Source organism: Anomalospiza imberbis, chromosome 5 (assembly GCF_031753505.1).
Source record: "Anomalospiza imberbis isolate Cuckoo-Finch-1a 21T00152 chromosome 5, ASM3175350v1, whole genome shotgun sequence".
Classification (NCBI taxonomy): domain Eukaryota; kingdom Metazoa; phylum Chordata; class Aves; order Passeriformes; family Viduidae; genus Anomalospiza; species Anomalospiza imberbis.
The window spans coordinates 53,822,303-53,966,481 of NC_089685.1; positions in this window are offsets into that span (position 1 = coordinate 53,822,303).

Consider the following 144,179-nt stretch of genomic DNA (forward strand, 5'->3'; position numbering starts at 1 on the left):
ACACCCTGACCAACAGGGTGTCAGATTGTATTCTGACTCTATCAGGGGTTTGTTTTTTTTTTGTTTGTACTGTTGCGTTTGTTTTTTTTAGTTTTCCTAGTAAAGAACTGATATTCCTATTTCCATATCTTTGTCTGAGAGCCTTTTAATTTCAAAAATTATAATAATTCAGAAGGGGAGGTTTACATTTTCCATTTCAGGGGAGGCTCCTTCCTTAAGGAGACACCTGTCTTTTTCAAGACACTCAGTCATTTGAACCTATTGGTTTATTGCTTTATTTTATTTGTGCTATAAATGTGGCTATTATATGATTCACCTCTAAGTGCCTTAAATAAATGCAGATACTATCTGACTAACATGGCGAATTATGTCTATATCTGCTCACTCATAATAAAATACATTAAAAGATGGACAGACTGTCTTCATCCCACTAAACTGAAGAGAGATTCATGTGCTCTGTGAGCACACCTAATCTTAAGTAAGTAATCTCCAGCTCAAGTGAGGGTTCTCACAGTCTTGGGTAAGTCATCTGTGAGTCACATAGGTCTTTTTGAAGATTAATCCCCACAAGACATACTGTAAGCAAATCACCTAATGCTGAGGTCATGGCTGCAAGAACAACCCAGTGAAATGCTCATTTTTTCAGATCCTGCTCATAGTCAATTTTAGTAATGTTTTTCCTGTTAAAATTACCCTGTCAAGTAACTTGAAATGGTGAAAGATAGATCCAGCCAACCTGAATCGTTAGTCCTGCCTGTAAAATCAGTCAGGATGTTTTCTGCACACTTGTGGGTGCACAGATCTGGTGTCATCACCTTCTTCTGCTCCACCATGGCACTGAAAAGCCGTACTGTCATTGTACACCCACAGGAAAAGTGGCAGCCAGATAAACATAAGCCCTGTTTTCTGCTATTGCTTATGTAAAGTGGATCTGATGGCAAAATGGGAAAAAGCTATTTGCTCCACTGTCTAATCAGGAAACTGCTTTTTTAATGAATGTATTGTTCAGCTCAGAGTGCTTCTATTGAAGTGAATTTGCTATCCCCACTAACATTGTCGCTCATCATGCAAATCAAATGGTGTTTTCCTTAACCTCTTCCAGTTATAAAATAGCAGTGCTTGTCAAATGCAAAGATAAATTACTTTGTCTTGCCTCTGGTCTTATTTATAGAATAAGGCAGTGAGTTATTGTAGCCCTGAAGACTACCAGCTCTATGTTGCACAGCACTGACATATCTCTGTGTGATAGGATAAATTAGATCTTTAGATGGAAATAAAGTAAAATGCCAATTTGCTTCGATTCTTAAGAATGAGATATCTCTACTAAAGAAAAGTTTGGAGTACCTGGAAGGACAGGAATCTCTAATGGGATGGAGATTCCCAGCCTGAGTTTAGGTGTTTCAATAAATAGGATAAATCAGTCTGAAGCTGCGTCTATCCATTCATTATAATCAAGATTTAGACTTGATTGCTGAACACTTACTTTTGATGCAGCAGAGATTAAGTGGGGCAGACATTTACCCAGCTTTGTATCTCTCACAGTCTCTTTGAACAGAGGTGCAGGCAAACAGATACTCTCATGGGTGCTACTCTGTTCCTCCACAGATACTTGAGGCATGGAAATGGTCAAGTGAAAGGACAGAACTGCAGTAACCAAAACACTATTTTGCTTTTAGAAAATACTCTCCATTGCCACCACAAAAAGAAAAAAAAAAGTTTTGATTCAAAGTCCATTAAGTTCTTGAGTGTATTTTAATTTAATTTAGTGAATTTCAGAACAGTCTCAATGGTAGTTTTCATGCAGCAAAAAAAAGAACATGGGCTCCTTAATATATAGTGGATTTGCACACTACCCTGTACAGTATTAAGAACCTCCCATTCTGAAAAAATCAAACATGATTTAAAATGACATCTTTCTAGCAGGATAAAAAATATGTATCATCCTTCTTACATTTGTAGTTTGGGACATTCTTGGAAGAGGCACAAGTCTCTTTAAATATTTAACAAGCTCTTGAAACACATTATGTGATGCTGTAAATTAATATTTATCTTTAAATCCCTTTCCTATGGAAGGGGGAACCTACCAGAAATTCAGAAAACACTGACAGATCCCACAGCAAAGCACTACTCCATCAAAGAATTCATTTAAGGCCAAACAGAGAAACTATCATAGGAAATGCAGCCTCCAGCTTCAAAGCCAACATAGAATAAGATGTACAAAAAGAGTAAAATATGTGGGAACAAGCTCTGAGGTGCCTAAAAGTAAGGTGGGTGAAAAACAAATCAGTCTATGTGCACCATGCAGCTACGGAAATGTGAGAAAAGGCTGGCGGGTGATGAAGAGCTTTCAGATCATTGAATGATTGCTTGTGCTTAAACTCCTACCATGGGAAATGGCCTGGCAAGAATTACCACAGACATTTGTAGTCACATACTTTGGTAGCCTGGTTAGGTGCTGCAGAATGGACAGAACCTGATGGTGAAGTATTTGGTTTAGCCTAGTCCCATGATAATGTTTCAGATGTAGTTTCATTCTTCATTTGAGATTTGTCAAAGGCATTTCCTTTCCTTCTGTGGGCTGACAGAACCCTTACATGCCATTGGTTCCCTTTGACTCCAGTGTTAAAATGCCACAGGGTGACTAAACACCCATGCACAGGTCCCCAGACTTACTCCTACATCTCACTTCCACCTACTGCTCTTGCCCAATAGCATTTCCTGGTGGAAAGATGCTGCCTTCAAGCTTCTGCATCACAGTTGAATGGCAAAACAAGACCCTACAGAGATGGTCTCCTTGTTGCCAACTGAATGTTGCACATGAATAAAACACTGAAACACCAAAACCACTTCCTGGAGAGATACTGAGATCAGACCATGGCTTGAAATGCCCCTTGGTTGGAGTAGAAATACTGTGAAGAACAGAGACTAGGATTGCAGTTCATTATATCCAGGCTGAATGCCTGATATATACTTTTATAAACTCTTTTTCTCAGTCCACTATCCAACCTTTGAGCCTGTGAAAATTTCTGGGTGAAAATTTTGTCAGAGCCAGCAGGTTTCAAAGAAAAGTGTCTGCTTTTTGAAAAGCTTTAGAGATTAGGACTTCACAGACAAGTAAAAGTAGAGTCTGTATTCAGTCCTGATGCCACGAAAGACTGCACTTACATGACTGATAAGTAATCAAACCAATGCAGCTTTGAAATGGAGAAGAACCTTGCAAGAAAAGAAAAGAAAAAGGCAGAGATACAAGCATGGAAGATAATATTAGTATCTGCAAGAATGAACACCAGAAAATTAAAGCCAGAAACAACAGCTGGTTTAAAACCTTAATTTGAGAACTTGACACCTTGCTTTATTCTGCTGCCTCTAAATTAAGTGTCAAGACTAAATAGCTATGCATTCAAAGGAGATGATGTTTTGTAATAATTATGTCTCCAGCTGCCCAGGGTGTGTTTAAAACAAGAGCTAACTAAACTGACTATCAGAGCTTACTCTTTCCCAGATATTCTACACTACAGCTTTCAAATCCTATGCCTTTGTCCCTTCTTTTGGGCCTGCCATATACATCAGAAGTAGCTGAAAGCAAAATATCCCCAAATCTTTAAAGTGGTGGTTTTCTTCTCTTTACATCTGAATCTGGAGCCAACGGCTTTACGGAAACAGCCCCTTTGACTTTTGGACCAGGAATGGATATCCATCTCAACTTCCCTCAGAGGAATTACATAGGGGAATTCTTGCTGTTGCTGAAGACCAAGTAATTGTAGGAATTTCTCCTAAATTAGACTGAAACCTTTCAAAAGTGAACTGTACTGAGCCAAACATTTAAAAAGGGAGAGAAGGCAGATAGGGAATAAAAACGAAGTACATCTGTATTATAGAACCTATCATGACCCAGATCATCAATTTTGTGCATTATATTATAGTCCACGTCTACTCAGAGTGCTTTTCCTGATTGTGGAATACACAGAATGTTTTTAAAATACTGCACAACATCTAATTTCATGGCACCTGCAGATGCCACAGGGTATTCATCAGAAGCATGGAAAATCACGGTCACCAAGTTCTTATCTAATTCCTTCTCTCACACTTTTTTTTTATTTCTTGTTTTCCTGTGTTTCGTAATGCAAAGTGGGATCCGAAGGAAGTGTGGGAGATAACAAGGTAAATCTGGATCACTCCAAAGGGATGTACAAGTACTGGAGTACGTCAGGATATGGGTAAGTATCAGGAAGGAGAAAGTAATCCCTCCACTGATTCTTTGAGCTTTAGCAAATCTGACAATATCAGCTGTGAGGCTTCTTTGCATGCCAGTGATACTTTAAGGACATGAATACTTTCCGTAAAACTTGGAAGTCATTCCAAGGCCTTTCTTCAGATGTTATGGACCTGATTTAAACCACATTTACTGCTATGATGAATTTGTTGTTTATATTAACCATTCTGGAAAAAAAAAAAAAAACGGAGAAAGATAATCTCTGTGACTAAACCATATCCCAGAATAGTATTTGTAAGAGTAATGAGATCACTGTTTTCCTGACTCATCTCAGATAAATGGAGAGAAGAGTCTGTGCTGCACCCCAACCAGTCAAGCGTCATCTGCAGTGATTCAGACTTCAGATAATTAGCTTGTTGTAATTATTTCAGGAATCCCCACATTGGGGCTATTAAAGATGTCAAGTTAACTACCTGAGCCTGACAGGCAGGATCACCAGAAGCTGCAATCCTTCAGCGGCACATGTAACTCTGTCTTAAGAAAGCTCAACAACAGAGCAGTCAGCACCAGGCTGGTGTGGAAGCACTCTCACTACTCCCTCTATTATCCTGCCCTGGAATAACTCTTTTTTAAGCACTTGCATGGACAATATAGAAAGGAAAGTTATAAAATATTTTGCCTGTGCCAGCACTCTAGCTTTTGTAGCATTGTTAAAGCCATGTGTAGCATTGTTAAAGCCATGTGGAGCTCAGTGTTCAGTGTCATGAATGAGTCTTCATAATAACATTTTCTGAGCCTCTCCAATGTACTTAGTACATGCTTAAGAGAAGGGACTCAGGAAGGAGAGGAAATCTCTATTTCCTCCACAGTCAGATTGCCCACACCTCATGACACTGATATCAAGTTTCAAGATAGATCACAAACCTCCAATGGGTCAATATAGTTGAAATTATTTGAGACTAATATTCATCTTTGAAAATAATTTTAACTTTAAAATATTATATGTTCTGCCTGAATTTAAGGGAAAAAAAAAAACTGTTTTTCATCTAGCTTTGTCTGAGTCTATGCATAGGCAGAAAGGAGTGATAATTCTTACATTCTTACAAAAGCCAGAAATATTTCCAAGGGCATCTAAGCTGCAAAGAAAATGTGGCCATTGAGGGTTAAGCTCTTAGGCTACAAAGGAATTCTAAAAAATTATCACACAGAATTAAGCTTGTGGTTTTCAAGCCTATCAGTATTTACTGAATGGAAAAGCTATGAAGTGCTAAATGGTAATTTACTTTTTTTTCACCTTTGTGAATGATGTTTTCTGTTTACTAGACTGTCATAGAAAGAGCAACTGTGATTCTGAGGACAGCTAGTTGTCATTGTATTCTGTCCTATGAGAGGGAGTCCTAAAACCCAGAATTCAGAGGAGCCTTGGGGAGAGATGGATTTGTAGCCTCTGTAGCCTTCAGGTTGGCAAAATTTTTTGTGTTAATCTAAAGAAAGATGCAGGAGGTATATGGGAAATATAAAATAAAAAGTTCTGTGTATGATCAGAAAGATAAAATCTGATCTCCCTCAAGTGATCAGAAAAAGCAGTCAAGGGGCCTTTGCCCTGCACAAGACAGAAAGCTGAGATACAGAAACATCTGTAATATGTATTTTTAAAAAAGAGGTTAAAGATCTCTCAGATAAAACACCAAGAAATATTTCTTGTACATTCGGAGTCAAATGGAAGGTACAGTTTTCAAGGAGAAGGTGGGCTCATCTCATGCAATATTAGAAGATTACGAGATTAGTGTCTACAAAAATTTTCCGTATTTATTGAGGACAAAATACTTCCACTCTCATGATGTAGCTGAAGGTTCTCTGAAGTGAGATGGATCTGAGGAACACTTGGTGACGCAAAGAGTTTTTCCTGAATTCAGGTATGGCTCAGGTCACTCCTGTGGCAGGTGCAGAACTCTGCAGACGAGTTCCTTCAACACTGTTCTTGGCTGTGGTCCTAACACCTGCTCCTTGACACCCAAAGCAGGATTTACAGGGGACTGTTTGAAGGGCAAGGAGAGCATGGAGAAATGCTTTTGTGGCTGTTGAGAATGAGGGGAAAATAACAAATGTCTTAGCACTACTCCAAGGAATTTTTTCTGTATGGTTGGTTCAGCAAGGTGGCAAAAGAATAGTTGAGGTACCCACCTAAAATCCTACAACTATATTTGGGGGAACATCTGATTACCTGCCTTGGTGTCCATCGATGAACAGTAGCAGTCCATACAGACACATTTTACAGAAATAAAATTCATTATCTAGTCAAGGAGTCCTTTGGCACTCCAGGGTATAAGAGCTCACTGATGTGCCTAAATAAAAAACCTTCTAACCTAGAGCATAGCCTGTAAAAGGATGGCGGCACAGGGTTCAGTCTGAGAACAAAGGCCTGGAGCCCAAATGCATATAGATCTGCTTGTGAAATTTTCTAGTGACTACAGGAAAACCTTCAGAAAGTGATATTTCAACAACAGGAGATAGTGCTGTTCAATATTTTTTTCCAGACTGACTTTTATCCAGGACATTTCTCCTGAGCCTTCCACAGATTTGTTGGAGAAAAGGAAAAAAAATCTGATTATAAATATTCATCAGTCTGTTATCAGTTTAATATGCTTAAAATCTTCATGGAGTGCTTTGAGGAGGACAGCTACTGTGCTAGAGTGTTTTCAAGAAAGAAAATGTTGAAGCTCAGGAAGCTGAATAATGCCATGACATTTCTGTGGCTAAATAACTGATCTGGAGGGGGTATGCTTTTATTCTTCTGCTCAGATACTTAAAGTCAGTTACTCCTAAATAAAGTTTTCACTAGATTTTTTTTCCCAAAGTCTGTGAAAAAATAAAACCAATTATGTGTTTGAGTACTTTGTAATCTATAGGTGGAAGAAAAAGTTGGAGGAATCTAATTTAATTAACTATTTTAAATTAATCTTTCCTTTCCTCCCAATGGGCTGATTCTCCTTTAGTAGTTTTTTAGCCAAATGTTCATACTGTGACTCAAGATTAAAAGGAAGAGATGAAGAAACTTCAGGAGACAATCATCTAAAGTGGAAACAAGAACAAGAAAGAAAATAGATTATATGGCTTGTAATATTTTGGAAACTTCTTCAAGAGAGATAGATACATCTGCAAACAAGAACAGAGTGAAATTAAGTTTTCCTCTGCTCATGCTTTTACCTGCTCCTGTTTTGTGCCCTGTTTTGTCTAGTCATTATTTTAAGTTCTGCTTTTTGTCAGTTTGTAAGTGTAAGTATTAACATTTCCAGTCCTTTGGATTGCTGGGATGTTCAGAGGAGGCTGAACTGAGCTTGAATTTTGGTTAACTTTTATCAGAGACAAGAAGTTTCTAAGCTGTGTGGTGTAGTGGTAATAAAGTGATTGCATCAGCCAAAGTCCTTCAATCTGACCTCTTAGAAAGTCTGTATGCATCCTGACCTTAAGATGCTTATTCATTGAGTGACAAATATTATTACCCTAGACAAAACATCAGGTTTTACTCTCCTATTTAGTTTTTTCTGGGTCTTTAGGTTTCTTTTTAATGAAATAGCCACTATATCAAGTTTATCTTCAGCATAAATCAGGTTATTTTTCATAGCCTAACATGAAGTGAAAATTTTGGACCATACCTTTTAAACAAAATTACATTTGATTTATACTTAATGTGCTGTGGGTTTCTAAAAAGTGCAAGGAATAACGTTTGTGGAAATGACTTTCATCACCCTAACCATGCAAATGAGTTTTGACCCTGGGGAAAAAACAAAACCAAGAAAACCCCAAAACTCTTTAAGAAGCAGCTTCATCAATCCTTTCATTCACATTTGCTTTATTATCTCACTAAAGCTGCTCAGGTTACTGAAGCAAAGCAGAACTTTTGATTAGCAAATCCAAATTATTACAAAAACAATAAAAATTGAATCTTTAAAGTATGCCTTCGGCACGGAGTTTATCATGCTTTATTTAAAACATATATCATAAAGTGACAGAGACAGTAGTGCCTGATTGGTCATGACATGAAGCTCCCAGCTGCACAAAACATTTTGGTAGGCTGGCTGGCTCCCTCTGATTAGACCTGACAGATTATTAGAACAGTAGTACTTGATGGACCATGAGAATAGAAACTGACATACAATTTCTGTATCCAGTATTGGTTCTTTCACTACAGAACATCACTGTCTATTGATGCTCGATTTTATTGGCAATTTTTTCTCTTTTCTAGGCATCTTTTTTTCTTCTTTCTTTTTGGTTTTAGTGGGTTTTTTTTTTTTTTTGTTTGTTTAGTGGGTTTTGGATAGGTTTTTTTGGTTTGCTTTTGTTGGGCTTTTTTTGGTTGGTTTGTTGGTTGGTTTTGGTTTTTTGGGTTTTTTTTCTTTTGGTTTGGTTTGGTTTGTTCCTTGGTACTCCCTCTTAGCAAGCTGACAGCTGGCAAGGTAATATCTTGATCATGAGTATCACTATGAGATATAGAGGAGCACTGAACACCATCCCATTTTCTGTGCTTCACCAATCAGGTTCATTTTATATCTACTGCAAAGAACAAAATTAGTTGAAATGCAAAAGGAGATTAAAAACAATAACAGCAGAGACTTATTTTGTTATGTGTGAGAACACTGGGAGGTCTGACAGGTATTAAGCTTTCATTTCCATTCACTGGTAAGGAAATAAATGCATGGAGCCTTTGAAACAAATGAGACATTTTTAAAGATGTGAGAAAATGTAAAGTAGAGCAGTGTGAGTGTATCCTTTTTGCTCTAACCAGACTTTTTCATTTATTCAACATATAGCACAGCCCCCTTGGCAATTAGGGGAATGCTAGCTCTGTGGAATGATGATACTGATACAGGGCACTGAAGAAGTTGTATCTGTGCACCTTCCACATTGTTTAACTTCCATCCCTTGCAGACTGCTGATGGATTTTTCTTCCCAGCACTTCCTCTCACAGTGCCAGCTTCCAAGTTTGTTCCAAGTGATACACCTTCCTACAGAGTGGGCTGTCAGTAATCATTACTGTAAAAATGGCTTCAGACTTCCTGTTATCATTCCTATATCCTTCCTTAACCACCACTTATCTGCTAAAGGGAAGCAAAATGCTCTTTTGCATAGCAAAGGGTCAAGCAGTATGCAGAAAGAAATTGGATTCTACAAGGCAGTGGTTATACCATGAAACATAGGGACAAAGGGATTCAGGTTAAGACAACCTGCATTCCACTTAGAGTAGTGAATTTCCCACTGCAATGAAACTTTTTTGATGTGCTTTTATGTGCTCCATTTCTCTGGGTAGGATGATATGCTCTGGACAGGCATATTCAAATTTTTATCTTATTTTATAGCTACAATAAATGAAATGTTAAATCATTGGAGATAAATTCTTTCTATCTTCCTCTCTTTTTTAAAGAGTAGCACTTTGGCTTTACAAATTCCCAAGTGTAACCATGGCTGCAAAAATAGGAGATGCACAAAGAAAATGCATGACTGGCATAAACATTCTGTGATCTGAGATATTCATGCATAGTGGTTCTACTTATTAATAATAAAACAACTTAAATGTGAGGCCAGGGATGGATTAAGTGACCTCCCTTACCAATCTTCTATTATTTTAAAACCTCACACTATCAAAATCTGTATCATGCACCACAGGACTGTATATTTTATGCACAAGTATTTTGTCTGTGGGGTTTCTATGGCTCACTGTTGAGCTGAAGCTCTTCTTCTCCCAGCTTTACCACACCTTAAGAAAGAGGTTCATCTGAGAAGAGCTTCATCTGAGAAGAGCTTCATTTGAGAAGAGGTCAGGGCAAAAATGAGGTATAACAGATTAGAACACTGAGAAAACCTCTCACCACATTTAATTTCACTTCCAATTTTGGGCAGTGTTCCCCTATGTTAAAGTGGTCCTCTGGCTTAAACTAGCCCCAAATATGTTTTAGGAAACCAAAGCACAACCATCATAATTAATGACCCACAGTCACATATAAACCAGTTCCCTATTCAAGTTGAAAATTTTCATGGGACAGAAGCATTTGCCATCAGAAGATAGGTATAAATATGTTCATTACAAATGCTACTTTCTTGGTGGTTTCACACCTATTGTCTCACATGAGCAATGATGCTGTTTAGTGTCTAATTAAACCATCCACTCTCACCATCTTTTAACTTTAGAGTTGCAACACCATCTCCTTCAAAGGAAGATTGTGGAATCAAGAGCTGTCACGGTGCAGATCAATGCAAATTTATCTGTATAGCCTGGGGAGGCAACAGTTCAGCCTTTAATTTGTGTATCAGTCTTTTCCATGACTGAGTGCATTTCAAAGACAAACCATTTGTCCCTGTCCAAGGAAACCTGCAGAACCTCTTAGTATTTCTACCATCTCTGCTCGACCGGCCAGCTCCTTCCAGAGCAGTTGTGCTTGCCTCAGATTGCAGTGGTATTTGTGGTGTACCTCAGTATATCAGTATTTGTGATGTATCTCAGATATATCAGTTTTCCTTAGGCTCAGTTTTGCTATATCCAGTCCTAACTGGGAAGGATCAGCAAAGGAGAATCTCTTTCATCACTGATAATTAGTGGCACACAAAAGAGAAAAACACATAAAGTGGAGGTAAAAGATAAAAATGCAAGCACCAAAGAACAAGGCACCTTCATGATTGAGAATATTATCCTAATGGTATTTTTAGTCTGAGTTCTGGGCATTGGCTTAGTAGGGGCAAAATGGCAGAACAATCACTTAAAGAAAAGCAGTCTGTGACAGATCTGGAGAACTGTGCTCTGCAGTGCTCAGAGGTCTCAGCAGATCTTTTGTGAAGCCCTTAACACCCTACGACTCCTTCACACATGCTAATGGCTGTGGCATAAAAAAGGAGGGATTTTTCTATATCTCCATGAGGGAACATGTTGCTGCCACATTCCTCAGTGCCCATCCTTCCTCCCTCTTATCAGAAGTGAGGTGAGTTGGGCACGAGAGAGAGCTGCAGAGTGATGTACATCACATTGGGGGCATCAGCACAACCTGCTGTCTGCTGACTTGTTCCTTGGCTGGGCATGGCTGTTACCACTTGAGAGCTCAAACACTCCGCAAGGTCTATGGGAGATTCAGAGGAGGTGGACACCACTAAAATTACTGCATGTACTCAGAAGTTCTGGATTGTTATCATTAAATAGTGAAAATAAAGAGAGAAAAGTGGGAAGTTATGAGCTCTGATTTTCAAGATATGGAAAGTCACTCTATGTTAATATTCCCATCAGCATAATAACATATTGGCTCAGTGATGTTGCAGTGATTAGTTAATATCTGTGCAGCTCTTCAAATTTGCAAATCCTTATTCATCACTCTGTTCCAACAGTTTTATGAGTTGGTCCTAAAAATCACTGCCAAGTGCTATAAAAGTGATCGATATCACTATTAAAGCATCAATATTCTTCCTGCAATCACTCACAAAGGATGAATATCCAGAAAAATTTTAGAATCAAAATAGTAATAGGGTGGATAAATTATTCAGGGATGCTGACAATGATGTTCTCCTATTAATTAATAAGGTACATCTAGGGACTTCCAATTGTCTCGCTGAGTAAGCTCCACATGCAGCTGATGCTAAAAGCTTCTTATGGAATGGTTGGTCTTTTGAAATGTGCCATTAAAATATCCCAGTTTTCATAGATGATATATATTTATCCTTTGGGGAAAAAATAGAAATATATTTTATGCCTATTTTTTCTTTTAAGAGAATAAGTCTGAAGCTGAGAAAAGAAAGAAAAGAAGGATGAGGCAAATTCATATAATGATCAATGTAAATCAGCCGTCACCACTCCTTATAACCCCAGCCTAATCTTTGAGGTGCTACTGCACTTTCAGATCTGGATGACTCCAATTCAAATTCCTACTGTTTAAAAAAAGACAAAGAAGACCAAAAGTGTCAGGATCCACATCCACATCCATGAATGGATGTATCCATGTCACTTGCACTGGACACAGACATATCACACATTACCTAGAAACTTGTCCAGAGGATTGAGGAAGGAGTACACTTGGAGTCTGCAGCATTTTTTTTTCAAGCTTAATGAAGCCTGCTGCAACCAACAAAAAACCAATTCATTTACTTAAGAGACCTTGCCTCTGGAAGGATGGTGTGCAGGGACACAGATGAAGAAAATTTCACTGCTGTTAGAAACAAGCAATTCTCCAGAAAAAAAAAAAAAACAAAAAAAAAAAAAAAACAAAAAAAAACCACTTAATTTTGACTCTGACTCCTGCAATTTTAGCACAGAGTTACAGGAGTCATGGAGAAGGAGGAGGAAGAAAGGATAGGCTTCTAATGCAAGCCTACACACAACAGCAACAAAGAAACAACTTCTCAGGAGGTGACCATGAGAAGACCTCACTTGCACCTATCACCACTGAAAGCGTTTTCTGTTCTCCATTTAATTTTACATCTAAGAGCCACGTGGTAAAAAATTAAACAATTTCATATGATTGCTTTGTGCAGTGCATGCACAACTTCTGATACATTTTATTTCTTTGTTGGGAAGTGATAACAGTCATTGATTAATGTGAATTATTGCAAATTTTTTTTTTTTTTTTTTAAAGGGAGAAAGCTTGTATATGTTCAAAGTGCTATGGAAATGAATGTATTAAAAGTATTTTCCCTTTATTTTAAGAGAAGCTATGGCAAAGGATATAATATATTACCCTGTAACTCTGAAAGTAATTTTCAACACACCACCTACACTAAAAGTATTAATAACTTCCCTAAGGTGAGTGTCATGCAGAACACAGATAAATGTTATTGCTGTTTTCAATTTTTAAGGCTTTTTAGACTTATTGCCTGAAATGTTTGCTTCTTATTTTCATGTCATTAATTTTGCATGTTTCTCACTGTCAGTATATACCACATTAAGACTCCAAAACATTCTGAAGAACTTCTAAACAATAGAATAGAATTTTCTATTTGAAGTTTATTTGGACTTTCAAATAATATATGCTTTGGTTTTAAATTAAATTCAGATTGTCTTCTTTTGCTAGAGTACACCCCCAAACCATAGAGTAAAAAAATGAAGAATTTATAACCTCAGTTAAATGTTGGTGACATTGAACCCTGAAAATTATGTAACATTCTTAATAATTATTTTTTTTTTTTGTATTTTGAATGAATTAGAACAATCATTGCTCTTTTGCTTATGGATAGATATTAATAGATAACTAAAGAGTACAAATTTCTAATGTAGCAAAACTACCCGTCCTCAAGATCCCATGGATCTTAAAACCAGAATTAGATTTCATCTTTGAATCTTCTCACTTTTCTATGAATAAATTTCCCTACCTGGCTATTCTCATGATGACTTTCACTAGGAGAAACTTCCTTTCTGTCTGGCAAGACTTCTTAGCTTTCTGGTAATTACACTGAAGAATTTTTTTCTTCTCTTTCTGTACATTTTGCTCTGGAATTGGAAGTGGCCTGGTCCTTCATTTACTTCTTTGCTACCTCAATTAATCCAGCCTTCTGGAAATCTTAAACTTCATCACTGATCTCATCTACTCCTTAAGCATCACATTATTGACCAGAGGCTCACATAAGTGTGGAAGATACAATTTCCATATAAATTAACCTAAAGTGCTTCAGTAGCACTTTTAGTGCTACTTAATTCTAGCAATGTTTAATATGAGTTAAAAAAAAAAAATGTATCCTGCTATGTGATTAATTGCCAAGAGGAAAAGACAGAAAATATTTTGTATTGCCTTACCATCTTAGACATGGTCACAATTACACAACATGAAAAAAAAAAAAAAAGAAAAACCCTTGATCAATAGCACAAATTATGGCATTTCTACTATGGTTTACACATTGCAAATGAGGTCATGTTCTCTTCAAGAACTTGAAACATCTGGATGTTGTATAATAGCATGTGCAAGTTAATCTCACATGGAAGAATGAGAAAAATGCATGTAAAAGTGGAACAGCGCAGTGAAAAATGATGTAGTGGCTCACTAGATTAATGATGCTGATGAAACAGAAAACACTTCCCAGGTATTTGAGACTCCAAGACCCATTCTATCCCACTGGTTGTGTGGACCAGCCTTTCTTTGCAAGCCCATTCTCAAGACTTCCAAAAATTCATCACCTGAAGACCAAAGAATCAAAGTTGCTTGGCAGTAGCTTGGCAAAGATTTTAAAATAACATTTCATGCTAGGGAAAATCAAGCTGATAAATGGAAGCACACAGACTAGAAGTATAGATGCTAAAGAGGGTATAGATGTTATAGATTGCTAAATCAGGTTTCTTCATTACAGTTTGAAACATTGTCAGGCTTATTTTAGGTACCTTTCCTCCTAGGTCAGAGAAACTACTCTCAGACAAGCCTGCAGTAGCTGAGGTCTATTTGCTCTCTCTGATGAATATCTTTGAACTTTTCTGCAATAAGGCTTGCCTGTTTTCCTTGACAAAATTCCTTCCTCTGCACTCTACTCTAGGATGACACATGATATCTACTGTTGCTCTTTGCCAGCTTCAGTTGCATTGCAGCTGGGAGCTGCAGTGTGCTGATATTATTAATATAATAAATTATAGAATTACACAATGAAGTGCTTTAATATCCCCTTTTGATCCCCTTCTCTCAACCCTGCCCTATGCTCCACATTTACCCTCTAGCATTTGAAACCTCTTAATGACTTCAAAGAGCAGCATAACAAGGTAGGTTTTTCTCCTACATAGCATATTACCCCTCTCTGCTCCAGATTAGAAGCTTTATTGGAGATCTCTTTCCATGTCATTTGGAAAATGTGTAAATAGTCTCCTAATACCCTTCTCTGAGAAGGTCAAAACAGCTCACATCACAGCAGATGAACTAAGCTGTTAGAATCAGGCTCTCAGAAATCACCCAAAACTGAGACCACTTTCTATTGAGTATTCAACTGGACTTCATCTATTAAAGATTATCTTCCTTGACCCTCTGAAGATTTTTCTGCGTCCACTGTGCAGAGAACTAGCATGTCATGTCAGCTTTAAAGAATACGTAATTCACACCACCTGACACTGCCAGGGTGGTGAAAGTGGATCTGGGTGTAAATTAAAACAATGTACCTTAGCTTCAGGTAATTTGACACTAGAATTGCTTAAATCAATATTTGAACATTATTTAAGCTTAATTTTGCATTCAGTATAAAGAAATACAGAGTCTGATTCACTTCAGAGGGGTTGACACTATTTTCCTAGACATGGCCGCCGAGCCAGTTAAAAAAAATTATTACATACCCCCAGCTGAAATATTTCAGCATCTAAACCATATTTAGTCTCTCTTGTACAATATGTAATGTTCACTTTTAGTCACAGATATTCCTTTGATTTCAGAGGACTTCAGTGAGATGAGGTACAGCAACTTGACAGGAGGTATTTATTTGGCAGTACTCTCCATTGGACTTGGACAGTCTGACCCTTTGGAACATCTGGCTGCATTTGCAAAGGTGATGAATGTCCACAAGCCTACCTGAACACTGTACACAGATCCTCTGTAAAAATCAAACAATTAGTAGATATTTGAGAACTCAGGAGCTGCAAGAAATTAGCTGGTACTATATGCGCATACAGTTACAAGGAGAAAGCCCAAGAGCATAACTATTATTTGATTATGACAACCAAAAAGCTGAAGTTAAATTTCACCTTGCTGAACTTTATTTTGCAAAACCTATTCTCTGAAGGGCCTAGTTTTTTCAGTTTTTTTTTGATTCTTGCCAAATGTGAAAACAGCCAGAATTGTCAGCTTTCAGAGCAAGAAGAAAATCTCTTCCATTCTTGTGGGTGTTTGAGGTAGAGAAAAGCAGTTATTGTTGCTCATATTAATCTTTAACCATGGCTGTGGGCATGAGAGGATATGTAGATCCTGACCTGTTTTTATGCTGTGTCCATAAATATATCTTAAAATCATACTACTGTTACCCTTTCATTATTTGTTCATCGTAATTTAAGTCAAACCATTGATAAAGAACAGCCAGTGGCTTGGGCCATTTGTCCACAGAAAAAAATAAAAAACCACCAAGCATTGTGTGAGTTATCTGGCCCTGTCATCTGGAAAACAGGGATGGTTTCTGCTCATGTCTTTGTCCCTTCTTTGACCCTCATGCCAGACAGATGGAGGGAGTAAAAAAATTAACCTTTTCCCAGCAAGAGTATCAGGGCAACATAGAAGAGTATTGTTTTTCTCTCCTCCTATAAGAACAGTGTAAGCCACAATTCTGAGGAATAAAAGGAAATCATGGCTCCTTCCTATTTTTGATGTCTGTGAAGAAAATCCCAGAGAGAGGACCAGGCTTGTGCCTACGTGTGCAATCTAGCCTGATAAATATCAGAGAAGAACCCTTAAGGGATGGATGCCAAAAGGGAGGTTTCAGCATATGGAATTTATGGAACATTTATGCACATTTAGATTGGGAGAACATTTTCAAAGGAAAATACTGGAATAAAGGATACATTTTGCCTTCCATGCACAGTTTCATTTACTTTGAAGACATTTGCCTGTCCAAATTTCCCTAGGATTGGGTCTGGACCTGTTCCAAGTGATAACTGTTAAAGCAGGAGGCCAGCACTAGACTGAGTATCCTTGTTGTCGCTATTATCCAACCCCTCAAAGCCACTGGGATACACAGATAAGAAGCTGGCATGAATGAATCACTGAAGGAAAATTACAAGTTAAAGAAGAAATTGCATTTCAAACTCGTTGACTTTCCTTCTGGCTGGATGAAAAACACTACACCAGCAGGTGTGAGCAGCATGGAAAGTGCTGTTAATTTAGCAATACCAACGTTTGCTTTGCAGAGGCCCTGTGGCCTCCCATGCATAACTGAGCCTCCTCAGCTGCCCTTTGCCAAGCTTTGGTTTTGTCCTGTGCTACAGGCTCTCAGCTTCCACAATAGCACAGCACCAGAGTCAGAATTAAACACTGGCTTTGGCTGGATTAAAAGCAAACACACAGATGACACGGTTTATATCACCTTTTTGAAAAAGCCAGGAAAATCCTGCAGATGATCTGCCTGGGGGGAGAAGGACTGCTTTTCAACCCAGAAATTGCTCCAAGGAGCCACACATCTCAATGAGCACAGCAAAGGTTCAATCCATGTATTTGAGATGATGGGTGATGCAAGCTGCTCGTGCTTCCATCTGTTGGGCAGAAAGACCACGTTGCTGCTTCATTACTGTGTTAGCAAGAGGGGACAGTTCAGCCACTTAGCCTGTTGCTGTTGAGATAAAGTCTCTGACTCCAGGTCTATCCTGTCATTATTTTTGCACAGCTCCATCTCTTTTCTCTCAGCTAATCCAGACTATTGAAATGGTAAAGATATATCACTGCTGGTAATAATCATCTCAGCTTGGATTGGTTTTGGTGTGGAGTTTTTTTGTTCCTTCTTTTCTTCCCTCTTTAGGACCACCTGCTTGATTCTATTGTTCTCTAATAAAATAGAGTTTTAAAGAAATTGCAGGACCCCTGCATTGCCAGATAATTGCAATTTTCTTCAAATTAATAACCAGGTCCAGAGAGTACAATTAGGAATGAAAATTGTAGCAAAATAAATATTCCTAATTGAGTAGGTTTTTGTTAAATAACTGAGAAGAAATAGGCAACATAACAGAAAGCAGCTGGAGTATTGGTTTTGCTTTGCAAAATCTACTACCACCAGGAAGCATTGCCTGTGATGTGGGACTTGGAGTGGTATGGCACTTTTCTCCTTGGTGATCTGATCTTTTCTGTTCAAAACAGCTGTAGGATTTCTTTTGAACTGAATAACTTATATTCTCTGTTACAAGGTTGGCATTGACCTATTTCAGCTCTTGATTTAAGGATGTGATAAGTACAAGGAAGGGGAGTCTGAGTCACCTGTAGGCTGTTTCCTACTCATTGCACATGTGGACTCAAGGGACTGACTAAGAACAGGAAAATGATCTTTTAAATATATATTTACAAGTATATCATCCTTATTTTCAGGCGGTTTTGTTTGTATCATATACATACTGTATTGTAGTCTGGTTTGTTTGGATGATTAATTTTGTGGCTTTCAGCCACAGAATCCCAGTTAACTGAGATGTGCTCACTAAATTCACACCAGAAATATCTGGGATTTCTATCTGTTAAATCTGTTATTTACCTGCTCAGATGCAGGTGGAGAATGAAATTCACTCCCCTGGGCAGAAAGCTTTTCCATCTCTCTTCAGCTCTGCTATTGATGCCCAGCTGACCAGAGCACACTCTTACCCCACAGATAAAACCTTCAGGATATCAGCAATAGGGTTTCCCATCACCCTCATAGTAGGAACCCCTCAGAATGCCTGTTTCTGCACTGGCTGCAGACACCTGCCTTGGGTTCACAATTAGGATGGGCATCCTTACAAAACCAGAGCAGCTTTGGACTCCTTCCACCTGATGTCTGGAGGCAGGAGAAGGATTAAATAGCAAAAAGACCTGGTTTCCTATCAGATATTTCCTGGCTGTAGCAGTTGAAGCACATTATATTCCAAAAGCTTCTCTAATTTAGACTCAATTTGTTTGTTATTGCAATGGAAGAAAAAGGACACCCATTTGCACTTGACTTACAGTTTAGCTGCTTATTCTTATATAGATAGCAATTGCTATTATTTTCTCCCACAAATTGTGATTTTCTATGGGAGATGTTAACGCAAACACTTTATCTTTTTATGCTTTGGTATATTTCTTTTTCAAATCTTATCTAGAACTCAATGAACTTGAAGGATATAATCCAGTGGAGAATATTAGAATTCTCCCAGGGCAGCTTTATTGTAATTATTTTTAGTACTGAGTATTTGGGTGCTTTATTCTGATTAATATTATATCAATTTAAATTATGCTGTTATATTCCATACCTTGAGCATCAAATAAGAGAAATGAGTTATTAAAAGAGAATACTCACTTCTGTTATTTGAATTGTGAGCCATTTTGTAAGAAAAAACACCCTGTGACAGGGCCATGTAGACTTTGATCTTTTCTGAAGTGTCCAGTTCAGAACTTAGCATGGGGTGAACATGTAGCCTATTCAATCAGACTGCATTATTTGGGCTTGTCTGCCTCAGGCAGCAGACTGAGGGTTGTTCTGTGCTTGCTTTAGAAATGACCTGGCTTCACGATGTACTCAAGCCAGAGAGCCAAGACTGAATAAACTGAGTGAGTTGAACAGGTCCACCAGCTCTCATTTTCACTCTGTTCTGATTAACAGAAGAGGGAAAAGAGAAGCAATCCCTGATAGTTCTCACTGACTAGGAGATGTAAATCTGTTTTGTAGCTGAAAACATATGTTTTGTTGCTGTGCTTATCTTTTTGTGATATAAGTGAAAAATCAAATGAGGATTTTTTTTTCTATCAGTTTTAGATTCGTATGTTTCTCAGCTCTGTGTCTCCCACCAATTTCCACAGATGAAAGCTGATCAGCCTACATGAAATTTAACAAGAGCAAATGCCAGATTCTGCACCTGGGATAGACAGAATAGCAGGCATAAGTATAAACTGGGAGAGGAGTGCCTGGAGAACAGCCCTGCAGAAAAGAATCTGTGGATGCTGGTAGATGGCAAATTTAATCTGAGTTAGCAGTGAGCCCTGGCAGCCAAGGGGGCAAAGCTCATCGTGGATGTCAGACCACATCATGCTTGCCAGTGTCTCAGAGGCATGTGGACAATGCCTTAAAAATATTCTTTAATTTTTGGTCAGTCCTGAAGTGGTCAGGCAGATAGATGATAGTTGTAGGTCCCTTATAATTGAAATATTCCATTCCATTCCATTCCATTTTATGTCCTAAGCTTAGTATGGATGGACCTGACTGAGTCCAAATTTACTAAAGGCATAATGAGTCTCTCTATTGATTTTCAACTGGACTTTATTAGAATGTGAATTTTAAAAACCAGCCTCTCACATGGTTTTGCTTTTTAAAGTCACTACCATAACTTGTTACTTTATTTAACCTGTCACAATATATACTCATGTCATGAAAAGCCCTTCGGTAGGTTTTTGTTTGTTTCAAAAATAGTTCAAAACCAGATGCCATGTAAAGAAAAGTAACTTATTCTATCATATAATTCTTATGTTTCTTTCTACCAAAGGGAAGTCAAACTCAAATCTTGTGGAAAAGATATTATGCCATTCGTACATGAAAGAAAAATTTTATTTTGTAAAGCTTAATATGAGCAGAAGTTGATTCAGGATATAGAAAGTAAGGATTTCCTTCAAGTTATATATTGGATTCTCTTTATTATTTCATACTGTCTAATTTAAAATTATCTGGGGAGAGGGGAGGAGGGAAGTTTGGACTATTTTACATGTAGCTTTGTCACACATGGAATAGTTTGTTAGTTTGATCTAGATTATAGTTTATCCAGGTTACCAGCTTTTTGCTAGAAATATTTGTGCTTTCTCTGTCATGGTGACTTAAACATCCCCCACACATTGCAGCAGCACACAGCACAAAATTCTTCACTAGTGATGAATTAAAAGAAAATTTTTGTGTGGCAAATCAGAGCCATAAAGCAGCCTGACTAGCTCTGATTATCACTCAGCTATAGCTGACTGATAAACAGTGTCTCCAAGAAATAAAGGCTTTAGAAAAAGTAGTGCAAGTGCAAGCAGATAAAAAAAATTATTCTTCCCAGTATCCCATGCCCATTTTATTTTTACTATGTTTTGAATATACACAAAGAAATAGTTAAGCCTTTAATCATATTTGAGAGAGAGAGGAAGAGGAAGAGGAAGAGGAAGAGGAAGAGGAAGAGGAAGAGGAAGAGGAAGAGGAAGAGGGAGAGGGAGACGGAGACGGAGACGGAGAGGGAGAGGGAGAGGGAGAAAGATTTTTGACGAAGCTTTGTACAATCTTTTCCTTATTTGAATTTCCTTCATGTTTTCTGTGGAGAATGCTTACATTCAGTAACCTTCATAAGCTCTCAAGAAACAAAGAATTCAACTGCTTTGATTCAGATTTCACATGAAACATGTCTATGTTTATCAGTACAAAGGGGGAGGAACCAGCTCCTTACAGCAGCACAGTACTCAATTATAAAAGAACACAGTAATACTCCAGCCTGAGACACATTGATGAATAATGAAAAAGCAAATGAAATCCAAGAAAGACAGAATTTTCACACTGGGTTAGCTATATGGGATTGCCAATAATCCAGGAAATGTTAAGGAAAATCAATGCTAAATGCCAAATTACACAGCAATTTCATGGCTTTTTCTCCTCGTTCTTGTCCACTGCAGTAAAACAAATCAGATATGGCAATACATAACCCTATTAAGCATACCAGAGGAACTTTGTGCTCAATTATCTGCAGTGAGAGTTCTTTTAATTAGGTGTTTCCCTTTTCTGCCTATTAAATGTTTACAGCCTCTTAAAGATGTAAAGTTAGTAGCAAGAGACATCAGTAGAAGATAAAATTATTCTCTAGTTCAATGCCTTGCCTAATAACAGAGGCATAAAACACTGAAATGTGCCTTCAGAAGGTAGAAAGGGAAATATGGCTCCGTTTCTGCTGTACTGCTTTCTCCCAACACTATCCAGAGCTGGCTGCACACTATTTCATGGCTCCCCTCAGCATGGATAGTGGCATGCCTGCACTAGAAATTGTTAAAGGGCAACAATTCAGATTAGCAGCTCAAGGATGGCAGCTCTGAGATCTGCAAGAGCCAAACATTCTGACCCATCCATTCATATTGCCCATATTGTCCCATACTTTCATCTTCTCTGTACCAAACCATTTCAGGTCTGCAGAGTAGGACTGATCCTCATCCTTTAGGGAGTCATCACCTTTCTGTCTCAAAATGTCTCTCAAAATGGCTGTACTCTGCCTTGGGATTGTGGCCACTTCTAAGGGTTGTTTTTCATTTAAGCTTAATGACAGGTGCTAAAGCTGTGTTTGCATCAGTGAGAGAAGCTCTCACATCCTCATGTGCTTGATTCTTAGGCAGCTGTCAACAGTGGAGAAATCCCAGTGGGGATATCAGAGGTATCAGGAAGATGTTTCAACTATTAAGATCTGATTCGTGTCACTGGATGAGTGAGAAGATCCTGAAGCCCATATTTGTAAAGTCAAATAAATAAAAAAAAAAAAGTTTAACTGAAGAAAGGGAGAGGACCTTTATAGAAATGTAGTATATGCATAATGTATTTTGAAATTAAACAAAACATGCATGGGAGATGTAAATCACTAAGCTGAGAGCATTTTTTTTTGTTTTACTTTATTGCTGTGAGCAAGAAATCCCACTGGAGTATTTAACTCCATAAAAAAAAAGTTTTCTGAAAAAATCTGGAAGACTGTTCAGTGAATATATCAAGACTAATTTTTTCTAATTAAGCAGCTAGACAAGAGCATGAGATTGTGCACAAATAGAGCTAGAGAAATATGTTGCTCTGATGTATGGACTGTGTGCATACAAGATGAGAAAATATTCAAACTTAATAGGAATTAGGTTGAGAAATTAGGACTACAGTCAAATACTTAAGATAAGCTACATGTAACAGTACAAAATGTGTAGTTGAAGGGCAGATGGGGAGTCAGTTAACCATATAAAATATAGATAGTACAGTTAAGGGTAGCAAATATTCCAAATTCAGTTACATATGCAACAAAATTAGAATAAGTGGGAAAAAAATTACTAGAAGCATATAGTGTATTTCTGAGGAGACCAGGCAGAAAATGGGAAGAGGAGCAGTGAAAAAGTGTGGGTATATATGGCAGAAAATGGACCATAAGGTGTAAAATCAAACAGACCACAAAGGGGGTTGGACTTTCTGATGGCACAGGTGCAAACATCTGCAGCCAGCTGCTCTTGCAGACCCAAGCCCAGTGGGATGGCAGAGCCACCCCCAAGGGACAGTCCCCTGGACTCTCCATCAGGGTCTGGGGCTGGGAGGCTGGGTGTTGGAGGTGGAACAAAGACAGACAGAATTGCTAAGTTAAGAGAGGAGGAACGGGTGGTAGAATTGTATTGTAACAGCAGCTGGGAGCTATTGAAAATATTTAAGAGTGATAAATAAAAGTTTCATAATTGTCTATAATAATGTGCAAAATAACACAATTATAAATTGTTAACAGCAGTGTTATTCCATTATTTGAATAGGTTATTGGCTTTTTGATTTTTTTTTTCTTTCTTAGCAGTTTGCTGCTAAATCAATAAATATTATTGACTCTTGAACCAAGCATTCTGAAGGGGAGTGTTGGACTGTGAGGTACCAGTTAGCCCATTATTCTCCTTTGCACAGTGGGTTCCCCAGTTTTAGAAGAAAAAGGAGCAGCCCTTCACACAATCTCAGACTCTCCCTATGCTGCAGCTCCAAATTCAGGTGTTTCTTGTGTAACTTTGCTCCAGAGAGGAGAAATCTGATTTCAGCATTCAATCTAATTGCAGGAGACCTGCTTTATCTCACTCCCTGGTACCAGGCTGCTGTGCCTAAACTAAAAGTTTTGCAGCACTCAATGCAGACTGTCTCTCTCCTCAGATGGTCTGTGACACTCTAGTGAACACAACTTATGAGCTGCTGATAGGAAGAAATCTACCTGCATGGAACCATTGAATAGTTTTGAATTAGCATATTTATTTAAATGGATTTTAAATTCAAAAGAGCAAATAAATTTAGACAAAAAGTTTGTCACAATGTTATTTCCACTTTGTATGAGCTCAGATGTTTGATTTTGCAATGATACAGTTACTTCTTCAAACCTGTATTTAAAGACATCTTTCCAAAGAAATAAGTAATCTTCATTTTCAATAGGCTTGTCTCAAAAGTCAGCAAAGATGAGGGGGGGAAAGGGGCGTATAATCTTTCTGTGGACATTTTCTGTGTGGGTTCTGTCATTTTGAAAGATGAGAAGAAAATTGATCCAACATTATTCACTCTAATTTTGGCAAATTCTAAATTATAGTTAGTAATTGTAGGAACTATCACTCAAAACTAAGATGGACATTTCACCATTTCTTTTTCTCGCTGAATATTTTTCAAGATATATGAGAATGACAGGCTTGAGCATCACCTCAATTTTAATCAGAATTTAGAAGTTCTTCAAAGTTAGTGCAAGAAAGAACTTATTGCAGACAAGAACTTACTGCAAAGAAATGTGAGTAATAGCACGTAAATTATTATATAGAAAGAAAGGTTAGTTGCTGAAAAAAGATTAAAGCATTCCAAGAGCCACAGAATTGTCTGGCTTTTAAAAAATAGCATCCTTACAAGCTGGAGTTATTTTATTACTATGTAATTTTAATTTCACTTGTATTTTCAGGCTGGGTCATTGAAATAGATTATAGGAAGTTTCATAATGCTCATATTGCTTGGCAAAACCACATCTCCCTGAAAGGACATTTACAATGCTGCCTTTCAAAATTTCAACAGCCTCCAAGAGCAAATGTGCAAACAAGGAGAAAATTGTTTTAAAAGCCTGTGAAGACATTACTTCCAGTGTTTCTGAAATTAAAATGTGAAGACTTCTTTTATGTCTGATTATTATCATTACTATTTTCACAGACCTCCTCATGATTTCCTACACATTTATTCTCTTTGGATCCAGCCCAACCTGCCATACAGCTTGATATGTGTACTATCAGAAATAAAAAATTCCAAGAGTATAAGTTTAGTGCTAAAAAAGTCACCTTAAGTCCTCATTAAAAAATTTTAAGTCATTCAATCCTTTTAGAATAAATGTTTAAATAATCTCTTACATTTATTCACTGCCTCCTCACACCTACATCAAATAGAGATTTACCAAATTTATTTTCACTTCTAGAACTCCATGGAGGTGCAATTCTAACACACAGGTTTCTGGAGCCATTGAGAGAAAATGGGGCACTGACTAAAGGTGAAATAGGCATTTCTTTACCCATTCAAAGTCTAGGTGTTTTTATCAAAATACAGGAGCATTTCACATAATTATCTCATGCTTCATTTTATCACAAAATCGTTTTCTCTCCTGCTTTTTAAGCTTCTGGTTTCTCTTTTTTAATTTCCCCCTCCCACTACCCTTTTAAATTATCACTTTGATTTTCTCTTCTGATTTATCATGCTTGTTTTCCCTCCTTCTTGTCCCCCATTTTTGAACTGTTAGTTAAGGATCTGTATTCTGAGTCTTTGGTTTACAGTTCTGGTGGAATTATTGCTGTTGTGTAAATCTGTGATAAACAAGCAGCAATTCATATTGCTCTTCCTACTGTTGCTGTGCTTTCCTGATAATGAAAAAAATCACTTTTGAAGCCCTTGAAGCCCCACTTATCATTTGCTAATGGGTACTCCATAAATAAGAATTGGAAGATTTGCCAGTGTTGGAGCATAAAATAAAATATTTTATTCAGGTAATTCAAATATTCCCACATCATCTTTTAATATTGCTGTTGCTGATGATGGAAAGACCCCCCAAAGATAATTCGGAGGTTGTTTTTGCTTACTCTAGAGCTGTGCTTTCTTGTCAGAGGGATATGTAGTTATGACTACTCATCTGAAATTAAAGAGTTCTTTGAGATTCCCTAAATGGAAAATATTTGTGGCTATGAGTACCTAAATTTGAGTAGGATACAGCCCTCTGCTGAAGAGCTGAAATTTGTCATAACTTTTATGTCCTTTGTCAGGCAGTTTAGTTTAACTCTCTGCCAAGTGGGAGTCAGATAAGTAGCACAATATGACCTCATCCTGTTGGAAAACTTTGCCAATAATAGCTATAGAAAGAAGCAACCTAAAAAAGTAATTTAAAATTGCAATAGGGAAGTGCTGTATTATATGGACTTGTAGAAAATGAGACCTCTTTTCTGCAAGAAATTGTCAAGAAGTTATTTATGCCAGGTTTTTTCCACCACATTTTCTTCTGTCTACAGTTAAAATTTTTAAGCTCGTAGCCAGACAACTGACATAAGTTTCTAGGGAATTATTTTGGCTGTGTTTACTGCCATCAGTTTCTTTACCTACTTTTTCATTAAAGAAAAATTACCCTTCTCTCTATAAGTTATTTCATTTGCAAGTTGCTTTACTGCATGGCAACTAGTTTTAAAACCGTATTTTAAACAGTTACTAAAACATAAACTTATCAAAGCATTCCTGTCTCTACTGGTTTAATCACTTCTAAAGTTTCCAGATAATTTCTTTCCTTTTTCACTGCCTCATTCTGACTGATTAGCAATCCTTCCATCGTTTTGTGTCCTCTGTTTAAACCCTGGTGCAAAAAATTTTTCCACTGAACTCAGTTCTTCAGAGCAATATTCACATTTTTTCACTAACAGCTGCTATTGGTTATACAATTCTTTATCTGCTGTCAGTTCTCCAGCCTTGTCAATCTAAAATATTCCCATACACATTCTAAGATTCACTGCTAATTTACTGGTGCCACCTTGTCCTTCTCCAAAATCAGATTTCTGCAGCATTGCATTTGACAAACAGTTTCTGATACACCTGACAACACTCTTCAAAAACTTGTATGTCTTCTCTTGTTATATAAATGTGTCCAATCACAAAAAAAAAACCCAAACCATATTGACTCTTCTATTCATGGAAATACAATTCTACACTTTCTTTAGAGTTCCTGACTAAAATGTTATTAATGTGGATGGAAACAGCAACAGTTTTGACTGGAATAGCCAATCAGGAAATGCAAATAAAAAACTTTGAATAATCACCAGTCAAAGTAAACGATAGGTGAAAAATTGAAGGTTGAAATGTGTTTACATAAACTGAATTGACTGAATTATTACCAATGACAAATTCTTTATCAAAATAGAAAACAGGAGTTCATAGAAAGAACTAACTGTATGAAAGAAATTACTCCTAGAAAATAATCCAGCTGTGACATTTATTGTTGACTAATGCTTTATAATGCCCATGGAGAAAATCTGAACTACTCACACCTTCTTGGATTCTTTGGAAATAACCTAAAAACCAGAAAATGAATGTAATACCACATCTGATATCCTAGTGAACTTGCTATTCAGTGTACAGCATAAGCAGTAAATAAAATTATTAAGATGGATCAAATGTAAATGAAATTGTTAGGATGCATAAAGAATGAATAGGAAATGAATGTTAGGAAGTTCATAACGTCACTGTGTAAATTGCCTGTGAGACATCACTTGAGACATTTTTCATTCAGTTTCATCATATCTCAGAAAAGATATTGCTGAAGGTGAAGGGTGGAAAGAGGATTGACAAAATATTGTGCATAATATATAATGAAAACACAGTGATTTCCACAGAAGGGGAGATTTGAAAGATTGGGTGTGTTTTGTTTAGTGAAGACTTGACTGAAAGTGGATATTTCAGGATACTAGCAGAAATTTCTAGTGAACATACAGAAAATGCAAAACAGATCTCCAGCACCTACTTTCCTCATATATCAAGAAAAAAGAGAGGGAGTTCAAAAAAACAATATACCAGCAGAAGCTGATCAATAAAAATAGTTTTTACATAGCTATGGCTGAGGTATAGAGCCCACCGACACAAAATAATTGCAAGAATAAACTTAGCAGTGTTTATAAAAGTCAATTGACCTTATATTGATGTATGGGCTAGAGAAATACAGGAGGCATATAATCCTCATCCCTCAGTATATATGTCAAGTACCAGTTGAGAAGTAATAGCAAGACATTACTCAAATGGATCAGTGATTCATTCTCCATGACTCTATCTCTTCTGTGTTGGGAAAATGGAAGAGAATTCGACTTCCACTCTTGCTCTGGCTACCTGGCTCTAGGGAGACAATCCAGAACCAAACCAGGTGGATAACTGCATGCAAGAAGGGAAGCAAGGGCTCAGGAAGAGACTGATTTCAGTGAATCCCCTCCAATCTCATGGCAGGATACACATGTTGATATACAGGCCTGGGAAAACCAAATCTATTTTACTAAAAAGAAAACCAAATTATGCCTATGACAAAGGTCCATATTATATAATTTGAATCTAGCAAATGGTTTCACACATTTTTAGTCATCTCTATTATGCACAGTTACAGAACAAAGGTACAGGACATAACTGTTTTTAGCAACACAGCTTTTTATCTAAGGGATGAAATATTTGTTGTCTTTAAAAAAAGTAACCTCAAATTTGATACATTCTCCTTGAAAAGGCATGGGTGGGATGCTTAATGCTGACAGTTTTTCCAACTTATGTCTTTTGCATATATTTTCCAAATTACCTAGTTCTTTTTATATTAGCACTGTGACAATCTTTCCACTATATCCATTTCTTTGACAGGAAGAAAATTTTGATTTGACTTCGAAAGGCAATCACTTTCATTTCTTCCTTTTTCTTCCCCCCTTATGGTTACTTGTCTTTTTTCCAGAATTGCTTCTAACATGAAAACATCTATTGCCAGTTGTATAATCTCCAGGTGATGGTTTAACTGGTAATTTATAGACATCTAACAGATTTTTACATGTAATATGAAACTAATATGCATATATTTGGATTTCATTTAATATATATATAATTTTTAGAAAAAAATCTATTATCTGAAGAAGGTGGTAGCTTTTCTTTGCATGGACACACAGGGTACCCCTTCTGAACTTGACCCAATACTCTGATGTCTATGTAAAAATTTCAGTTTAATACAGCAAACCCTGAGTCATGGTCCTGCTGGCTGAAGAAATAATGCTTCAAAGACTGCAAGCTGCCAGAGCCCAAATTTTAGTTCACTCCCTTACAGGGAAATTATAGATCCTCTTCTTAACTCTGTGACTGCTCCAAAGGGAACTGAACCCATTTGATCTTTTTTTCACAAGGTTAAATTCTTATATTAAAATAACAGTATGGCAAATTGATAAGGCAGATTTTCAACATGTAGTCAGTGTTTACGGTCCTCTCAAAATACCTGAAATTTGTGGAGACTAATGCTCACCAGTGAACTGCTGGCCTACACATCTATGAAAGGTCTCTGTGTTCACTGGTCTGTTGCATTTTTTTTCAAATAAACCAAAAAAGAGAGAACTGCATTTCAAACATTTATTTCAAACTACATCTGACAGACCAGGGAAAACAGATACATATATATTGGCATCCAAAATGTAAATTAAGCTTCTAAACAAAGGTTTATTTCTAAGATTTATTTCCCTTTTTAAAAAATTAAAAGATACACAGCACTAGTATTCAAATTCAAAATGAAATTTCTATGTTCGGTATGAAGAAAGGCTTTTTTGTTCATATTTCTAAATGTAAAACCATTCTTTTCTTTTTTCTCCCTTTTTTTTTTTTTTGACTACAGATAAACAACACATTTGAGGTTAACTTAAAACAATTCTTTTCTCCTCACTTTTCAGATTTGACAGTAAGCTGGAAAACCAACGACTTACACAGCTCTCCTCCATGACCTAGAATTCTGTGATTCATCACTCCTCGCTCAAGTTTCATTAGCTGTTGTCTAAATGCTCATTATCTTTTGGAGATGCATATTTTATTCTTTGCTTCATCTTCCTTAAGGAAAGAAATTATTTGTTCATTGATAGCACAGCCAACAATTGTATTAACTTTGCTGCATACCTGGAGCAAATCTTTCAAGAGCTAAGTAAACATGAAGACAGAAAATAAATTATTCAGATTGATCAAGAGTCTTAGGAATTCTTCCTTCTCATTTAAAATAATGTCTTCAATTATGAATACTATGATCAGAAGTTCTGACTGTAGTAAAATCTGCAAATTTTGAACACAGTCATTTCTTATCTTACAAAATAACAAAAAAGCACACAGCTACAACTTTCAATAGAGCTAATTGGTTTTGTTTGTTATTCTCTGTAGTCCAGAAACCTCTATTTTTATTACAAATACTGTTCTGGGAATTAATTTCCCTCTGACAGTGAGTGATCCTTAATAACTAATAATTTGAGATTGCTGTTATTATCAGTCTGAGATATTCCTGTTTAAGGGACTGGAAATTCTGTGCACTTTGCCTTGAAATCTCCCCTGAAATCCAGCTGTGGGATGAAAGAGAAAGAAGAAGAACTTGAAGCCTGTAGGTGTTGAGGAGGAAGCTAGAGGGAGGGTCATAACCAAAGTTTTGTTCTGCTCTGTGCCTTTCCTCACCAGAATTCCTGCTCCTGCACAGCAGAGCTCAAAGTGTGCTCATTTTACAAATGAATTCCCTGAGGGCAGAGGACAAAATTTTAGGGAGACAGCAGCTTGGATATATTCAGTCCCTGAATTTTAAAGGAGATTAAAGAAGAAGGATCAAAGTGCCTAAATGGTGTTACAGGGACATGGCACTAGGGATGGGGAGAAACTGTACCATAAAATCATTTCCCTCACAAGCATAAGACAAACTGAGCACCAGTTCCACTTTTCCCCATGTACCATAAGCCACAGGTTGCTTATTAGCACAGGGTAACAAACTGAGTGTTGTAGAGGCACCTCATAATCAAAAACTGCTGAGGGAAGAGAGCAAAGAGCTTAAGGGCACTGTCAGTGTTTGATGCACTCCACCAGCAGAGAACTTGTCAAAGGCCCAGACCCCCTCTGAAACCTTTCAAAAAGGACTGACACCTTTCAAAACAAAACAGCCACACTACATTTCAAAATAAAACATCTCTTTCTCCTCTCCAATCCACTTCCTAGAGCTGTGGCTGTCAATCTGCTCTGGTTAAAGAAATCAATCCCACCACCAGATCACCCAAAGAGCCTGGAAATTGGCAAATTTCAAGTGATGAATTTCATTTTGGCATTATCACAATTGTAACCATGGTGTTTGCTGCATATTCCCATGATCTGGTACCAAAACAGTGGAAAGAACTACAAGCAGGTATTAAATGTGTGTCTGTGGTGTATGCCATGGGAATATATCATCCTTGCAATACACTATGGATTAAAATTTTACATCTTTGTTTATTTGTGATGATGTGTGGCTGCTTGATGACCTGTAAATGCAGCCACAGTGTAAAGATGCTTCTTTGGATGGTATTGGAAGATGTATTTGGATTTATAGGAAGATTTTGACACTACAACTGATTCCAGACAGATGTTAAAGTTTTGTGGGATGGTAAACATCATAATGAAAGCAAGCACTGTGACAAAAAAAAAAAAAAATAAAATAAAATAAAAAAAAAAAAAAGAAAAGAAGAAAAATAGCCCAAATGGGTGAACTAAGTCTGAAGAATTTTACCTGATTAAAATAAACTTCCCTCTGTTCTTTGGGATGTTAATTTTTCACATTACATGTACCCAAAGTGGTCCTTTTTTGTTTTACTAAACAAAGTTCCCTTATGCCATGTACAAAAGATATGTTATTATATATTTTTTTATTTAAACCCATTCTTTTAGCTCTCTCCGAAGCTCACTCAGTGATTTTGCCAGATGTGCTGTAAGACTACAGCCTAATTTCCCCATAGCCCTGATATATCTTTCATCAACTTACACTATTAACTAGATTGTGAAATGTCCTCCAGACAGACTTCTGTGGTTGTGAACAAGTCCAGTCTATGATGATTCTCCTCCTAAGATAGGTCAGGTCTGAGAAATACTCTAACAGGGCTTCTCCAAGTGTCTTGGTCACCCATCCAGGTGAAAGTGAAAAGCCACAGAAAGTTTTACTGATCACATAGACAGTGAGAAATTTGTGTAAAAAAGGTGCCAAGACAAGCCAGCACAGGAACCCCTTTCACAGAAGATGAGATAACAGTCGGGGAAAGACCTGAAAAAACTCAGTATTTCTGTTGCCAAGTCCTGGGCCAGTTCCCAGACTTTTCAAAGCCATGCAGAATATTCGTAGCAGAATTAAAAGCAGTTGTTTTGGATGCCTTGGGACTCCTCAAAAATCAAAATTCTTTTCATCAGAGAAAAAGACTAAAACTTGTGCAGAATTTGCTGTTTCTCTGATTGTCCATCATAAAAAATAAAAGCTCTGTGTATTACTAGGCTTGGTGCTCAGTTCATTGAGATTGCTCACAAGGATGAAGGCACTTCCAATTGCTCCTCTTTCCTTGCCTGTCTGAATGTTTTCCATGTACTGTGGAACACAGAGGAGGGAAATGAAGAACAACAAGGGGGGATCACAATTTCCAGCTGTTTCTTTCTGATACCATTACTGAAACAAGATTCTGTTGCAATTATGCAACTTGGGAATAGAGGATACTCTCACATTTTAGTTTAAAATGTTTATTTACTTGCTTTATATTTCAACCTCCCAAATACTGGGATTTTTTGTGGAGCAAAGATAAAGATCAACACTGGCTTGGGTTCACAGAGGACCCTGTCAGGTACCACACATAATACTTGCCAGCCCAAGGACTATTCTGCTGCCACAGCAAAAAGCATCTCCAAGAGAGTGGGGGAAAGATACAGTGGGATACAAAGTGTATGGTTCCTGCTCCTAAACACTCCTGCATTTTTGGCTTTGCTGCAGCCAAAATTTCTCCTATCCACAAAAGCCACGCCCTCACTTGGCTGCCACCTGTCATTTATATTACAGGAAAGTTAACAGCACACTGTGTTGACTCCTTGTCCCTCAGCAATATTCAAGAGCCATTTATAAACACTTACCAGTGCTACCCCAGTTCTAACTTCATTGCTGGTTCCATCTGTACAACTATGTCTTTGCTTTACTATTTTCATCCATGCCTGTCTTCCATTGCAGCTGCTGTTTGGACTCCGGAAGGCAGTCCAAACTTGGAATATTCTCCAAGCCCGTGTCATGTCTGCTATTTCTAGGTGCCATCCCACGGCAGTCCCCTGCAGATTAATCCTAACCTGGCAGGTAAGCTTCCTCTACCTACAGAGAGATCCTCACTTGCTGAGCCAGCTGATGGGTGGGAAAGTAAAATCATCTCCTAAAGAAACCACGACCACAGCACGGGCACAGTGTGGGTGTTACTGACAGAGGGGAAACCAACTCCTTTGTGTCGGACAATACCCTTTTCTTGCCCCAGAGATGGGGTAACTGAGAGGTGTTTTAAAAACTTTTGTTCCATTTTCAGCCTCATGAGAAGGGTGAGACAATACAGATGTTATAATTCACGCCATCACAATCAGAAGCCAACTATTTCCTAATTATAAAACACTAGAAGCGTTTCTTGGCCTATCAGCATTTTGCCATGCCATGCTTAAAGGCAATCATCTAAAACTACCCCTCGTGGGTCCTACTACAATGCATCTTTCATAGTTCTGTTTCTCCAAAGTATCCAGTCTTATTTGCAAGGCCATCCTTTGAAACTTTTTTCTAGCTCCATTTCTCTCTCAACAATATCTGTCCTATTCCATGGCATTTCTAAGTCAGCATTTTTATCTCAGAGTCTGCACATGGATGCATACTGTGTGGGCCTTCTGTCAGGCCCTGAGAACTCTCTACAGATCCATTTCCCACAATCTGCAGAGCCCATTGCACGTTCCTGAGAAGCACAGATCCAAGCCAAGGTGCTCGATTCCCCTTTCTCTGACACTTGGTGGTTCCTGCAGTTCATTCCACAGGGGGCAATCCAGGGCACCTTGGAGGATATGGGATTTTGATCGCCTTGGACATCTTGTGAGGGCAAGGTACCACCTAACTGCAAAATCTTACAGCTTAGCATAGATTTACTCAGTCCCTGCTGAAAGACTTGACAGAGTGAGACAAGCACATGGCACTCAGAGCAGCATTGATTACAGCTTTAATGCATCTTTCTGTCCAGAGGCATCAGTCACTTCCACGAGACAGCATCATGCAAAGGCCGTGTGTCCTGCCGCTCAGCAGTGCTGTGTCCCAAGTGGTGACACCCCGAGCTCTGTCTGCAGCCCATGACATGTTCATGGCCACCTACCCCTCATCAGTGCCTCTGCAGCCATGGGAGGCATTGTGCCTGTAATCCCTGCTGAATAATGAGGTCTGACAGGCCAGGCACTGCCAGCTACTTATGGACACCCTGAGCAAGTTACAGGTCATGGGGCTGAAATCCAAATGGCATTAGCACTCAGAAATCACGCTGATTCACTGCCTCAAGCAGCCCATGGTGAGATGGGGATGGAGACTGCAGGTACAAATAAGGAAACCAGTCCAACATAGACACTTCCTGCCCATTACAGCAGTGGGTTTCACTACACTACAAGGTCTGGCCCTTGGCTGAAAGCTGTGTTTGTGTTGCTTCCCACAGCACTGAGGCTGAAATGGCTGCAGGAGGTGAGAGACATTCCAACTGAGACTCACCTCTGCTGTGGTATTTGCCTTCGTCTTTCAAGGGCTATTGGATTTATGCTCACTTTGACCTGTTGCAAAAAATTCCATCCCTCAACTACATACTACCCTGGTTATGCAGAACCACTGGTTAACCTGGAACTCATAGGAAAGGAAGAGTGATTTCATGATCCACATATCAAAGGGTAATGTTTTGGATCATAATTCTGAATGTTTAGCATAAGAAACTTAAAAGAAGGGAGACTGTCAGCCCCTTCTGAAAAATTGAAAACTATTTTTAAAGTGAATTCAAGTGATCTACCCCAGAAACAGAGACACCTGAAATCCCTCCAGACTCCATCATTAAGTCCCTGAATATATCAAATGCATGTTTTGTTTGCCAGTAATATTGGTGGGGATTAAGAAAACTATTAAGAAGAGGGTTGGAAAATCCCTTTTTAACATAATGACAACAAACATTTACATAATCAGCACAAAGGAGAATAAGAAACTGTCTTCAAGCTTTACCAAAGTAGCAAGTTAACTGCTTTTTTTGTGTGTGTGATGGCATAGCAGCACTGCAAAATGGGCTCACTTATAATTAAGTACTCTATAATTTGCATGGCTTAAGACCTGAATGCCAACATAAGTTATGGAAGAGCAGAGATATAACATTTTCAGATGCCAGACAGGCGTTTGTGTTAGGGAAGTTTTCATGGGATGAGAGATTGCCCCCCCACACCAGGCAGTGAAGAGCACTGACCTGAGATTTCTGCTGTCCACAAACCACTTGGGAAGATCTCAACCCTTGGAGAGCCCTAGAATTTAAAGACCCTTGGTGCTGGCTTTGTCTTAAGACACCCAGTATAATTTTGTGTCTTACAGCCTCTCCCAACACCCCTGTGGTAGGACTGCTTGTGTTTGCAGCTCCTGCAGGCAGGACACATCAGCCTTGGCAGCCTGGAGCAGCACCTGGGTGACAGCATGGGCCCCTGAGCTGCAGTTTCAGTCTACCCAGGCTGAAGGACAGGGCTGATCAGTGCAAGCCTCTTAGCAGAAGTATGAGAAGGTTTTGCAGAGATATTCTGAGAAAGTTCTTCCCTTTACTGAAGGACTCAGTGTTAATGTAAACCCACCATTTTCCTAGGTTCCTTTTTTTTTCCCCCTAGGCTTAAATTTGTCTTAGTTCTTTGGGTACTTCACCAGTGACGTATTTGGAGTCTGGAAAATATTGTTTCCTTACTTTATCAGCACAAGCTCATGCTGATGAAGTGATTTAACAGGGCAAAGAGCTTGTGTGATCCTTTTTACCACTTCCCTACCCTCCTAGAAGAATCCTCCATCTCCTAGTACCAGTCATAGCTGTGAATTCACCTTAGGCCCCACAAGCACGTTTTCACACACCTGAGTATTCCCCTAGGATCTCATGGGTCATGGGCCACAAATATCCACTCTTTACACACACAGCTTGCCATTCTGAATCAAATCATGTCTGCATTCAGCTTGTTCTTGGGCAAAGTTCACTCACAGCTGGAGTGTTTCCATTTAGGTATACATGGCACATAAATAAATTATCCTGTACCCTTAGTGCGGGCCCTTTTATAAATCTTCATTTGAAGTAAAGCATAAAAATTAGTGGTAAAGCAACACCTAGAAATATGGTTAAAATGGAGTTTCAAAATGTATCTTGACATGTGTGCAGTGATTGTTGGTTTCCCATATAATGAAATGATATTTCATCTTTCCCCTATCTTCTGGGAAGGTTTTGTGCAATTCACAACAGAAACACTTGGAACTGGGTAGATTTTCTCTTTTCAGATTAAAAACCTTGCTTCAGTTGTCATAATATGCTTCTTTCCCACTTTGTTACTATCTTTTCACTATCCCTTGAGTTTGAGAAACAAAATGACTTGCTTATAGAGGCAGACAGCATTTTTCAGGAAAAAAGACATTTTTTTCCTGTTTGTTTAGCTGAGCTTGTAACTTTTTAACTGAATAAGTTAAAGTGAAATAAGATTTCACATCTACAAAGAGCAGTCTTCTACAAGAATGTAACAAAAATAGAAAGTGTCAATTAGTTGTAGAAAAAAAAATTATTTCATAGCTTTCTGCTTAGAAAATTTCAGGAATTCAAAAAATCTGTTACAGGGCTACAATGTGATGCTCACAAGCTTTTCAAGAAACAAAGAATATAAAATCATAAGAAAGAAACTGCAAGTATAATGCAAAGACTGAGAAATTTACAATTTATCTCAGTATTTTCCATGGCTGCTGAGTTTTGCCTATGCTAGTGCCAGAGCTCGTTACCATCTGCGAGAGATGCTTTCTCCAGAGAGCAGTGTTCACTTGTTTTTTCCCTGATGGGACTTCAAGAGCCTGTGGTGTTCCTCCTGGATCTAGCTGGGTCCTTGCCTCTTTGCCCGGCTCAGGTCCTCAAGATCTTGGGAATGTTTGCCATCCTTCTTCTAGCCCATTTTTTCTTGATGAGGAATGCATTCCCTAGACCTTTCTACCTGGTATGTCCCTGCTCACTGTATGGTGCTGCATGGGTAGCAAGAAAAAAAACAAAAAACCACAGAAAAATGGGACCTAGGTGCAGAGGCCCAAAGGATGAGTTCCAAAGGAAGCTGACAGCCAGAATTTTCTGGCTGAATTGTTGTTTTGTTGTGTGTTTTTTTTTTTTTTTTTTTTTTGCATTTTTTCCCAGTCAAAACACATTTGAGGGTGTGGACTATTGAAAGCCTCGGGTGCAGTGTTCATTTTGTTTGCTTCTTACAGTAAAGCAGACCATATGTTTACTGAATTTCAGCCATTCCACTCAATAATCCACACACTTTATTTGTTGTCTAAACATTTTTCCTAACTTCTCTATGGCAGGAACATAATACTTGATGGGTAACAGTGCTAACCCATCTGCAAGCACCAGGAAAAAACAGCTCATTTCAAAAATGAGAATGTGAAGTCAAAGGATGGTTGCAATATGATTCTTTATCTCTCAGTAATATTAAATTCTAAGTTCTCAAATGCTGTAGACAGTGTCCTGACATAAATAAAGACTGAGAACCAGCTATAAGAGAGACAATTTTGAGGGGATTGAATGGATTACAGACCGGTGGTGGATCTCTAATCTACATCTATTCCAGAATGGGATGGATTTGAAAGTTTAATGAAAAAAGACCACATTCTCCAGATTCACAGACAGAAAAAAATGCACTGTATGAAACAGCCAGCTATGACAGAGAGAAATTTAGACAGGCTGGTAAGACACTGCCTAACTTTGATGAAAGTGTTCATCACAAAATTGTCCTTCCTGTAACTCTTCAGTAGATGCAGCTATTGTTCTTTTCCTCTGATATACACTGACCACACAAGAAACTGAGCAATTCAGCAAAGCCTGTGTCCATGTTGGGTTAACAAGAAGAATCTCAGCAAGAATTCTGTGTCCCATTGTGTGCTGTAAATTACATGTTTTGTTACCAAGCTTTTTCAAAACTGATTGCAAAAGAAAGGAGTCAGTCTGCCCAGAACTTGCTAAGGATCCAACTGAAAATGCAGTGTTATATGTTAAGAATGAGAATTAAGTGCACTTAATTAATATATGGAAAAGAAAAATCAGAAGGAATAACATGATAATTAGTCCCTGGTAATACAGTTTTACTTGACAAGGAATATTGATTACCAGGCTGTTTCACATTTGTTGTGCACTAATGCACTGAGCACACATAGAAAAGTGGCAGTTCTGTAGTAATTACATAAGAATAGTCAGTACATTCATTTGTGTTTGGGTTATTTCACTGCACTGGCATTTCTACAAATTATAACATGCCACCTTAGATGTACACAAAAGTTAAATCATTTATCTTCCAACTAATCATAGAAACAAGAGCAAAAAGTACTCTTGACAAGAATTTGGAAAAAGGCCTTAATAAAAATTGCAATGCTGTAATACTTCTGGCTGATTTTATTTTATTTTTTTTTTAAATAATTGAAGCTAGATTTAATTGTTCTCCAGTCATATAGGGTGATGAGAAAACAACTGCAACTTTCTCCAAGTGTAAATGTTTATGAGATATAAACACTCAAATCTAGCCTGAAATAAACTCAATTATTTTCCAGAGGCCATTAAATAGTCAACTAATACTTGCAAATTGTACTCATGAAGTTATCTCTGCTACCTGAGGCTGAATGTGCTGACCTAGAGAAAGACACATGAGGTCCATCAGGTACCTGATTTAAGCCCCCTTGATTTATCCTCATCACCAGCCACAGCTTAGAGCACACACTTTATTCAAAGAATGTTATGAGCTGGTTAAGAGACACAGCTGAATGAAGCACTTGCCTGTCAGAGGAGTGCTAATACAGTATTTGAAATTTATGAGTATCCTTATAGCTAAAACAATCTACTCAGATAATAACTATCATATCAATGCCTTTTTAGAGAAGTAATTGACATCTCTGTAAAAGCTGGCATTTGGGCTTTTTGCTTATTTGTTTGTTTCACTGTCTGGAGTGTGGGGGGAAAAAAGAAAAAGGGAAAATCTATAATTTAACAAACCAACAACATTCTCTGGCAGTAAAGAAGGTTAACCCTGTCCTAGTCTGCATTAGAAGGAGGACTGGAGAAGATGACCATCAGATATGCCCTCTAAACTCTATGATTTTCTGCTTCTGTGAAAGAAAATTAAAAAGGAGAAAGAGAAAAAAAAGGAAAGAATTAAAATCACTTACCTGATTCCAGCAGTCAGAAACATAGATGTTTGTTTCCCACTAAAATAAAAACACAAAATATATTAGGTTGAATTATTTAACTTCAATTTTCCTTCTTTATTTGGTTCACAGTGCATTTTTGCAATATTCTGAAGTCTTATCACAACTACAAACCTCTTCATTTTGATCAATGATGGGCTTTTCCCCATTTTGACCAATGACATGGGTTTTTTTTTCCCCTAAACTAAATTGCTGGACTGCTTAGTTAATGATCTTGAGGTTGTCCATGCTGTTTTGCAATTCTTTGTATACTGCTACTTTAATAAAAGTACAACTATAAAGCTCATGCCAATGATCTGGGCTTGAATTAAACATCTCTGATTTTCCAAATGAGCAGTAGAAGAGACTAGAGTGGAAAACATGTAAAGTTTATGAAGGCTATGATTCATTAACCTAAAAAGAATGCTCTCAGTGATGCATAAGTTGAAAAATCTGAAGATGTAAGCTATCCTACATTTTGTGATTCTATTCAGTATTTTTTGTTTTTTAACTCAAGATAGGGAAGAGGTTCCTACCAAAGTGTCCTTGAGAAATTTAAAACCAGGACTCAAGACACTGCTTTCAAACATTAAACCTTACAGCCATGTTAGATGTTCACTTTATATAGCAAGTATATTAAACTGTTGCAAACTTGCATGAGGAAGCTGGAATAGGGTTGCAGAAGCAGTGCTGCAGAAAATCTATATGTCACAGGTGACTCATAAATGGAAAGTAAAAGGACACTTTTTACAGGCTCAGGTTGCTGACAGTAACTGAGAAAGATATTTGAGTGAAGCTGGCACACATGCTGAAAAACATTAGTTAATACTAAAAACCCTTGGATTTTTTTTTTCTGAATATGAGGTAGGATTTTAATTCAGCAAAATGGATCTGGATTTTCAGTTTGCTGCGAGGCCAAGGAGTTAACGTGATTATGCAAACTCTAAAATTCTGCCATTTGCAAAATGAGGCTTAGATGTTAAATGACACTATCAGTGCACATCTGCCATGACAACCAGTGCTTATTTTATATATTGAACTGATGGCATACCCAGGTTTCTTGATTAGAAAATATTTGGGGTTAGGTTTCTACTGTTTCTCTATTCTGGATAGGCCTAGAAGCACCAACTGAACACTGTTCATCATGTTTTGGGCTCTCTGACAAAAAAAAATACAGGCAAAAATGAGGTATTAAAAGACTGGAAACTTCTGTGTATATTTGATAATAAAGATCATCAGCTACAGCTTTGGACAATGGTTCAGACAAGTCTGTAGCTCATTTATTTCCAGCTGGTTCTGTACCTGATCCAGTTCACAGTAACTCAAGTGAGAATATTTAAGACACAAATTGCTAGAGAGTTGTGTATAACTTCACCTTTCCTCCTTACTTCCAACTTCATTATTCTACTGGGAGCACCACAGTGAGATTATGGACCAAAAAGTTGATATATTTATTTCTAAATGCCAATAACAAATCAGACAGCATGACCCAGTGCAACGAAGGAAGGCAATTACTTTTGAAAGGGTGAAAAAAGGCTCTGATTTGTACTTTGCCAGTTATGAAATACTTTTAATAACTTCTTTCCCCGATGGCCACCACTCCTTATGTGTCACTCTGGGTTATCCCTGGGGTATGTTTATGTAACAGTCAATTAGCTCTAAAGGTCTGTTTTTTTTTTTTTTTTCCTATTGGGAGAATTTGACAGTCAAGTTTGAGAATGGTTTAACTCCCCATTAACTGTTGCTAATTTACAAGAGAACTCCTGCAGAAAACAAACAAACAAGCTCATAATTTGATGCAACATCAGTCTGGAACACCAAACAAAGTCATTAGGAACAGCACAGCTATTGGGATTAGCAAACACAGGTGACTGGGGGGAAGGGGCAGTCAAGCAAACACCAGAGCTCTGTCATTCTCTGGGAGAGCTAGCATGATTCCCTTCAGTTATTCATCTTCCTGTGGGGTTCAGAAACAGGTTGTGAAAAATCTCACACACAAAGGAAAATTCAAAGCTCAAGTTCACGTTTAAGAATTTTGATGTGCAGTAAATAAAAAGACACTGTTCATACTTTTTCTGAACTCATGCATAAGGACAGAATTTGAGAGTCAAATGCATTTCATGTAAGGGAACTGCACACAGCAAAGCCAGACAAGCTCCTCTAAGTGTCCCATTCCAGAGTCTGAAATTTGCAGTCACTCTGCATTACCTGTTAAATCTTGCTGCAAACACGGTCTGTGAAGGTTGGTGGACAAGAAGATTGTATAAGATCCATTTTCATTGCTGACATCCATCTCCAGCCTTTGGTGAGGCCAGCAGTGGTTATACAAAATTCCCTAGCCATATAAAGTCCTTTTTCCCTTCTGTTTTTTAGTTAAAATAAAAAGAACTAGAATGGAAACTTCCAAAAGACCATTATACCAGCACAGTATGGAACTGATGTTCACTTGTTCTGTGGAAAACAGACCTATTTCTTCTATGTCATCATACTTTTAAATGTTACATTTAAAGCCCTAATGCCTGATTAACACCTCATAGTATGAACTCGATTGTACAAACAAGGATGTTTTTATTTCAATGAACTTATACTATAAGTAAAATGTGGTTATAACATTTGCATAATTATTTGTAACTATTTAATTCTCAGTGTCTTTGAAAAAAATTAATCAAGCTTAATTCCTAAGGCTGTGCAAACAAAAAAAAAAAAAAAGATCAAGATGCTGCACACTACTTAGGTGGATCAGGACTGGCTGGTATCTGTTAGGTGTCAGGGAGCATTTTATGCTCCAGGGAAACCCTGTCACAAAAAAAAAAAAAAAAAAAAAAAAAAAAAAAAAAAAAAAAAAAAAAATTAAAAGAATAGGGTATTTTAAAAGAATAGGGTCCAATAGTTATGAAACAGAGAACTGAAAAGGCAAGGAAGGGCCTTCAGTGCAATCTACAGAAGTAATAAAAAGTATTGCCACTTGGAGGATTTTATCACACAACATTGTTGAAAATGTTTGAAATACCACTATGCCACAGGACTAAGTAAAACCAAGGAAGAAGCAGGAGAACTAAAGCTCTCCTTTAGGATCTTTTTTTTTTTTTCAGTTTATTGGCAGAAACAAACCTATCAAATTACATTATTTGAAGTAATGTCAAATGTATCTGCCAATCCCAAGCAAAACAGTTCTTGTCTTTTTTTTTTTTTTTTTTTTGGGTGGGGTGGGTGATAGGGTTTTTTAGTTGGGGTTTTTTTTTCTGGTTGAATGTCCTTTTATCGTTTTTACCTGTACTTTGAAAGAATCATTAGCCTGAAATGACAATTCAATAGATTTCATTCTCAACTTTTAACAGAGGGAAAGAGTAGCCTTCCTTCAAATATTTCTTTCTTTCTACCCAGAGCTACTCAATACATTTGTTATGCTATTTTAATCAATAATAATTGCTGTTGACCCATTTGTATGGGCTAAGCAATTTCTACATCACAGTCTCACCAGCTGAATGGTACCCAGCAGACCCAAAGGACAGGTTTTCAGCTCAGAAAAACAAAAGGCAGAGTTGTGCCTGTGTTTTCTTTGAAGCTCTCCTTTGTAGCACGATGAACGAGTCAGAGTGGCTCCTTGATCATCCCTTCTATGCAGATAAACCTCTCTGGGGAGGTGGGCTGAGGTAGTGCCAAAGGCAGCTCTCTGTCAAATCAGCTCTCCAGGGTCATAATATGACAGGAAAGAGTTGAAGGACACTTAAAGATGTCCTAACAATACCTGTCCACAGGAGGAATAAAAAAAAAAAGGTGTGTAAAAGTGGTTTAAATTCACCTTTGTTCTCTGTCATTAGTGCAGTGGTAGGCACAAATGGGCCAAACTACAGAGTGCAGACATCAATCACCTGGCAGACAAATCCCTCTAGCAGTGCGTTGCCTCTCTCGAGGGATCACGTGTTGCATCTGTAGTACCTGGATGCAGTAGTACCTGGAATGCAGTCCTTTGCTTTTGATATGACATTTGTTTCCACAGCAACCAGCTGGGAAATAACTATAGGTGGTATAAACTACATAGGCAGGAATGCTATGACAAACAATTCCAGCCTGCAAATCAAAACACAAAAGGGAATGAAAAAGAAATTTCATTCCATCTGTATAGACATGCACTGAATAGTCAGATACAGGGCAGAATTCAAAGTTTCTAGTAGGCTTCAGCTGCATATTTCCCAGTTATTACTCTATTAAAGCTTGTCTTATCACCTGAGAATTTACTTTTATGTTGAAGCTATAAATAAAGCCATCATGAAATTCTCAGAGCGACCAGATTATTGCAGTAATGATAACCAGGATGCCATTTATTATCTAGTATATTGGCAAAGTCTCACACTTCAGTGATAAGGATACTTCAAGAAAGTACTTATTGCCTATTTATTTATGACAATAACAACCTAAGTGTCCCCAGAGATTAGAAAAAAATCAATTATTTGATTATTTAAGAACAGAAGTTCCATGAAAAGATCATCCTAACTGCCTTCCATAGCACAATTCTATTACTCATGGAAGTATGACAGCTTGCACTTGAAGACAAATTTCACTGCTAGGGACACAGCTGCTGCTTGACAGTGCTGCACTGCCCCAAATAGAGCTGGAAGTGCCACAGGCAGGAAGAACACCCTGCTCTGCAAGCCATGACTCCTGAACACAGAGGTCTGTGCACTCCTGGATGCCAAAGCTTTTCCTTCTTGGAGAAGGAAAAAACAAAAGGTCCAAAGAGCAACTAAGCTTTCCTTTCAAGAAAATACTCAAGTCTATCTTTAAATTTATCCATTCTGGGAACAGCATCCATTTAAATTAAAGTGGCATCTTTTCCTGCCTGGGATCCTTAAGTATTTCAGGGGATGAAAAATATTCAATGCAAACTTTTCCAGAAGTTCATTGATTACATTATAAACTCCCTGTGTAGTTAGATCCTGTGCAAGCAGTCACAGTCCCTGCCAGAAACAAGAGTGCTTTGATATCAAATAAACAATAGTACAGGAGAGACAGGTGGATAAAAGTCATTGCATTAACCACTGTTTATTTCTTTTGGGTATTTTACTTAAAGAATTCCACCATTTAGCATTCCAGCCATTAACATGGGTGATTTGTGATACAGCAGATTTGAAGAGGGATGTGGAGGATAATGGTGTATATTTGTGACATTTCCCAGCTCAATAAACCTCACTAAAAAAAATAAGCCTCAAAAGCTCCCTGTGAAGAAGGGCAGCACTGTTATTCCATTTTCATTAAGGGAAAATGAGCCACAGTGGGTTAAAGTTAAATACAGAGACTGAAGTCACACTAAACTTGTGTGGCTCAGCTTCAGAGTGAAGCCCACCTAGGTCCTGCTTCTTTCTTCTAATAGCATGACCATGCTGGTTGCATAAAGAGCCATAAATATATTGCAGAAATTGCCTTTCTTCTGTCACTGCATGGGCTGCCACAACAGGCTGAATGCAGACAGGGATGATTCCAGGGAACTGATTTCATAACCATACCATTCAGGGCTCAGGGATAGCAGAGATGGATGAATATGTGCTGGAAGGCATTTCCCCCACGTGGTCTCTGCTTTGCCTCACAATTCTGATTTCTCTCACAAAGATTAAATATGTGCATAAACACAGGTGAGTGAGGCTTTTAACATTTTGCTCTTCACCAGCTGTTCTTCCATTCCACTGAATTTTCACTTACTGCACTTTTAGATTGACTATGAAAATGTGTGACATATCAAAAAACCTCACAGAAGCACACAGAACTATGGAAGGATGAAAAATAGGAAACAACTGAGGGACTGGCAGAGTTCTCAGAAAGCACTGTCTCTGCTTCATAAGTTTGATTTGAATTATTATCACCTCAGAACCCTCAGTCAATGCCAGAATACAAAATTTGAACTATGGCTGATAAAAAAGCCCTGTAGCAAGAAAGCAATTCTCTATGTATTTCTTTGAATTTTGTGCTCAGCAGACTTACAAAAGGGATGTTCAGAAATAACATCTTTGGCTAATTAAAGGGTAGGACCATGGTGCTAATAATGAGAACTGGACTTCTGAGACTCCAGGAGAAACATTTTACACTGGCAAAGAACCTTGAACAGCTTTGAGACTGAAAATTGCAATGGAAATTGATGTCAGTTTAGAGAAAAGAATAAATGGATCTGATGAATATTCTCAAGTCACTCTCACTGTTCCTAAAGCAAGATTGTGAAAGATCCCTAATCCCATTATTTTCTTTATTTTTTCTTTTGATAAAAGGTCTCTTTGGCTCCTGGAAAGTGACTACAAGGGTTATTAGTTTTGTTTTGAATCATTAGGGCTAACCATTCTTTTTCTGCATCAAAAAGGAGAAAAAAGAGAAAGAAAGTAGGAGAAGCTTCTTTTGCAATGTAACTACAAAGAGCAAATCCCCAGCTCATCCACTTGTCTGGGAAATGGAACTAACGAGAATTTGCCCTTAGGGAAAATTCCCTGCTCCAAGATGCTGAGATTCACATTTTCACCCACAGAGCTGACCAGCACCAGATGTCTTGAGAGTCAGACAGCCGGCAAACCCTCGACCTTCCATGAGCACTGAGCTGTCCCTCCTTTCATCCCTGCCCAAGTACTCAGTGTGAGCGTGCCATTCTCTCTCTTCCCTTGGATCACATTTTTCTGCATAATGCTGTAAACTCCTTATGTCTAGCACTGCATGGAGTGTGTGAGAGCCCTGAAAGAGGGGAAGGTAGTTAGCAGTGCTATTCTAGTGAAGCTGTTACAGCTTTATATTTGCACGAGGGTGAAAACTCCTCACTTTGGGAAGCGTTGCGTTTAAGCAAGCACAAGAACACACTGAGACATTTTTGTTTACTCCCTGCCCCTACTTCAACACATTTTTCAGGCCAAATAAGAATAAAAGTAGAAGAGAAATTCAAAGCAGGAGTGCAGTTTCTTGGGACAGCTTAATACTATCCCCATGAAGCAGAGCCATGGCGTACGTGGCAGATGCACCTTGTGCACTGCTGCAACATCACAGGGCAGATATTTCCCCAGCCACCTTAATTCTCAGCACTTTGCATAAACTAAGCACTTCAGAAAAGTTGGAAGGATCAAAATGATGAGGTGGATTTTTTAACACCATGCAAGTTATTTCCTAAATGCTTATAATTATGTATTTTTTTTAAAAAAAAGAGGGGGGTGAGAAAGGAATAATTAGAATATGACAAATTATTCATCAGTATCTCCCCACGCTAATGAGACAGTTCACAAGGCATTTAATTATACCAGAATGATTAGTGCATCCTTACTTATGCTGACACATCTGTAACATGAAAATCAGGTTGTTCTGAAAAGTCTGATGCTGATACTAGACTTCACCAAATAGTGTCTCAAAAACATTCAATGTTTCATCTAAAGGATTTGCACAGCTTAAGTTAATTGGAGATAAGTTTATTCATCCAGACTTCTTTAATTTTCCACATTAGGCTTCTAAGGAATATTTTGTATTTTTTATTATTTTTAATAAATGATGCAACACTGAAAATTAGTCACTTTCCTTAATCAGAGGAGAAAGTAGGTTACTGCTCTGTATCCCATAAAATACAAGAAGGACCTCATTAAGGATTTGGTATTTGACATCATTCAGAGGCAGCGTTGTACATCACCAGAGTTGGATTTCATATTAAGTATGCCAAAGGATGTTGCAACAGCTGATCTAGGGATTAAGAACTCATGCCCTGGGTCAAAGGAATAATTCTGATTTCTCTTCAGTATCATCCATCATAAATATTTTTCCCCTGAGGCTGGCTCTCAGATCCCTCTGGAGCACATCATCACTGCACTTTGCCTTTCTCCTGTGCAGGGTCCTTGCTGCAATAACCCCAGCTGTTAAGGACACCTTGGGTGTCCATTCCCTCTGGAGGTCCAAGGTGAACAACTCTTAACCTTTCTCCACTGGTAGACACTGCTGGTGCCTTGGGCCTTCTTTTTGCTTCCCTGTCTAGGGGCAGCTGAGACCAAGGTCACTGTCTTTGGAGTGAACCTGACATCAGAGTAATAACTGATAACCCTCCACAGCTCCAAACCCCTGCTAGCATGCAAATTAATATTCTACAGACTGTCCTGAGCTTGAGATTTTTTTCATCATAAGATCTCATCCTTCCTGCCATTTGCCATTGAAGCTCACATGATAAAAGATCCAGATGCACTCTTCCTTGGCCAAACAAAAACACAACAAAAAATGAGCCTTTTCCCTATCCTGTGGCACAGGATGGAAAATCACAGATACACAAAGGTCTTGTGGCAGCTGAAGTGAGTGGCTGCAGAGCAGCTTTGTGGCTGGAGGGAGGCAGGAGAGGCAATTACACTGAAATCAACAGATATTTTGACAAATTGTTTGCAACATTTCTATAAAACTCTTCAGAGTGTTGTGATTTGTCCAGGTCCATTGTTCCTGGATTGCAGGTGAAGTGAACAAATCAGGGTGGTTTCTGTAAGCTGCAGTTAATGACTGCAGTTTATAGCTTGTGATATTGGTAGCAGGGACAGGAACTGCAATTAGTTTTATTAAAGGGAGAAAAGGCTTAAGGTAACAGAAGTTTGGAACACCAATACTAATTAATTCCACAGAATTAAATGGCAGTGTCATTACAGAACCTGTGGTTTGAAATAAAAAGGATGAGGCTTTAGAGGGCTACAAAAGCTTTTACTCAGTCACCTTAATATATTTCATTTTTCCTTTCTTTTTGGGTGGGAGCAATGCATCATGTAGAGAGAAAGAAAATGAACATTCCATAAAGCACATCAGGCAGGGGCTTTGTATTGCACCTGTGCTGTACCCCAGGAGACAAAGCCAGAAACAGCCAGAAAAGTCTGTGTGCCCGGTGAAGGCTAGACAGAGGTGGGATCTTTCCTAAAGGTAAATGACCTCAGGGCTGGGTGTCTCATGAGATGGAGCACAAGCTGCACTACAAGAGGTAGGAATCCACGAGTCATTTGGGAGAGCACAGACTTTTTTGGTCAGGAAAAGGTCTGTGAGACCTTCTGCCTTGTATGATCCTTCAACCCTGCATTGCTTTTTCTCTTCCTCATAATTTTCACAGAATGCACACCACAGAGGCTTTCTGTATTCTGCCAGGACAGGTGAGGACAGGAGAAATGGATCTCCCACCAGCATTTATGTATTAAAAGCACAGGCAACTTCAGAGGTTTGGGGGAGAGCTACACCATCCTTATGAGAGCTGGAGCAGGTCCTGGCTCTGTGGAGGGGTGCAGGTATGGAAGGCTATTGGAATTCTTTCAAGCAGGCCTTTTTGTCATAGAAAATATTGCAGAAGGCTGTCCACATAAAACTGAAGCCATTTGCCTTCACTTGTGCTACACAGAGTGACAGAGAACATCTTTAATTTCGTCACTTGAGTAAAGCTGCTGCCCAAAGGCAAAACTGGCAGAACTTGGCTACAAATACTCCAAGAGTATTCACAGTCAGGACATCTTGCATTTGACATGTCAGGGTGGGAGAGAAGCTGGTGCATCATTGCTTGAGTGTGTGAGTTGCTGATGCCCCACAGAGGTGTGAAAAGCTGCCAAAGTCCCACCAGAGAGCCCAGGCAGCTTCTCCAGCTGCCACATGGGCCACAGTAGCCCAGGACACCCTGCCCTTGATGTGAGCTGGGTTTCAATGGCCGACCACACAGTCTTCCCTACAGGCACTAGGATTACATTCTGAACGTAGATTGGAGTATTTCTAAGTGAATTTCACTTGAGCTGCCTTGGAGCAGATAGGATCTAAAACAGACCAGAAGCCAGGAAGAAGCTGCAGGGAGATAAGACCAGAAAGAGAAATATCTTTATTTCTTTATTGTAAACCTGAGTGGCAGTTTCACCTGCTTGATTTGGAAATATCAGCCAGTCTAGGTGATAGAACTAAGGAGCAGAATCAAGTATGTGAGCTTTAGCAGTATAATAGGGAAATTTAATCCCCAAACTGCCCTTACTTTCTCATAAGTGAGCTATATTGCATTTTCAGTTTACAATGATCAAGGATTATCCTCCAAAAATAAATAATAAAAGAGCATCCCATATCTATGGCAAAAGTTAGAGTCTGAAGCTATAAATTGGAAACAATGACCTTGACTCTTCTTCTCAGAGGTTCAGACAAAAAAAAAAAAAAAAAAAAAAAAAAAAAAAAAAAAAAAAAAAAAAAACAGTGAAGCCAATAAAGTTCTCTTAGGAAAGATAAAGTGAGAAAGAAGAGAATCAGAGCTGAGATGCTTCCTATTTCTTTTTCAGATATTACACTAGCTTTTTCTCCCTCCTTGTCCTTCCCTAGTTAGAATCCCTATTTTGCATGCAGAGCCAGGTCCATGATTAGATTCCTCCATCACATCCACTGACTACAGCCAGCCTCAGCCAGGGGAATGGATTGAAGGATTCAGCAGGACCACAGTGTGCTTAAATGCCTGCAAAAGGGAGAAAAAGGAGAGCTGATAGAAAAAAATAATGACCACATCCTTCCTGTTAGATAACAACAGTTACCATTAGGGATGAAACACTTCCTTCTAGAATATAAATGCCATGGATATCTTCAAGGCTGTTTTTGTGATCATAACGAAAAAACTAAAAGCACTGTTTCCTTCTTTTTTGCCTCCCCCACACATTTTCTTCATATACTGGGAAAAAAACAAACTAAATCACCTATTTCTGTGCCTGAAAACATCAGATTTACTGCAACTTAGAAAGGTACTGCCCTTCAAGTGAGTGCTGACATTTCAGCATGTTCATAGTCCCAGCCACACTGGTTTAAACCTCATCTCAGATGTAGATCTGCAGGAATTATTAATTTTCCCTCTCTTTCATTGTTTTCCAAACAAAGCCTTAATTTATTAGCTATTTTTTGTTGCCCAGGTATTCTTCGAGTTCCAAAACACACACAAAGAGATCAACTATTCAAACCAACATCAGGCTTAACAAAATGATCAATTTCTTCCTCTTCTAGAAGCTAATGAACCATTTTGAATTTATTGTGATGGAAAGACAGTGTCTGCTTGCAATTAGGCTAATGAAGATTGAGTCTCATGAGAAGGTACTTTAAAATAATTATTTTCATTAGTTATTATAAAAAAAATTTAAAATATATATCTGTGCACAATTTAGCTTTGGTTACCTGGCATCTGAAAACACAGTCTCAGAAGATGTTTCCAACTATTTTCTTACAAGAGGGAAAGAAGGAACTCCTTCTTAGGAGACATTGTGTTGACATTTTGGAGCTTAAAATGGGATCTCCGTTTTAAGTACTTGTAACAATGTATAGCATTTATGAAATCACAATAGTTCATCAATAACTCAATATGCAGAAACACTCTAGCTCAGCCTTGTGGGATTTCTATATCTATCCACAGCTCCAGGCCTATTTCACTTCTGTCAGCTTTATCTCACCCACAGCCACCAACCTTGATCCTTGTATTTGATTTTTGAGTCTTGTTCTATACAATGGATTGTTAGGGTTTTCTTAATGATGCCTCCTAAGGTGACAGTATCAAATACCCTTCGCTGTTCTGAGATCTTTCAGGACTTCCCTGACCTCCAGATGTCCTTTTAATAAAGCTTTCTGCAACAACTCATAATCCTGTAGCCTTTAAATAACAGCCCATCTAGCAGCACTTCGGTTTTAGGGGTGAAGAATAGGCTATGCCTGTCACCCTATCCTATCTCTTAATTGCTTTTTTACAGGATTTTATTTTGCAGCTTGGCTGATCACAGCCTACATTTCAAAGGCATCTAGACAGGGTTTTTCTAATCAAATACTTGTATACTTCCCTTTATCCACTCCTCTCTTGGGTATGCTTTTCAGCAGATGTAGAGCTACCTGCAAAAGAGTTCAGTATCCTTGTGTGCCATCATAAAGGTTTGATATTTGCCCATGAAGTATTTGAAATGTGAAACAGCATTCATGTTGCAAAGCAAGGAAGTAGCCTTGCTGCCATGACCTGCATTACTGCTTTGAATATGTGAAGTACTTTTTTGAGAATGACCCTGCCTCACCGGAAATGGAAACTGATTCCATTTTATGCATATATTTCATTGGTTTGTTTCCTTACAAAGACAAAGAAATAAAATATTTTTCTCTCCAGTGAACCTAGAGATTACTAGTTTTGCTGGATCTTCTTTACCATGCCCAAAAAATTATTTTCTGAACTGCTCTTGCTATTCTCTCAACTTTACTAGAACAGAAATTATCCTAAACCCTGACCTGTGGCTGCATTGGGATCTTTGAGTCTCTTTCCTTCAATAGTTCCAGTGTTTTAATTTTAAGAAAATACTTGTTTTCAATGAAAACATATTTTAATTCTGAAAAGTGTTGCTTTTCATGTCTACTTCATTACCTATTGTTCTAACACAAAAAACTTTTGGAAGTTACATGGTTTTTATTCACTCAAAGAGTAAGTTTCTGTGCTTCCTTCCATAATAATTAGCTACCTATCAAAACTCCAAATCTGGCACCTTTATCTCTGCTACATAGTGAGACATACAGAACGCCATAAAGTGAATTAATTATCCTACATCCAATAAAAAATTGTTTTGGCCTACTGACTATTTTTGGTTAGCAAACGCTGATTTCTTATGAAGAATTATATCTTAGAAGGCTAAAAAAATTATCCTAGATATGTTCTCTCCTCTCAAAATCTACTTTTAGCAGGTCTGTTAAAACTGTCAAATATGCAGACCTTATGGGAGGTCTGATTTCACCTTGTTTTCATGAGCTCACAGCACTCTCCTATTTTATCTCTATGAAGAGCAGAGTACTCCAATGCCAATACCACAATTACACATTTAACAACCTCTGCTCAAGTTAACTGAAGGCTGCTTAAGAAGAACTTATCATCAGAAATAAACGTTGTTTTTTTGTCTTTTTTTTTTTTTTCACCTTGACTGTTACTAATTAAGGTCTGACACTGAAACACTGGCTTAACCTTTCCCATTTCTCTTTCACACTACAAGAGCATTTCGGCTCTGGTGGGAATTTCAAACAGATTCATTCAACACCTTGTTCCCCATTACCCACTCAGAGTCAAGTCATCCCACAGCCACTGTCTGAGGGCTAATTCATCAGCATCAGCTTCTGCTGTGAACCAGCTGGTTTGAAAAACCTCATGCCAGCTCCCTTGAGCAGTGCAGTTCTCCATATAGAGGATGAGTCAATATTTTGCTACACATATTTTTGGTAATTTCAGAGGAAATGTACTTATTTAACAAGTATACAATACATTTGGTCTGCAAAGTCATTTACAAAAAGTGGCTGGAGATGTGTATACATTATCCCTGTTGTAGATAAATCTATCTACAAATAAAGCCCCACAGAGATGGGATGTGCCCTATCTGGGATCACACTTAGCCCTGTACAAGCTGACAGAAAGGAGAAGGTGCTGTGTCCCCAGCATTAACCATCACAAGATGCTCTAGTTAGTTTTTACTCTCAGGGCAGTGAAATTATCCCACATCCACAGTGATACATGTATTTGTTTTTCCAGGTTAAATTATCCCTGGATGCTCATCCCAAGCTTTGTACTGCTCAGTTATGCCAGCCTGGGGGTCTGTATGAAGTAGACTGGGGAATGGGTCATAAACCATTTTTTTTCCTAGTTTCTTTGTTTCACTATTCTGCCAAAGTAAAATATTTGCACTCTGAGAAAGATTTGGACTGGGTAAACACATCCAGTGCTGGGAGAATGTGAAAGCTGCCAATTTCTCTGGAAGAAATATTTGTCATAGAATCATTAATGCTGGAAAAAACATCTAAGATTATTGAGCCCAACCAGGACACTAGACTCAATCACAAAGAACACAACTAACACACAAGAAGAAAACCACTGCTGAGGTTTACTAAATACTAGACAAAACTGATTGTGACAATGGACCCCAAATAAGTTCAGCAATATTCACCAAGATATAGTGGCATGATCCCAAAAAAGGAGTAGCTGTGGACATGAACAGCACAGCTGCTAGAACAAGAACAAGTCTGTAATGCAGCACACAGACAGCATTTAGGGATGACATTTGTGTCTATGTTGGCCTGTTGAAAACAAACAGCACACAATGGGAATTAAGCAAACATTCTGATCTTTGAAGAGAAGTGTTGGCGTTTTCATGAGATCACTTCAAGGATAAAGAGCAGAAGAGCTTGCTTCCTCCCCATAGCCCAAACTCAAGCACCAGGAGTAGCACCAGGGATGTTATTCTATCCATCGCACAAGCTCTGCACTTCCAGGGGATGGAGCGCTGCGAAGCATGAATCAGTTGTGCAGGATCTCTGACAAAGCCAGTGACTGATCCACCAGTTGCCATGATCTCTATGCAATTTTCTCTTAAGAGAAAACATTATACTCAGTCCCAAGCAGTAGGTTCCTTGTTGTAGACGTCGGCGAACCCAATGGGAAGAATTATGATGTCTGACTTATTTCAGAAGTCTAAATGATTTCTTTATTATAATTATGCTATGATACATTAATATACTATATAAAAGAGGATACTAAAAACTACATGCTACTCTCTCTAACTCTCATATCTAACTCACTCCCAACCCGTGACCCTGTTCTCCAGAGCCCAGACACAGGTGGATCCGTTTGGCCATCAGGCCCAAAAATCCACCGTGATCCAACCAGGCATTCGCTCTAGGTAAACAATTCTCCAAACACATTCCACAAGAGAAAAACAAGGAGCAGAAATAGAAATTTTTTCTCTTTCACTTCTCTCTGTGCACCTTTATAAAAATCCTGAGAGATAGAGAAATGTGCTTGCCACAGTTCCCTCCCTAAAAGTTACCATAAATCAGATGTGGACTTTTTTTTTTTCCCATCAAAACCACACACATTCAGGCTCCCTCCCTTTTCTTGACCAAGATGTCTCTAAATCTGTCTCTGCTGAAAGCTTGCTTGTCTTAGACTGCCCAAGACAAAACATTTTACAGGGAAGTCAAGGAACTTTCTGGTCCTCTCCTTTAAAAACACCAGCAGGCCATTCAGTGGCTTCATGCTAAAAAAGGTTAGCGCCCCAACAGGTTTACCCTTGTCAATAGATGTCAGCACATATTTTTCTAAATAGACAAAATTAAGTTGAAAACTAAAAATAAATTGATTTAAATTTTTTTTCTCCACAGAGCTGTTATGAAAAGAAATCCAATTTTACAAATGGTTTTCATTTATTAATTAACTCATTATGTATAAAGTAATGATAAAATTGCAGTAGTCAAGACCTTGCTCTCAAGTCTAAACAACAGCAGAGACAAAAGAATGGTTTTCCCCTGTCAGCATCATTACAGGAGCCCCAGTCTCTGCAGACAAATAAGATAACTACTCAAGCAAATTTTTTTTGTAGATGTTATCCTAAATTAACACATTTGTTTTGGATTCTTGACTCAGCTTATTTCTCAATATTAACCATCATCGAAGTACACACTAGAAAGTGTGCAATATTATATTGTATTTTGGAAGTTCTATTCCCTATTTTCCTTACTCTGTCAAAACTTTTTTTTTCTATTTTGAGTTGCAAAAACCAAAATTCTTCTTCAGCTGGATACTAATGTAAAAATGCAATTTAGAAGTTCACTCTGCTTTTCCAACCAGCCCATAATAATGGCTCAGCATTCTTAGCTTATATCACTCCACGTCTTCTCTCTCACCTAAAATCAATGTATTGCCAATGTATTCCTTCTTAAAAAGAAAAATAGAAGTCTAATACTCTTAGGTGGCATGCAGTCAATTCTAAAAATTGCCAGATGCCTCCAACTCTACAAGTACACCTAAAGTAGCACTGAAGATGTTTTTCAGCGTCACAAGCCAAAGATCAGAAAGAACCACGGCATTACTGTTGAACTTATTGAAGGAATTTCAAGTATCTATGTAGCACAGAAGTTTTCCAACTTAAGTCTTGCACTGACCCTGATCTACTGGGCTGGTTTTTGGCACACTCCTACTGAATTCAGCAGGTGATCACACAAGATTTTGTTTATTTGGGGGCCAAATGAAGGGTCTCTGGATGCTCTTTGGGGAGTATTTCAGGCATTATGTGGCGGTACAGACAGAACTGTCACACAACAGAGAGGAAAGAAATCTTAATTTCAGCTCTGAAGTCACCAGAAAAATTGTGAAGAATGAGATGAGAGCTACTGAATACTGGTGCATCCTATAGAGGAAATGTTGCATACTTTGTGTAGGATTGAGGATCTCTCTTCCTGGTAGAGTAGCAACAAGAAGAGTTGCACATCTCCCAACCCCACCACCCCACGCTTTTCAGAGAGCAAACGGACACAACACCACACAAACAAAAAGTGCTGTGTTGGTAAAGGACATTTGGAAACCCACAGCAGCAGGTGACAGTGTGTTACTGGGGAGATTAATTACTTCTCATGCTTCCAGAAAGTCCATTAAGAAATCTAATCTACAAAACGAGCTCTCCTACACACATTACTTATCCATTAACATTCTGAGAGCAATTAGCAATTAGGCAAAGGAGGTGATAGCATGTGCAATGCCTGTGAAGTAGTGAGAAAGAGATTTCCATAACATTTTTACGTTGAACTAGAAGCAGCATAGCAACAAGAGGTGCAGCAGCAAGCACTTGTTTGTATGTTCTGGCCAGGAGAGCTACATGGCAACAGTTTGAAAAACTTGAACCACTGTATCTAAATAATATCTGAGTTTCACTCCATTAGGTTTTCCCTCCTTGGCACTCTCCTTTTCCATTATACCAATCTGTATTTTTCCCTATCTCTGGCCATGTCCTCTTTCTGCCACCATTTCTCCTGTCCTTTAACTACTTCTTTTAATTTTTTGGTGTGTTTAGTGATACTGCATTGATCAGCATGCTTTGTTTTTTGTTTTTGTTTTTTTTTTTTTTTTCATTGCTCATGTCTATTGTACAGTCATTTGCCACCATTTGTATTGGGAATATATTGTTCCTTTCTCCTTCTGGGACTTTAATCCTGAATTTTTTTCTCATAGACCTTCCCAAACTTATCTGAATCCCACTCTGTGGGTGGTTTTTTCATCCTGTGAAACATCAGAGGAGTACAGTGAGAACTTTTATCAGCAGAGAAAGGTAAAATAGTGCAGGAATATGTTTCTGGCTGAGAATTTTCCTTCAAAGAACTCTCTCTTGCTTTATCCCACTCTATTTTTGGCTCTATCCACCTCCTGTGCAGCATTTCTAAGGTTGTCTGCCCTGACCCTTTTTTCCAAGGTCTATAGCTTTGGCTGGCATCTAACTTGCTATGGATAACAATTCCCTGGCACCTCTCCAGCATAATCATACATCATGAAATGCATTAAAGATTTTCATTTGGGGCAGCTGAGTCTCCACAGACTGTTCATGATTTGGCATCTCTTTGAAGCTTGTCCACAGGGCCACCAATTAGGGTGATGCTGGGGTTTGTGATGCGTATGTAACAACTGTCCAGCAAAAATTAGAAAGTCACCAGCAAATTTGTCTATAGCAATGAAATCTAAATGGATTTTAGTCAACACATCCATACCATGGACTTGATTTAAAGATATTTAAATGAAAGTTTTGCATCCACTGTTAATATCCATCAAGTATATCTTCTGTGTTGAGGATTTTTTCCTTCACTCTAATTTTCCCTCCCTTACCTGTTTCACTTTTAATTCTGCATTCACCTGACCCAAAAACATTGTTATATTTCTTTAATCTGTCTTTTACTCCATTTTCATTCCTTTCTATCCTCTAGCACCCCTTTTCACAAACTGGTGATTTAGTTGAAAATAAGAAAAATGGAATTAAAAGGCAGAACTTATGTAAACTAAGGATATTCAGGTCTCGACTATGCAATTCATTATTTCAGATGGTTCAGAAATAATACAGTTTATCCTACTGCAGTATTCAGTATGAATGAGATGGCCATCAATTCTTAGATAATTGCATTACTGAAAGGACAGTAAGTACATGGAATAGGTTACAGGAGGGAATATTAGAGCAAGGTGAGATTAGTCATAGTACAATAGAATCACAGAGGTGGAAAACACCTACATCATTCCCTAGCCCCTCTACCTTGCCAAGCTTAGGTAGCTTTCCACAAAAACACAGTCTCAAATTCAGTTGAATCTAATTTGAAGGGTGCTGGTAGGCATTCACTTCCCAGTTTTCAGGGATTGCTCTTCACCTCTGGGGAAACCTCCTCTGCTTGTTGCTTTTGATGAACTAAGCATGGAGTCAAGCAGCTGCACTTCCTTGAGCAGAAAAACTCCCACTGCATGCCGTAATCAAAGTGATGGGCTCCTGAAAGAGGAGATGGTGAGTGTGAGAGGAAACCACACAGAATGGCACTGATTTGAGTGCCCTGGCAAAGAGACCACTGAATTCCAGCCTGCAAAGAGCAGACTCTGGAGTCAGCAGAAAGAGCCAGACGAGCTGCTGGAGGTCTTGAAGAAGATGCAGCTTCCACCAACAGTGACACACCAGCAGAAATAAATGTGCCTGCATTCTCAGGACTCAATTAGCATAAACCATACTTAAGGCGGGAATGCTTCTGAGAATATGAGAGATGCTGAAACAGTAGAATCTCAGGAAAGAATCTAAAATTTTTGCCTCTAGGTAAACTGAAAAGAACTAGCTGGAAATGGAGAGGTAGTCTAGAAAGCAAAATAAGCAGTACAGATTAAACAGAATGTGTCTCCTTGTCTGTAATTTACCCACAGGAGAAAACCAAGAAAGAGGTTTGCTAGAATGTGGTAAACCTTGTCCTGCATCTAGTTTAGGAGAAAAGGAGATAACTTATTATTGTTACTCTTAACCATACATTATTTTCCTTCCTAAAGGCTCCAGTAAGACTTTTTTAATATGGAAAAATGTCATGTACATTTTTAAATAACACAGGACCACATGCTGGAGTAATGTTGAGAGAAAGACAAGCAGAAAGAAGAATGAGAGCTGGAAGCAGTTTGTAGTACAGATGATGTGTCACATTCTCCAGTCACTCCAGTGAATGTTTTGTGCTTAGGTGGGTTTCCATTTCTGACAGCACAGTGTGCAAAGCAAACACATTTTGACAACACAAACTACACCAGAAACTCCACTTCACTATCTGATCCAAGCATCCCAGAAAAGTTTTCAGACAATAAAACTGCTAAATTGTAAATGGTAGTATCCCACCTTGTAGCTTAATTCTGAAATCTCATTGCTTGAGATGAAACAGGGGCTAGCCTTGGTGTCCAAGTGAGATACAATTGTGGAATTACCAGATTGATATGCAGTTTGGGGCACAGGGATTCATTTCCATTACTAACATAACTTAGAGACTTTAGTGGTGCTTTACCTGACTTAAAGAAAGTCTCTAAGGTTGTCTCCTTTCTTGGATATATTCAAAAATTGGGTGGACATAGACCAGAGCCACCACTCTCGTTAATGATAGTCTGGGCAAGTGTCTTGGGCAAGGGATCTCCCGAGTGCTGCCCCACCTCAGCCATTAAGGGATGAAGAACGGCACCTGCTTTTGGATGGGGATGTTTTTTTTTTGGGGGGGGATATTGAAATTAATGATGGGGATTTACAGTATTAGTGGGTATTAGATACAGAATTAAGAATGCTTTGGCAAGAGGTAAAAGTTATGCATTTAACTCAGGCAGGAGCAGGGTGGGGAGGGCAATCTCTTGGAGGATTTCTTAATTTAACTTGCTCGTTGAATTTTGACGGCAAATTTGTTTCAAAAAATAGAGGGGTTTGTTAATTAACAGTGCAAATTTATTTCTATCATTATTATGTATTACTTATGTAATTGTTATTTTATTGCTGTTTCATTTAATAATAATTTCATTTGTACATGGAACATTTTATATGCAATTATACATATATTTATATATTCACATATAGTTATACATAATAGATATTTATAAATTACATTTATACATAATAGATTTAATAAAAGCTACATAATGTTATTATGTAACTGCTATTATTATGTCTAATTACTATGTGTTGCTGGGACTTGTTGCTTAGGTTTTCCATCAAAACAGTATTCAGGTCAGCTGACATCTCCTTGAGAGGACTGTGCAGGAAATTCCCCATAATATGTTGGGGTTTATAATGAGATTTCTGCAATGTCATACTGCTGTTCTACCTGACAAAGAGTTGGCTTTTATTTCATGAATTTTGTCCTAGCTACTGTTCTATGCAGAGCATAGAGCAACATCTTTCCATGGAATATCTACACTCAAAAAATATTTACCCTATGATATCTGTAAGGTAAATGTTACTTCATAATTGGAATATTTGTCACTCCATGGAGTTGTTTGCCCTTTCCCAGAAATATTTATGCAGTACAATGAGAGTATTTACCCTCCAATTTAACCAGCAAATATTTGTAGGCCACCATCTTTTATGTCCACCACCTGCTCTCAAGGTATCTCATTGCCAAATTATTTTATTTCTCAGCTTCTTTTCACTGTTTTTTTATGGCACATTGTTTGCTTCAAGTTTTTCTGTGCCTATTCCTGACTCTCTCCTTCCCATTGATCACCACATTTCTGGGAACGTAGGACCAAGGAACAGGGTCAGGTTTCCATATGCCCAAGGCAGAGCAACAACAGAGGAACACAATCATGGAATGGCTTGGGTTGGAAGGGACCCTAAAGATCACCCAGTTCCAACCCTCCAACCCCATGGGGCAGGGACACCTTCCACTATCCCAGGTTGCTCAGAGCTCCATCCAGCCTGGCGTGGAACACTTCCAGGGATGGGGCAGCCACAGCTTCTCTGTTCCAGTGTCTCACCACTCCCACAGCAAAGAAATTCTTTCCAACACCTAATCTAAAGCAAATCTCTTCAGTGTGAAGTCATTCCCCCTAGTTCTGTCACTCCAGAGCCTTGAAAAAAAAAAATCCTTGTTCTCCATCTTTCTTGTGGGCTCCTTTCATGTAGAGAAGGGCTCTCATTAGTTCACCCCTAAGCCTTACCCTTTTTTTTTTTTTTTTTTTTTTGGCCACTCATCCTTGCATTTGTAAAGCACAAACCCAAAAGCAGGTCTGGTTTTGTAGCACACAGCAGACTCTGGTACAATTTGGTACCTGATATTCCCCAATCTCCTTTCCACACTAAGGGTTTGTAGGCCCTTCTTCCAACTGAAGAGCTGTGAGAAATTACTTTCTTCTTCAGACAAATTTCCTTTAATTTTCCTTTTTTAAAAAATCTCTCACTTTATTATCTTTATGTAGAGTAGAATCTTATGGTATAAGTTGTTTTGCTTCACTAAGGATACATTCTTTGTTTCACCTGTATTTCAAAAATAATACCCTCTTAGTTTCTCTTTAAATATTCTTTGAGTTTTTAAGCATTATATCCACCTCCTAAAAATGCAGATAATGCAATGAAAATTACAAGGAAGCACAAACTGCCAAAAACTATAGCTTATTATTTACAAATTAAGTTAATGAATACATTAAAATGTTGTCAGGCTGGAGCCCTAGATCCCTTCATAGACTCCTTTTTTTTCCCCAAAAAAATGTTGTTCTAGTCTATCAAAAAAGAAGGTGACTTATAAACTGATGGATTCTTTTCATTTGTTATCAGAACAATAATCTTTGTGCTTTTTTTAACTTTCTGCTTGCTTGGTGCAAAAGGAAACTCTCTTCTGCAATGTCCACTGTTGAGCTGAGTCCATCTGAATGCTTTCACTGAACAAGCAGCATTCTAATTCAAATTTACACAGAAAACTCTGACATCAAACCCCATGCTTTTCATTGTTGTCTGACATTATATTTGTCATGAAATTGCCAATTCAGGAAATATTTGCCATATGGATAAGCGATCCATTGATCACAGAACCATTTGTGTGTGCCAGACAGCAGCAGGAGCTACACCTTGTCACAATTCTTTAGCTGTGCAATCAGATTAAGAACCAGCCCAAAATGCTCTACACCCCCTAGAGCTGAGCATGTTGGACATGCTGGATTTATCCTCTGTTCCCTGTCAGGGACATGGATCTGAAACCCCAGGGGAGGTTTCAGGTCAGAACCAGGAGAGAATCTGAGGATGACTCCTGGAGAGAAACTCACAGTGGTGAATGAGGTGCTGGCAGGGAAAGGGGACATCCATGTGCCAATCCTGTGCAGCTGATGCTTCAGGTGCTGGGGTGAAGGTGTGATTGGGCAGGTAAAGGAATGAGAAGCAGCATTCCCTAATGCAATCAGCTGGAGACATTGAAAAGAGGTGATCATGGTTATGTGCATGTAAGTGCAGTGACCTGGAAGCCTTTTCTTCTCTGAGTCACCTGTGGTGGCTGCAGGGACAGGCACTGAGCTGTGCAGTTGACAGAGGGTGTGGGGCTAGATGGGTGGTAGCAATTTCCTAAGCAGCGTTCCCAAAGAAAAAACCACAGCCAAGCTACACTCACGTTTAGCAGCTCTTATTCCCATACACAGAAAAACAATTTCCAGAAAAGATTGAATTTCTTTCCTTATGCTCAAAATATTATTTTCTCTTTTTTCTTTTCATTCCTCTTTTTTTTTTTCCCTAAAATTTGACCCAGATCCCACTGAATGTAGCACACATTTAGTCATGACAGATCAGAGGGTACCTCTGGCACCCTGCTGCACCATTCAGAGGGGTGTGTGCAGATGCACATTTCTTAGCTGACAAGCCCTCAAGAGCAAATTCCTGTTATCCAAGAGAGGAGAAAGGAGGAGACAAGGCTGGGCTCTTTTGGATGTCTTTGCAGCACACTGCAACTTCCAGCCCTCACTGCAAGGGGGCCAAGCAGTCACTTGTGTTCTGTGGCTGGGAGGCTTTTCTAGGAGAGCCACAACAGATTTCTCAGAAGTACTTTGCTTAAAAAGTCAAATAGAAAAAAACCTCCTAGAACCAAATGGCTAAAACATGGCTAGAGCAAGACAAAATGTAGCAATACCTTTGAGGGGAAATTCAACACAGACATCATAACCATTCTTCCTGTCTCATGCAAATAACATCATTTTAACTGGTCCCAAACACTAAGATGGTCTGCAACAGCCTGGGAATTCTCTTCCATCTTGCTTTTCTATCCTGGCTATTGATAAACAGCTCGGTAGTTCTGGACTGAACAAATACAAATACTTCAAAGTACCATTATCTAATCAAAATGTTCCTCTTTGAGAAATTCTCTAGATTATTTTTTTCCATTTTCTCCTAAGCATCCTTAGCAAAACAATCTCCTGACTGAGTTGTGGTCATTTGCACTGGAAATATAGCATCTTTTCTGATTGGAGCTAAGCTTATTTAAAAAAATATAAATAGCACACTCCAAAAAGGCTGTCAAATTTTTTAGCAAAATACATTTGCATGGATTTTTTCCCGGAGTAGAAATTCTTTTTGCAATTGTGCGCAATTTATGACCACTCAGAAAATATGAGCCATGTTCTCTCGTCTTTTATACAACATAAACTTCAGTGAAATCAAATTACACTGATGTAAAACCATTGTAAATGAGATCAGAATCACAATCTGCCTCACCCAAGACAAAACTGTTTTGTGGCTAAATAATTTCATTTTGTGATTAATTTAATATTAGTGATGGGGTCCAAATGTGTTCTGTAAACTGCTTTATGAATAGAATTTGATCCTCTGAGGTCAGTGAAACACAAATGAAAAAACATTCTATCATCAAGGGTGTCACTTTTTTTGTGAAATGTTTCCTTTTATAAAAAAAAAAAAAAATTCCTATTCTTCCTGAAATCCAAATATTGACTCTTAGAGATTCTTTCACTGAAGGTATTGGATATTGTTTGTTTGGGGTTTTTGACAGTAGAAAGACGGTTTCTTTACTTAGCTGAGTAATTATTACTGAATATATTCACTGTTGTTACTGTCTCTCCTAGCTAACATCTAAGTTTGTTTTACCAGGAAACCAGTTCATATCCATAGCTTGATTTGTTGCTTTTATAATTAGCCAGCTAAACTAACAGTTTATAAAATTGTATCAGCACAAAGAAAGTCCACTTGGATTCAGAAGGACATGATGTGCCCTGTGTTTGCAGAATATTAATTGTGACTGGAATAAATATTGATTACGCCCTTTGTAAAATGACCGGTAAACATTTCAGTATTCTTTAAACACAAGCTGCTTGTTCCTGATAGATTTCTGTACTTTCCCTGAGGAAAAGTAGGGGAAGAAAGTTGGAGAACACTGCATTAGATGTGGGAAAAACACTCTACAAATGATCTTGTTAACAGAAAATTGTGCAACCTTTACAAAATTTTAATTAGAGTCCTAATTTTGTTCATTCCAAATCTGCTGGTGTGAAAAAAAAGAGAGCTGTACTGGAGGATGTTTCATAAACTCAAAGCTAAAGATCAGATACTGTTCTACAGGAATTACTTTATCACATAAATTAATATAATGCTCAGATCTGGTATTGAACTGAGAAAACAGCTCTTAATGTAACTTCTTCTGTAGCTCATAAAGCTGAGAGAAATAAATAACATTTTGGCTTTTGTTTTGTCCTGATGCAAATATAAGCATAATATATCCCCAGTCTTTTCTGGAAACCCATTATTCATCCAGGTTTTGGGTTCCTGAAAATCATCAAATTCTGGACTTTTTTAATGCAGAGAGAGCGAGCACAGTCTTACAGTAGAATAAAGATACTATCTCCTCATATTTTACCTATTTTAAATCTTAATTTCTGATGTTGTAACTCCTTCTAAGCTGCAAGGCTCCTCAGATCAATGTCACCATGGTTCAAGCCTCGTTTCCTTCCTCCAGTATGATTCACAAGGATTATGGCATTAAAAATGAAAAAAAAAAAAAACCTCCTCTATTTTCAGTCTCTTTGGTTGTCCATCTTTCAAAGTCCTCTGATTTAATTTGATTTTGAGATCTGTAGGTACCTTCCTTGCTGGGTTCCCTTAAATGATCATAATTTTTCCTTTTAGGGAACAATGTTCAGATCTCAGGATGCTCTCCTACTCATTCAAGCAGCTCATTCACTATTTCCATCTCTAAGCATTTAGATTTTACTTCTGGTTGAAAAGCCCCTTGCCTGAGCACACTTTGTCAGAGACATCAACATACAGCAGCTCTTCAGGCTCTCCAGCTGTCTGCAGATGTCATTTCCAGGACTTTGGTTACATCCTACCTTCTCATAACATCTCTTGCATAAAATACAATCTGACACATAGCTTGAGATTAAGAAGTTAATTGAGTCTATATTATTGATTCTGTAATTATGTTCACAGCTCAAGAATGTTGGATCTAAAGACAATTACCTATTCCTGGCCACCTAAGCTGGGGCAAAACTTATAACCACCACTTAATCCAGATCATATTGATAGAAATTTGCATACGGAAGAATTTTATTTTTTACATCCTTACATACTAAAAAAATGGCAGCAAATGGAAATCAATATTTTCATTAGTGGTGCTACTCCTCAGTGATATTCTGCTTTACTGAGGAAGGACAGGTGAATAAGGAAGGACAGTCCCCTGGATGTGCCCTCAAGGGTTACAGTGTGTTGATACTGCTAAACTCACTGCAAAGGGACAATCCCCCCCTGCAGGAACTGCTTTGGCTGAGGTTGCTCCCATCACTCAGCATGATTTCTTTCTCAGCCAGACAAATCAGCCAATATTACATTTGTTTCTGTGAGCAAAGATGCTTTCTTATTCTATCATTCTGGGCAGCAGATTTACTGAACTCTAGATAAATAAGACAAGACTAAGCTATTGCTTGCTCTCACTTTCACCAGAACACATCCTGAATATCTGCAGAGACCTCCCACCTGGATTTCCACACAAGCACCAAGAACAAGGAGCATTTGTACTCTAAGTGAGAAAAGACTCATTGCAAGGTGACCATCCAATACATCCTCCTACATGAGAGAGCGCTAACTCCATTCCACTTGGAACTTGGAGATTCTGTTCCCTGCACACAAATAAACAGTAGCATGGTGCTTTCTTGGCACAAGCTACCAGCTACTCTTCCAGTTAAACAAAACCACCTCTGGCAAGGAAAACAGGCATTTTGCTGCCTCTTGTCTCATAAGAACACAATCAGGAGAACAAGAAAGCAAGGCAGATGGAAGAAATGAGAGTGAACTGCCTTTCGTGTCTCAGCAGGTCCTTGGAGAAGTCAGTCCCCAGAAGAAATATTTGTAAAATGAAAAATCTTGGTTTGTATTTAACTTCAAGGTTCATTGTGCCTGGCTTTGCAGCCATTCTGGGCAGAGCAGAGTAGTAGTCCCTTAGATGTCTAGTTGGATGGAAATCGACTCATGGCTTCAACTCCACGTTTTTGCTCATCTTGTAACAGAAGCCTCGAGCAGATCTCCACAGGCAGCTCTCTGTTACAGATGAGCACGTGCAGCCCTCCCACCTGGCCCTCTCTGTCAGTACCAAATATATTCATCTAACTGGATGACTGAACAAATTAACCTATCAAGGAGGTAATGTCTTATGAGAAAGGGAGAAAGTCTCAGAGGGGGACCAATAATTGGGACTACTGCATGCAGGAGCTAAAGCACAGTCTGAAACTAATATTAAAACCCCAGCATTTTTAATCTGTCGCTGACATTTAAATCAGAAAATCCAAAATCTGTGTAGTGTCCAGTGAAACAGCAAGCTTAAAAATAGCTTTAAGTGGCAGAACACCCAATTAGACTTGAATAATGTGAACTGAGCAAAGCACAAAACCCCTGTGTGCTTCCCTAGTGGAGCTGGCTGAGGCCACCTGGGGTAGTTTGCTGTCTCCAACGATACCTAATGACCACTGTTTCAAAGGAAGGACAAAATTTCAGGAAGCTACTAATTACTCCTTGCTGAACCAAAGCACAGCTGATACAGATTCTGATCAGTTTATGCTTGGACTAGAAGCACCTGCATGTTTTTCTTGGTCAGTGTAATTTCATTTTCTATTCATGCTGAATACTTTTCTTTTTAAAAATAGAATCCAATACTGATAATGGTTGTTTATCATCATCTTGAGTTTACATGAAAAAAGCTATAATCCCACTTTTCTTTAAAAACAAACCCGAAACAACAGTGGTCCGGTGCAACTGTTCTGAGTCACTTAGAGATTTTTTCACACACATGAATGTATTCTGTAAACACTAACAGAGCTGTGGACAACTGTGCAAAATATTAAAATTACAGGAAGCCTGGACATTTTCTTTTTTGACTTTTTTTTTCCCCCCCAGGGACAAGAAATTACTGGGAAAAAATACCTGATTGTAGAAGGCTTAGGTTAGAAGAGGGCAGTGCTCAAAATCTTTCAGCTCTGCATCACTGGTTTAGGTAGGTCTTAGGTTAAAGGCAGCCCAGAAAAATTTCCTACTTAGTTCCTGAATTCAATCCATCCTAGGATGAACACTATTAAAAAAATTATATTTCTCTCAATTGATGCTGACTCTGTCATAGACACAAAAATGAAAACATTTCAAGACTACTTGTTTTATGACTTCAGTTAATCTTTTCAAAGCAAATTTAAAGACAATAGAACTGGAAAGGTAATTTGCTGCTGTCTTCAGCTTGCTGATTGCTTAATCCTTGGTTATCACACCTATAAATTGCAAATCTGGTTCCTTTCATGCAAGTACTTTATCCAAAGTTTCTTGTGGCACTGGGGACTGTGGAAACCTGGCTTTTCCAAGAGAGGCAGTGACTGAAAAAGGGATCTTCTCATGGGAACTATTATCATCTGCATTCATTCCATTTATGCAGCAAGGCATAAGGATTTGAAAGATGCAATTGCTCTGTGGAACTGCTTTAAAAGGAAGGGGATATTACTCCTCTGTATGTTTTACCACATCCATATGCAACTTTATCATACAACAATTTCTAAAGTGGAAAGGCAGGAAAAGGGATATCAAGAGGTCCCCTCTCTTCAATAACAATGTTAACAAATGTTCAAGGGTGTTTTATAAGTGTTCAGATGGGACCTGAGGCTGACCATCAGCTGCTAACAGTATCAACTTCCAGAAGCAAAGCTTTGAAATTTTATTCTGTACAATTGTTTTTATGGGATAGGGAGAAGAGGAAAAAAGAAATGTGGAATGAAATATTAAAAATCTCTAGGAAAAACATCAAAGAGAAAGAAGAATTTGGCACTGAGATTGCTTCAGTCATGGATCTAAACTATGTTGTGGGAGCAGCATGAAAGAGGGTTTGAGGGCTTTTTTAATTTAGTTTTTTCACTGAAAAATAAATGTTCTTTTCAGAGGTTAGAAACTGTTCCCTCAAAAAATATTTCTTACAATCTCAAAATAACGAGGGTGTACTTCTGATGGCAAAAGTAAGATACAGTGTTTTAAGCAGTTAAAGTTTTTCTAATGCTACTAAGGGAATACATCTTCTTTGGAACATAAATTATATAAAAGGAAGATTTTTTTTTCCTTCTTCCTAATAAAATTCAACTATTCTGTTCAAAATTTCTGAAGAACAAAATATTTTTTTCTCCTTAGAATAGCCATGGAAAATTAAAATCCGTTACAAGAAAATTATGAGGCAGATTTAATGTGATGTCTGGAATTCTGTCTTAAGTCTACAGTGGACAGAGTATTAGAATAAATAATCTGCTGCAGACTTACTAAACTAAATAAAGAATGTTCATTTTACTATGTAGAAATGTTGATTTATTTGAATAGGGTTTTTTTTTGCTTTGCAATCATAATTTTCAGTTGTCTAAAACCCATGCAAGGCCTGACAACATTTAATGAAAATGCAAAAAATTTGAAACAAATGAAGTAACCAAATTAATTCTTTTTTTATAGATGTCTCAGAACACTGTGTAGTAGTCAGGTCTCAACTGCCAGCCAACTAGTAAACTTTCTTCTTTTTATATCCTTCCTCCTTAAAAAGTAGTAATGAATCTCAGTATTTTCCATACTGGCCACCAACATAAAAGGGAATAAAACAGCAGAGATAGGCCAAGGAAGAGACAAGTAACTCGAGGATGTAAAAGGCAATGTGCCTCACTAAGGTCTGTCTGTGGAGGGGCACTCTTTCATTTCTGAATTCTATTTGAAATTATAAATCAAAACTACCTTAGCAAGGATCTAGAAAATCTGCAAACATTTCATAGTGTTTTTTTCAAAAGAGGTGTTAGCAAAAAAATGAAATAAAATGTCTTCTATCTTCTGAGTCTCAATGCAGAGAATAAAACTCATTTCCATACACTGAGACAGAGGTGCAAATTTATGGATGTTTATGTATAAATATGCATATGAACAACACAGAGAACCTTCATGTGATGACAAACAGAAGAGACATCCGAGATGTCTGTTAAAATTCTGTGTGGACTCAACTGTGCATTCACCAGCAAACACAAAACAGTCACTCCTTTAATTAACTAGGTGAAAGGAGAGACAGTTGTGGAAGGTTTCAAAAGGGGAGAATGGCCTCCAGAAAGGAGTAGAAGGAAATGCTGGAACTGTTGGATAGTTGAAGACACAGTTACACAAAAATCCTAGTAAAAGTGCATTCAAGCTGTGAAGTTACAATGGCAAAAGCAAGCCACAGAATAGGAATGTTTCTGGAAGCGAACATAAGAATACAATTTGACTTCAGTGTACCAAATGCAGGACATTTCTTCAAAATAAAAGTATTGTGTTTAGAGATGGGAAACATCCATGATTGGATAAAGTGTCCCTTTTAAATTCTGAATCACTAAAATCAAAGAACATGTTTATTTTTTCCTTTCCAGACTACTAAGCAATAATAATAAATTCAGGGGTGTAAAAGTTTTTCCTGTGTCCTCAGTTCCCTACATCCAATCTCTTCTCAATATACACTGCTTTCCCCATTCCTCTGCTGTACTTTTTTTCTTTCAATTCCCTCCTTCTCTCCTGTCATTCCTCAATGCAGTCTTTGCTAGAGATCACACCAAAGGCTCCAGGTCCTTTCTCTGTCTCTGCTTTTTGCCCATTTTGTTCAGCTCAATGCAGCTGTTTTGTTTCACGGACTACAGCACATGTTGTGTTTGTACTTTGCTAAATCCACAGGACTCTTGATCCAGTTGAGCTCCCTGATATTTGAGTGTGAATAATAGATAGTGGTGCAGTGGCTGGAAGTGCCAGCTTCAATCCAAGTGCACAGAGGCAGAATCAAAAGGAAATGCCTCAAATCTGAAGGAGCACAATCTCTGGGAGCTCCTCCCTGCTCCAGGTGGAGGATTTTAGTGGAGCAGAGCATGGGAGGCAGCAGCACCTCCCCTTTCCCCTTTTTACAACAGTGGGCAGTATTACCACTGGTCACCCTAAGTTTTTGCTTTTCTTTGTTTTAACTCTCTCTTATAAGTGATTACTTTTTAACCAAAGGCAGTCATTTCTAGTAGAGTGAAGAGCACAGACAAAGTGGCTAGGAACCAGGCATCCTGCTGCTTTCCCTCCATGCCTCCCTCTCTCCCACTGAACTCCAGCAGCCACCTTTTACTGACTGCATCATGCTTCCAGCTGAGATTCATAGGACCTGCTAATTAATGCTGCCTGAGTCTTAACAGCTAACAGATATTTGATTATCCCCAAGCATAAGATGTATTATCATCAGCATTACTGAAAATCTAGCTTCCATTATTTGTATAAACATTTTTCTTTGCAAACTCTAAGCTGTAATTTATGATGAAGTTAATCATAAATTATGATTTAAATTATTCACACTATTGTTAAAAAATACACAGTAGAAGCATTCTGCAAATCGGATTAACATATACACATGGAACTTCATGAGGCTCAAGGAACAGAATAACCTACTAGAATTCCATGTATTACAAGTCAGAGGATGCTTTTGCACCATCCCATCCTTTGCCTCTCCCCCCCATAAAAAGACCCCAACAAAACCACAAACAAGCCCAAAACCACAGATAACAGAAGAAATAAGGGATGAGATATTAATAGTTTCTCTTGACCCTAGGATTTACTCCACCTAGGAGAGATCAGGTTCAGAATTTTCTTTCCTGAGTTGTACCTGATATAAGAATTCTATTCTATATGAAATAGATAACATATAAACATCAATATTCTAATCAGCATATGAAGCACATAGAAGTAAAAAAATCATTAAGCATCTTTGCAATTAATTCAAGGTGGAATTCTTCTGTTATTACAGACACACGTATAAGCATCTATGTTTCATCTATATATTTATCAGACAGGATGAAGCAGCCAGAGTTGGAATGAATGACAAGCACCTGATTTTCTCCATGGGGGAATGTCTCCAAGTCCAATAGTACTGTGTATATGCAAGGCAAAGACACAATAGAAACCAAGAGAAAACTTATCTTTAAACTGCATTGAGGCAAGCCTATCTTCGATAATAAACTGATTTAGAGCTGATTTATGAGTTCTGCTGAAACAGATTAAAAATATTCAAGATTTTTACACAGCTTTGTTCAGCTGCATCCCATCTCTTTTAGATTCAGTTTCAGGATGCTTCTAATTCAATAACTGCAGAAGCAACAACACTGATAATAAGTATGTCTGATAAAAATGTATTTCACAGTCACAGGGGAGGCTTATTCCCAAGACACACCGATTCAGTGAGGATATGAAAAACAAACCATATTATATTTGGGGTTTTTTTTTAATCAAACCTAGATGACATAAATCAAGTGCAAGATTATGATTGCAGAACCATCACAGTGAAATGTGTAAATGACTTTCAGCAGTCTATTTTAAAAAGGAGAACAGGTTTATGAAAAATAATTAAAACCCAAAACAAGCAAGAATGCTGACAGAAAAAAAAAGGAAAAAATCCAACCCAACCTGGAAGAACACAGATTTGAACACATGGAAGAAAGAAAAGTAACATTGAGCAAATTCTCATATATTTAAGGGGTTTTGTAGCCTAGTCAAAAGGTAATGAAACACCCTTGTTTTGTTTAGAGGGACTCAGTTCAAAATTCTTGCAACAACTTAAGATTGCAAAACAATTTTAACATCAAGATCTGCTTTCCTCAAGTATGTGTGAAATAATAAAAACCAATCAAAAAATAGTAAGAATAAGAATATATATAAACCCTGGTCAGAAAAACAACCCTCTTATTAACCCAAGCAACCATAAGCCCTAAGCAAGTTGGTGGTCATTAATAATGGCAGAAAGGAAATGTAGCAGAGATGGAGATGTGGAAACCTCAAAAAGAGCAAAGTGGGAAGGTAAAAATCACACCAACATCTCTGGCTCAGACTGGGAAGAGTCTATGCTGGACAAAGGCCTGCATGACCCTGGGGTGCTGTTAATGTGGATTTCTTGTATTTAGAATAGTCTCAGTGTCTGTACCTTTGCCATGGCCCCTGCAGACCTAAAAACGCTCTTCCTCTCTTCCTGTTCTCTAATGAAGTTTCTGCTAAGACAGGATCCCAAAAGAAAGCATGTTGGCACTGGCTGCATGATGCCAGATCCACTCACACACCAGTGGGGAGGAGTTCATTTGGATGTGGTCTTTGCAGTTCATATGATGTAAAGCTCTTCCAGGTCATGAGATTCCAGATTTTCATGAGAATGAGAGAGAAGGTGCTTGTGCTGAGAAAGGATGATATAATCATTTTGACAGGAGTAACTGCATCATTCAAGGTGCTAAGGCAGTGTATTCAGCAGGACTACAGAATGAGCAGTGTGAACTGCTTGCAGCAATAGCACAGCCAAATCTGTCCTCTTTCTCTGTATGGCTATCCATAGGTTGTCCAGGCTAAGGGAGCGACACTAAAAATGCTGGGGTGGATAAAAAATATTCACTTAAAGTAAGCATGCATAGGTTCAAATTTTGACATTCCGAGTTCTATGCAATGGGTCTAATTTAATTTAAAAACATTCATCTAGATAGTCTTGGGAGGTGCACTAGACCACCTGCATGAGTGTCAGCACTTGCATGTTCTATTGCACATATTTTTTCCCTACATATGTGCATTTAAATGAATTTTGAAAAATAGGCTGTCATATACTTTGTGGTGCCAGTATTGAATAATAATAATATTCAGCATTTAAATGCTGCAAAACGAAGCATCAAAATTTGATCTGCCTCAAGGGTGTGTCTTTGAAGGTGTCAGAGGCATTGAGAACAAAGGAGACAGAAGAAGTGATGTGCCAGATGCACACATCTGTATCAGTTCAAATCCTATCCCCAGTCCCCAAAGCTGTCAAGCACAACTTACAGGAGGAAAGAGATTGTTTATTTTTTAATCATTTATCTAAGCACAGAAAGCTTGGAAAGGGCTCTGGGGGAAGCTTCTTGTGGTTGAAGCGCGTTCTACTCTTCCTTACCATACCCCAACCTAATTATTTCCTTTCTGCTTCCTCTAAATCTTTTTCTGATTGGCTGTAGCTCACAAGTTCTTGTGCTTCTGTTTCCCAGACACAGAGATTCCAAAGGGGCACCACACTCTGAATGAGGGTGTAGCCCTACCTTTATTCCTGACACACCAGGGAATGAGCATCCTGTAGAAAATACTTTTCACCTAAAATCATAAGAAGGATAAGAACTATGGGGAGGCTGTGGGAACAGCAGGGGAGGCTCCAAGTGGGAATTCTGGCTGTTACCAGTGTAACAGGAGCTTCACTTGGGAAGTGCTGTCTTTTTAAGCATTGCACTGATGCTGCATAATGCCTGGCCCACACACAACCCATCAAGGAGAGCCCAGGGTTACAGGGGAAAGCCCTGATGGGTTTTTTGTAGCACTTCTCTTTCTGTTAGGACAGATTCACACCAGACATTGCAGAAGAAGCAAGTGGCACTTGTTCATCAAGTACATCTGTACATATGTACACAGCCAAGAGCTGAGCTGGGGGTCTACAGGAAAGAGAAAGGGCCATTTTAGGGAATAGTACCAGTAAACTGCTGGAAAATGCCCTAAATGACTATTACATAGTCTAATGCATTTATATGGTCATGTTTCATTATAGTGCTCCTTTGCAAGATTTGTTCATTAGCAGCAAAAATGTCCAATTACCACCCTTTTGTCTTTTCCAGGAATTAACCAGCATTTCTGTGTGGCTAGGGAAAAAAAAATCAAGCTTTTTATTATTATTCAGTTTGTATGGTCTTATTTATCACTTAATTCCACTCCATGGCAGCACCTATTGCAATTTGTACACACTCTGCAGAGGAGATGGAACATTCATGTTCTCTGCCATCCCTCATGCTGTACATGTTAGGACTGAAGATGTGTTCAAAACAATAGAGTTGCTTAGATAGGGGAACTGGCCCTTTCCTGTGATGCTTTGTGAGGCCAGCTATTGGCAGACTTGAACTTTTAGTATCTAATTCCCTACTCAAATATTACAATCTAATTAACCCATGTGTGCTTAATAAATTCTATTAATTATTTTATCAATATTCATTTTTATCAAATACTGAAAATCATTAAATAAACACTGTCAAGGAACCTAGATATATTTATTACTGATGCTTTTGCTTATTTCAGAGCTCCTAACTTCAGCAAATTATTTAATGTCTTTCTAAACTTTTTTTTTTTGTGTTCCTACAAAATGTTTTCAAAAGGAGCTTTGTTTCCTGCCTGCAGCACAGAGGACACAAAAAAAGCTAAGACCTTCTCTTTGGCATCACTCTAGATAATCCCACTAGACCGACAGGGGACAACCATTTACCAAATGGTCAGAAGAAAATATTTGTGATCATATGGACCTCCCTAACTCTCTGTCCCCATCCAAAGTCAAATGGAGCCTGTGTCTGCTTGTGGAATATCTTTGTCAAAGTAGTCCACTATCACTGTGGCAAGGTAAATATAGATATGTATCTATTAAGAGTGTCCAAATATATATATTCATATATCATTCTATATTATAAAAGGTATATAAGCACACAAACACAGCAGCACATTCCATTATTCAATTAAACATCAGGAAGCATGGAGTTAAATCCCTACCCTTGCAGGAAATCACACACAGTGGGGCCATGGGTGTTTCTCTCCCAGCACAAGAAGAGCTCTCCTGCTGAGTCCCCCTCACCTCAGCTCTCCCTTCCCGAGCAGACTCATTCTGCACTCAGATCATTATTTCACCCACTGACACCTCTGAAATCCTGACAATCAATGTTCTTTAAAAAATTAAAATACAAGTTTCAAGCCAAAATATCTCAGCTGCCTCTTTGTGCTGCACTGCTAAGTACAAGGATCAAGCAATGGTTTTATGGTAACACACGGAGCAGCCATAAACAAAGGGCAGCCCAAGCCACAGAGCTGAACATCTTGCTTTAGACAATCAAGGAAAGTTACAGGCAGCTCATGTCAGCTACTCACCGTGCTGGATCACAACCTGAACACTGCCTCCACTCTCAGAGCTGACACTTCCCTTCAGAAGCACATGAATGAATGGAAAGTTACACCATGTTCTTCTAAGCAAGATCTTAATTTCCTGATCCATTTTTCACCAGCCAAACAAGAAATACAAACTTCAGATTTATACAAAAAACAGAGGCTTTAGAACTTTCTAAAGTGAGTATTCTCCAGCAGCAAAATTGTACTGCTATCTCTGAGCTCCATCTAGGCCAGCACTGGGGCATCCTAATAAGGAGATTAGGAAAGATTCTGTAGGGAAGTGGATTAGAGCTTCTGGCTCAATTGTATTGCTTTAAGCTGTAAGAGGCAGAGCTCAGAAACCCTTCAAGAGCAGGTGTCCTGTATTGTGCGAATGTGCCACGCCTGGTATTTGAGGAGGCACGAGGGAGAAGGTTTACAGAGATTAGTGAGAGGCAGCAAAGTGGGAAAAGACTCCAAGCATGAGGTAAGAACTCTAACACAAATCCTGCTGATCTGGAATTTATATGGCAGACAGAACAGCACACGACACTGTCATGGCAAGCTGCTCTCCTGCTGGGCAGCTGTAGCCAGGAGTTGGGAGCTGAAGCAGGAGAACTAAAAAGTAAGGACTCACCTTGCTAGAAGGACAGAAACATTCTGGAGCTACTGAACTCAAGTGTATGTATCTTCAAAGATACAATAAATATATTATTCTGCAAATGGTACTGATTTAATCCATTTCCCATGTTCAGCCCAAACTGCAGTCCTGATTTAGAACATTTCCAAAGGATTCCCAGTACCAGCACATGATGGAAACCAAGGAGAACAGACAGGTGCTAACCTACTGAAGTCTCAATAAAGCATGCAGTGGAAAGAAGTAGAATAATAAATCAACAAATGAGTGCTATGAGATGCATCATTTAATAAGAAAGGAAGAAAAAAATTCTATGAAGTGACTGTTCTTGGATACTCCTGGGATAAATAAATTTAAACTTTGTACACTGCTCAGGGTAGAGCTACAGAATTAATGTTCTGTGTAGCAACCAAGCTAGTCTTTTTAGTAATTCAGTGAAAAACCTATTATCTTACCTATAATTCTTGCTAGCCTGTTTCTATTTATTTCTTCAATGCCAGCTAGCAGGCAAGTGTAGTCTGCCATTTAGCAACAGGGGGATATTTTCACCCACTTCAGAAAATGCAATTTCACACATGGGTCCTCATATGGGAGTGGATGTGGGGTTATTTTGATGGATGATCAGCAAACCAAAACACTACACTAAACAAGACGACTGGAGGAAAAACACAAACCAGTCATTTCAGGAAAATGCAAGCTCTAAAATGATGGATACTGTTAGGGGACAGCAAAATCATGTACCTCACTCCTCCTTCTGTAAATATCCATTACAGTTCACTCTCAATTTGTTACTACCCAATGTGTTGCTTACACTTTTGGTGGCATTACCCCAAAGTTTTACTCAAGCTGGTTCCAGCACACTGCAAATTTTGGCACGTCTTGGGCAGAAATAGCAAAGCCACAGAGGCACAGCAGGAGTGGCAATGGCAGCAGGAACCTGCTCCATCCCTGTGGAGCAACTGCTGGGTGCACCCTCCATGCCAGGGGCAGCGTGGTGCACATGCTGTGCCAGCAGGCAGGTGCCAAAGGAGCACAAAGGCTGCTCAGGTGGATCCTTTGGAATGCTTGGGAGGGTGGGCACTCAGCATGCCCACCTGCCACAGCAGCTGGGGGCCAGGGAGGATTTTCTGGGAGAGATGCCTTTAGCACCAGAGATGTGGGGATTTTATAATTTTCTGGACTGAAAATGTGAGTTTGCAAAAAAGGTGGACAAATCCTGGAAAATACCTGGAATTTTTAGTGGGCTTCTGAGAAAGAATTATTGTTAGCTCCAAGGTGAGAATCCTAGGCTGCTCTTTTCAATTGATACAGAACAATGTTCCCCTTGGATAAACTGCATGCAATTTAATGCAAAGAACACCTGCAGCTGCTGGCACTTTGGAAAATCTCTAAGGATGGTCTGAGAACATGATGCTTTGTCTCTGCCACTTCCTTTTTCCCTTGGTAAGGTATTTTGGGTAAATAAATGAAGGGAGTTCATTAGCGTGCACTGGCTAAACAATTGTTAAGAAAATACTCAAGAGCTGTGATTTATGATAATTTTCATTAGATCAACCTAAGGAACCTAATATATAAATCTTTAAGATTGTGCAGCTCACTTTCTTTGGGCTTGGGCAGATTAATAGATAATAGCACTAATACCAAAACAAGTTAATGTCTTAACAGATTTTGCCAAGATGCTGTTAGTTAATCTGAAAAGCTAGGTATGCTCAGATTTATGCCACTGCTGTGCAAAAAAGAAGCAGGGAAAAAGACAGCTGCCCACTGCTAAAAACACAGCAATAGCCAATGAATGCTTCTTTAGGATATGTTGCAATATACCAAAAGGAAAAGTTCTGGGGACAGGGCCAGGCTTGCACATTACAGATATGTTTAAAAAGGGGATCACAATCGGAGAATTCAACCCTTCTCTAAACTAAGACAGGTTATTCTAATATATTTAAAATAACATATGTTCAAGTCCTCTCCCTAGAGACCTTTCCTCATCCAGTTCAGACACAGACAGCACTCAAGAGTACCTTTTCCATTCTCAGAGATTTTGAGATAATTCCTTGTGAGAGTACACAAGAAAGTGCCAAAGTATTATTTCCCTCTTTCAAGAGTGCTAGAATTGATATTTTCTCCCTATTCTTTTCAACTCGTGCAAGTTGTTTTTACAACTTTTTTTCAAAATGTTTTTACTTGTTTTTACAACATCTTCAAGTTGTTAGCCAAAAAATAAGTCAGTTATTAAATATATGAACATTTTAAAACATAACAAAAACACAATTATTGTATTTGCTGAAAAAATGTGATGAAGTGTGATGCATGTATTAAGCAAATACTATCAAATTACCAGCCAATACAGGAAAGCACCTGTGCCACAGAAGATGAATTTAAGGCCCTGAGGAATTTCATATGACCTTTCTGGTTAACTAGATTTCCCTTTTTCCACCTTGAACATAGGGAAGTTTCTCATTCTTGGCTTAAAAAAGAGACACCTTTTATTCAAACCTCAGTTTACGATCAAATGGCCATAGACAAAAATATGAGTTTCTTGATTTGGCCACAGTATCCGACTACCCTTGCAGGCAACTTCTGGTGTCAGTTTCAAGTGGAAGAGCAGATAAAAAATCTAGCATGAATTTATCTGGCATATTTACACATCCCATGTGCCTCCAAGTTGATGCTAAAAAAACAGATGACATCTTCCCCTGATTGCTCCTACTGTAGAAATTAATTTCTGCTTAAAACAGAGACAGAGGTATGCTGAAATGCTCTTATGTCCGAATTCTCAACCCCCAAGCAAAAACATATAAAAGGGATCAAAAGCTTCTGGATCTTCTTTCATCTGCATATCTCATTTCTTCAATCAAATACACCAAGCTGTCTGAATCTTCTGTGACTTTCCCTGACTAATATATGACTCTGTAAGGTTTGGGGTTTTTTTTCTGTTTTCCTCTTGCCTTTATATCAATGTACCTTCAAAAGAAAAAAGATCTGTGAGACTGCTAATTTGAGTGTTTACAAACACAACTGCACCATCAATCTTCATCACCAAATCTAATCAGTCTAAACTTTTAAGATTTTGAAATTAAGGACACACCTCCTCCTTCCTAAATGATTAAAAAAAACCACCTGAATCAGAATAGGGTTGAGGATATACTATGCTACCTGCAGCATGATCCAGTTAAAGTGCTGTAAGGCAAACCCAAAGAGAAAGAGCCAGCAACTTGTTTGTTCCTTTCTCAGATTGTGCTCAAGTGACAATTTGTGCAGGGTGCAGTGTGTCTCAGAGAGCAAAAGCTCTCTCTGATGTCATTGACACTGGATTCTGGAAGCAGTCAGTGGGAAGCAGGTGGCAGGCCACCCATGGAAAACTGTTTTTATTTGAAACTAATGTCCACAAGTTCCCTGCCTGACCATCAACACAATCACTACCCTCTGCAGCCTCAACAATTATCTGGGTACTTCCCAGAACCACAGACTGGGTCAGGTGGGAAGGGTCCACAGCAGATCATCTGGTCCAACCTCCCTTTTTTAGCAGGGTCAGCCCAGAGCATATTGCACAGGATTGTGTCCAGATGGTCCTTAAGTATCTCCAGTGAGGGAGACTCCACAACCTCTCTGGCCAACCCCTTCCTGTGCAGGGCCACCTACACAGTGAAGCTCTTCCTCATTGTGGTGGTTCAAGGGGAGCTTCTTGGTAATCAGTGTCTGCCCCTTGCCTCTCATGCTATTGCTCAGCACTAATCATTGTTCTGGTTATAGCTTTGGTTTTCCACACATTTTACTCTCACCCAGTAAATGTTCCATCAATACCATATTTCTGTCTCTTAATTCATGTGAGATTTGCTTAAAGCTTTAAGACATGTCATCTTCTGCTTCTCTCTCACCTACAAATCTTGTAACCACATTGTGGAAGAAGACTAGATTGGTTTGATGTGATTTGCTTTTGACAATTCCATTAATAGTTTCCTGCTATCACTCATAAATCCCTATCTGACTGAATTTAAACTGTGCTTGTTTTACACTAATTAATCTAGAATCTCCCTCAAAATTCACTTTTCTTATTTCTTCCACTTCTGTTCCCTGAAACAGTGTCAAGCAAAATGTTTGAGTTATACCAGACTATCATATTTCTGTTTCTTCAGAGAAGAGTGATACCTGCACATCTGTTATTCACTATCCACTATAACAAGGAGGACAGACTGAATCTACCAGCTTTGTTTAAGCAGCCTAATAAATAATCACTTCTTTGCAGACTGGCAATGGAATTTTTTGCCAGTGGAAGTTGTGAAGGCAGATAAAAACAAGTTTTACAAAAAAGGTTAGAAAAATTCATAGACCACAGCTTTACACATAGAGAGGCAAAGTGATGAGGCAAATGATTGTTGGGAATACTGTCAGGAAGAAAACAACAAAAAAATTGTATTTGAAATTTTTTAAATGAAAGGAAGGCATCTTTATCTTTTCTAGTACAACAGAAGAGCAAAGGGAAAAAGAAGTGAGCAAAATTGCAATTCTCCTTTGCTCCATTTCTTGTGTTCTTATAAAAATAATACCTATGGTGTAACCATATCTCCAGCTTACCTAGAAGCAGTAGCCATCTGGGGCTGAAAACAGCAGGAGATATCCTGTGATGGGAGGGAACTGCTTCTGCTCAGAAGCCCAGGCTGTGGCTTCTGCACACATGGTGTGTCCATGCAACACACCCTGAAGTGCAGAGACCCATGTGCAGGTGCCAGCAGCCTGTGGGCACCATGAGCCTGCTCTGGTGTGAGGAGACACTGCTGAGAGGAACCACAGCCCTTCACAGCCACGTCTTAAAATGCCTTTTTTAATTAGAAACACCTGTTACCATTGGGCAGCTATTGCACACACCTGCTGAAGGTGCTCAAACCAGTCTGCTCTGTCATTAATTTTCTGGGGGTTTCAGCTGTGACTCCTGTGTTTGCTGAGCTACAGCAGGATGCTCAGTACAGAACAAAGCCTAAAGCTGAAGAGTTACCCTCATTTCTAAATTGGTTGCATGCAGCATTCAGGCACCTCAATCTGTTAATTACTATGTCTGGAAAGCCTTGGCATACATATTCATCACCTGCAATTGTCATGCTGCCAGCTTCTGCAATTTTAATCACTAACTTCATGATATCTGGCATTTTTCTTGAAGTCGAATACCTCAGAATTGTTTGGTTTCCTGACAGTCTCAGTTTTGCTTCTTTTTAAAAAAGAAAGTCTAAATTTAAGGTCCTGAGATTTCAAAGAAAAAAAACTGAAATGTCAAGATCTGGGGGAAAAAATAAGATTTTGGAGAAGAGTTGTAAGAATAAATGGTCTCCAAAATATAACTTCAAGAAAAGCAAAGTTCACTTTAGTTAAAAAAAATGGAGGAGTGAGATTATACAGGAAAAAAGGTGGGCTGTTGCAGTCAATATGATAATTAATTACATAAAGTATTACAATAAATGGTGATCATGTGAGCCAAAAAGGCTCTTGGAGGATGAACTCAGAGGAATTTATTCCCATTTATAACAGAATGAGCATTATTAAGAGCTTTATGACTTCTGGAGCATCAGAACTGGCTGACTGCAAAAACTATGGAAATGTTTGCCAGCTGTCTAAAAATTATAAGATTAGACAAACAGCTGGGAAAGAGCTTCACAGAATACTTCATTGAGCTTTAGACCATCCATGAAGCCTCTTTCACAGTTTTTGTTTCAGCAGCAGCATGATGATGATGCACAACAACTTCTATTAGTAGAGAGTAGCAAAGACAACACTACTGTTTTTTACACCACATCATCTTTGCCTGAGAGGAAGATAAAAAACACTGGCAAAGTTTGATAAGAAATTTTTTTTTTTTCTCCTAAGTTCTCCTCTGTGTTGAAAAGAAAGTGCTATGGATCAAGGCAAAGGCATGTTTCAGTACTTCATTGTCTTCACAACTGTGTGACATTGCTGTGAGCACCCTCAGAGCAAAGCTGTGTCAAAGTGAGCTGAAGATCAGCGGTGCAGGGCTGCTCCTTCATCCCATTCTCTGTTTCTCAGCTGGCTTTAGGGCACGCTCTCTAAGGAGTGACCTCTTGGCTCTGTACTGCATCCTCCTGCTATTCTTGTAGCAGGGAGTATGGATTTGAAAGCAATCCTATCAAATCAGCAGTTATGCTTCCTACTTTGGACCTTAGACCTTAGAAATTAGTTCAGACTAATTCTTAAGTTTTAAAAAGAAAACTCTCTTCCCTAAGTGTTTATCAACCTATCAAAACTCTATGTCCATGATTTGTTGATTTCAAAATCCTAAACAATTTCAATTCAGAGTTATGCAACCCAAAAGCACATGTATTTCCCGGCTCAATAAAGTTTGTTTGAAGAGATTAAAAATAATTATGAAATAACTGTCCAAGAGACAAAGAGTGTTTAGGGCATTCCACTGAGTTGAATCTAATTCAAGTCAACAATTGCCAGAAGCCAGAAGTGTCTTAGTTCCCTTTGACTGTTAGGACAAGCTTGTTGCTGGTTTATCCTCAACAAAAATACAGACACATCACAAAATCCTTCAGCTTTTTGGCATCCTCAGGACAGAGGTTGGGAACTGAATAATCTTGAGGCAGTTTCCCACATGTTATTGGATTCATCTCTTCAGACAAAATGAGCAGTGCATAAAAACACAGGTGTGTCAATAAGTACTGACTTTAGCAGCAAACAAACCTGGGGCATCCTTCTCCAAATCTGTCAGGGTATCATCCTGAAATATGATATCCTTTAGATGCAGAGGAAGCTTTTAACAGAAAGGTAAGTAAACAAAGAAAATCTTAATTTTTATCTTATTTCATTGGAGTTTGCCTTGCTCCTAGTTGTGTCGTACCTGCCCAGCAGGAGGAGTTCTGAATTAATCAATTAATCAATGCAGCCCTACTTCACTATGAGCAACTTCAATTTAAATTAGAGTTTTGGATGTCCATAATTTGTAATTAGTAATCAAGAGATACTGCTGCTGCTTGAAATATTTCACAGAACTGCAGGAATCACTAATGTGTTTGATTCTGTTCCATTTAAGTTAATCTGAGGTCTGTTGCTGACCTCTGTGAGTCCAATACTACCTTTAAGTATATTCCTACTCATTATTAGTGCTAATGAGTACAGCTCCCTCAGTTGCTTCATTTCAGTAGTTTCTGTCAGCCTTACTTTTCCTGAGTGGCATCTGAAACAGAAACTTATTTTAAGTGAGATCTGAAAGTCCTGACTTTCTCCCAGGTCTTACTTATTTAATCATGAGGATAAAAATCAGAGATCTGTATCTACTTTAATTTTTCTCTTTCCAAAATTCCACAGTCACACTCGTAAAGCTAAGGTCATAAACGGATTCCTACACTCTTTGGTAGGATAACTCATACTTCATAGGAAATTCATGCAATGCAGATCTACAGGCCACAGACAACAAAGTCTGCTGGGGACAAGGAAAAAAGGAAGTTATGTGACTCTTCCCCACGTGTGCAGTAATCCCCTAATGACATTCTGCTCACATGTGTTTCATGGCTTTTGTGGCAACAACTTTTAAAATGGCCCACTGACAGTTTATTTATCAGGCTTCAGTGTTGCTCTAGTTCTCCACTGGAAACAAGAGGCTCTGTCTTGTGTAGTCTCCTGTAGTCTCTTTTTCAATGTCCTGCATCCTAAAGGAATGCACCTTGGAAATAACTCAGATCTCTGTAGGGAGGAGAAACTGGAATACCAATTTCTAAGTTAGAATATTCATCATAGCTGCAACAGCAATAGCATTTTCAGTCCTACCTTCCAAATAATTTTGCACTGCATCACTTTCTGGCTCCTGGACATGGTCAGACCTTGGCAGTATCTGAAAAAATAAGAGTGAAGCAGAATGGGGATGAGCATCCTCAACACCTTTTCTACTTCCCTTCCTGTTCAGGGAAGCTCAGGCAATTTTCATTGTCCCAGTGAGACAGCAAATAATGACCATCATAGAGAAAACTAAATAACTTCAATGTAGTCTGATACCAATGAAAAAAGAAAGAAACTCAGGCCATTTATCATTTACTAGTGCAGAAGATGGTGCCACTCAGGCTGCTGTATAGGTGCAGCTCTGCCACGTGCTGGCTAAACCCCACAGCTGAGAAGTCAGATCTCCCAGCAGTGGCAGCTGGGTTGGGCTGTGTCCCTTCTGCCCTGCTGGAGGGTCAGGAGGATGAGCAAGGCTGGCTGGGGACTGGACAGGCTCAGAACATGTGGCCATCAAAGCATGAACCAACAGCACCAACCAAGAAAACTCTCCAAAGAATTTTAATCAGATTACCTTCAATATTAGAGTTAAAATTTATCCATGCTTTTCTTTTCCCTCTGAAGTAGAAAGAGTGTCCAAAAAGTGGTTTTCTCCTGATCTTTAAGAAAAGGAATCTTACTCCTGAGGAAAACTTTTTGTCCTCCATATTAGAGAAATATTAATTTCCCGAGAAAACTGTAAGACTTTACTATTTCATAAACAGTGCTAAATAATATAAACCCCATCTCAGAGTTTGGGACATTCCCATCTACTAGCTGATATTTCATTTTTCTTCATCACTAATCCAGAGACACAACTGCAGCCTTTGATAACTTTAACTTGCAAGTCATTCTAGCAGTGCATGAAGTGTGAATATAATTACAGTCTCAGAATATTAGTATTTCTATTGTACTGAAACTCTGTTCCACACACCTCCTTCAGATAAGATAGAAGTGTTTGATGTGAATACGTCTTCAATTAACATTTCTGGAAGATAATGGAAGGCACTGATTGGAAAATCCTTATCAAGGTAAAAGTGTTTGAGAACTAAAGAAACAACGTGCCTGTCAGACCTCACTACAGCCTCAGCAATGTCTGAAATTGAAAAGGGGTTTCATAAAGTCCAGGAGAGTTTTCTAAGTTTACTTTAGCTGTAAAGTTACACATTAACAGATATATATCTCTACATATGCAGATATATACATAAAAATCATTATGTCATGCTCTGTTTGTAAGGAAAGTAAATATGAAGATGGTTTATCCAGCATCTGAGTGTTGGGTATCTCACAGCAGGACACTCTGAAAAGTGTTGAGGATCATGCAGTGCTTACTGGGGTACATCAGAGCAGGCCAGGTGCAATTGCACCCATATTGTCTGTAAGAACAGAATCCAAGAGTTTGCAAGTTTTTCTCCTGCAGCTAAGCTTCTTCACTCATGAGGGACAGCAGAGAAGCAGCAGCCAGTGCCTGTGTGTGCACCTGCAGATAAGCAGTGGGCACAGACAGCCGCCAGAGAGAAGGACTCCTGTGCCAACTGAGTGCTTCAAGAGGATCCTAGACATGCTGCCATAAGGGTTTGGGTTTTGGTTTTCTGGGAATGAAGTGAATTATTGGCAGTTTCCCACTAACAGTAAATAATAGGTCCACTCTGAAGGCATATAGAAGATCTTTCTCTGCTTGAGCAGTTGTTTGACAAGTTGTGAAGCAGAAGGTGAGTTTACAGGCCAAAATGAGAATACCTGAAAACAAGCCAGCTATAGGTCAGCTAGCCGAGGGACATTTACATTGCACAGAGACACAGCACTGAGCAGTTCTACTGTGCTGATTCAGGAGGGAGTAGCAAAGTTGAGGGTTCACCTTAGCAGGGCTTCTCATGAACAGATGTATGTTTTGTTATAGTGTAAGATATGTTTAATCTGCTTAGAAATGAAAATTTGCTGAAGAAATTGCCAAAAATGGGAGAGAAAGAAGAGAAGATTTAGTAGGGAAAGAGGTGATGGATTTAAGAAGGGTACAATAGGCCCCCCCAAAAGTGCAAAGACATGGAAATCTAGATCTTGGAAAGCATCTTGCTCTCCTCAGGAGAGCCATTCTACTCCATTGACATCCATGGAGAGGACTTAGCCCTCTACTCTTCTTCCCAAAGGCTGTGGGTGGCAAATTAGGCTTCTACAGTACTGACACAAGCATTGAGGCTGCGTCTCAGAGTAAGCCTTTTGAAAAGCTGTGGCCAACCACACATGCCTTTGCTACCAGGCTGTAGTTCAGCATCTGGAAAAAATGGCCATGAAAGATTACCCAGGGCTGCAAGGCAGAGAGTATTGCTAAAGGAAGGTTATTTTGGCTTGGCCTGAAATTCAGAAGGATGGACTTCTAAAAATACATGTCACATATGAACTCGCTGTAACTCAGAATGTCAGGGATAAACTGTCTCCTGTGCTTCACCAGTCCCTTCCAGATGGATAAATAATATCCTTCTTGATTAATTTATGCAGATGGCATATTTGTCCCCCAGCAATTTTAATATATGGCCATATATGGGCCACACGCTTGGGAAATCTGCAGTGACCAGGAGGAGATGTGCCCCACACTTAGTGCAAAAACATCCAGCTGGAATTTAAAACTGCAGTGATCCAAACAGGGCAACACCTATGCATGGGGCTTTTTTGGTTTGTTTTGGTTTCTCAAATGTAGGTTTTGTAGAGGTTTAGTTTCCAGAAAACCCTCCACATCCCCAACTTCTTTTGAGAGGATGACATCATTTTCAGCTCACTCACATCACCTCACCCAGCAAAGAGCCTTTTCTCACTTCCCATGCACATCCCATCCAAACCACCATGTCCCATTAGCAGCAGGGAATGTTTGCTCTCCCTCCTCTGTTCCAATATACCAAATATTGCTATGAAGGGTGACTAGCAATGCTCTCAGTCACTCCCAAATTGGTGCCATGAAGAATGCAGAAAGACTTTTATATTTTTTTTCTATTACAGAAGATTTTAATGGAGCCTGATGAAGATGGCTCTTTTTTGGCACTGTGATCCAGGAACGTATTACTGTTAGATAATTAGACCATAAGTCTCCTCACAGCAAGTCTCCTGGCTTTATAGCCACCTGGATTGTTTGCTAAGCACCCAGAGCACTATTCATGGTTTAAGAACAAATTAATTATCATGAGTCAATTAGCAGTACCCTAGCCACACTAATGGGTAGACTGGATCATCAAGCAAACCTATTCAGAAACTTTATAAATAATATTCTTCCTGGAGTTAGCATAATATTATTTTACAAGCTTTTAATCTTGGTTTCCTTTCTACGTTTACTTTAGCATGAAAAACAGGCCTTCATTCTCTGGCTGTTTTGTGAGAAGTTCATTGTTTATTTCAATTTTTTTCCATACCTATGTTACAACTTTGGCCGCTTGAGTTGCCTGCTGATGTTTGTGTCCCTGACTTGATTCTTTAAAGCTGAGCACTAATGATCAACAGAAAATAACAAAATAAACACCATTCAGCATGAATTTTTAGTGAAAAAAGAACATTTTCCAGGATTTATGAAATCAATATTTGGAAATACTCTCCTGACCTTCCTACAACTCTCAAGATCCTGGGTCAAGTGCAGTCAATATGGCCTGAAAGTAAATAATCTTTGTGTTCTTCAACTTTAGGCATTTGTAAAACATCTTTGGGTTTTTTTGATACAGTTGGATGAAAAGAATCATCAGTGGAAGAAATCACCCAGGGCTACCTGATTAGAGAACTGAACAAGCCAACCTGAGAAGCACAGCATGAATAAATGTGGTGCCATATTTAATTGTTTCCCCAAAGACAAACAAAACATTTGCTCTATATTTTAACAGATATAACAGCTTCTCAACTGCTAGCTTGACTCAATGACTGGAACCAAGCAAAAAAAAAAAAAAGAGCAGGGATTCTACAAAAGAACTCACTCTAAAGTTATGTCCCCTGTGAGGGATTTAGCTGGGGGAGGAGGTTTCTGCTTTGTTGTTCTCTGGAAGAGAATATTCTGAGCAGCAGTTGTTGATTTTGAGGGCACGATTTTGCTGCATAGCCATTGAAAGTCCTTAATCATAAGGGTTTTTTATCTTAGAAGAATTGTCCTAACAATAGAAATGACAAAACTGGTCTCCACAAAAGGATGCTTAGAGCTGTAGGCTGCTCTTTTCTGAAAAGAGATAGGCAGCAAAGAGAAAACAGAATGTGTGCTTCTAAGCAGTTGGCTGTATTGTAGAGTTCAGTCAGAGCAGGTACATCTTTGCTTGAGGAGCCCCTTCTGATGCAGCATTTCTGCATTCCCCATGGGGACGCATCTCAAACATTGCATCTCTAGGGGACAGAATAAATACTAATCATGAGAAAATCTGCCAGCAGGATATTAGTAGGAGAATTTGCTCTGGAAACAAAATAGTGTATGAATTCACTTCTAACCATGTAGACAAGGACATTTCATTATCACAGCCCTTTGCCTTCCTTCTATTCAACCCCAAAGCCAGCAGGACAACATCCCTCCTAGAGGATGCTGGAGAGACAGGGGTTGAAGGGAATCTTCAGCAAAAGGTCTGCTTCCTCCTACCAGTAAAGCCCCCTTTTAGACAATGGTGACAAACACATGCCAGGTTTAGAAACCACTTGTTTGCTTCCCCTGAACATCACAAAAATTCAAACCAGCAAAAGGTACTTTGTCACAGTCTTCAGTGCATTTGTGACAGCTGGTGGCAGATTTGCTTTGGAAATCACCTTTTGAATGGAGCTAACACTGCAGGTTTCTTTTAAGTCTCTGATCCAAAGGGCCTGCCATCGAAGCAGACACCATAATTTCTATCCTCTAGCCTCATTTTTGCCAGAGAGAGAATGTTCCATGGGATGTCCAGTCTCTCACAGGTTGGCCTTGTTTCCAATAATGTCCACCTGACAGACAGTCCAGGATCCACAGAGATTTCACTGGTCTGCAGAGGGAAATTCAGGGTAATTTGTCAATTAGGTTGCAGAGCACAGTGAGGCTCTGAACATAGGGCTGTGTGTGTAATCTTAGTTTAAACATTTGACAGTGCATCTATTTACTCAGCCAATGCAATTAGGAGCTTCTTTTGAAGATTGCCATGTGACCAGACCCTACCAGGCTGAATCTCTCACCAGACCGGTAAAAAAAAAAAAAAAAAAAAACAGGTAAAAAAAAAAGGCAGCTTGGGACCTCAACTACAGATTTTGAGAGGATGTTTCAGGAAAACCACAATGATTACAGAGGAGAGAACAGTTCTCTTAAATCCAGGCAAAAGAATGACACAATGGGAAATATCAGGTGGTCATATAATCCCTTTTGGACAGCAGACAACTGCAAGACTGCATCATTGTGAAGATCTTTAGACAAGTAATTTCATTTATCTGACTCTCAATTTTATTCCATTTTTACTCTCTTCCCTGACACCTGTGGATGACAAGAATTATTGTAAAGCAAAGGCTAGAAGAGGCAAAAAACAAAAAAAAAAAAACCAAAACAAAACAAAACAAAAACCCAAAAAAATACCAAACACAAAAATAAAAATCACAACCCACCCCCCCCCAAAAAAAAAAAAAAAAAAAAAACACAAACAAAAAAAACCTCAAAAATTTTTCAAAATTTGCCAGTTAGTTTTGCAAGAAGCTCTTTCAGTCAGGGAGCCTGATGGTTTTGTGCTGGTTTTACCCCAACTGAAATACTGGAGTGAGCAGAAATTTTGCATGGCCATACTGATATTTTCTTAGAGATAAACTTTTAATCAATCGGCACTTCACATACATAGTCATCAGGTTCCTTCCAGGTATTTTTCCTGATAGAAGAAATCAGATGTGTGTTTTCATATAACCATGGAAACCCCTTCAGGAGAATTGAGATTTCTTGGGAGGGAAGAGGCTCTGGCTAGCTGCTCTGAACTGGAGACTGAGGTACTGCAAACTTGAAATAATTTGTTTTTGTCACAGTGTAGGTTTGCCAGAACTGAAATTGCATGCTTATCTATCTTGCCTGCAAATGCTTTTTTATCCATTGCCGTCCATACCTATGCAGAAAATAAATCTTAACATTGTCCCTGGTATCCATTATTTAATAGCATTTTACTGCTAAAGCTTATCCACTTGATTTCTCTATTTCCTCCCCGAAGCTTTTTTCTCCCACTTAAACCCTCCTGGGAGTCAAACTGACTATAAAGGAGGAATAATTTTATAGTCTAAAGCATTAAACTAAAATGTTAAGCTAAGTCAAAACCAATGCTACAGTATCTGTGCAAGAACCTGTACAAAGTATTCTGAAATACTTCTAAGTCCTAGAAAAAGTTTGTAAACACTTGTGGAAGTCTAGGCCATTTTTTAAACAAATATAGAAGAATTTTCTTCAGAGCAAAGAACAAAAATAACCTTTCTTGCCATCTTTCTGCTATGACCTGAAACCAAACCAAGAACAGTTTAGGTTGCCAGAAAATCTGGGATCCTGTTAAATCTTGTATGTAAGTCAAGAGCCATGTCTTTGTTTTCTTTGGCTTCTAGGCAATTCCAAATATTGTCACTCTTGGTGTCCATTGCTATCTGATATATTGTTGCTCATTCTGCACAAGAAAAGCATCTGTGTGACTTGTAATGCAAAGATGCTGCAGTGGCTGGTTGCTTTTTTTCTTTTTTTTCCCTTTTTAGTCCTTGTTTATGAATTCCTTACACTGGTTGATTTGCATGATGATGGTGTACTTATTTCTCAAACTAAGTATACTGGTCAAAATGTAAATCATAGGAATTTAGAAAATCCTTCTCCATAATTCAAAGTATGCGATGCTCATGCAAACAGAGTTATTTTGTTTTCTTTTCCCCAGAAGAATATTGCATAAAGTCTACAAATAAATGGAAGTATTGCATTCCATGCTGCTGTTCTTTATCCATAAATGGGAGTTCTGTCTTGTCTCTTTACTGGTGAACTCGGAAGGAGAGGCAAATAAACAGCTCCTAATGTGATCTTATGCAATATCCAGCATGTTATGTGACTAATATTTTTTGAGTTTTCTCAGAAACACACAGCTTGAAGTAATGTTTAATTATTTGTTTGCAATTGCTCATTTTCTTTCAATACTCTTTGGTATTTCTTTTGAAAAAAAAAAAAAAGAAAATTCCCAGATCACACAGTGCTGGAGAAAACACTCTGACACGGTCACATATTTTTATTAATTTAGTCTCAATAAATGTATAATTGGGTAAATTGAAAGGATAGAGAGGAAAAAAATTCTTAAATCAGGACTTTGGTTATAGAACCAATTCATAGTACACATTTGGGCATACTTAGCTCTCAACAGCAAACCGAATTTCTATCTGATTTTATCTTGAGCTCTGTTATCAACTACTTATAATCAATAATATGTAAAGAGGAAACACTTTTGCAATTATCTGTTCTTGTCTTGGGCCTTTGTACAGTTAATAACATGGTGCCGGTATAACTTTATAAATCTCAGCTATGACATTTTTGTTACTTGATCTCAGCTCTCAGTCTCTTTATTTCAATAATAAACCCAAGAAAAATAATGCTTCTTACTTAAAACTTGAAAATAAAACAAAAGAGAAGGAATGGAAACAGAGAGCACTGTTAGAATATCAAATGTCTGTTTGGAGAAAAGCGTGTTGCAGTTTTTTGTTTCCTCATTTCCTTCAGATTGGTGAGCAGCAATGCAAATGATGAAATTCCACAGGCACGTATTTAGCTCATTTTAGAATCACACTTAGAAACAGGGTGATTTTCAATTTAAATGATCATACTGCTTTCATGAGCCCATGGAATCTCCATGTTTCAATGTCTCTATGTTTTGATTACTGCTGTAAAAAGTACAATAAGACTTATTATCCCCTGGGTATCTTCCCAGTTTCTAATTCCAAGTGGATGGTTTACATCCAGAAGCTCGGTGTTTTACATATCTATAAAAAGTTTGAGGTTTAGCAATATTTATTATAGCAATTTTGAATGCTCTTAGCTTCATGGACTTATTCAGCCTTTCTGGTGTACTGTGAATCTCTTGAAATTAGTATAACTGCATGTCAGTAAGTTTCTTAGATGAATCCTGACAGACTGAGAGGTACTATATTAATTTTGCATTTTTATTTTGTTTGTTGATGCTGATGGCCCCAATATGACTCATTGTTTTCCCTGATGAATAATTTAAAAGAGGTAGAAAAGCAAATTTGTCTGATATTTTCCTGAAGACTCAAAAAACAATTCAGCATAATTTCAACCAGCTGGCAAAAGGAGGGAATCTAAAAGGCTCAGTGTCTCTTCTGAAACACATTGTAGCCCTGCTATGAAGCACCTGCCCTGTGCCTGGTATCTCTGTGGTTTCCTAACCTTTTCATTAATAACCACGTCTGAAGAAAAAACATGACCTGAAAGGATGCACCACCTCTTTTACAAATATCTGCTCATCCACACTGCTGACTGCAGGGCTCTGCAGCCACCAGAGAGACCTCCTCACTCCCTCCCCTAGGATAGGCAATTGTATATACCGTGGAGTTTTAATTATCAGATCTGAGTTTACATTAACAGCACTATTCACTCACATCTCCTGATTTTCATTTGTCGTGCCACGCCATTTCAGGAGACATCACAGTCACCAAGTCTTTGGGTCAGATGTTAATTTTTCTTAAGTGCACTTCACAAACCTCAATGAAATGCTTTAGCAAAAGTGCCAGAAATATTCTGTGAATGATAGATGAGCTCACAGATATGAGGTTTGAAATTCCCTTTGAAAGCGGGTGGGCTCCAAACCCGTTATGTGACATTCACATCCTCTGGTCAGAGAGACATAATTCTGTCTCTCAGGAGAAGCACAGAAAGAAGAGAAAACAATCTTTATCTCTGCTCCTTTGTTTTCCCCATGTGGAATGTGGTATGGAGATTGTTTACCTAAAGTGATTGCTGGATTGGATTCTGGTGAAGGCTGTTTGGGTTCAATGCCCAATCGGATCGGGCTGTGGCTCGGACTCTCAGCGGAGAGTCACAAGTTTGTTAGTTAGATAGGTAAGTAAGAAGTAAGTATAGAATAGTACAGTATCTCTTTAAATAGTATAATAATGTAATACAGTAGAGTTTTAATAAAGCTATCCTTCAGCCTTCTGATCTGGAGCCAGACATCATAATTTCTTCCCATATCCAGGGTTTGCTGCATTTTTTACTACACTGTTAGCTGGTGTTTTCATGTCTACCTGCTGCAGCTGCTGTCGTGCAGGATTCTCTCTAAAGAGAAGTAACTGCACATAATAAACTCAAGCACCAAACCTTAGATAGTCACAGGACTGAAAATGAAGAAGCATTTGGGCCAGCTTTGAAGACTGAGCTGCTGTAGGGCACAAATACGAGTGTGGGAGGTCATACCAAGCACCAGACTGTGCTGGCGTGACTGTCATACCCCCTTGCCATGCTGCTCTTTCAGGAACCACAGCTGCCTGTAGCCAGACCTGCCTGGGCAATAACTGAGCTCCTGGGCTTCAAATTGTCCCTCTGCAGTTTGTCAACACCTGCCAGGAGCTGGGGCTAGCCACGGGTGAGTGCACTGTGTCCCTCACTAACTGAGAGACAGCCACTCGCACGTGTGGGTGACAGATGGCCTCTGTCAAGTCCAAAGGGATTTCTCACCAGCTTTCCAGATTTTCTCTTAATTTTTTCTCTGTTTTTTTTTTCCTCTGAATTCTTATATTTTTGAGATCAAAAGCAGACAGAAGGAAAACTGGGCTTCAGACCAGTAGAACATTGCAATTTGCTTTGCCTCACAGGAAAACTGATGATCATTTTTCACCATCAGCTTGTTACTACAGTTGGGTTTGTTACTGAAGACATTAACACTTTACTCAGTTAAATCCAATCTGACTGTTTCTCCATGCAGATTAATTGCATTGTGCATTTGGTCTGGAGTGACTTCACAAGATACAATCATACTATGGATATGGCCTTGACAATATTAGCTTGCTTTCTTGTTTTTCCAAAGGGATCCAAAGGCCTCAGAATCTGACTGCTGTTTTCTGAACTCTGATATCCTTGTTAGATCTTTATGTAGTAAGTGCTCTTTTAAAGGATGTTAATCACACTAAAGCAAGTCAATGTATTGCACCAGCTGCAGGAAAAATGAAAAAGATGAAGTTCCACAAAAAAGTAGTGACTTCAGTTAGATTCTGTTTGACTTATCTCCTTGATGGGGGGAACCTTCCAAGTTGTGATTTGGTACCTTGGTATGCTTTGAAAAGCAGCATTAGATGCATCAGTATTCCACAACCACTGTGTCTCCCTTTTAGAATTTGAAGGTGAAGAAGCTCAATGCTCTTGCCCATCCATTACTCTTCTGCTGTGAAACAAACTTTTGTGTCAGAAATGAATTTCAGTGACAAGTTTTCTGGATAGTTTGAGGTGCAGTAACCTCTCTTGTCTTCTCAATACTGAACCTGTCGCAGTGTTTAGAAAATACAAATCCATTTCTGAGGTGACTGTTGGAGATACTACCACACAGATATGGAGTGTAACCGTAAAGGAATAGAATATACAAGAGAGACTTGTGACAGAGGCTTAACTCAGGAGTACGAGAGGCATTTATCACTGACCTCTTAAAGGAGGAGAGAATCTGAGATCACAATCTTTCCTAGCAGAAATGTCCCTAACACTGGAGATTTAATGCACTCCTGCAAAGCAAAAAATTTGCTGATTTTGTTGTCTCTTTTTCACTGCTGATGACTGGAGCATACTAGTTTTATATTCTTTTAATTTCATCACACTGTCTATAAACTGTAAGGTAATAACTAACAGTTACAATATTAGTAATACATATGTAGCTTTGGAGACATTTTATGTAACAAATATTTTTTTTTCCTTATACATTTTGCACAGTTGTGAAAAAGATTATTGGGGTTTTACCCCAGCTGGCAGCAAAGCCCCACAGCCACTGGCTCATTGCTTGTGGGAGGAGAGAATTGGAAGAGTAAAAGTAAGATAACTTATGGGCTGAGATAAAGAGTTTAACAGGAAAAGTAAAAGCCACACACACAAGCAAAGGAAAACCAGGAATTCAATCACCACTGCCCATGGGCAGGCAGGAGTTCAGCCATCCCCAGGAAAGCAGGACTCCATCATTCATAACAGAGACTGGGGAAGACAAACTCCATCACTCCAAACATCCCCCTACTTTCTCCTTCTTCCCCAGCTTTAAATGCTGAGCATGATATCTTATAGTCTGGAACCCTTTGGCCAAGTGGGTTCAGCTGTCCCAGCTGTGTCCCCTCCCAACTCCTTGTGCACCCCCAGCTCCCTTGCTGGTGGTGTGGGGTGAGAGGCAGAAAAGGCTTTGACACATGGCAAGCTCTGCTCAGCAGCAATGAAAATATCCCTGAATTATTGACACCATTCCCAGCACAAATCCAAACCACAGCCCAGTACCACCTACTAGGGAGAAAACTAACTCTATCCCAGCCAAAAGCAGCACAAATGTACAATGCAAACAAAATATATCAGTCTAAAAGAACATGCTACATAAATGTCAGTGAATGGAAATAATTCTGTAGGGTAGGAGAGACCATTACAAAAAAAAAAGCGAAGCTCGGGTTTAGTGTCAGATTTAATGTTACATTGAAAACACAAAAATTCAAGCTCAGCTGTGAATCAAGCTCCTGATGATTAACATAATATACTTGTGGACAGACTGACCCAACAAAATGCATTTGCCTGAAGCACATTTTCTGAAAGGCCATCTAGGCTCAGGCTGAAGCTGTGATTGAGTCAAACAAGCTGTAAGTAAACCTGAGTTATTTGGTTTACAACCAAACCAAACAAAAGCCCCAATCCAGAAAATTACTCTGTTTCAGAAAATCTTGTTTTCCTTAAATAATGCTGTAAAGAAATCTGCTTTCCCTCACCAGAAAAAAATGTAATGGTCTTCCCACTACTTTTTTTTTACTTTATCAAAACTTCATTACCCAAACTCCATTCACTTCTCACATCTAATTTTGGTTTATTAATGACTAGATACTAAGCATAAAATCAGACAACCTAATGAAGCACACAAATCAGATTTTATTCTCAAAGAATACGGTAAAATAGCCAGAGCCATCCAGACTGATGTGTACATACTGCTGGAAAACTAAAATAAACAGAGTGTGTTGCACTGTCTCTCTCACCAACAAAACCTGCTGTCCTGAATGAAGAAATGAAGACCACAAATGTTTAGTAGGAAATAGGCATCAGTGTTAAATTGACCGACTATGCTTATCACATCTTGAATATATCCAGATTTCACTAGCAGAGACCCGCATCAAGGGATTGTTTGAATACATTGATTTCTGTCATAAATAACTCTCATCAGTCCCATAATTTGATGAAAAAAGGTTAGCTCACTAAGTAAATTTTTACAGTGATTATGGAAGGAGAGAAAAATACCTTCCAATGAATGTACTGCTATATTTGCAACATATCCATCAAAGAAGGACAAAGTAATCCCACATAAAACATTTTGTCATTTTTGATGCATGCTGTAATCAGCTGGGGCCACACAAAAACTCAGAAGGGTTGTAAGAGAGGAACAGAAATTTAACTAAAAAATCAAGGGGAAAAGGAGAAAAAAAGAAAAAATATTTTTATCAGCTTAATATTCTTTGCTGTATTCGATGTTGGAGTGCCTTTCAACAGAAAGGCTCCTGTAATCACCCAGATCTGTGAATATTATGTGCTCCAGCTCAGCCCTGTTTTAAGAGATTCACTGCATTTTGATGCACAACCACTTCAGACCATTAGTTCCTGCTTCTTCTTATTAAAATAACATCACTCACCCTCTCTGGGGAATGAACAGACCAGTGCCTTCATTTGTTAAAAGAAACTTTGATTTGCTAAAGTTACAGGGCTGGGCTCAGAGCTCCTAGTTCACACAGTCTGTCTGCAAGGGACAAGAGGGCAGCAAAACCCATCCCAGGTATTAGGAGGATGAGGGCTGAGCTTCCTCAGAGCCAACTGATTTCCTGTAGAGTCCAGTTCTGTTTACCTTGGCCCTTACCATAACCCTAAAGGATTTGTGAATTCTCCTTCATAGTACTCAGTGATCAGAAAATAAAAAGTAAGTCTGTGATGGATTAGAACTGAATAAAAATAAGACCAAAATCAATACAAGTAAAATTTAATTTCTACCCTTTTGACCATGGAAACCTTCCAGGTACCTTGGCACTGCAAGTACAAATTAACCCATTACATTTTCCTTCTCATACTGAAACAATAAAATGGCAAAATAGGCATGTAGTATGAAAGTATCATTTAAAGATCTTCTAAAAGATAATATAAAGTGTTAAAGATAATACAAGTGTTAAAATGAAGGAAAAAATATTTAATTTTATCCATTGGTGGCTTTTCTATACAATACAACCCTGCAGACAACCAATTGCACACCACAATTAGGAAGCATAGAATTCCCTCAATTGCTATTTAAATGCTACCCCTAATACATAAAAAAAAAAAAGAGGCCTCTTACTAAGAACAATGATGGGGTTTATTTTCTTCTTATTTGATCCAGGTGGTCCAAAAGTAGAGGTTGATGGTGGAGAATGCTGTTAACAGCCTTATTCTGGAATGGGTATGGAGGCATGAAACCATCCAAATATTGCTGCTCCAGGATCTCACATATTTCCCCTTGGGTAATGTTGTCTTTCTTGTACTTGGTCTCTACTTCTGCTCCAGACATCAGTTCCCAAGCACTGGATCCCCAACTAAATTTATCATGCAATTTACAGTACCTGCATTGCCATTTCCATCATGGTTCTCTGACACTCCTGAGGAAGTGTGCTCACTAGAGATATGGGAATATTACTTGGCACTGTCATCAGATCTGATTGAGCTGGGCCAGTCTGAGAGGCCAAATTCATATGAACAGATCAGTGAAGGTAAATCAACCTCGAGAAAACATCTTGTATGTAACCAAGCAGACAAATGTGATTACACAACTCCTGTGAGAAAAGGTCTAGAGGACTCCTTCCCAATTCATCTCTCTTAAGAAAAAACAAGAGTGAAAAAGTGTTTTAACCAGAGGATCGAGCATGTTGACGAAAGGTGGTGTCCGAGTTTTGCTATTGAGGGTTTAAAAGACAGTGTAAATCATTGTTAAATTATCTTTTATCTTCCCTTATCTGTCATAAACAGATAAACCTGGTGTCCAAGGTTAACTGTGTGAACACTGCAACTACTAAAAAGGAATTAGGCTACTACTCTAGGGAATTATGCAGTTTGAAATCAAGCTCCTCAGACATGGTTTGAGCACTCATCATTAAGAAAACTCTACAATGCCCATAGGTTGAAAGGAATAGGATGTCTTTCAACATATGGAAGTATCTCTTGCCTGCCACAGAAAATAATGAAGAAAATTTATTTTATGAAATGAAAATCTTCTAGAAATCAAAGCAAAATCAACCTGATACTTGACATTCCAGAGGAAGCCAATAGAGCAGTGATAATTACATCTGCTGTCCATTAGGCATCACTCAACTGTTATCCTCAGTTCTGGATCCACTGGAGCTGGCCAAGACATGCCACAAAAACAGCAATGGAAACTGTCTCTGGTGTATTGGAATGACCAATGTAAGGAAAAATATTATTTGTGCTCTGCAAACAATCAGAGCTCTTGAACCCCATTCTACATTGTTTAGGATTATTTACTACTGGTAGTGACATCAGAGGACAGCCAGTCTTAAAGGTAAAGTGTGTGAGGCTGTGTGAAGTGTTGGGGCTTTATTTTGGAATTACACCATTTTGGGAAGTGAGGAAATGGAAATGTTTGCACTTTGGCTGAGGTGAGCATCCCACTGAGAGCAGCATGGTCTGGTTTCTGCCTGGAAGCTGCTGCTACTGCAGTGTGTGTGTACTTATGTGGTTCCAGTGAGTATCCAGTGTCACTGAAGCACATGTCCTGTGGGGAAGGCTGAGGGCACTGAGATGATTATAGTGGAGAAAGGAGATTTTTGGGAAGAAGTGATAGCAGTGTGTCTATAAACTCAATACCATAAAGAAAGAGTGAACAAAGCTCTTTACTGGAATGCACAGGAGAAGACTGAGAGAAAACGGTAATGAATTGACACAGTGTTAATTATGTTTAGATAAAATGAAAAAAAAAATTATCATGGGCATAATTAAGCACTGGAGCAAGGCTATGTGATTGTGGGATCTCTCTCCTTGGAGGTTTACAAGACCTGCCTGCATGAACCCATAAGTAACATAGTCTAAATTCAGCATTGACTGTGCTTTGAGCAGGGAGTTTGACTAGAAACCTCATGAGGTCCTTTCCAGCCTAAATGGTTCTATAATTCCATAAATAATTTGCCCAAGTTCCATTATGTTGTCAGAGGAGCTTTAAAAACCTTGAGAAAGGTCACAAAAGCAGTTCTGCTGGAGAGCTGGATATTGGAGAGTCATTTCCCTGGGGCTGGAGCCCATCTATAGGTTGGTGTATTTTTCTTCTTGCTATGTTTTGATAGTTACTTCTAAGTTAGACACATATACTGTGAGGCTGAAGCTTATGGAATAGAAGCTGTCCTAAATTCTAGGTAGCATTAAGATTTTCATCTTGATTGTCTGCTTTGGGACTGCAAAATAACATTGCTTATTAGAGCAGGTTGTGTTCCATGAGTATAAATTTCTTTGAGAACGGTCTAGTTCAGATTGTGTGCCTTCAATTCACAGCACACATTTGTGTCTTACAAGACATTCTTTATTCTTTTGGTTTTGTCTGACTAAAAGTCCACTCACATAAAGGCTTATGAGAGTCAGGATGGAGACACAAACTGTTTTCATTCCCCATTTTTTCTTTTCTAAGTAATTTGTTTGCATCATATTGTTTGTTGTTCGTTTGGGTTTTTTAAATTCTTCCTTTTATAACAAGGATTTAACAAGGTCATAGAATATCCGGTATTCTTCTTTGTAGCAGTTTTTAGGGTGATCAACATAGTTCACTTTCTCAGAGGCAGTTTCCCACTTGAGTATGATACTCATGATGCTGCTGTGCTTAAAGCTGTTTTCCAAGGGTTGGGAAAAGTGCACTGGGTCATGAATGCTGCAGCATAGTACACCTGTAACTCCAGAATTTCCCATTTGAAGAAATGATAACTTAGCCCAAGTGATGTACAAATTGAAAGGTTAGGTTGAATTATCTTAATTTGGAAGAATGGATGACCTAGAATAGATATTTTTTCTGACCACAATTAGTGTAGTGTTCCTTTTGTTATGCCATTTTATAGGCAAAGTGATTTATTAAGCTTTCCATTTTGAAATCCAGGACTGATAGGTGTTAATGGTGATTTCAAGTGTAATTGGTTCTCTGATTTTGCTGCTTTATTCTTTGGCCAAAATTTTAAGCTAATGTGCAGCCCAGTTTTTTCCATCCTGATTTTCTTTTCTCTCTCCTATTTCCAGTAAACTCTTATCAAGTGTGTCAGATGGAGTTATTATTTATGAAATTGACAATTTTTGTTGCACTTTTTATCTTATATATGATTTTATTCTGCTGGAAATATTGATTTGGAGCGCTGTAGTGTGCAAGTTTCATTTAAAGTTATTATCACATCTGTCTATATTATAAATATGAGAAAAACCCTCTTTAATATTTTTTTTATGATTAGCATTGAGCCATTTTTACCAAACCCATTCTAATATCACTTTTCCTGCCTGAGCTAGAGCAACACTCTCAGACACTTCTTTTTTTAGTTTGATAAATCTTTGTCGAAAGTTTATTCTGATGCATGCACCAACATTTTCTGCTTAGCATGAAATTCATATGTGTTGATAAGCATTTTGGAAGCAGTGATTTTTCAGGGATCTCATCCTGAAATTGCAGCCTTGTCTTCCACTAAACATCTCAAATACTTGTTATAGTGCCAGTAGTTTCAGGTGCAACCAGTAAATGCAGATTAGCCACAAAAGTCTGGAGCTTTCATGTCATTATCCATACTTAAATAAGATCTAGCTCCACTGTGGGATGTAGAGGCCATGCTCACTATGCTAAAAGTGGACTAAACACTCTTACAGTGGAGGACAAGATGATTGGAGGTTCTTCCCTGCTTTCTTCTTTCATGACAATGCAGACATAGATTTTATAGACTCAATGCAGGTTACTCTGGTTATTCTGGGGGTGCTGTCAACATTCAGGGTTAGGATGAAGCACATTCTTCTATGAGTGTATATATTCACATCTTCATATAGAAAACATTCATTCTTCCTAGTGCTCAAAGACTGCTGATTCTGACTGAAAAATTAAATAGTATCTTCCAAATCCCTTGCATGTACTGAATTTATGCTTTTCTGCTAAGTAAAATATGATCTTGCTCATCTTAGGGATTTTTGTTCATTAGTTCTTCTTTTGATTTCATAGGCAGCACATCTGTGCTGATTCTCACTGGATTTCATTTTGAGATTGAAAGCTGCCTCTAAGAACTGCACAAAGGGCACAAAAAATGTGACCTGCTAACATTTAAAGATTCAGGTGTCCACAAGTGGAAAGGCTCAGGCAAATGGCACACACCAGTGGCAGAGGAGGGGCCTGCTCATATTGGGAAACTGCTACGGAGACCTTCGGAAGAAAAACATCTGATTTGATAGGAAAGTGGGCACAGATGTACAGAAAATACAAGCTCTTGGGAGAGATCAAATATTGATGCACAAAGGCAAAATCCATGGGCAGAGACTGCCATTTCAAGAGGAAGCACTGGCAGAGAGACAACACAATAAAAAGATACAGAGCTTAAGACCCATACTTACCAACCAACAGCTGACCCCTCCAGGGTACAGTAAGGGAAATTTATCACTATGGATAGCAATCAGGACAAAGATGGTTATCAAAAAACATCCATTTAGGGACACTCTTCATGCTAAGAACTCAGGCTGTTGAGGAGGAAGGTGCACAAAGGACATAGGTTTTCATTTCTACTGGTTAACATTATTGGGGGGGGGGCACGGCAAGGGGGAAGAAAATTAAATATGTAAGAGGAAAACAATTTTTAAAATACAGAGAAAAAGCAGAGAGTCATTATCCCAGTGAGGAATAATAAAGCCTTTTCCTGGTATATGAACCCATAGGATGAGATTTGTTGCTGCCACGTACAGCACAACCAGTTGCAACCCAGAGGCTCATTTGAGGTATAGATGAGCAAAGGAAACAGCACATTACACTGTTTGACAGCTGCTCATCCTCGAGGCAGATGTGGCTTGGGGTAGTGCTGCCTGAAACATCCTTGCAGTTACATCGTTTTATTTTTAGCAGTGCAAGACAGTTCACTTTATCATTTTAATCAAAGAGAACAGGCTGCGATGAGCAATGGAATGCTTTCATCTAAGCCATTGATCACTTCATAAAATTGGCAGCATCTTTTCAACCTCTCAGTCACTTCAGATTCCCCTTCTGACCCCCAAACATATGACATAAAACCAAATAAGCTGTTAAGTGTAAAGATGATAAAACTTATTCATACGCTAGGAATATTTAATTGCTTTTTCCTCTTTCAAAGCTGTTGGCCTTTTTTTTTTTTTAAGGTGTTGATTCTTGGTGGGCTACTGAGGGTCTACTCTAACAGTAGGATCAATTGTCAAGTGCCACCATGTGACCCTGACATGAAGCTGTACTGCCTTCAACTTAATAGAAGATATTCCCACACACACCCCCAAATGGAAAAATGCTTATGGAAAAGTTCTTCCACGAAACATGATAAAGATCAAAAAGAGCTACAGGAATCTTTTTCCTCCTGGGCTTTTATACCCAGCCCAACAGCCTCATGGAAGAAAGCTCTACTCAAATAACTTTAGATTTGTATGCATGCTTGCTTTTACTAGAGCTTTTAACATGCATGATGGAGCAATCAGACTTGAAACTCAATAGAAACATCTGATGCCTCGCTGCTGTACCTTGGGCAAAGACAGAAAATTTCCATGTTTGGAATTCTCCTCTTGTAATAAATGAAAGCATTAAAATTGGACGACTGCGGGTTCAAAAGAAAATGTGGAAATGAATTATCAATCAGGAATCTGAGAGCATTAGATAAAGGCAATAACAATCTCACAGAAGCTAGGGGCTTGAGAGAAAGAGTAATTTGAAAGCACACAGTTGCAAACATTGCAATTCTGTGTCAGACACAAACATTTTCCTTTTTTTTTTTTTTATCTCAAGGGATTTCTACAGGAAGGTAGGCAATGATATCCATCAGTTTTGGCACAAAGCTAGGAACCAAATTTCTTACAAAAGGCAGAATTCCCCTACTATGGCTTTTCCCTAAAATACATTTGAAATGAAGTAATTTAGGAGGGTAAATGAATGCAAAGATAAAAATGTCTGCAAGAGTAGTAGATATAGAGATACAAGTTCTGACACCATTTTTATACAGAAGAGTTCCAAGAACAAAGCACCTTCCCATGATACAGTTATTCTTCAGGCAGGGACGATTTCTGTTCTTCTAATGAAATATCTGTGTGTCTTTTGTTTAAGACATTTTCCTGTCCTTTGCTCCCATGGGAAAAGGAACCATAAAACTTTCCTCTTTTCCTGACCCTAGCTCAAGTTACTATTGATGCCTTTCAAACCAAGAACTTCTGAGGTTTCTAAAATTACCTCTGAAGCACAATTAACTTTCCTCTAGGATGACTGGACTGCTCCCAGAACTCAGTGCTAGCACTGTTTTAAGGCTTTTGACTAACTAGACCGAAATAAGGTAGACATCTCCCTCTCCAAACGAGAGAACCTGACTGCTGGATAAATCTGCCTACCAAGTGCTCAGTACCTTGCCCTAACCTTTTTAATCTTCAGCTACAGAGACTAATGTTGCCTTTTAAATAAGAACTAGAGTTGCATATCCTCCTCCCTTCTTTCTGAGAACTCTGCTATATAAGGCATCTTGGAAAAAAGCTCCAGCAGGCAGGAATGCTTCCCCTCATCTTGTAGCCTGTGGAGGAACTATTTAGTAAACCTCTGACCCAGGCTTCAACGACTGAGGCATGAACTTGTAGTAACAGGCCTACTCCAGATGGAGAACTGTGCAATAGACCTACCCCTTCCCACATGGTTTGTTGAGTTTTTACACATCAGTAGTGCAGCTACACTGACAGTAGTGGGAATAGTAACTGTATGAAACCTGGACCACACACAAGACAGTTACCTTAAGACAAAGAATAACTGGGCTTTTGCCACAGCTTTAATTTATTACAAGGTGCAAAAGTCCTATTCTAACCTGTGCTCCCAGTGTGATCTTGCTTCAGAGGAGCCAGTGGGCTAAGGGTTGTCACCAAAGAAAATGAGAAGCACAAAGAGAAAAAAGACTTTAAAACATGGGCCATGGAACAGCAGAAGAGGTAAAGTACTTTCTTGTGCAGACAGCTGTTAACAAGAAGAATGCACACATTGCCTAGGAGAAGACACAATTCCCAGGATTTTTTCTACCTGTTAAGACAAACAAGTAGTAGCAGTAGTAGCAGTAGTAGCAGTAGTAGCAGTAGTCTCTATATTGATGTTTTCCTTTTACCTGAACATAAAAGTTCTCTGGTTACCTGTGCTACCTTTTATCCAAGCACACATGATCTTTTTTCACATGCCATCGACTTGACTGGCTCATGGAACCAAGCATCTGGCCATTTCAACACACCATAATTGCAGCAGGGGTTTTTCAGGCAAGTATAAGACATGAAGGATGAAAGATCTGAGGGATGCTGCCAGTTCTCTTGCTCAGTGTTTTGAGGAATAACCTGGTGAAATATGCAGTTCAGCTTCTTCCGTCCAGCAGGACATGACTCAGCAATGGCTCAGGCTCATGCATTGCATGAACCAAAAGATACTGGTGATACTGAAGCACATCCCTCTGTGACACAGCCTCCCTCTCTAACAGGAGGTGGCCCACAGACCTGCAGGGCTCATTTTCAGACCGTCCCAGCCAGTGGCAAGGTAGGGAAGGTCCTGAGCCCACTGTACCAAGGGAACAGCAATTTTCCCACAGGGTGTTGACAACCAAGCAACAGGAGAACTGAACTGATCCCACCTTCAAATCCTTGTCTCCTGGAAGAGCCTCTTTGCTGTCTAATCTCTAAAGAGATGCAAAGTGCCCAAACTTTACTGAGAAAAAGGCAGAAAGTAGGGCTAGAGAGTCTGTATGCATATGTATGGTCAGAAACTGGGGCCCCTGTTTCCCTAATCTCATCAAAACTGAGGCAGGGTCCAGAATTCCCAGCAGAACTTCAGAGTAATGACAAATATAGTAACTTAATTCCGGGAGTAAAGAATGCTGTGAATTGTGCATTAGCTTTCAATGCAAGCTACTTAGAAGAGATTTACCAGCCAAATCTGGTTTAGTCAGCTTTAGGTAATGTCCATTTAAAGTAGCCAGGGAGGAAGTAGCAAATCTATGTTCAAAAAACAGGAGAACTACTGTGGAAAGTAGCCAGGAAAAAAATTTCCAGCAAGGCTTAACCAGCAACACAATCTTCAGTCTCAGATGATTTGCTTTGGAAAGTGGAAGAGTCTGGATTTTCCAGCAATGCTGTATGTGCTCTTGTGCTCTCACTAGAACTTTCCATGGTTAACCATGCTTGAACATGGCACATTTTGTGCTTTTCAGTGAGTGCACTTCTGGCATCAGTGGCACAGGTACTCTTGGGTTTTGGTGATCTCAGATGGACATAGGGGAAGGCTGTGGAGGTTTTGAAGAGGATGAGTTAAGTGATTACCTACTCATCTCTCAGGAGAGTTCTGATTTCCTGGTAATGTCACGGCGCTGGGCAGTGATGATCTAGTGCCATCTAGACACATGACAAGGAGCAACCCAATGACTACACCCACCACACTCTTCACCTTCAGAGCTGGGTCATTTCACCAGCTCAGGAAAGGAGCATTTGCCCTTGGCAAAGCTGTGTTGAGTGCTCCTGATTACTTTCTTGCCATTCACATATTTGGAAATAAACTCCAATACAAGAAGTTTTGTGTTTCCTTCAGGGATTGAGGTGAGGCTTCCTGACCTCAGAAATCCTTATGTCTTTTCAAATTTAAAGGAAATCTGCAACTGAGCAAAAAAAAGTACATTCCAAGTTTGTGCTAGTTTGTTGAGATATAACAAGCCTAATTTCAAGCTTCTGGTCCCAAGAGTTCTTCAAACAAAATTAATCAAATCATATCAGCCTCCATAGGATTTCCAAATTGTTGAAGCAAATGAGGTTCACAGGCATGTCACATATGTCATTCCCCTCACACCATTTTTAAGCTGGTGCCTTCTGTACCTTGCAGTTCCATGGCTTTAATCACTTCAGCCATATAAACAATATTTTCAGTGATGATGTCACAAACTCAGCTACTACTGATGTTCTCAGGATGAAGAGCCATTTAAAAATCTTTATAATTTATGTAATGATAAAGATTCACTACTTCAGGAGTAGTGAAGATAAATACTGTTAATGATATTATAGTAATGTACTATTTTATACTCCATGCAATCAACTTCCTTGTTTTTTACTGCCTTTGCAGCCTACTGGAGCCAGAACTGTGAGGCAAGATCAGGGCACTCTCCCACCAGAAATTTTCCCTTGCTATTTAGGAACATAGCCAGGTGGTACACAGCATGGAACTGAGTTAGGGTCCTGGTCTGGGAAGCCACAAAAGGCTCTTCTGTTTCTGCTCTACAGCATTCCTGTCCTGTGTCCCCAAGGAGAATCCAGAAGGTGCCCCTCTGACAGACAGGTTGATGAGATTAAGGCAGAAAGAACTCTTTTTTAGAGCTGAAGCCACAGTGTTCTGTATTCTGGAGATCAAGGAAGAGACAGCAACAGTAATGACAAGTCAAATCATGCTGAAAGATCCAAAAGCAATTTTCATTGGAGGGATTATTAGCAAGATTAATCACAAATAGATGTTAGGCTGCTCCTGATTTGGGTTCAGAACCTGTTTTTATACAAGTATGTGATAAACAAATCATAAGCCGAAAAATGTAATATGATTTCTCAGAACATCTTTTGATGTTAGATACAGGCTGAAAAATAATCTTCACTTGTAAATCCATGTCACCAAGTTTATAAAATACAAAATAAGAAGTTTCAGATAAAAATAAGAATCATAAAAGCAGACCAAGCAAATAAAAAGAAATTATTGCCCCATACTTGTTGGTGCCAGTTTTACCACTTATGAGGGAGCAGTTAGCCAACAAACTTTAACAAAGAGGGAAAATCAGTCATTTTACTGCTTTTTTCATACTCCATAAATCATCAACATGAGGAAAAATGAATCCATAAAATCACTACCGAAAGAAAAAGAATAAGAAAGGACCTTTGTAAGAACAAAACCTCATTCCCCAGTAATGTCAAATCACAACATTTCTTAAGAATGATCTTAACTGTGACATCACTGAAAGAAGCAACATTTTTTTTTTTTTTTGCTATAGTATTTCTTTATCAGGGCACAAATAGAGAAACTACAGCAGCTATGTGTCCATCTTTTCCTCTGGAAGGATATTTTCACATCCTTCATATTGCAGCTGTTTTGTAACACTCATATGAGCCCAAAACAGAGAAATTGTTAATGACATAAACTAGCATTTATGACATTTTTTAGGGAAGTTTTATATATTTTTTTTAATACAGATGATTTTGGGTTTGCAAATCTTATATTAAGTCTGTAGGAAAACATGCATTTAGCTAATAATCAGAATTTACATATTTATGGCCACTGTGCTGAAAAGTACTGCCTCTTGGCACCAAAGCAAGCTAAAAATATCTCTTCTATTTATTTATTTGGTTTTATTGTTTGTTTGATTGCTTGTTCTAAGATGCAGATTTCACATTCTTTTGGGAAAAAAAAAGCATGAAATAGACAAATTTTCATTATTTGCTGTGTAGAACATAAACTTCCCGGTAAATAATGCACAGAGCTGGCAGGACACTGGCAGTCCTCCAGATATAGAAGGCAACTTGAAGCAACAGTCTTGAGTGTGTTGGTGCTCATCACATCAATTTGGCAAAGCTAGCTCTTAGTGTGGGAATACTAAATTTTGAGCAGCCCAAATGGAAATGCCTCAGAGGCATCCCACTTTAATTTTCCCCTTCAAAGCTCTGTCTTCCTTTTGTCCAGCAACTGGAAAAATAAGGGCCCCCAAATCACTGGTGGTTTTTTAAAAGTTTGTCCTCAGAAGCATGATGAACAAACTTTTAATGTCAGCAGGGTTAAAAAAGGAAGGTATTTATTCACTGAAGAACTGTCCACCTTCCTTTTGATTTTGGGCTATCAATACTAAATTTATTTCATTATAGACCATTGACTTGCCTGCAGATGACCTACTTTCCCTTGCCTCAGATAACTAAAAGGTTCCACAAATCAGCTGAAACCTCTCACTTGACTGTCCATTTCCTTTTTTATTTAACAAACATCTTTTTGTTGACAGTGTTTGATGTGCAGCCAGCAGATTGAAACAGCTCCAGCTTTGCAGATATAGTCCATTATTAACTTTTTGTATGCCAGTGGTTTTCATTTGCTGTCCTTTCTGGAGTGTATATATAGGCAAGGCTGGCTACAGCAATCCACAGTGGATTAAATACTTCCAGTGCATAACTGCCACTAGAAACCTTCCCCAATGCATTGTGCATTTTTATCATCACCCACTTTGAAATCACTCCTGTACCACTGGAAATTTTCAACATAACTTACTTCCTTGCTGTTGTTAGATGCTGGTTCTTCTAATTATGCCAGGGAAGGGAAGGCAGCAAATTGAAATACTTTCAGTTGAAATTAAGATTCTTTAACTGAAACATTTCAACTGTTGAATAAATAAATAAATTTAAACATGGTTGCAATAAAAATGAGCCTCTTGGAATTAGTCATAACTAGAAGTTGGCAAGCAGTTTATACTAACAACATACAATTAGCTGCAGGGATTTAACAACAGTCTTGAAAGAATTATTATTGAGTCTGTTGTCTTTCTGATTAATGTTAGTAACTCTTGCTTACCTGTGTTCACCAATCCAATCCTCCAGATTCTATTATCTGTCCACCTGGAAAAAAAATAAAAGTTGGTCCCAAAATTCCCAATTTAGGGCCTGAATGTGACATTCACACAGGATTTAAATAATAAATAGAACATGACTGTGCTGCTATTTGTCTGATGGAGGACTACAAGAAAATTTGACGCCACAATCCAGTTTCTGGCTTCCCACAGGCTCTGAACATGATAAGGCACGTATGTCTGTAGCCTGGTGCCCCCTGCATTCATTCAGGTGCTGAATATTTGAGCTGCAGCATTCACAGGGTTGGAGAGAAAGAGTAATGGAGCTCTGCAAAAAAGAGGAATCTGCCCCACTACCTGTGATCATCATGGATCTCACATACAGGGAATAAAAGAAACTTTTCCCCTCTCACTTTCTCATATGGACATCAAGATTCTGATCTTTGTGAGCATAAATATGCCACTCACCCACTAACACCTTGTGTTCTTATTATAACACATTTGGTTGGAAATTTAAGGATGACCAGTGGATAATCAGCAGTGATCTCTGAAGAACCTAGTTTACTCAACTTCTACAGTCAGGTCAGCAATCAATATTTAATTTTATCTCTGCATTTATTTATCCTATTCATCTTCTCACACACTCATAAGATTAGAAATTGTTCATATTGATAAAAACATTAATTTCAAATAATCAGGGAAAAAAAAAGGTGTTTGTTTGGTCTTCTGAAAAATCAGCTTTATTACTTGGCAAGTCTCCTTAGCTAAGTGCTTCACCTAATCAATTTCAATATTTGCTTTTTGCTTTATATATAACAAAGCAATAGAGATCATTGATTAAACATGAAAGCAATGTGTGGTAGCTCCTAGTGATCTGAACAGACAAAAGGGCCTAGGTCTACTTTTTTTTATTAGAAATCACTGAATTGCTTCCAGGTGGCCTTTGTAGCCCTCTGGAAGAAAAAGCCTAAGCCATGTCAAGTGGCCTTACAAAATACTAGATCTCTGCTGCACTCTTTTTTCTCTGTCCTTTCAGTTTGTTTGAACAACAATGAAAGGGGAAAAAAATGATCCAGAAATCCACAGAAACCTGAGCTGCCGTGGAAGTGCTTCATTTTGTGTTTACAGAGAAAATAAATGATACTGACTTCTTTCTTGCCTAAGGGGAAGCTAAAGTTAGAAAATCAGAGATCTCTTGGGGGAACCTTGCTCCTTACAACCCATTCCACAGCAAATTAATGCCCTTTTGGGGATTTTTCCGACACCAAACTCAGCCGGTAATGGTTAAAAGGGACTGACAGTGAGAGGCTGCCCTGGGCTGCAGCCAGGGCATGCAGACATTCCCAGCCCAGCCAAGGTGCTGCAGCACCCAAGGGCTACAGATTCCCTCTTTGGGCTGTGGGGGTAGGGTTGGAACAAACCCAGCACAGGGATGTCAGCGTGCTGAGCGGCAGGCACACAGTGACTGACCTCCCTGTGCTGCCCAGAGCAGGGGCTCTGTGTGCAGCAGGGCAGCTGCTCCCAGGCTCCTGAGCTGTGTACACTCTGCACAACATCAGCTCTGCTGACGTGTGCCTCTGAGCAGCCTGGCCCCAGCCTCTCCCTGGTTACCAGGAGGTGTTTGAAAGAGCCTAACTTTGTTATCTTCGGTTCCTGTGCATGCAAAGTCTCTGACCATACCTTCGGGGACCGCTGCTCTGGTCTTGCTGAGCTGCTCCCAGGACTGACACAGATCCCACTGCTACTAGAGCAGAAAACAAGTCCATTTTGGAACTGACAACACAGCGGAGGACTTCTCTACACTCTTGTAGGTCTCCATGAGTTCTTTATGGCTATACACTTTCTAAACTTTGTTCTGCACAGCTTCTTTTACTTCCAGCAGGATACAGTCTGCAAAGCTCAGTATGGACGAAGCAAGATATTCTGAATTTGCTCCACACTGTATACTTGTCATAGATACATGGCATCAACACAAAGGCACTGATACAAAGCACAAACCCATTAATGCTTGAAGAGAATAAATATTAAAAAGTTCTGTTTATCCCTGCTAGTGAAATTTGCTCTGAAATCCTTCCAGGTTTGCACTCAATAGGATATTTATTTAAAAGGGACAGGAAGGAAAACAATAGAGGTAAGTGAAAATCCATCAAAAGGCATCATTCGTCTGCCAGGTGCAACAGAAAGGAAGATAAAACAGATAATAACACTGCTGGAACAGAATGCTGTTAAGGTTGATGGATGGGAAGAGCTGACAGCTCACAAAGACTGTGAGGGCAAGCTGTTGGGTACAGTGTCAAACTAAATAAATCTATACCTCCTTGTTTCACCCAAACACAGCTCTATCACAAATGATACAGTCCAGCACTGTGCCTTGAGCCGATTTTTTCAACTTTGAATGTGAACCAACAGCATATTAAAAAAGCTGTGCACTGTTTCCTGCAGGAATCACAGCAGGAGATGAGGTGCCATATCTGAGAAACTTTGACTCCTGTTTGTCCCACTATGATGTTTAGACCACTGCGAACCCATGTATCAACAGAAATTATATTCAGCAAGCTAATAGGATATAGCACTTGGCACCCTCTTGTTTGGGGATGATGCTAAGATGTTAAGGAACGTGGGAAATGGAAACTGTTGTAAGGAACAGCCCATGCTTAGGATCTACTGAGAAATCTGGTGAGAGGAAAAGGAAAATAATATGTAGTGCTGCACAGTAAATATACCAAAAATCTGCCATTGAAAGTGTTGCACTTCATTAATTTTTTACTTGGTGGTTTTGGGTTTTTTTGAATTATCATGAAAAAGTCAACATTTTTGGGTAGCTGTGGGATTAAATATGAATAATATAAGAAAGTTTTTAGTTCCACAAACTTGTTAGCAAACCTTAGATTTTCTCCTATTACAATGACTGTGACAATGCTGACACAGTTGTCACAGAGCATTTTTTACTTGTGAGCCATAAACACTGAATAAAGGTAGGAAAAAAAAATATGAGCAGTACCTCATACAGAGAATCTGAGGAACAGAGAGGCACAGTGATTTCTCAAAGGTAAATGAAAACCAAGTGCTATAATACCTTCTCCAGCATTATATCCACTGACCCATCTGGGGCTGTAGGGCTTTCTTTTCCCTTTTAAGGCTTCCTTAAAATTTCAGGCTTGCCAGTGATGTCATATTTGTGGCACCATCTCCAAGAATGTTGCATGACTTCTCCTTAGAGGACAATAACAGGAGTCAAACACACAGGAGATGTCAGGTTCTCAGAAGAGTAATTTCACTTCCATTGCCAGGCTGTCCTCAGGCAGTTTGATCTCAAACAAAATGGACAGAGCCATTTTGTGAATGTCTCTGTACCCAGACTCCACTTCCAAAGAGGATTTAAAACAGGGGATTGAGCTTGGCCAGTCAATTTGTAACTAGAGGATGATGGGAAGGTGGGGAATTCTGCTGCTAAATTCTGTTATTCCTTTGGCTCATTCTGCTTGTTACCTTGTGAGTGCATCTACTGACCCACAGAGGACCACAAATAGCATACACCAAGCAAGTGAGAAAATACTTCATTTACTCCAAAGGTAACTTCATTTACTCTGCTCACATTCACAAGTGAAGTAGTCTTCTATTTGGAAGGTATTTCTGAATACCAAACTTTGGATTATGTACCAATTTTACATACCTCTATACCTCCCTTAATGTATAACTTTAGGTTGCTATAAATCTCGGGTTTAAGTACTCTGAATGTAGTAGGAGGAGTGAGGGAATTTGAAGCAAAAGTTTGCTGGGCATTTCTGTAGCTGTCAGACTTGAGAAATGAAAACTGAATCAATGTCAGTGTTTTTATACTGCTATCATTTAAAAGTAGATTTATTTTAACACTTGAATTTTACTCATCATGTAAAATGCCATAAACCTTTCTGTCCATCATCAGTGATATCTTATAAGCTGATGCATAAATATTAGCAAATGCTTATGGTCACTCTCTGTTCCACAGTGCAAGACAAACCTACTGATAATTTAAAGAGTGGCAAGTATGGCTCTTACAGGCAGTGCTGGATCAGGAGAAGGAAGAGCCAGAAGTACCCTTATCCCTTCTAGTGCTCCATGATCCTAAGTCACTGTAAGCCACCTCCAGGCAATTGTGAGCCATGCCCAGCTGGCCAGGGCTTGAGCAGCAGTCCCACAAACATACAAAGGGATGGTCACAAAGTTACCAACGTCAAATTCCCATATGGATTTTTGATGTATTTATTATGTGCCTCCAAAGACTGCATCTTCCAGGGATTAGCACAGAAAAATACAACCTTCAACATTACAGGCTATAATTAGGAATTCGACTTCCATAAGCTTTAGGTCACTTTAAAACTCCACTCCCAAGTTACCAGGAAACCCGGGAGCTCTGGATTTTCAGGCAAGACAGATTCTCTTCAGAAGCTTTATTTGCTCCCCTAGCCTTCAGTGGCACCTAGTGGAAAAGAAGCAACTCGAAATGAAGAACAGTTTGGAGGGAAAATGCAATCTTTTTCCAGCTCCATCAAACAACCTTCCTCCAAAGCCTCTGAAGGAATAAGGATGTGGAGTGGCTATATGAACAAGAACAAGATGCTGGTATGGAGCAGAGCTCCTGGCAACAGGAGCTTGTTCTCTCAGGAAGGGCTTGCTTTTCAAAACAAGTTCAAAAGTTAGCACATGAAGGTGTAAAAAGAGCTTAGTGCAGCATGATGACAAAGCCAGAAACCCTAAAAGAGCAGAGACGGTAAAAAAGGGATGAGGAAGGGTGGATCTGACCTGGGGGACAACTGGAATCATGTAACATTTCCTATTGGAATTACAAAAATGTGTCTTACCTTTTTTACCAGAGCAGACATTGAGTCATCACTATCCATTTACAAGTCATACTGGGCAGTTTAATAAAGACTTTGGTTTGGGTTTGTTTTTTTTTTTTCCTTTTCTGACCATGTCCCTGTAATTTACCAATACAGATAAGATTATATCTTGTTCTGGGAGAACACGTCTTGTTTCTTGGTAGCTCTCTGCTACATAATTATATTATTGGAGAGTCTATTTACAAACACTCCTTACGGCTTCAGTTACTCTTCAGGGATGGGACTTTAAGTTTCCCTGCCCTTTCCCTCCCTCACCATTCTCAGCTGTTGGAGTTCCTGATGCCTTGTGAAATTGGCACTGCCCACTTATGTTTTTTTTTTTTCAGATCATCTCTACTTCAAGTAGTACCTGAAGGGAACAGACAAGAAAGATGGAGAGAGACTTTTTACAAGAGCACGTAGTGACAGGACAAGGGGGAAATGGCTTCAAAGTGAAACAGGGCAGGTTTAGATTAGATAGGAGGAAAAAAGTCTTTAATTTGAGGGTGGTGAGCCACTAGAAGAGGTTGCCCAGAGGAGCTCTGAATGTACCATCCCTGGGAGTTCAAGACTGTATTGAATGCAGCTCTGAGCAACCTGATTTGGTAAAAGGTGTCCCTGCCCAGGGCAAGGGAATTGGAAAAAGATATTCTTTAAGGTCCCTTCCAACCTAAACCATTCCATGATTCAATGATTCTAATTACCTGACTTGAAGAAAAGTCCACAACATTTTTCAGAGTAGTGCTTGGACTTGTAGCTTCCATGTCTTATTCACCATGGGAGAAATCTATCCTGTAAGGCTCATCTAAAAGTTGTCCCCACTGTCAGTGCCATGCCACATGCCTTAACTCTATTAGCTATTGTGTCATAGAGTCACCTTTTCCATTTTTCCTCAAAACAGATGTGAAACTTCACTGGTTGCAAAGTGAGTTGGGCACTCTGCTTCCACCAAACTTCTAAATATTAGTGTAGTTCTGCTTCTTCTTTTGCTGGCGGGAAAATCACTCTTTAGCTTCACTGGGGTTTGAGGAGTGCTCACATGGGTAATGCAAAGGCCTTTGATAAAAGTTTTTCTCCCTTGATAGCCAGAACAGCTCATTCCCTGTATCATACTTTCACTGCCTTTCTGGGAAACACTTGCTATTGTATTTCTATGCTCCCCCTATTCCCATTTTGGTATTTATGCATTCAGTTTTCCTTGATGCTGTCACCCCTGAACAGTTGGAAAATGACAAGCTAAACAGCTCATGAGTGGGTTCCTTGTCCCTTTTTACTTGAGCCGCAACACCAGACACTGGATTTGTTCTTGAAAGAACAACACACTGCTCACTTCTGTGCTCACAACTCTTTGGCAGAGTTTTCAAGGAAACAACTCATAGAATGCTAAATACTGCACAGATTTTGAAAAGCTCCATTTCTTTCTGTCCTGTGGTTTTAGTCTTTTCCTATTTTTTTAATTCATCTCCAAATACCAAGTGTGATGACTTCAGCATGTGGTGACTTTGCTGGGTAGGTGGTTTCTTTCTTTGTTCTACACATCCTCTCCATTCATATAATTTGGTATGTATTCAGTTCATGATACTGAGGCCAAAGGACAAAAAAATTCCAGATGGGCAATTTATCAACAGCTGCAACTCCATCCCATGGAGCTACTGCATTCCCAACAGCACAGGTTTGTCCTGTCTGGGTACAGCTTGTCCTCGTAATGCCAAATATGACACTGCCAGGGTTTGCTTTTAGCATTAATCCCATGGCTTCACTCATGTGAACTGCTTCAGTGGTAACCCACAGTATAATAAAGAAGGGATTAAGACAACCTTGACTGTTAGAAAATTACAGTACCCTAAACCTGATTGAAATAGTGAGTATTGCCCACTGTTTGTTAGACAAGTTCAAACATTAGCTTGTTATGGAGGGAAAAATGTTGCAAATGTTAGTGTTCGTAAATGTTAGTGTAAATGTTTGTAAATGTTACTGTTTAATAGTAGGTCCAACAAAATGTTTAATAGGTCCATCAAAGACAGGACTTTATTTCATACTGCAATGGGCTGTGACTGACACCTCTACCATACTCCATGTAATGACTTGTATTAGATTTTAAATGAAATGTCTTTGTTTCCTGAGACCCTAGTTTTCCTAACAAATGGTCCTGCTTCTGCAGTGCCTTGAAATGCATCATATTTTCATGTGAATATCAAATAGTGTTTTCTATTTTTCTACTGAGTAATTTCATTCCTTCAGCATACACACCATTTTCCCTAATATACTCTAATAATACTAATATACATTTATCTTATCTCTTTCTTCCTTTTCCCTTAAGTGCTAACAATATAATGAAAGCTGCAAACAGATAGGTTTCATATCTGTTGATCTGATTACCTTTAATTTCAAAATAAGGTACTATAATTTCCTTCCCCCTCTTGGGCTGTACAGTACCCTCTAAAATGTATATTGCTTGTTTACATATCTTTAGAAAACATTTTTATACCTTATAATATTGCTTGGCAATATAGCATATATAAAGCACTTAGCAGGGTGAAAGGATATGGCTGCAGTGCCATTTAGAATGCTTCTGGGGTAGCAAAGCATTCCATTGTTTGTTTCCCTGTGTACTTTTTATAATAACCAAGATCTTTTTCATTCTCTTGCACTTTTGAAGGTCACTAAAGTCCTTCTGGAATCAACTAGTCTAAACTTACTTCCAGAGTAAGTGCTTCCAGAATTTCTTTAATTTAAATCTGACAGAAGACATTGACATTTATTCTAGTCATTGCCAGTAAGAAGCAATGTGAAGTAAGCTGTATGGAATCTGCAGAGCCCAGCTCTCTGCACAAGAAGTCCAGGAGCTTTTGTGAAAGGTGAGATCTTCCCAGCATAAACTCTCCCACAGAGGGGATGATCCTGGTACTGCCTACGGAATAGGAAAAACCCACCATTTCCAGCCTTTGTACAAAGAAAGCTGAAGATAGAAGCACATTTAAATCCATGTAGGGACTACTCAGCCATGCTAATTCCATCCACTTATTGATTTAAATGTGCCTGGTTTAATGTGCATCTCTTGGGGAACTTTCATTATGTGAGCAGTTTTAGAAACCAGCACAGCACAGCAACAACACAGGTGAGAGTGAAAAAAGTTTGCAATGACATCAGGGTGATAGACAGAAATCTTGTTTGGTGCCTGCCTATGCTCAGGTCAGATTTAGTTACTGCCATGAAGCCTTCCTTTCAAAACTTTTTTAAAAATCCAGAGAGGATAAAATTAATTAGGAAAACAGAGCTATTTGGCAGATGAAGGTCCCACCTAGCAAAATAATGTGCATCTGTTCAGGATTTATAAGCCTAATTTCCCCCAAATAGCTTCAGATTAGTCAACTGCTATTTTTAGATGTTGTGGATAGCCAAGGGAAAAGTAGAAATATACATCTGGAACACTGCATACGTAGCATTAACTAGAAAAGCTTGTTTTCAAAGAACATTTGTGATGTCTTTTCCAGATTTCACTTCCACCATCTGTAATACCCTCCTTGGTCTTTTCTATCTGCTGAAGAACTGGGTATTCTCCAGGAGTATTACCCTAGCAGGGACTAGTACTCCTCAAGCAGTATGAGTAGTTATCAGGGGTGGTTGGTTCTCTCTGGAGCCACAGTTAGCCAGGGGTGCTATCTATCTTCCAGGGACTCAGCATTTCACAGGGTGAGTTCTGAGCTGGAGGGTTATAGAAGTCAATGCTGAATGCTAATGTCTTTCCTCATTAACAACACAGGGAGTAAAATGAAAGGTGTAGCACCACACTGCAGTGAATGCAGCATGTGTTTGCAAATCTGAAGATGAGGAGGAACTTTAAAATTCAAGTAGTCAAAAAAAAAAAATCCTTAAAATAGTCCTCAGGCACAGTACTTTTGTGCTGAAGCTAATCTTGATACTGGGGATAGACATGGAAAGCAAGAAACAAACTGGTATTACCCTTTTTGCACAGAAATTATTGCAGACAGATTGTCCCTGCCAGGATCACAGAAGGTGGGAGCATGGGAACATGCTGAGAGAGCTGGCACTGGTGATTTCTTCTGCCTATTAACCTGGTCCTGCTCCCTCAAACCCTCTCTCTCACAGATCTTGTCCACTCTGGGTAAATGAGCCCCATTTTAGCTTGTGGAAGGTGACACATGCTAATCAATCTTCAGTGCTGTGTGCTCTGGGCACACCCAGATGGTTGTTGGGTCCAACCAAGTCCACAGAGCACCAGGGAAGTGCCCGGGGATGAGGCAGGTCCAAGGCTAACCCAGGAAGTCAGTTTGCAAGCTGGGGCTTGGGTGAAGGGAATCAGTGGGCAGCAGCTGGCACGGCTGAGCTGGAGAGAAGGACTGTCCCCAGCATGGGCTTGTACAGAGGCTAAAGGGCCAGTCCCTGGGCCCGTGAGCAGGCATGGAAGAGATCCCACCTGAGACTGATTAGGGCCATCATGGCTTATTGTGTCCTCAGAGCACCAACAGCCCAGAGGAAACACATGACCAATGAAGGAAAAGCCTGTTATCAAATTATTTTTGTTCCCCTTGAAGAAATTCTGTATTAGTATCCAGCTATATTGTTGCCATCTAATCATGAAAAGGTGCTAATTGTCAGCTGATAAAGAAAAGGTAACACAAAGGCATTGTAGCAGATCTCTGAAGTGGCTCAGCAGTCAGCCCCTGACTGTGGTGAAAGATGTAAATTCAATACTCACATCAAAGGAAGCAGTCATGCACACAGATATCTAAACAGGCATTGGACACCTCCTGACCATTCACATATTTCATGTCATGGGAAATACCAGGATGGAGAGGAAGGGTGGTTGGAAGGCTACCTGCAAATGTTTGTATCTCACCTGGACCTTGTCTGAACCCAAATTCACAGCTGGCTTTGGCCATAAACATAATTATAAACATAATTGATAAAATAATTTTGATTCATAATTATAAACAGAATTTATAAAAGCAGTTAAGCATCTAAGTATGCATGAATAAAATTTGCAGTGAGGCTTAATCAGCTCCTTAAAAGTTAGGGATATATTTGAGTGTCTTCCTGTATTGAGATAGATTTAGAAGCCACACACATCTTCTCCAGAGCTGGGGTCACAGAGACTGTAAAAGAGAGATGATGATGATGATGATGATGATGATGATGATGTTTATCCTTTTCCTGACACATGCCTCCCAGAGTCTCCCTTCCTGCTTTCCATCATCAGGGCACAGACCATCACTCACTGTATGTGTGTGTATATATACATATATATATATAGATACACATAATTATAGAAAGGGGCAGAGTTGGTGGTGTAATGTGGCTCCTCTGGCAATAGAAACTGTAATATCATTACTCTTGATTTTGCATATGTGTGTATAAAAATAATAATAAAAAATACACATTCTGCCACTTAATCTTACAGTGCCTTACATCTTCATTATACATATCTGTGGGGAAGGAAGGCAAACACTTCCACAAAGCAATGACAGAAAGGATTTTGAGCAAGACAAGGAGGGCAGATTCCTCCTGCTGCAATACAAATTAGGAAATTGGTCCTTTGTTCTCTTGCAAACTAGAAAAATAGTCAGTTTAAAAGAGATTTCTTTGTTTTTGTTTTAGTTTTTTGTTTGAGCAGAAGAAAATATTGAGTTCCTCTGCAAGCCTGCTGTGATCTGAGGCTACCATGAGACCACAGGCATGTTTAACCTGGTTTGAGCTGACCAGCCATGCTCCAACCTGCCACACTCAAACAAGGATAAAGTAAAACTTGGAGCCTCAGCTCATCTCCAAGCTTTGTAGATGTGGGCAGTGCAGCATAGCAGCACTTTGTTATAGATAACTCCCACAGAGGGAAGTGTCATATAAGGCAAATATTTTTGCAGCTTGGAGCAACTGTATGCAATGTCTGTCACTTCTGTTGTATCAAAATTCCTTACCCAATATTTTTCATATTAAATTTTTATGAAACTTTTATTACTTAAAAGCACATCTCTGCAGCTGAACATAGGAACTACAGGGCTTCCACCAGAGTATGTATGACAGAAAAGAATGTGATGATACTTGGCAAATCTCTCTTTCTCACCCTGGAAAAGTCAGAGTCTGAAGTCTGGAAATAGTCTTGTACTGAAGTCCAGTGAGAGGCATTAGAACTCAGCACATAACCAAACCAATATTCTTCAAAAAGCAGTGAAAATACAGTCACATTAGGGGTCAGTAAACTTATCTGGAGGACTGCTAAATCCAAACCACAGCACACTGCTGCATAACCACTAAAAGCACCTGAGGCAGAGGGCCTGCAAGGACGGTGTTTCACATTTGTATTTCAATTTACCCTTCACTGTACTCAAGGAAAAATAGGGGTCCTTTTGTGAAGAGCTGAGCACAGCTCTTGCCAGCTGATGGGAAATGCACATGGAGGGATTTATGTGGTGGAACTCCTGCCTGTGAATCACAAAAACCCAAGAGGATTAACGCTTCAGACTGAGAAATGTGCACAGCAGTAGGTCTTGGCCCTGGATGGGAGAGTCCAGCAATTACTCACTCTTGCTCTGTTTTCTGGACACTACATATAAGCAGGCAAAGCAGCAAACAAAACCAAACAAATAAAACAAAATCAGAGACTCTTTATAAGAAAGTAGACGTGGCACAGAATTATTGTACTGTGCTATAACACTCCTTGATCACAAATCTAAATGCCAACTAAAGGGTATTGTTGTTCTGGATCAAAACAAAGTATATTTATCTAAAAGACACCAAGGCAGACAGATCCACTGTATTTGTGGTTGAGAAGCACATTTCTAGCCTCCAATTTAAATGGAATCAGAACCATTTAATCTGTTCTTTATACTGTCATCAGCCTGGGTTTCCGGAGGTATTTTCAGCAAGCATTAGTTTTCAGGCACAGACATATCTATGATTTATTTATATGGGACTGAATCAGAAAATATTTAGTTCAAAAAAAGGAAACAAGCCCTGGTGTCCATGAAAATTTTATTTTCAGACTAATTACAAGGTTTCAAGAGCCAGTTCATTTAAATGGATAATTTGTATTAGACAAATCTGGTTTTGCATAATATTAAGAGAAACACCTGAGTGGAAGTAAAATTACTCTTCATAGTAAAGAGCCATCAAGCCATCATTTCCATTTTCTAAAAAGTCATTTAAGTATTTTTGACATTGTTGTGATCAGAAAACATATCACATCTGGATTTCAGAAGATTTCATTGCATAGGACAAAAAATCAAAGTGGAAGAATATTTTTTAGATCATAAAAACATATCTACTTCTAAGAGAAGTACACTCAGTCCAGTTTCAAACATGGGGCACAAGCTGGGAGCAAGATGGGTTGTGAAGTAATTTTTGTTTCCCTACAATATCAGGCTTTGCACAGTGCTCACCATGGAAAGTGAGGGGCTGTGCCTTCTTTTGAGGAATGAGACGCTGCCCAGTGTCGTTTTCTTCTTCTTCAATTCACATCTGTGAGAGTGTGCTGCTCTAATTTAGTGACTTAGGGGGAGATAGTAGAAGAGTAGAAAACAATCCTTGTAAACCTCATTAAAATGACTCCAGTCCAAGCAGGTCTGGTAGTCATGAAAGTATAAAATAAATGAAGAGGAAAATGCTGTTAAAATTGAAGAAATCAGAATCATGCAACTTTCTGTTTTTCCATCATTTTGCAAGGATCATCCCCCATCTGACACAGATCCCACCTACTTATAGTACCGCAGCTATAAAAACAAATTTTCAGACTCTTTTTGTGTCTCCTTTATCACCCTAAGGCAATCCCTTTTAAAACCTTCTCAGTGTTTATCAAATCTGATCAGAGAGGACAATGCTTAGAGATTGTGGAGGCCTGTTGCTCCATGCTGTTAAGCAAAGCATCTATACTTTCATAACGCCTCAATCTTCAAAAGTTTCAAAATACAGCAGAGCTCTGTAAATAGTGATAATAGCCAGAATGGGCTCAAATGCTTGTGGATTAAAATCAGGTAATTTCATCAAATTTACAGAAAAGTATTTGGATTGTGATTACATTGTTGTCCTACTTGATGTAAATACAACAATTGCTGAGGCCACACCAATTTTCCTAGATAGCTTTCTGCTGAGGGCACGAAGACTCTTTTCCATAGTTCTCCACATTACACATATGTTCCTGAGCCTGCAGCATACATCAGTCATAGCAATAATCTATATTTATTTCACATTTTATTTAAAATACCTCATAATGAAACTATTTATTGAAGCTAATGTAGTCTTAGTGGGAGAGAATAAAAATTTCTTATTAATTTTATTAGGAGCTGATTAAATATTTACCAAAATGCACTTCTGACAAAACTAATTAGAAATGCTATTAAAAAATCCTCAGATAGATGCTTATGAAATATTTAAATGTCTGGAATAAAGCATTTAAAATGGCATTTAAAATTACTTTGATTTTTAAAAGGTGAAATTTTAAAATAAAAGTAAAACCCCCTGAAAAATAAATGCATTTCTTATGATCTCAATATACTTGTGAGCATTTTTCTGTAATAGCTTTGCAACACTTGCCTTTCATGATGCTGAAATTCTCATATATTCTGTGGAAAATTTATTCCAATTTTGTGTGGCCAATATTTTTGTAGCTGATTCAAACTGCATTTGCTCAGGTGAAAGTTAAATTCAGATCACAGAAGTGCTCTCATGAAGCCACATCACTTTATCTAATATCACAGACAGATCTAACCATGGACTAAAAACATTTACTGAGCCAAAATCAATTTTTCTCATGTTTACTGCCTCTCAAACATCTCTGTGAGCATGAATGGTTCCATTTCAAAGGCAGATTCCTTGGAGGAAAGTGAATTCAAACATGAGCATCATTCCCATGCTCAGTCTTATCCTTCCTCTCCCAGCAACATCAGAGGAACGTGACTGATACTGAGGTTTCTGCATTACCAAGCAGCAGGACACAGTCAGTTTTGGGGTGGAAGCTGTTGATCCTGTGTTGTTTTAACAACATTTAAGTTTTTATATCCCTACAATGCTGAGAAATTACCCTTCTCAGGGAGCTGTGTGTGTGTTCCAGGGTAGGGGAGTAGGGGAGTGTTGTTCCCTATTCCCCTTCCAGAGTGATAGCTCTTTGTTTAAACTTTTCCTGGTACTTTGAATGAAGAGATGAAATTTTAATTCTCCCTGCTCCGGTTCAGTGCATTGTGCAGCTGAAAAGCCTCTTTTTTTTTTACCTACAGGTGGTTGCATGAAGGCAACCTCATCATTCATCAGTAAGGAAATGTGCCACATCACACAAAAATTAGTCACTGAGATGAGAGTAGGATGACTTCCCCAGATTCCTGGATTATGAGGCAAAACAATCTTGTTTTGCATCAATTTCAGAGACCCTACTATACATGATTCCTGAGGTCTTTTTGATGAGTGAAGAGCAGTCAGGAAATTCCTTGACATCACTTTGGACAAAATTGCCCAAATTTGCCTTAAGGCATTATTGCTAGATCTTTAATCATGTGGTGTTTAATCTACAGTCTTTGAAGAACAATGCTAACTGAGCAAATTTTATTTTATAAAGAGCATGGAGGTGTCACACAAACCAGCACTCCCATGTGCACCCCTTTCTAAATCTCACCTAAGCCCAGGGAAGCCAGGAGAAAAGGCAAATAGTTTTGGAGAACAGTGCAAAATATAGCCTGGCTACTTCAGAGAACAAGAAAGGGAAAATATACTTGGTATGCCCATTTGAAATATGCCCTAACAACCATTTCATAGGGAATTCCTTTGAAGATGACACTTGAAATTTGGCAGAGCTGCTTCCCTTTTTTCCCTTGCCCTCTTATGCATATGGCATCATATGCCATATGTGATATGCATCTTACAGCTCCCAGGAAAATTCTTCCACATTTGGTTATAGGCTTTGAAAAGTCTCTCTGTGCACAGATAAGAGCAGAACTTGTTAAAAGTTCAGAGACCCTGTCTGCAGTAAAATGTTCCTACCTGGGTCGGCAGGGACAGAGCAGGGCTTTCTCTTCAGCATCTTTCTCTTTCACAAAGGAGGAAGTTTAGTGGCAGAGCCTCAGAGATACTCTGCAGGACCCAGGCCTGTTGTGAACTGTGGTGCAGCTCTCACTCCCTTCACTTTACTTTTTTTCCATGCAAAGAGTGCAGAAAGCCACGGGAAGTTGAGCCTCTGTGCCCAGGCTCCAGCCCTCCTGAGTGCAGGATAAATTCTTGTCTGGTCTGTGCGTGACTTGATGCTGGGCTGAGCACAGACTGGAGAGCAGAAATCTCTCCTCAGTGGTGCCCAGGTCTTGTACAGCAGTAGGAGCACAGCAGTGAGGAAGCTTACAGGGGCAGAACAGGGCAAAGATGCAGAGAAACTGGGAAGAGACTGGGATTGTAAGCAATGGGGGCAAAAGGCAGCAGAAGAGAAGGAAGAATTGAACAATGGAGAAGTGAAACTTCAGGAGAAAACCATAAACAGGAGATGAAAGAGAGGGACAAGGAATCAGCAGAGGAAGATGAGAGTGGGGTGGGAATGGAGGCAGGCTCCATAGACACAGGGACTGAAGAATTTGCAGCCACTGGTGAATGCCATCCTGCACAACCTGGAGCTGAACTCCAATAGCTGGGAGAAAAAAGAAAAGTTCACATATAATTTTTCCTGTCCTTTATTTTATAACTAAACAGGCATGGTACCTGGGTAATCCAAGAACAGTCCTTTATAGAAAATGAGTTACACAGATAAATAGGGTGAAGGTACTGGTCATGTGGCAATTCTCAACTGTGACTATTATAAAATCAGAGCTGATATGAGAAAGAGGGGTATAAGCAAAGGGGGGAAAATAAAAACAAGATAGAAAACAATAGACTAAATGGAACAGAAATGCTGTGAAGATAAGAAGTCAGAATGAAATTGAGAGATGAAAGAAAATAAGATAACAATGAAAGAAGGTGCTAGAATAGAATTTCCTAAAATTTCTGAAAGCATGAATGTGCTTTCTCTCATCTGTCTCTGTATGACCTCCAGTGGGTCCAGAAACCTGGTAAAACACTTTTGGTGTTGTAATAGTAGCAAGGATCTTCATTAATGAGTTTATTAGTCATACAGGTACATAACTGTACAAAAACAGTAGTAATAAGTGTAAAAAGAATATAAATAAGTAAATGAAATCTCAGGCATGGAAGACTCAAGCTGCTTGCCTGAAGAGTTGAAGAATGCACCTAGTTCAGTCCCAGAGTACTAAATCTGGTAGTGCAAAATGAATTAATTACAGCAAGGGCTCCCTAGCCATAATTTTGTCTCTAATGTACAAGGTCACTGCCTAATCCTGCTCTGGGAGAGCAAACCCAATCCTCACTTCACCCATATTCATACAGTGAGATGATTTCTGATGCAGAGCATTTGGATTTAAAATAAGCCTTCAACATGTCTGGAAATCCCTTGTGAGCCTCCTACAATACAAGACCTCTTTGTACCACAAAAGGTCCTTTCTTGTGCTTGTGACCTTTCTTGTGCTTAAAGACCCAATGTTTCTGAGCTGAGAAACATTATCATTTATACACTTGTGGGCTGCTGCCTTCAGCCTGAGAACTGTGATGGGATTTTGCTCAGTAACAGAAAAAATCCAGGAGCCAGGACCTTGGAGTGATGATCAATAAGAAGATATCACCCTTTACTTCATGGTAAGGCACGCTCAAGGAACAGAAATGTTTGGACTTGAATTTGTGCTCCTGGTCAAAACTATGTATGCAAATTCTTTAACTTCATTAAAATTGTAAAATAATCACTTGATTTTTCTGATGATAAAAACTCAGAGCTGCAGTTTCACAACCAATTAAAATAACACAAGTAATGAAACAGAAATATGCTAATTGCATGTCATAAAAGTGCCTGTCTCCAAATGCATTTTACATTGCCTATTTCCTCTCCATAAAAATGTACATATTTATCTCTTTTCACTAAGCACAAAATGAAAAACAAACTTTATGCTTATCTGGAAAGAAATATTAAAACTAGACATCAGCTTTATTGGATGCAAATTTATTTATCTTCTTCATCTCAAGGGACTTTTAAATGAAGGGACATTCAACCAAGAGTCAGTGAAGGCAAAAGGATCATTGATCAGCTTTCCACGAGTCTCCAGCCTTGATCCTAATATCTGTGCACCCCCTAGACATTCGTATGTCTAGCAGCATAACATTACGACAAAGAATTTTGGTTTACTTTCACATTAGAAAAAAAGAGCAAATACATTCTACTGAATTTTTTCAACATTTTTCAGCTGTAGAGAGAGACATGAAAAAGGTGTCTGTAAGACATTAGGACAGAGAACATTATGCAAAAGGGAAAAGGAAACTCCCACCCTGTGCTTTACAGTCAATTCCAATTACTAAAATTAAAACCTAGACTATTGGTTTTGGCACTTTGTTTTTCCCTGTTCTCATAACTCTTTAATTTGGGTGAGCAGAACAACAACACTGTGCGTTAAGAACAGGCTCAAGGCCAAAGTTCCTGACTTTCCATATGGCTGAAACACTGCTGGAGCTGGCTGTGGGTGACCTGTTGGGAACATCTGTGGGCTGTCCTGGGGGACATCCACACACCCATGACTCAGAGCTTCCATACAGCTGTGAGTGAAACACAGACTTTTAATTTTGGAAGTATTTGAATAGGGCCAGAATCATAATGCATTGATTGATACCTGCTGCTGTCTCTGCACTGACTGCAGTGGAAGATGATGATGCAGGAAAAAAAAATTGAAAAATAAAAAGCATAAACTTCTAATTTATAGATATCATGACATCAATATTTTAGAAGTGCTGAATAAATTGCTCAGATGTATTGCTCCTGGCCTGAGTCAGGCTCATAGCTAACTTTTTACAATTAAATCCTTTATTCTAAATGTGCAGCAAATTCACTCATGGTGAGGAGGGAAAGCCAAGTGTCTGTATCTCACTCTCATTGTTATGGCATTTAAGCCTAGGAGTGTATCTTGCACTATTATTTGCAGGTCTGTTTCTTTTGCCACTGTGATCTCCCAGTTCCAAACCAGCTGCAGCTGGGAGAACCCACAGCATGCCTTCCTCACATCACTTACCAGAAGCCCAGTTATTCAGTGTAGAAATTCAAACTGATCAGTTAAGGAGTCTCCAATACAGAGATCACAGGAAAGCCAGGACAAAAAGGTTTCTTGAGAGCCCAAGGATGTGGAGGAATTCTTCAGGACAGAGTTTAGGAATAAAGAGAAGGCAGGTGGGTGCTTGCCCTTGCAGCTACACACCCAAGCCATTTCCATCCAGCATCCTTCCTACCTTCTCTTCCTGCAAACCCAAGTTTCTTGTTCCTCCATACCTGAGATAAGCTTGCTTGCTGCTGCACACACCACTGAGGCCATGGCAGAAGATTAAGAGCCTCTGATGGGAGCACAGGAACTAATTGAACTGTTATCATTGAGCAACTCAGCCCATTCCTCCCTCAGTTTAAATCAGTGCATTGCAGTCATGTTATTGAAACCCAGATTATCAAAGGCTGCTCCCTTTGTGTATATGCATCACTGAATCACACAGAAATACAAAGCAGCCACTTCTGTAGGAACTGCACTTCTGCTAAAGCTTTCTGGAAAAGGCAAAAATCAGAAATCATTTTGTCCCCTCCATCCATAAAATCGGGACAAAGTTATATTGCACAAGAGATTGTGGCAAGGAGGAAATCTCCACAAGAGCCCATATTAGTCTAATTCTGCTGTTTTATTCATCGGAAGAAACTCCTCATAAAAGCTGTCAACCAGGAAGCTGTAACAGGAGCCACAGCAGGCAACTGGCAGCCCAGAAGTGGCTTTTGTGCATGCATGCATGCATGGATCCTCCCTCCTCTTCTGTAGCAGAGAGGGTCACTCATTGGGTTTGTTTCTGCAGACCAGCTTGTACACAGTGCTGGCAAGCAGGTCAAGTAAATAACTGTTGCATTTGTAGCATTTATTTCCTAGAAGTCCTGAAAAAGATGTGGTTATTTTCTCAAAACAGGTGGCAGCCTAAAGGGTAGAAAACTGAATCCCTTGCAGTTGCAGAGATCAATCTTGCATTTCTAAGCCCCTGGGGCAAACTGTGCAACCAGAGATGTGGAAACCCCAACAACTCCTGGTGTCAGTCATCCCTGGCAGAGAGATCCAGCCAATGGAGACAGTGACCTGCTGTTTTGGCTTTGGACAAGAGAGACAAAATGAACCTTTTTAACTCTTTTCAATTATGAAACCTTAAAAAAAAAAAAGTACTAAGAGTGAAAAACTCAGTGCAGGAAATTACAGCTCTGTTTCTTTGAAAATCCAGCACAGCCTGCTCCTAAAACATCTGACCCTGCAGTGCTTAAGAGGTGTTGGAAAGTGTCTGTGAAACAGGAGGAAATTGGAAGATCAAGACCAAAGTCAGATGCGTGGCACAAATGTGTTAACAAAAACAGTGTTTCTTAGCTATAATTCAAAATTTTATATTCAATGATATTGGCCCTTAAATGACAACTTTAATTTCCTTAGCATGCTAATATTATTTCCATAGACTTTTCAGTCTTTTTTTTTTTTTTTTTTTTTACAACAAGTTATTAAGTACAGGGCCTTAAAAATAGCAAGTGGCATAAATTTTTAATAGCTCTAAGCTGCAGCTGCATATAAACTAATAAATCTGTTATTATTTATTACCTTCTACTTCCATGCAAAAGCCCCAATCCTGTAACTGCCTCTAGAGGTGCATTAAGGCAATCTGAGGTTTTAGATACAGCATCAAGCTGGATGTGGTCCCACCTAACTCTAACCTTTCTGAGTTCAGCTGAGCTCATAGCCTGTCATTTCGAGATAGGTATTAAGTTATTGCCTTGAATTTAGAATAGAAATAACACCATTAATAAAAAACAGGAGAGCAAAAATAACCAGTATTCACAATTATTAATATTAATTAAAAAATGAAACTTCAGACTGGACTTAAACTTTTGACATTTGTTTTGATAGGACTTCTTCAAAGGGATATCTCTGTGAACTAAAAACCTGGTAAAAGAGCCACAAGGAGGAGTAGGTAATTTAGAGAAACAGACAACTTTTTATCAAGAACATGCATGACTGAAAACTGTATCCAAACCCAAAATATTTAACTTCTCAGGCAAGGGTGATGTCTAACATTGACTTCTCACTGATGGGTCCTAATTTTGGAAATTAATTGTTGTCTTCAGTACAGGCATAAAAAAATGTAGATAAATGGTCCAGTGTCTCCCATGATTAGTCTCTACAGTTTTTTTATTGAGAGTTTTTCAGTCAGCCAGCTGGTTTCTTTGCTCTTCACTGAATACAGCAGGAATTTTGCTTGCACCACAAATTTAGAAACTAAACAAAAAGAAAGAAATTCATTGCCATGGGACATAGCAAATACACTTGCTAAAACTTAAAACTCTAGCAAATACTAGACAGCCTAAAGAAATTTTAAGGGAATCGTAACTATTCTCCCTAGATAGGTGGCCTTCTTTACACTTATAACAGTGTTCAGAACTGAACAAATAGTCTCAAAAGTCAGACACACACGGCACCTCACCATTAATACCTAGAGTCATCCTGCTGGTTTATACCTGGTCTTCTCAAACAGGTCCTGAGTTCATCTCCTGGTTGTTTCACAATGCCAGGACATGAAATGGCCACTCCCAAGAGATGCGCTAAGCCACTGTTGCATCCACGGGTACTCAGTTCCCTCCTCTTCCCACTAACTCACAAATACAAAAAACCCAGTGCAAGCAGCACTTAGCTCATTTCATGCTTTAGTTTGTGTGAGAGGGGATTACTTTTCATTCTTGATCCCTTAGCTGTTGATTCCACAATTCAGGATGCAAGAGCAGGAGGAAGGTAGCCATATAGGCATCTACACAAAAACCTTGAATGATAAAAAAAGACATGCTAAACACCCCAATGTGCATAAAAGGCAGTAATTTCAGGTCATCTAACACTCTTGTCATAACCTATCACAAACAGTCCCAGTCAATTACCCATTCAATGAATTCAAGTGAACAAATGCTGCCTATTGAATAGGAAGCCTCAATCAGTCTGAATTCAGACTTTTTTGTTGTTTATGATTAGCTCTCAAGCTTTATTTTACTTGGTTGAATGTAATTAATATTTCGATGCCAGACTTAAGAATTTCTGCAAAGGGGTGTTTATCCCCACTTTACTTTTTGCACTTTGTTGTGAATCCTTAGCATTGAAATGTATTGACCTGTATAAAAATCAGAAGTACTTTTTTTTTCCTTTCTGTGTCCCAAAGACTTGAATTTTATTTGTAGTGCCAGGTTTATGGAGTAATACTTATTCAATTCTGCTTGAGTTCTCATTCTGCACAGCCAAGACCTTTTGTGCTTCAAATTTGCTCTTCTTATGAAAAAAATATTTCTATAAAGCAAAAATAAAAAAGAACATTAAATGTACAGACAACCTTTATACAGCTCTTCACAATCTGAATCTCCTGCTCTGGCTTTGCTCACAGGCTCTGAGAAATTTGAGTGTTTGATTCCTTTATTCTTCCACTTAACCTGCAATAATTAAAAACAAAATCACACTTTTCCTAAGGCATTGGTTAACAGGTGACACACCAGCAAAGTGGGATTGTAATTTACTGCGTCTTTCAAGCCACCAGGAAATGTCAATACATTTGTAGTCCCATAAAATCAAGGAAGTCAGTACACAGTGAGCCCATTTCTATATTTAGCTGCCTCACTCACCACCCACAGATGGCACATTTCAGATGACGAACACAGTAAAAACACTGAGCCACTGTTTATCTAAAACATGTATTTTTAATTACGTACTACATTCCAGGTTTCTTCACAGCTTTCACAGTCAGGAAGGAGTAATTTGTTTGCACTTGACTAGAGCAAGTATTTCATTTGCCTGCTAATATAGGGCATTCCAAGATGGAGCTGAGGAATATAGCAGCAAAGATCAACAAATATTAAATTAACATGCCAAAGCCTGCCAAGTATAATCACTGGGGCACATTTAACACAAACTACACTTGTGTGATAAAATCTGTATTGTTCATGAATATCAGAAGGGCCCTACAAAAAAAAGATGGGTTTTTACTTGTTACATTTATAAAGCTGATCTGCAATGATGGTGAGCAAAAGAGTAAGGCTACTTCTCTCCCTGCCTCACAACTATGCACTTTGCATTGTTTGCTTTTCTGTCACTGGAATGGTGTCATATAGAGCAGAGGTCCTTAAAAGTTTCAACATCAGATTGGCCCCACAGATAAATCCCAGCAGTAAAAAACAGTCTTCCTGTGTCCTCTTAACCTACTTATATCCTTGTTTTCTCTCTTTTAACTAGAGCTCCAAATGCCACATTTTCTACACATCCAGGCATAAAAAGTTATGAGCTTACTAAGCACCAACTGAAATACATTCAAATACTAAATGTGGACAGGCAGCATTTCATGAGCAGTGGGACAGATAAAGACACGAATACATGCAGTCAACCCCCACATCTTTTATAGCATTCCCATGTTCCCAAGCACAGCTTTCTTTTATAGCCTCTACTGGTCCACTTCTGCCTGGAAACTCTGTGTTTAAGGCCTGGCAAGCCAAAGGTGCCCCATGGCTGCTCTCTCTGAATGGGCAAGGGGCAGAATTCTTGCATTTCTACCAGTACTGCTTGTATCTGTCCCCTCGCCCTGCTATCACAAGGATACTGGGAATTCGAGATCTTTCAGCTCCCTGAATTATAACAAGAATGCAACAGCTTCAAAAACTGCTGGGAGGAATGAAAGGTATGTGGGCAGGCAGGCTAGAAACCAACAAAATGTACATCCTTTGTAGACAATTGGTATTCAAATTTAAAAATCAATAAGACTAACCACATACAATAACTCTCATCTCAAACTGTTTTACAAATGAATAGGAGAGATCATTTCATACTTTTCCAAAGTGAAGCCTTTGGAACAAAGCTGCTATTCAATAAAGCACATCAACATCACTAAATAGTCTTGGGACAGGGAATGGAAAGGGGTTCTGCAGGCAGTTTAATTCCCAGCAAGATGTAAATTAAAATTCTGTACTAAACAGATTTTTTTTTTAATGTATTGCAATACAAAGATATCACAAGGGTAGCTAACACTGGAGCTGGAGAGATGCACAGCCTCAGAGCCTCTCTTAGGATGTCCTTCCTTACATAAGTAATTATATCTTTTACTTCCAGTCCAGATGAAGATGTTGGGAATATCCAGATGACCAACCATCAGCACTTTCAGTACAGAAGTACCTAAATTGGAAATGGATAATCTGTTCTGCTGATGCCAGTCCTTGGACATAGATTACTCCTTTCTCCCCTGCCTGACCTTCCTCATGACACTGCAGGGCTTTTCCAAACTCATTCACACAAATTTATTTTTTTGTCCAAATTGTCTGCCCAAATTTGCCATTTTCCTGTGAGAAAGCCAGTTTTCCTTTGTTTTATTTAAATAGATAGACACGAGGTGGGGGAAGCATATCAAGATGTGGGGGAGGGCACAGATCTGAAAGAATGTGAGAGACTGCAAGAACTACTTGATTATAGATTATGTGATGTGAAATAACAGGTGAAGGAAAGGAAAGAGATTAAAAAAAAAAAAACAAAAAACTAAAATTAAAAAGTGTCTGGCTTTGAAAGCTAGGAGAAGTAGTATACTTTGAGGATAAAAGTGCTAAATGTATTAATCAGTTTATGTCTTTGAGAATTTTTGTAAAGTAGCTTTTATGAAGGCAGCATAGATTCCTCTCCTGGCTACAGAGGAACAGGACCACAGACTGATGTGCTACTCAAAACCAGTGCTCCCTGTACTCCCAGGTCCCACACACTCTATTCATTGATAATGGACACTTCTTGGAGGTGCCTACCCAAGCACTGATGCAATCCATGACTACTTAACCTGTTAGATCTGATGGATTTTCAGCACAGGGTGAGACAACTTACAGGACATCTCCTATGCTTCTGTGTTTTTTCAATGTGCTGCTACAAAAGTCTCTGCTGCTGAAACGGAGTCAAATACAATTTGTTTAAAAAGTCCTGTGTTTAAACCGACAAAGTTTTACAAGTTGCACAGCTCAGGGAGCCTGGAGATGCCATCACTCTGGCTTTAAAATGTTAATCAGTGACTGGTGAAAAAATGAGGTATTCAAAACCACAAAAAATTTCTTGGGTCCAGTTTGTGAGTTACAGTCCCAGTATCCTCAGATCTCAGAGTCACTATGTTACTAGATATGAATGATAATTACTGCAAACTGAGATTCCAGGAAAGCATTCTCAGCTTTCCAAAGCAGTTTTCCAGCCTCTGATTTCTGGTATAAAATCATTACATATTTCTTCTTCTCAGCTATGCAGTAATTTGAATGGAGTGTGGTTGCTGCAGGGAATTAATCAGAGGAGGTGGCTGAACTCCACTTCCAAGTCATCAGTCAAACAGATAGAATCAGTGGCAGGGGTCAGTGAAGTGAATAAGCCACAGCTGTACAGCTGTGAGCTACAAGGACAGGAATCCACCTTCAAAGTTTCATATTTGGTTTTTAAAGGGCCAAAGAGAGATTTGGAAGGTCTCAAAATCTTGGCTTGTAGCCTAATGCCTACAGGCTCATCACTCTCTGTGCTTGATCACTGACTACATGTCAGATGATCTCAGGAGCAGAGACCTTTTCATCCCCTGTCTGGAGTAGCCTAGCAGCCTGAAATCAATTTTCTTTGACTTTCAATACTCAGAGAAAATATTAAGATATTTAAGCACTTTATCACATTGCACTTTATCACAGTATACATGACCACATGCAGATCTACGCTATGGAAGAGAATGACAACAAACTATAAGTACTGGAAAAGCTTCTCTTTCAAGGAATTATACAAAAAAAATCATATAATTATTCTTTAGCTGCAGCCAAAAGAGCTAAAGTGAAATTTCAAGAGTACACATGAAATGGTCATTGCCTAAAAGTTATCTAGTCCCTCTGTCAAACCAAAACCACCAATATGCCACACTCCTTTTCCCAGGGATTGTGCCATATAACAAACCAAAGAGGATTAAGTTTGCTGAAAATTTTCACCAGTGGCTTTTAAGTTTCTGTATTGAAATTAGTACAGGCAGGGCAATGACATCAGTGGGACTGTCAGATCAACATTAATGCTTTGGAAAATCTTGCTGATGAGATGCACTTTAGCTAATTGAACTTCCTCATTTATAAATACAATAAAAGATTCTACATTTGTAGTTTCATCCATAGAGAATTGTTTTTACCACACTAAAAAGAGTTTTACAACCTTTCTCTCTGTTGAACCACTCATTTATTTTCCTTACAAAACATTATGTCAGATATACACCAACTGCCTTTTCTTTCTGAAGTCTCCCATATCTTAGTTGCTTACTTTTAGATACATTTCCAAGATTACTAAACTGAATTTCCACTTCCATTGCCTTCAAACTAAAAAAAATACATGACAGCCTTGATCTCTTCTCTAATATTAGGGGTGTCTTCAGGTGTTAACCACCAGTGTATTTGATTCCTGTACTAAATAACCCATTTCAAATATTCCCTTATCTTTGACTTTCCCTTTTTTCTTTTCTGTTGCAACATAATCTATAAAGAGGTGATAATACTGGAAAAATATGTTAAATTGTTCCTTTGCAAATAACATATATTTAAACATCAAAAGGATTTGTATTTCTGCTTAGCTAAATTATATTAAATTGCCATACAGTATGTCAAAACTATGCTCATGTCCTGGATTTGTTATGTTTCCTGTATATATTGGAAAGAATAATTGTTTCCTCTTTTTGCAATTTAGTATAATTTTTCTGCCATCTGAGGACTTTTTTTAATCATTATGGGACACTGAATTTCACATATTGCCAGTAAAACTGATGTTAACACTCTTTTCAGGGCACTGCACAGTGACTGATTCAGTCTCACATCCAATCTGGCTTGTTCTCCCAACCCAACCTCTGTAAAGCAGACATTATATATACTAGAATTGTGTAACAATAATTTGATCCAGAACATTTAGCTGGGAAAAAAAAATGAGGGGAAACAAAATCATATGACAACCTGCATGGTGTTCAGCAGACAATTTTGATTTAGAAAGGCAGGGTAAATTGCTTTTTATGAACATATTTCAATTCCTAAAGAAAATTCTCATTTTGATGAAGCCTTTGTTATTTTGAAATTAAAAAAAAAAAACAAACAAACAAAAAGCTCAAACAACTTCCCCTAGGCAAAGAAGTAGCGGGGGGGGGGGGGGGGGGGGGGAGGCTTAGAGTTAAAATATTTTGGTTAACCAAAGAGATGTGTATCTTAATCCAAGAGAAAGCATTTCAGAGATATTTTCAAGATTTTCCAGGCAGTAGTGAGGGCAGTCATTAATTGCACATCTATCAATGCTGGAGTCAAAGGCAAAGAAATTCTTCCAACATAGCCAGGTTTAACACACACCCCAGGAAGAAGAGAGCAGCAGCAGGAGCCCAGGCAGGACTGAAAAGCTGCTGGAATGGGAAGAGGGATGGATTCTGCAGCCCACACTGAGCACACCACCAGCACAGAGCTCCCGTGGCTCTCAGTACTGCACTCCAAGGGAGCTGCAGCACTAAAACAAAACTTGGCTACTGAGGACTGATTCTTCTACCCTGAAACAGTGCTTTGAGAGCAATAAAACATTCTACAGCAAGCCTAGGCACCAAAGACTTGCCTGGATGATTTCCCTCTGCTTGGGCTCTGAACAGTCTTTCTTCTTCCAGATAGCCATTTATACCAAATTTCTTTCCTGACTTCTCAGCTTCTAGACATCTTTTTAGTGTTTTGGGTTTTTTTTTTTCCCATGATTCCACTCACCACCATCTCATAAATTAACAAAAAACTATTTGTGTGAGAGACATGGCATATTGAGAAGGAGTGTCACAGCTTTGGGCACCTAAATTAACCTGCTTAAATTAGGGCACTAGGGGCCATCAGAGCAATAGCCGCTCTCTTATAGGGACAGAGAGTAAGCTTTTTCTAGGGGATAATTTGGCACCTCTAGGTGAGGATCCCACCCCCAGTTACAGTGAGAGTCCAGAAAATTAAGCTGGGTGCTGCACATGTATTTTTTAGTCCTTTGTATATCTTAATTTTTTTTTTTTTAGTTTCTTTATACCTAACAAAAGAAGAAATTATATTTCTTTAGTTTATACTTGATTGGGGGGATTTAATCTTGATGTACAATAGAGTGATTCTTTATAAAAAAAGGACTATGGCTGCATGCCTGATACAGTTTTCTGACACCACTGGGACATGATCAGGCACTGTTTGTGCAAAGCTGAAAGGCATAACTGAGGCAGCCAAACCATAGACTTCTACAACATGTTCCAAAATAATGAAATATATTTGAGTTAAAGGGACATTACTCTAGGAGCATTAGCCTGCAATTTGTGGAGTAAAACTTTGGTTAGAATTTTGGTGATGAATAAAGTAGCATAAGATATAAAATATTGTGTGACACTAAATTAAAGGCAAATACAAGTTACTGAGGTTCTTTGAATCTTTTTCCTCACAATCCTAATGAAAAAAAACATGGCATTTTCTCAGATTGATTGCTGAACTTTTATGTCACTGACTTAGTTATAATTACACTACTTCAAAGCAATAGGGAGGGGTTTATCACTGCTGTGTTTTGTTTGGGTTTGTTCTAATTATTACTAGAACATTTAACACCTAATTTTATTATTTTTACAGTTTATATGATTGTCAGGTACATGATGACATCTGTGTAATATAAATACACAATATGACTTTCATATGCTTTAGTGTAAACCTTGTCCTTTGCCTTATCTGTAAATCCCCCCAGAAAACTCTCAAAGTACATTCTAATTGCTAAGACTAGTAAGAGCAGATTGCCAAAGCAGCCTGAAATTAAAACTGGCACAGATTATAGTGATTTATAGCATACCTGCCACTTGTACCTGTCAGGAATAAAAATGTGAGACTTCCATCACCAATCTCTCCCAGGGCATGCAAAGGCAATCCAGTGTTAGCTGCAGAGGATGAGGGTGCAGTGCAGGAGAAGAAAACACTTTGGTGTTCTTCTTGTGACTACCCAGTCACAGGTACACTTGTTGATGTGATAAATAAACATCGAGCTCAAGCAACCAGATCTTTATAAGGGAAGCAAATGTCTTTTTTAGTTCGGTTCGGTTTTTTGGTTTTTTAATTAAACTCTGATGCCCAGTTAAAACTGTAAAAGCTTCTAGGATCCTGGAGCCAATTACAAATTCATTGTCCTAAAATTTTGAAGCAGAACAGGTGAATGAGCTTTAAAAAATTGCAATCTATTCACTTGTTTGCTCAAAGAACTCTAATATACACACTTTATTAACTAGACATAACAACAACATCCTTCTTCTGGGCCATACTACCTTTTTTTCCTAGGTGCACATGTTCGATGATGGAAGGTTCTCTGATATTCAAGTCCACAGGTATGCAAACACTTTTTTGTACTGTGGAGTGGAAGCACCAACATACAGCAAATAATTAAACTACTCAAGCCCTGATGTTGCTGTGCAGCCATTCCAGGGTTTTATGGAAAACAGATCAAGCCACCAGGTGAAGGAGATAGCAGACTCCTTTGAAAATTAGGGCTATGGTGGGTTGGTTTGGTTGGGTTTTTAATTGTTTTCTCCTAACTAATGAAATCCTTGGAAGAAGAGTACAGTTGGTTTTCCTTCCCACTTAGATGTGTACTCTCATTAAGGCCAGGAGTGACGCTGGGAAGCACTTGGGGAATGGGATTTGCTTTCCAGATCCAAGTACATAACTGCTTTCTCATTGCAAGAGATAACATTTAATGCCTCAAAATATGTCACCTTAATGACACAGGAAAATGCTAAGGGAAATATTTCCAGTGAGACAGAGCCTTTTCTTGAGCCATTTGGCTCAATACCCAGTGATGCCAGTTTATACCAGTGGAGGACAGCACCTTTCACTGTGGTGAATATGAGACAGTTACATTTCTGTACAACCAGTAGTTCACCATTTTGCTACATTTTGTGCAGATATTCATGCTGGGAAAATTAAGTGCAAAATATTTTCTCAAATCTCATTTTTCTCTTTTTATCTAGATCTTCAATTTGGATTCCTGATAACTAGTAAGTTATGACAAATAAGTTAGAGCACCATGATCTTCATGTACAATATGACTGAAAAAGGTACCCACAGTCTCTTGGGTTGTATATTTTGGAATATCAATTTAAATGCAGATTTTTAAGTCTCCCGTTAAGTATCCATGAGGGATGTCTCTCACTTGATTAAAATACCAGTAGTGAAAATATTTTGAATTTAACATATTCTTCCACACTGCAAACATAGTTAATAGGGAGCCCCAGAGAGGATAAAGTTTAATGGATCAAATTTTTTCAGGGAGTTTTCAGGTAATAGAGTAATTCTCCAAGCAGGCTTACTTCAATATAGCATAATCACAATGTACTTTCAAAGGAGTTAACACATTACAGTGAATGCCTCAGTAATTTTTCCTTTTGTCATCCAAATTAATATTTACCTATACAAAAAATCTTGACCAAAAATAGTTCCCGCTGATGGTGAAAAGCCAAAAATTACAATTTATCACATTACATCTTGACTGTGTTTCAGGCAGCCCTGAAATGAAAGTCTTTGCACTAATTAAGTGGAGATGTGTTATTTGGCTGTATAAGTATAAATGCTGCTCTCTAAAGCTCTGTTCTAGAACTGATTGGGAATGGTATGCTCTTTCACTGCACAAATCTACTTTATGAAGTTTAGGCAGGCCAGCCAGGTAACTCAACTGGATAAGATGGATCCCTCTGAAACTTCAAACAGTGTCTTCCAGTCACACCTTTGCGGCACTGAATGCATGCCTAAAATCCAAATTATATCAAACAACTCCAATAAGGCAAATGAATGCTTAAGTATTTCTAATTTTAAATTACAAAAGATCCTTAACCCCCCCCAAACAAAAAACTTAAAAGAAACTGGAGCTAAATATGGCTTCATTTCAGGAAGCTGTATAGCAATTACAAGATCCCAAGAAAAAAAACTTTTCAGCAAAACTGAAAATTTATCACTGCTGATTCTTGCTTTAGCAATTGCATTACTCTCTAAAACAACCTTGAAACTAAATGCCTTTCATAGAGTGGGTTGTCTGATCTGATCTACAAAGCACAGAAAGAAGCCAAGCTAAAGAGGGTTATACAGTTCTTTCATTTTTAAGCCTAGTGAAGGGACACTGAAAATAACAAAAGTCTGTTGTAAGTGGGCTGATAAGCAGAGAGGTGTTGCATGATGACTCAGGCACGTCAGCAGCTAGACAGAACAGGAAGGCTTCCTTCCCTTTCCAGCTGGCTGTGCACAGTCTCAGCCTTGCTGACTGAAGGACTACTGCCCTTAGATGCTACAGGAACAAGGAGCAGCAGGGATGGATCCAGACCACCATGCAGAGCTAATTATTCAGTCTGCTCCTGGCTCCAGAGAAATGAATTCAAGGCAGGATAGGAGACATATCTTTTGACAGATATGGATACGTAACAATGCCTGAGGAAATGCCACTCGGCATGATAATCAAAAGGGAAGGCATGCCAGCAGCCAAACATTCCTCTAGTCTTCTTGAGGCCAGGGGCATAGAGTGAGGATGGTGAGGGACATAATGAGACACTGAGATGCTTACAGAGCTCCTCTTGATGTTTGGCTCCCTGAGTCCTTTTAAACACATTGTGCTTGCTCAGCGCAGTTCCCCAGTTCTTTATTTCTTTGTGTGCTGCATCTGTTATAAAGTTGCTGGTCTAGAAATAACACAAACCCTCCAGCATCATTAATGTTACTTCAAACAAAGTTCTAGGGACCTCTGGACCACAGCAATGACTGTAACAGGCAGTCTCATCTTAGTCCTTCTGGGAATGAGTCATGTATCCAGCCTGGACTCTGTCTCGAGCGACTCGGCAACAAGAAGTCCTCCCTGACATTAATCATAGGACACCCAGCCTGTGCTTCCCCTCTCACTCTCTCTATCTCTGCCCATCTGAGGCAGCTACCAATACATTTAACCTCCTGCAGCTGTGGTAGAGAATATTTTACTGGTTTATTTCTTTTTAAGTTCACTGAGTTACATCAGCCACTGAGGCTGATGATGACCAGAAATGACAAATATCACAAGAGTCAGGGCCACACCAAGCCATCTTAGTTAACATTTTTCTACTTCTTAAATATTTCTATTTTCCAATCTCATCTGAATCATCTAATGATTTTAACTGAAATCACCAGGTATAGCAGATTTAGCTGATTAGAAAGCCTTCAAGATGCAGTTACTCTTTGAAAACAGCAAGGGGGGTCCATGAAAGTTGAAATTTGGTTTTAAAAACCAAAAGAGGAAGTAATTGTTTAATTGCACCGCAGAGAATTATTTCACAGTGCAGCATATTGTGTTTAAACTGTAATAATAAAAACCTGTAAAATAAAGATCTTTTTTTCCCCCCTCAGTTGCATCAATTCTATCAGATTTTCTTTACCAGTGATTTTGGGTGGGTGTAGTGGTTATTACTCTGAAGACAAAGAGTCACCTCCACCTTATTGCTTGCCCAGAAATTCCTTAGTAAGCAGTCAACATCAATGCTGTGTCTCCATAGGCACAGGCAATCAGAAAGAATAAATCTGACCAGATCATACTCCAAACTCTGTTTTAAAGTCTCTTTTGTACTGCCTGCAGGGTGGGAGACTGGATAGCAGAATGAAATAGCCAGATGTTGGGGGGGGGGGGGGAAATCATCAACACTGCTTACAGGTCTTTCATCTGAATGCTGCTCATCTTGCTAAAAATCTGCAGTGATAACAAAGAGCAGGTAAGCAGCCAGCATTAGTTACAGAAAAGGAGCAAAAAAATAACTTGCAACACCTCAACTCCTTTTTCCAAACAGTCTTTGAATTACAGGAGACTTTTGAGCAAATTTTAAACAGCTTTTCTCAATTCTTATGAAATTCAGGAATGATTTTATTGAGACTGCTTTTACATGCAACATCCTCCTTTCAACTACAAGCATCCAAGCTCTTCTATCTGAGGACTGAAGTCCTGCTGACTGAAATGAGCTCCATGTGGCTTAAAGGAGGAGCTGAAAAGGAGGCCCTTCCTCCTTTTCTTTATTGAGACTTTTTAATGTTTTCTATTTCTGTAGCACTCAAGTTCTTAACACAAACTAGGAGATGTGTATGCATCTTCTGTGTGCTTTCTGGAATTTCAAAGTTACTTTGTCACAGGAGCTTGCTGCCAGGTGCAAAGATGAAATGTGCGGCAAACACCAAGTTCCCAACAGCCTTCTGGATTTTTCCAGACAATGTGCCAAGCACAGCAGCTTGTGTAAACTGACTTCTTACTAGATTCAAACTGCAAAACTCTTCAAGTTTCAAAACTCCTCGGAAAGTGGGTTTGTAACATTTCCTTGAAATGCTCCTTTCCAACACTTTTTAAAAGAAAGGCCTTCATAAAATCACAAAAGTTGTCTTCATTTTCAGTGCCATTAACCCACCATTTATCATTTCCTCAGAAAATGCTGAAAGTGCAGCTTCCAACAGTGCCAAAAAGGGGACCACAAATGAATCCAAGAAATAATTACATTTTTAGGAAAACTCCAAGTGTAGTGATACCTTGGCTATTTCAATCTTCTGCAATTCCTGATCATTCAGGCTGTAAAGACAAGATTTCACTTCCTGTCACATCAGTCACAGTGATGAGGTGACCCAGCTGGAATTCAGGACATCTAGTATTATTTTTCCCCTGATACATCCATGGGCTCTGACCAACTTATTTAGTTTCACATGCAGTAAGATGTAAGCATCTGAATTTGGCATAACTGCTTCTATTAATGCTTTTTTCCAACAATATTTTTTTAAAAGCACCTTCAATAGCCACCTAACTCAGGAATTACCTCAACGTGTATGCTTTTTACCTGAGGTGTCTGAACAGCTTTTTATATCCTACATGCTTATTGCTCTTCCCTGGCACTTCAATTGTTTTTGAAGTGTTCCAGTGCCCCAGATCATACCACCGTCCAAGGCCCCCGTACTGGTTTAGCCCTCAACACATGCAAAAAAGCCTCCCTTCCACCACCTTCCTTGGAATGTGAGGGATTCCTCTGCTGCTCCTAGAGACATGTGACTAGTCCACATGTTCCTTGCTATCAAAGATGAGGTGACCTGAGATTGGTCCTTTTCACATTTGAAAATGTTCCAGATAGAATTCTTGAGATTTGCTGGCATTTGAAAGTAAGCCAGTGACCCTGTAGCCTGTTAAGAGATTCTCAAGTGGAACAACAAGAAAGCAGTGAAAAGCAATCCTTTGAAAGCATTGAGACATTACTCTCCTTAATGTTCTAATGGTCAAAAAGGCAGACATCACAAATTTGAATTTACATGAATTTAATTTAGGATTAAAAAAAAAATCACTGAAACTGCTTGGATGGCTGGGGAATTTAGCAGAAACTCAAGAGACCCTGGGTTCAGCCAATTTTTCACTATGTCCCTGATTAAATAAAATGCTGTTACATCATCAACTAAGATCACTTCAGAAATGCTAGATAATTTTGGCTTTCTTCTATGGCAGCAGCTCTCTGGCCACAGAGAGCAGGCACAGACTTTCTCAGGCAAGGCTGTAAGAAAATCAGAAAAAAGAATGAGAAACTATTCTTATCTCCACTTGTTGCACCTGCTGTTGTGTGCATGTGGAATGTGTCATGGAGATTTGTTTAGCAAAAGGGGATTTCTTAATTAGACACTGGATGGTCTTTGGATTGATTGCCCAATTAGGTCAAAGCTGTATCAGACAAGCTGTAAGGTATAGGTATAATACCTGTAAAGGTATAGTATAATATGGTATAGGATGATATAATAAAGCAATTGATCAGCCTTCTGCAATCATGGAGTCGATGCTAATTATTACCCAGCTGGGGGCCTGTGGTGACTCTCTTCCACACACTTGTCTCATTTTGTTGTCCAGAATCTGAAGATTTATGGTTTTCTATGGACACCAAAAGTTTCCCTGCATTGCAACACATGCTGTATCTTTGAGTACCTATTCAAAGAGTGGCTCCTGCACACAGAAAAGTTGAGACTGCATGAGATCTCCTGAGATCATCCAGTCAAATCCTGCTGCTCCAGCAGGGTCACCTACAGCATGCAGCCTGGAGTCTTGTCCAGCCAGATTTTTAATAGGTCCACTGATGAGATTCTGAATCCTCTCTGGGAAGTTGGTTCCAGTGTTTGACCATCCTCATGGTAAAAAACACATTTTCTTGCACTCAGATTGAGTTTTCTGAATTTTAATTTCTGCTCATTGCCTGTAGTCTTTTCAATGGGTATTCCAGAGAAGAGCCTGGCTGCGTCCTCTTCATCCCCTGCCATCAGATATTTATAGGAACTGAAAAGATACTCCTGTGAACCTTCTTATCTCCAGGTTACTGACAGGTTAATGCTTACTCTGCTGACATAACAGGGAAAAATCTGTTTCTGGTTGTACTTAATTTTCTGAGGAGTTTGGACACTTCTCTGAACCCCAGGAAAGCTTTTTAAATGTTTGCTAAGTAGGCTTAAAGAAAGCAACTGGCCTCAGTGATATTTGTTAGTCTAGGAAACTCTCCAAGACCTTTGCTGGCACCTTGAATCTTGTTCTTGGTCAGCTCTTTGAGACAAACCTGAAACTGAGATGGCATATGGAGTCTAATAAACCTCTCTGCATGTGTACTTTTATTTATATCCTCACAGTAAAAGGCTCATCAATTCCTTGAAAAAGAAAACTATATTTTCTAAGTATGCCATGAAATAAATGAAAAATAAAAGATGTTTCCTATAAATATTGTATGTCTCTCCACAAGGATGAGATATCAGAATTATTAAGAAGTGCTGGAAGAAGGGTATTCTGCTTAATTTTAACCACCAATATATGCTGGAGTGCTACACAACAGATTGCAGATAGATAGAAAAAAAGTGAAGAAAATCTACCAGAGTTTTCAGAATTTGTGGCAAAATCAGTCACAGTAAGCACAGAATTTGATCCCACACTTAAAATGTTGCCCTAAACATACAGTGTCATGGATCACTAGATCCAGAAAAAATAACATCACTGACTTGACTTAGGACTGGGAATTATTAATTTTGTTGAGAAGTCCAGAGCTGAAATAATTAAAAAAAAAATCATCTACAACTGTTGAAAGAGAGAACAGGAAAACTTGTCCCAAAGTCAAAAGGGATCTCATTACCTTTGTCCATACTGGGTACATTTGCTACTCAGAAGTTGGAAAATATGTTCAACTATAGCAAATTGCCTTCCCCTAAGTAATAGTATATCATTTCAAAGTAATTGGACTGGAGCCCTGCTTTTGTTACCTGTGTGTCTGACTCTCACCAGTTTTGTTTACAGGAAGACTCTAGTTGTTCTGTCTGTGGAGATGTGGTGTGCTCTCTGCTATTGCCCAACGAGTCTGTGAAACACACAGGTTAGCGATTTTACTCTTCAGCCAACTGAACACTTAGTTATAGCCAAGGTTGTTCCTTACATTCCTATAAATGAACACTTAGTGAAAGCCAGGGCTAAATTTATTCCTCAGCAAAACTGCAAATGAGTTCCACTACAATTATAACCTCAGCATCAGTGTAGGTGGAGCTCATGAGAGACCTTCATTGTGTTTGAGGGCACAGTCTCTGGGAACTGACATGGGAAAGCTTAAGTGACTAAAAACTGAGTGAATAGCAGGGCAGGTAGCAGATAGAAAAGGTTTAATTGAGTGGCACTATATTTTAGTTTTTAACCAGCAAGGAGAACTACAAATGAAACAGCTGTGCTGTGAAGTAAACACAAGCTGTTGAGCAGAAGAGTAGTAAAATGATGGGAATGGATCAAAATATTTTGTTTTCAGAAAGAAGATTTTTTTTTTGTTTTATCCTACTGTTATAAGCCTTTTATGTAGAATATCTACACATTATTATCCAAACTTTTTTTTTATTGAAAAGCCCCAAATAGCCCAACCCTATCAAAACAAAAATTTGAAACATTATAATAATATATAATTTGCAAGAAAAAGTTCCAACTGAAATATCAGCAAAGCTGACAGGTTTTAAGCATGTTTCAGCAACAAAGAGAAAAGAAAATCAGTTCCAGAAGATAAACACAACAAAGAAGCTACATAAGATAAACACAAAAAAATCATGCCAATCAACAGTTTAGTCCTTTTCATCTCTAAAGGATAATTATGAACATCAAGGAGTTTAGAACAAGAGCAAAGAAACTCAAAACATCTGAAGTTTTTCTACACTTTGAGAAAAAGTGAAAAAAGAGTATATAGAAGTACCCTTGAGGTTTTTTTTTTTTACTTAAATTCTTACAACACTCTCACTCCCCTTTTTCTTTTTTTCCATTCTGTTTCTCTGCATGCTGTGCCCATCCCCAGGTACTACACACTAACTGCTTTCTTGCTGTCCCCTCTGACCACACTTGTCTTTTCTGCAGTATGCCCAAGAAACTGCCTCCACTCACTAGTACAGGAGTGACTCACTCACTGCTCCTCTTCACAAGGGCTGTCAGTGTGGAAATATGTATATACAAGGCAAATAGGGAGAGCAATGATGCCTCTCCTAGCTCCCCAAGAAAATAATTCATCTATTTTCTACAATTATGGAAAAACA